Source organism: Odontesthes bonariensis, chromosome 3, assembly GCF_027942865.1.
Source record: "Odontesthes bonariensis isolate fOdoBon6 chromosome 3, fOdoBon6.hap1, whole genome shotgun sequence".
Lineage (NCBI taxonomy): Eukaryota > Metazoa > Chordata > Actinopteri > Atheriniformes > Atherinopsidae > Odontesthes > Odontesthes bonariensis.
In genome coordinates, this window is record NC_134508.1 from 28,039,841 (window position 1) to 28,172,867 (window position 133,027).

At 40.4% G+C, this 133,027-nt stretch overlaps 5 protein-coding genes across 5 annotated transcripts in view; 2 read left to right on the plus strand and 3 right to left on the minus strand.

Moving 5' to 3' along the window:
- Positions 1-21,176: 21,176 nt before the first annotated feature.
- On the minus strand, positions 21,177-31,725 carry dusp7 (dual specificity phosphatase 7). Its single transcript, XM_075461399.1, has 3 exons — positions 30,802-31,725; positions 28,879-29,307; positions 21,177-25,709 (listed from the first exon to the last, which is right to left on the minus strand). The coding sequence occupies exons 1-3, from the start codon at positions 31,208-31,210 to the stop codon at positions 25,393-25,395; spliced, it is 1,155 nt and encodes a 384-aa protein (XP_075317514.1). The 5' UTR covers positions 31,211-31,725; the 3' UTR covers positions 21,177-25,392.
- Positions 31,726-55,150: 23,425 nt separating this feature from the next.
- Positions 55,151-100,541, minus strand: poc1a (POC1 centriolar protein A). The gene is made up of 10 exons (XM_075461400.1): positions 100,192-100,541; positions 98,800-98,971; positions 98,495-98,674; positions 98,177-98,284; positions 97,646-97,761; positions 95,391-95,524; positions 90,463-90,531; positions 90,111-90,260; positions 70,236-70,514; positions 55,151-56,604 (listed from the first exon to the last, which is right to left on the minus strand). Exons 1-10 carry the CDS (start codon positions 100,202-100,204, stop codon positions 56,494-56,496), a joined length of 1,332 nt encoding a protein of 443 aa, XP_075317515.1. The 5' UTR covers positions 100,205-100,541; the 3' UTR covers positions 55,151-56,493.
- Positions 100,542-101,615: 1,074 nt separating this feature from the next.
- Positions 101,616-102,465, plus strand: b9d2 (B9 domain containing 2). The gene has a single exon (XM_075462203.1). The coding sequence runs from the start codon at positions 101,762-101,764 to the stop codon at positions 102,287-102,289; it is 528 nt and encodes a 175-aa protein (XP_075318318.1). The 5' UTR covers positions 101,616-101,761; the 3' UTR covers positions 102,290-102,465.
- A 13,900-nt stretch (positions 102,466-116,365) lies between these two features.
- On the minus strand, positions 116,366-121,623 carry alas1 (aminolevulinate, delta-, synthase 1). Its single transcript, XM_075461402.1, has 10 exons — positions 121,471-121,623; positions 120,019-120,412; positions 119,599-119,739; positions 119,118-119,337; positions 118,475-118,659; positions 118,202-118,381; positions 117,905-118,069; positions 117,117-117,385; positions 116,812-116,974; positions 116,366-116,685 (listed from the first exon to the last, which is right to left on the minus strand). Exons 2-10 carry the CDS (start codon positions 120,392-120,394, stop codon positions 116,525-116,527), a joined length of 1,860 nt encoding a protein of 619 aa, XP_075317517.1. The 5' UTR covers positions 120,395-120,412; positions 121,471-121,623; the 3' UTR covers positions 116,366-116,524.
- A 2,937-nt stretch (positions 121,624-124,560) lies between these two features.
- The window catches only part of LOC142377367 (uncharacterized), an 11,016-nt gene continuing 2,549 nt past the window's right edge, over positions 124,561-133,027 (plus strand). Inside the window, exons 1-4 of the mRNA XM_075461403.1 lie at positions 124,561-124,733; positions 128,750-128,903; positions 129,633-129,772; positions 132,363-132,581. Of these exons, the coding sequence (XP_075317518.1) occupies positions 124,667-124,733; positions 128,750-128,903; positions 129,633-129,772; positions 132,363-132,581 (580 nt within the window). The 5' untranslated portion in view covers positions 124,561-124,666. The remainder of the gene's footprint in view (positions 124,734-128,749; positions 128,904-129,632; positions 129,773-132,362; positions 132,582-133,027) is intronic.

The window sequence follows — 133,027 nt, forward strand, 5'->3', positions numbered from 1 at the left end:
AATATCAAGCTGTATATTCGTGTGCGTGTGTGTGTTTTGTCACACTTCACTCTGAGTGTTGATTTGTGAGGATTGCATGAGTGCTTTGGCACAGCACTGGCGTCTGCGTGTGTGTGTGTGACAAAATAAAGGAAACACTTGAGCTTGTCTGTCAGTGCTCCAACCAGAAATAGGCCTGATGAACACCTACTCACCAGATAAGAGCCTCTTTTCCATTGAGCCCCAGACTGAAAGTCGCTCTGACACACTGACTCAAAGATGGCTCATATCCTCGTCCTGAGTAAATCAGTGGAGAGCTGACTTTTGCAAACTGTAGCCATTTGTGTAACTTTTATAAAACAAAAGAAAGTTAACTTCAAAAGTTGAAAGTCAAGCATTTATTTGATGCAGTCAAAACACAAGATTCGAATAATTTAGACTTAGATTTCCCTTTAAAACTGATCAATGCAATGATATAAAAGTGACACTTGATTATATATGCATGGTTCTCTACTTGTTTTCAGAGTAAGATACATTACTATTGTGATAAATGTTATTGTATTTTTTTTACATCTTAAGTTGTTCTTTGCTATTTTTGTTGATACAACAAAGAACAAGGAAATTAAAAAATTGTTATGTGACGGTATTCATATCATAGGACACACAACAGTAAGTAGTTACATTCACAGCTGAGTTGAGCTACAGCCACAGCTCAACTATGTCATTTAATCAGACCATCGTCATGTCCCAGTTAATATGAACGAAAGCAGAATCAAGTTACTGATTGAAGTATGTCTGATGGCTGTGACGCTGGAATATGTGAAAAAAAATGTGTGGGAAATGTACGTATGCAGGCTATATGTACAAATAAGTATAGCAGCATTCACTGCACTGATGTTATCTTTAAGTTACCTTATTTTGTCGGATGATGCTGCAGTAAAGTGACCCTACTTGTGAAAATATTTCACTTTGGAGCATGTTCAGAGCACCTAGGCCCATTGGAGTCTTGATTTAGTATGATCTCGGTTTTTATGATTCAACACACCCGTGAATGAATAAAAAACAGGACTTGAATGCATTGTCTATTGTCATATTGCTTTTAATGAGAGCTTCTTTGCTGGCTACTGTGATATGCTGTCAAAAAGGCATGTATGTAAAAAAAACAACTAACAAGTTGGGTCTCAGGAAGGCTAGAATTATTTCACTATCTTTACCTTTTGAATAGCATATCTGGCTTCACATCCAGTCATTGTTAATTTTAGTATTTACAGTTGTTGTTATGTAATAAGGCAAAATATCTGCAGTGAAATATGCGTAGTGTTTACTGTTCGACTTTAAAGATGCAGAAAAAGATTAACTGAATAAACAAGCTTACTAAAACAAGCTTACTTTGGGCATTTTTTTTCAAATCTGAATTACTGTTGTGATGGTCAAAACACACACAATGCCATTCTGTTGTAAACACAACATTTTGGTATCATTGTTCAAATTCAGTTTAGGTTAAACCAATCATCTTTGCTCTCCATTACCTTTTGCCCCCATCATTGCTTCCACAGGAAGCTGTGGGGTTCGCGTGTTGGATATAATGGTCAAAGCTTCTATTTTCAGGTGGAGTGCTGCAACTTGAGACGGCTGGCAGCTGTGTGGACCTGGTCTGGGCTGCCAGCGCCTAGCTCAGAGGCAGGAAGACAGATTGGACACTGAGGTTTAAGTGTCAGTATGTGTGTTGGTGCATGCACCTCGCGCGCGTCCGAAAGGGCAGGAAGTGGATGCGGACGCTAGAGTCGTCTGATATGTAGAGAATCTGCCGTCTCTGATCACATGGTGGAATCTGTTGCGCTGGGCCAAGGACAGGCCAAGACTTTCCCACAGTCAGAATTAGTCAGAGTGAGACAGACAGACACAGTCAGCTCTGTCAGTTCTGTCAACACTTCCTCATACACAAAGACATGTATTCGGACACAAAAACTAAGTTGTTTACCAAAAATGAAACTTAAATACCAAGAATTCCAGTCACTGTTGGACCACAACAGATATGCAATATTAAAAGACTAGGGTTGCCAAAAACAGCATCAGAAAGCAAAGCATGTAATGGCCTGAAGGAAAATCAGCAGATAACGTGAAGAGAAACAGAACCGAGCTTCCTCTAATTCTGCCTGAACTTTTTCATGAGGTATTTTGTCGTACTGTATCACAAAGTGTTACTCAGAAAATTATGTTTGACCCGTTGTCATGGTATTTATTATGTTTAGATTACAGTTTCTCTGAAGGTGAATTTGAGAACTTAATGTTCATGTTGGCCTGAGATTAAAAACTGTAAGATTTAGCTGTTCCCATCTTCAGAACTAAGCCAACATGAAATCCTTTTTATTCTATGATTAAATTAAAATTAAGTTGTTTTTTTTTCTCTACACCTGATGACTGGATTCATTCCATCTGCAAAGGAAGACAGTAATGAAGTGGTTCCCAGCCATCTCTTATTTGAAGTAGTAGCGTTTCCTTTTTTTAGATTTATGAGTATTCTTATAGGGAAGAATGTGTGATCAGATTGTGTATGCCTCACACATTCTTCAGACAATGGCCCTCATTTATCAAGCCGTCGTAGAAAGCATCGTTGATATGAGCGGAGAACTCGTCGTACGCAGAGGCTCAAGTGAGATTTACAGAACATGCGTACCACACCAATCCCATCGTAAGACCGAGCGGCTGTTGATAAATCCGGCGGCTGAAATCCATCGTAATGATCCTAACCACGCCTTCTACAAAAGGGGGTTGAGAGGCCGCACCTCTAGAATTTGCGAAATGGATAGACGAAAGGCGGCAAAGAAACGCTGTCAACGCTGTAAATCGCAGACCGGACGAGTTATGTGTTTTCCCCTACTGTGATGGTCAATAAAATGTGATAAACTCCAGATTAAATAAAATCTAAAATTGAACGATGTTTTACTTTTTCTCCAATAAGATCAGGAAGAAGTGGTCCGATATGAAATTGGCCACAAAAAAGGTCGCAGAATAGCTGAATACGTTCCTCTCTCCTCCTGAGCGCTCTTGGCTGTGCAGGCTGGTGGGATCTCTGGGTGCGGGGTCCTCTGGATGTACATCTGGAAATGGTATTCCATTTTTTTGGGCAATGTATGGAGAACCCCGCATGCAATAATAATATTGCATACCTTTTCGGGCGTATATAGAAGGATTCCCCCCGCAGCCGAGAGACAGATCCACCTGCCCTTTAGGTGCCCTAACCTCTCCACAGTGCGCAGTGTTAAAGCGCCTCTCCTGTTCGGTGTGAGGGTGCGCGGTTGAATAATGAGCCATCACTCTTCCAATTACGGAGTTGTACTTGTTTAATTTATTTAATTTGCGTTTATGTTTATATTTATATTGAAGTCAAATAAAACATTGGCCTTCTTTGAAGTGATAAGTCTGTAATTTTAACCAAGGGATTTGTTGCGACTCATGAGGCACGCACTAGTGACGCTGCTGTTTATGTATGCTATTGCAGTCACCGCAAGTCAAAATGGAAAAGTGCGTACACGCCCTCAGACCTGTCGTGGCGATTTCATCTTTCCTGCGCTCACGATGGATTTGATAAATGCCAACCTTTGCGCAGAAAAGAACGTACACACGACCTACGCATGTTTTTCGTCTTACGCAAGTTTGATAAATGAGGGCCAATATGTACACATGGTTTTAGACCAATTTAATGCTTGTATCATATAAAATCGAGAAAGAAGCCATTTCATTTTCCATGAAGAATTATTTCACAGAGCGTGATAGTTATTTTTTTCTCCATAATTTAGTTTCTTACAATAATAAGACACAAATATTCATAATATAGTCTGTAATTGAAAAAACCCAGAAATAGTTTTTCTTTAAACGTGTAACATGGCTGAACAGCACGACAAACAACTACAACACTAAAAATACAGAGATGACAACTACAAGAAAGCTGTTTTTTCCTCTTGATTTAACAAAAGCACCCTCTCACCTCCTCTCTTCCCTAGAGCAGAAAACCTTCCATCAATGTAATATTTTCAGATGTGTGGGTCTGTGTATGTTGCTTGTCAGCCGAGAGTCAGAGGGTAGATTTGACTTGACCCTGTCACATGGTGCCACAAACACAGCAAGGCTGATCCAGTAACACAGCTGTCAACTAGCTTCGACAACAGAGACTATGATTTGTTTTGAGTTGAATCATTTTTCAGAAGTTGAGCCCATACATACATACGATGTAAATTGTATGTCTGCTCAAACAAAAAGTCTTTCAGGGTAACAGTTTGTTGGCTCGCCATAAATTGGACCGAAACAACTATCTGAAACATCTGAAAACAAGCTTAAGTGAGGTCAAGTTTCAGTGTTGCTTCTTATCCAAACCTTGCTAAGTTTTGTGCAGTGTAAACACAATAAACACATAATTCATAATGAGTTGGAATAAACAATATATCAGAATGAATCAGACTATCTTAACAACCTTAAAGAGAGAACTGGAAATAAAGGGAGAAAGTATTTGTGGGCATGAATCAGCTTTGGGTGATTCGTCTCACCCTTAACTTTCATTACGATGAAACCGATTCCCATTACCTCTGTCTGTTACTTCCAGGCTACATTTAGTACATGTAATTTATTCATCTCTTAAATATAGATCAGGAATCCCTCGCCTACTTCAGGGATTCAACTTACTGTCGTGATAGAAACTAATCTGAGTGTGCGCACATTCACACATACAGACATCTCAGCTGGTCTGTTGTAAATCTCAGATTCATGTTCACCAATAAGCATCGGTGACATGGAGCTTGGACCACAACTCGACCAGGGGATTTGTAGCTCATTAGTTGCACTGACACACACACACCTGCTCATACACACACACAGTCTCATGTGGCTGCTGCAGAAAATGAGTCGTCGACACACTGATTCTTCAACTCTCCCTATAGATAATGGACGCTAATTGGGTGAGACATACAGAGGAGACAGGAAGAGAATGGATCAGAAGGAAGGGGAAAAAAGCAAGACAGACGACCTCAAGAAATAAAAAAAACCATTAACTTGTGTGAATGAGAGACATGGGATGAATTAGCCACAGAACGTTTGGATGAAACGAGAACACCCTGTGAGCACATAATGAGATTACAATGTGGAAAGAACATTTATGATTATTTTGAATCCACCAGAGAGCTCTGATTTTCAAAACTCGTGGACTCCTCAATAATGAAGCACTTGATATGCATTCGACACGCCTTTGCTTAGTCCAAACAACAAAGGCAGTTTAAAAAGACAGAAATGGAATTTAAAATGATACTGTCTCACTATATCTCTGGCTCTCGAAGCTGATAGCTGGAATAAAACCTTTTAGCAATTAGGAATTGCACATGAATTTGGGGTGTTTAGATTACTGACAAGCACAGTGTATCCCACACGTACCTAACTCGAGTTGATTGTATTGCATTTGGTTTATGAAAATGAGAAGTCATCTTTGTATTGTATTAGCTGAGGGGTCAGAGGGGTTAGGTTCAGTTTAACAGTTTCTTTCAAATCCCATATCAGCTCAGACTGAACCCAGCCCCTAACTCAAACAATACAAAGGGCTGTGTATGTTTAAGTAATATGGGACCTGAAACACAATTCAGTCTGAGGAACAGATCCATATGAGGTCATGTAACTTCTTCGGCAACTTGAGCTGAAAGAGCGATGTTTAAGCAATACCACGCTTCTTTCATTTTGTCAGAGCTGCTATTTTAAAGCAGCACTTTCAACAAACAGCCTTCAGTGAGTCTTCCTGACGGACACAGCTCGGGGTCAGGCTTCCTGTCAGTGTGTTTGTTAGTTTTAACACCATCTGATGCTCAAGGCAACTTTATTACAAAGCACCAGGCCGAGCCACGTTGTTTTCACATTTCCTGAGATATTTTACATAAAGAAAAAGATTTAAATGTTTCCAGTGTATGGAGAGACATTATCCAAGCTTTGGGAATTAGCATTCATTCAACTTCAAGCATGTCTCAAAGACATAAAGACCTGGATGACTCTGGATATTCTGTTTCTAAAGACAAAGCTGAAGTTGTTGTCTTTGGACCTGTGCAGTTCAAGAAGAAACGGACTAGCAATATACTTACTTAAGATGGCATTTCCTTGGCTTCTAGTACTACAGTGAGGAATCTTGAAGTTGTATTTGACCAGAATCTGTCCTTTGACTCACTAATACAACAGGTTTCTAGGACTGCCCTCTTTCACCGAGAGCTGGAGCCTATCCCAGCTGTCATTGGGCGAGGTAAACCCTGGACATGTCACTAATCCATCACAGGGAAGGAAAATGAGTTATTAGCAGCATTTCTCATTCCCTTTTGTGTTCTGATTTGTAGAGAATCCCAAGGAATTGTGAGCTACACAGAGCCTTGAACTTAGTGTACTTCAATGTTTTAACAGGCAGAGTATGGTGTCTGCAATGTAGGTAAGAAGAGGACTCCTTCAGCATTTCACAGCTTATTTCCTTTCTACTGAAGACCTGATAAATCTGATCATTTTCAGGATATGACATTTATGAAACACAGAGAAATATAGTAAAGCATGTCTTTATGTACCGTCCTGTCTATTGAACATTACTTTTCAAAGCGCATGACTCACAGAATTATATACAAAAGCTGTAAAAACATTATTGTTGATGTGATCACATCACAGTATTTTTCATTATTGATAGTATATGACTCAAGCCAGCCACCAAAAAGCAACATCAGGCCCGCACCACGTTTTCTGGGGTTTTAATGGTGTATTTACAGCCTACTTAACATGATAGCAAATCTTTCTGTTTAATTACATGTGCAGGCTCACACATAATTTAGTTTTCATGACAGCAGTACAACATCCCGCAACTGTATGGGGATCCAAAAAGTTTCCAAATTCTCGAGTGTTACTTTAAGACGTACTTTTTGTTATGATTCTGACCTCTTTTAAGATCTTTTTGTTTTCACCATTTATTGAATGCACGACATCATGTTAGCTGCAGTATCTGTATTTGTAGTCAGCCCATCTAAAGTAAAGTTAGCATCACATTATGTTATCAGCCTTCATAACCTGCCTCTATTTCCGTTATGGCTGTGGTTTGGGCTTTTGGTTTTTAACGTCCTGTTTCATTTTCAACTATTTTACTCTTGTGGCTTTAATCCGTACCTTTGTCCTTCGTTTGGTTTCGGTATCTTGTTCACCCTCCAGGGGTCAGATTGTTGTTTTACTTTCCCAGTCATGGCTTCCAACATGTTTATTTGTGACTCCTTGTGTTCTTGACCTTTGCCTTTTCCAAGATCTTGTTGTGTTGTATTTTGACTTTGGATTTTTGGACTGTTGTGTGTCTTTGCTGCTCCGTGTCTGGGTCCTGCTCAGTTCAAATCATGATGATTTAAGTTAAAATCATCATGGTTCAAGCAACCTGCTCTTTCTTTCTTTCTTTCTTTCAGCAGTCAGGCAGTTATCTTTTCTTAAGCTTCAGTTGAGGCACATTCTTGAATTCCACTTATATTCTGGGAGGTAAAACCTTGAAAGTGGTTTGATATCTGTGAAACAGACCAGGCTTTAGAGAAAAAATCAGAGAAAAGATATTTAATATTGATCTCTTTCCACAGTGAAACATAGAACAGTTTCTGCTTCCATATCAAAACGTTGGGAACAAGTAGATGTTATTGTTGTTGCTGAAGCACTTTTCAAAAGGAACTGAATTACTCTGCTGGTTACTTTTATAATCAAGGCTCAGACAACTGTACTCTGTGTCAGTTCATTTGATCTGGGGTCAATACAGTGTTGCTCAGGTCAGTGGGAGTTTGCAGAGGGTGATTATGCAACCTGATAGATAATCTAATGGGGTCAGATAAGACTCTGGCTAGAGTCCAGAGCTCTTTGATAAGAGTTCACCACGTCTACCACAACATGCTACTAAAGCTGATAAGTTAGAGTCAGGAAATTTGACAGTTGTGTGGTTTTAATTTTAGTTTTCACTGCACACACACACACAATCACGCATATTTTGAAGAGGAAATTATGTGGTGTAATGCATTCCCTTGCCCCTTACCTTGACCAAAAAAGTTAAACAGTGAAGCCCAATTCCATCTCAAACCTAAAATTGATTCTAAACTGGACCTTGAAATCAACTCTCAGCTAGCATTTTCATAGAAATGCTGAAATTTCCTCACTGCGATGGACTAAGATTTTGTCTACATAAACATGGAAAGAAACACACCCTCGCTCTTTTGCAAGCTCTGATCACTTGTTTTGGTGCCTGTCAGTGGTGTACTTGGTCCTGCTGAGCTCTGCAACAATTCCACTTCCTTCCTGTTCGCCCGTTACCATGGTAACAGCCAAGGAGAACTCTGTTATCATTATATGGATCGGGCTGCAAAAATTATTTTTATCTCCACTTCCCCATCTCTCTGCCTCACACAGCCAGAGGACTGCCTGTCCTCGCAGGTTTCATGCTACAGCTGGAGCATGCAGTCATTTCCAAGAATGTGAGAGGAGATGAATCAAGATAAGAAGAGAAAGACAATCGGAACATCATTGCTTGCAGAAAGTCTAAATATTTGTGCAGCATTGATATGCACAAACAAGCACAAATGTAAACAGAGCAAAAGATGAAAATCACAGTAACAGCTTTAACACAGCTTGCAGATAGGAAGGAAGTGTTTGAAGCAACATGTTCAGCAGTAAATGTTTAAGTAGATAAATGGCAAAGCCTCATCAGTGAGCTCAACACTGACATCTATTATGATGGCTCTGTCACTGGTGTAGGTATTTTGACATGAAGCAAACATATTGGCCCTCATTTATCAAACTTGCGTATTGTAAGACGAAAAACATGCGTAGGTCGTGTGTACCTTCTTTTCTGCGCAAAGGTTGGCATTTATCAAATCCATCGTGAGCGCAGGAAAGATGAAATCGCCATGACAGGTCTGAAGCAGTGGACGCACTTTTCCATTTTGACTTGCGGTGACTGCAATAGCATACATAAACAGCAGCGTCACTAGTGCGTGCCTCATGAGTCGCAACAAATCCCTTGGTTAAAATTACAGACTTATCACTTCAAAGAAGGCCCATGTTTTATTTGATTTCAACATAAATATAAACATAAACGCAAATTAAATAAATAAAAAAATTAAACAAGTACAACTCCGTAATTGGAAGAGTGATGGCTCATTATTCAACCGCCTATTTAAGAGGTGATTCTAGCGGCTCGGTAATGGCGAAACGATGGCAGATTAGGCTTTGTTAGAGGACGTGAACGCGCGCATCAGGCGCGAGAGAGTGTTCCGGGACCGGCAGGGTTTCTTTCGGGAAAATGATGAGTGGCTTATGAGCCGTACAGGAGAGGCGCTTTAACACTGCGCATACGCAAAGACGTAGCTCCGATCAGGCCAGCCACCCTCTCCTCCAAGGCACTCAAATCCAAACCTGGATCGGAGCTTTCCCCCCCCTCCGTTTGTGACATGCTGCGTCGGAGAGCTGCAAATTTCATATCGGACCACTTCTTCCTGATCTTATTGGAGAAAAAGTAAAACATCGTTCAATTTTAGATTTCATTTAATCTGGAGTTTATCACATTTTATTGACCATCACAGTAGGGGAAAATACATAACTCGTCCGGTCTGCGATTTAGCTACATCACCAACGCTGTTGACAGCGTTTCTTTGCCGCCTTTCGTCTATCCATGTCGCAAATTCTAGAGGTGCGGCCTTTTGTAGAAGGCGTGGTTAGGATCATTACGATGGATTTCGGCCGCCGGATTTATCAACAGCCGCTCGGTTTTACGATGGGATTGGTGTGGTACGCATGTTCTGTAAATCTCACTTGAGCCTCTGCGTACGACGAGTTCTCCGCTCATATATACGATGTTTTCTACGACAGCTTGATAAATGAGGGCCATTGAGTCAGACCCACATTCAGAAAAAGTGATGCATGTGCACATCCTGTACAACAGTATTTAGGTCAGGTACAGGACAGAAGAGTTTGGACTAAAAAAAGGCAAGGTGTGTCTTGCAAGATGAAAATCCGCAAGAGGTTGAAACACTACCTCTGTCCAGTTCAGCTGTAATTTAGACTGCATAGTTTTTTTTTTCTTCAACTCCACAGGCACTTGTAACACTAATAAGCACAACAAATGTACAAATTCATCAATCTCTTTTGTTTGAAATATATTGACAAAAAAATGTGTCCAGAAAAGTTTGGAGCCTCTAAGTTTCCAAATAAGATGTTACTGAAGCAAGAATAAACATGCAACGTGCACGATTTGACCAATAAGTATCTGTGTCTTCCTGTTTACACATCAGCAATAGAACACAAAAAAAGTAATTCTTTAGTTGTTAAACAAACGTATGGACAAAAGAAAAGATCTTCCTGTGTCTTCCCAACAGGTCCATTTCATTTATGAAATATGAACAGTGTGAGGTCAGCAACACACTCAAAGAAAGTTAGAACATACCACTGCAGCCGACCCTCAAGAGCTTCTGTTCACAATGAAAGTCAGCACATTTATGTGTTAGTAAGACTACTGTATGATAGAACTTTTAAAATGCATGTAAACATGTTAGTGCTACAAAAATCGTACAAAATCGACGCCCTAGAAGCCGAGCTAATGCACCCAGATAAGGCGGTTGGGAATCGAATTACTCTTAGGCTCTCCTAAAATGCTCCAAAGTATAATCTCTTTTTGTATCTTTTTATAAAAATAGTAAACGTACATTTATATTGCCAAATTACCAATGAAGCTGCTCTCATTCACATTTCTCATTCTTTTTGTAAGATGGCAGCGTTATCTGACAAAAACACGATTCAAGCTATACTTAGTGTGATCTCTCACAGGGAAAGTTAGAAGTACGAGAATGTCTTGAATGTTTTCTCACACAGCCCAGTGTTGTGGCATTGGATACTTTGATCAACAGTTCGATTCCCCTCCCATGCATGTAAACCAAGTGAGGGACGGTGGCCCAGCTAAATGGTCGGATGGAACACTTAACTCTCGAATGCACAACTTGAGCCTTTCGATTATGTGTGTTGACCGCTTGTTGCGTGACTTAACTGGTTACTCTGGAAAAAATGTCTAAGAATAATACAAAGAATTTGTAACAATGAATGCTTCATTTCCTACTGTCTGGAAAAGGAAGGACTCCACCAGTAACCAATAAAAAAACTACTAAATAGGGAGTCACTTACAAAATGAAAATACACTCAATGCCAGTTGCTGAAAGATCCAGGAAACTGTAATAGAGCTAAGTTTGGATTCTGAGAGCTGAATCCAAACTTAGCTGTTTATTCAGAGGTTGAGCTCATCCTATTGCAGAATCTGGTCTGTGTTAGTATCTGGTGCCTGTCTCACGTCCAGCATTCATTTCTAATTCAGCTGAACACAGGAGCGCTGAGATGGTCCAAGGTCAATAAGGTGCTCCTGAGACGATCGGGCAATTCAAAGGAGTCTTCGTGCTAATGGTCTGCTAATCTGCCGCTGGGAAGCACATCAGTGTTTCAATCACCGTTCATGAATTCCGGAGAGGAGATGGTGTCTGATCGCTGATTGTTTTCAAGGAGCAGATTAGCTGCCTCTAAAAAAACATAATATGGGATATTTCTTGATATAATCAGACCCACAGTGGGATTTGCTGATCAAAATGTGGGTCACTTTGAATAATTAAGTGAAAATTTTAGGTGATCTCCACATTTTAATCAAGATTAGTGAATTATTTCTGTCTTGTACACTATTGTACACTATATTACTCTTAACTGTGGTTTTGTTGGACCTATGGCTTGTTTTTAGTCATCACTAGGAGAGGCCAAACGATAATCATTGTCAAGCTTTGCCCCAGATTCCAAAAGTCATAGGCTTCTTCTAGTGGGAGTGACATCAACAAGCAATCTGTCCAAAAAAGGGGTTTCAACTACAAACACAACACTGGACAATTGCCGTAATAGGTAAAAGCGTAGATAAAGATTACAAATAAAGAGATGCTATCAAGCACCCAACTAGCTTGGTGCCTACAGCAAAATTACAACAACTACATCTGATGGAGAGTAACTTCCAAACATTGCCCCCACCTTAACTGTCTTTCTGAGGGAGATTTTGTGGTAAACAAGATCTTAAGAAATTGTTGTTCTCACAGCACACCAAATGTATGATTACTGTATATTATCTCTTTCCTAAGATACCCTTGAGTTTGCCAGTCGAGACGATGGTCACGTATCGTGGTAATCACTCACTGCTGTTAATCATTGACAAAGCAGCGGATGTACAATGCACTTTATTAGCTTGGTGAGCACCTGAGCCTCAATCTGTGGAGTCAAGTTACGCCAGCCGAGAGAGAGGTGGTGGTGGACAAGGTGGAGGAGTAATGGGGTGATTTCAAAATGAAGTAAGAGCAACTCATTGAGATACAAAAATGAAAGAAAATCAAAGAGGTTTCAGGTATAAATTTAGTGAGATAGGAAATAAAAAAGATGGAATGAATGAAGTGAAAGAATGTGCTATAAGAAATTAAAGACACTTAATTCTTATCACCATATGCGGCAGACTTCCATCTGACTTACAATTCAACTTCAAAGCAGAAAAAAGATTTTTAAAAGAATCACAACAGTGAATGATTTTTCTCAACGTGTTCTTAATTTTAAATTGACGATAAAACATTTTTGTAGATAACTAAAATATCTCATTGTAATCATCAAATAATGCAGCTCTTAAGTTGTAGCACTGTCAAACTGGAAATATATTTAACATAAACACTCACTCCTAACAACTCCCTCTGTGGCCTTTAGAGTAATGCCACAGGGAGCAAACAGATAAAAACCAGCCCGATTTTGTTTGTTCTTCAAGAACAGGGTCAAAGTCAAACATTTACACATGGCTGCGGACATAAGATGCCCACACTAATGCTACCTAGTTGCTGCAATATGACTGAAATGAGCTGGATCTTGCTGCCACTTTGCATTTAACTTTGTGCTGCTCTGCATAATGATTCTCATCCCGTGGATGAGATTTTCTGGTGTTTTGAGGTTTGTGGCAGCAGTCGTTATGTCTGAGGTGCCAGTGATCTGTGTTGACTTTGCTCAGGTGTGTGCTTAATCAGCACCAGGAAGCTCAGTAGCTGACACAGGTGATGTGACATGAAGTCTTTTTTTGTGGCTCGCTCATAAAGTTGATGTTTAATTTTTGACTAACACAAATATAAGCATAGGGCTTTAATTATTTTACACCTAGAAAGTAGAAAATACATTGTATGATGCTATGCTCTAAAGTTTCTCTTTATCATTAAAGGTGGGGGGGGGTTCTTTTAAATGCATGAGAATGAGGATCACAGAACCTGACAGGGAGAGCCAATTAAAACAGATAATGATAACAAAAGAAACTTTTGTGCGTAAAGCCAGCTTTAAAATCAGCCTGTTTCAATCAGGCTGCCAACGTCATCACAGCACTGAAACAGCTCTGGTCAAAGTGTTAAATGACATCAGGTTGAATACTGATTCTGGTAATGTTTCAGTCCTGGTTCTGTTGGATCTCAGCGCTGCGTTTGATACTGTAGATCACAGAATCCTGTTGCACAGGCTGGAAAACTGGGTTGGACTTTCTGGAGCGGTCCTTAACTGGTTCAGGTCCTACTTAGAAGGCCGGAGTTATTTTGTTACAATTGGCAGCTATGAATCTGAGCGAGTGGCCATGACTTGTGGAGTCCCCCAGGGATCAATTCTTGGACCTCTTCTGTTTAACTTGTATATGCTCCCTTTGGGTCAGATATTGCAGAACTTTAACATCAATTATCACAGTTATGCAGACGATACACAACTTTATGTGTCTCTGTCACCGGACGACTGCAGCCCAGCAGATGTACTGTGTCAGTGTCAGGAGGAAGTAAACACCTGGATGAGAGAGAATCTTCTACAATTAAATGAAGACAAAACTGAGATCATTCTGTTTGGCAGCAAAGAGAAGAGGGTCAGCGTTGGTAAATATCTTGAGACTCGGGCCCTTACAATCATTGACCAAGTTCGTAACCTCGGAGTGTTGATAGACTCAGATCTGACTTTCAGCAGCCACATCAAAGCTGTCACCAAGGCAGCTTTTTACCATCTCAGAAACATCAATAGAATTAAAGGTTTCCTCTCCCAAAAAGACCAGGAGAAACTCATCCATGCATTCATCTCCAGTAGACTTGATTACTGTAATGCTCTTTTAACTGGACTTTCCAAAAAGAGCATTAAAGGATAAGACCGGTTTTTTGACATTGGGCCCTTGATTTCACATTATAACATGATGTTCTACTCACCCCTGCTTGTTGTTGAACATTTGGAGCTGTTCCGAAGATATTCGAGAGGCGTCTGGCTGCTCTCTTGAGATATTCGGCCATGAAACGGTTTCCTATGGGCAAGCTTATACAGGCACAAACTATGCTGTTTATAATTTATTAATTACTGTACACTAGCACTGATAACGTGGAGGTGCGTCGCTTACTTAAAAAAATCCGGGTTACTGTAATTTTGATTTTTTTGTCGTGAAGTGGGTGTTACTGACTTCCTCGTCGTGCTACTGCCACAGACAGCCCACAGACCTGCTGCCTATTTATTCATTCGGCTAAAATTCAAAATTAGTAACCCGGATTTTTTTAAGTAAGCGACGCACCTCCACGTTATCAGTGCTAGTGTACAGTAATTAATAAATTATAAACAGCATAGTTTGTGCCTGTATAAACTTGCCCATAGGAAACCGTTTCATGGCCGAATATCTCAAGAGAGCAGCCAGACGCCTCGCGAATATCTTCGGAACAGCTCCAAATGACCAACAACAAGCAGGGGTGAGTAGAACATCATGTTATAATGTGAAATCAAGGGCCCAATGTCAAAAAACCGGTCTTATCCATTAAACATCTGCAGCTCATCCAGAACGCTGTTGCTAGAGTTTTAACCCGGACTAAGAGATCTGAACACATCACACCAGTTTTGAAATCTTTACACTGGCTTCCAGTCAGTCACAGAATAGATTTTAAAAGCCTGCTGATGGTTTACAAATCCCAGAACGGTTTAGGCCCAAAATACATCTGTGATATGTTCAGAGAATATAAACCCAGCAGAGCTCTTAGATCCAAGGACTCAGGTCAGCCGGTCCAGTCCAGAGTCCAGACTAAACACGGAGAAGCAGCATTTAGCTGTTATGCTGCAAACAAGTGGAACAAACTGCCAGTGGAGATTAAACTTTCGCCACATGTAGACATTTTTAAATCCAGGTTAAAAATATTTATTTTCTCATATGTCTATGCATGAAATCTGCACGCTATCTTTTAACTTATCTAGACTGTTGCTTGTTTTTAAATTCATTTGAATTATTCTATTGGTTTCTCTTTATATTACTTTATGTATTTTTAATGCTTCTTACACTACCTGTTGCAATGCTTTTATTTTATGTAAAGCACTTTGAATTGTTTTGTACATGAACTGTGCTATACAAATAAATTTGACTTGACTAAAAGCTTTGAGCTCTATTTTTAGAATTTTGTGGCGCGTCTTATGCTTCAATACAACTCCAGCCAATCTTACTTCAAGATGGACATGTTTTTAGACATATTTATTTCAGTACTGATAAAGATGTAGTACATTTTTTTTATTCTTGTTCATTAAAGAGGAATTACTTGTTCATAGTCATGAGGCCGAAATTTGCTCGCGACCAAAGGTTTGTGTAATCTTTGTCAATTGTTGTGTCAGCTGTTTTTGAAAAGAGGCTACAGTGACGATGCTACTCTGACCAAGTCATATACAGATCATTTGTGTGGCAGGAAAGAAAGCCTATACTAGGTCCTCTACTTTTCCTATTCAAGTAGTTTTGGTGCCTAAACCTAACTAAAGAACAGATCAGAAAACAAAGAACCTCAGACCACATTTTTAGATGGTTCCGAACGTCTTTACTGTGCAACAGAAACTTAAATATTATATTGTTGATTTCTTTTAATCTTTATTAAACAAACAAAAGCACAAAGAAATTATTTTTGTTATTCTAGTTGACCAATGCCATTACATATTACATTTAGAACAAATCTAGAAAGAGTTGACACATTGTAGATTTATGTTTTTTACTAAACATGTTAACCCACAGAATATCCTTACAGCAAACATGTTTTATAATTGTGACTAATATAGCCCTCTTTTCAGGCCCAATGTTAAATTTCCCAAGACTAAGATGTGAGGGGAAAAATAAAAACAGCAAGGTGAAAAGAGACAAGACTGCATAATATCATAACTGAAAACTACACTCAAGTAACAATGAACCAAGTAAAATTACTAACATTATTCCCATAAAATAATAAATGACCAATCTCATTTAAAAAAGGAGCCACAACCATCATAAGCATCCCTCTTCTAGCAGAAAATGAGCAGTGTAATGCCTTTCTTCCTTCTGCATCTTAAAAAGAAAGACACCAAACTGGAATCACTGAGAAAACAACAACAAAAAGCACACATGGATCCTACACATTTTTTTTAATTTTCCCTATTGAATAAAGTATTTTTCTATTCTATTCTATTTCTACTCATTGTCAAAGAGCCTACAGACATTGGCTGCAGGTCCTTTGCCAGCTTTAATCTACTTTAATGAGCAGGGACACCTGTACCCAATTACCTTCTGCAGGTGGGGGTGAGAACAGCACCTGATGAGCACAGGAAAGAAAGGAAATACACACAACCACAAACAGAAAAGAGACATTTAGGTATGTAACACATACCTTTCTTTCTGGCACGACTGAAAAAGACAAACAATACACCCTTTAATACTACTACAACTAGACAAAAAGCACATGTTAAATATGAGTTATATTAGAGCTCAGGGGTGCTCAGAATCATCTTGATACTTTTTAGTTGTGCTTTAGCAGCAAAAAAGCTAACAACATACCAAAGTTAAATGCAATGTCAAACATCTATTTCGGGCTCTAAACTAGTTGCCAAAACATATAAAGCTTTTGGATCAGATTGAAGGAGTGCATAAAAAGTACTGTAGTTAAAAACATTAGTTATTTCTTTGTTGATTTATTCAATTTTACAGCTTTTCTCCCTTCTTCTCTCCACTCATCTGCCCACCCTCCACTTTCATCCTCTCCCAGATCCCCTCTCATTGTGATGTTGAAGTGGTGTGTTGCTGGAAAGAGCGCTGCACTGGTTCTTTATATAACAGTGAAAGACAGCTCAGAGTGTACAGTGCATCAGTGCAGTACCACTCACAGTGGGAGGACTGTGCTCGCCTCAGCACAGCAGCAACAGCAGCCACAGCAGCTATTTACTGTAATTATTTGAACCCATTAAAGGAGCCAGCAACAGAGCAGTTTTGTTAAAGTTTCAAGACCTGAGCACTTCGGTTTGTCACTGTCATGAATGTGGCAGAGGTAATTTATTTGTAAGTGTTTCAGCTCTGTCAGTTAGACCGAGGGCGAAGAGAGTTTAATTAAAAGAAGAAAGAAGGAGGGCCTCACTGTAATAAGTCTGGAGGGTGTAATGAAACCATCTGGCACAGATGAAGCTCAGTGCACCTCTATAACACTGTAGAGCTGTCAGTTTAACAGTCTTTTTATTGCATTTTCTCAAATGTTATTTATTATCTATTACTTTTTATATTACATCTCATGGTTGATACTGAGTCAACCAAAATCACTTCAGGTAAGTTGTCAAATTTTACACACTCATCTCCTGTGCCTCTTAAGCCTTTATGGCATTATATTCAAACCTGCATTGATCAGCCACAATATTAAGACTACAGCCCTTGTGCTTCCAAAACAGCTCTGACTTGTTGAGGCATGAGCTCCACACACCTCTGAAGGTGTCCTGTGGTATCAGTCACTGACATATAAGCAGTTGATCCTTTGAGTCCTGCAAGTTTCGTAATGAGTCCTCCTAAGCGTGGAGCCGGATTAGTTCGGAATCACTACTGAAACTAAGAATTCTTCCCTTTTGTGGAGGTGTAATTACATTAAAAAAATGACCACATGCAAACCTGGGCTACACCCCAAGCTCTTTGCTCGTTGCTGTTCTGCACCACATGACTTAGCTTGTGAAGAACAACGTGTGCCTTTCTAGATATGGATGAAGAATGTTCTTAGCAATCAGGCTTGTAAAGGCCATGGAAATGCTTCAGTAGAAAATATAAAACAGGAAATAGCACCAAGCTGTTGATTATTTCCTTAAGCTATCCCAGCCCATGATATAATCAGCTCTAATTATTTCAAATTAGAGCGGGAAATATTTCCTGCTACATGAATTACCATCATTATGATGGGCATGAGGGAAGCCCTGACATTATGTTTCCAGGAAACCCAATCAGTCACCTTTTAGTGGTGTCATAGTTGTTCAAACAGGGCGGGGTTTTAATTTCCTTTATTTCACCTCCGCTGTCACTGTTATATCCTGTCGGAATTACTATGTAGTGAATGGCTCGTTCGATAATTTGTGTCACAGCAGAGGAAATCATCGCCCAAGTGAAGGCGAGCCATTGTAGAGGGAAGAAAGGCGTAAAGACATTGCTGGTGGAGATGAGGAGAGAAGAGCAAGGATATTTATAGTCAGCTCAGTTCCCAGTGATGCCTTAAGAAGTTCTTTTCCTCTGCCATGTTATCACTTCCTCTCTGCCTTTTTCTCTATCCCCCCATGCCATTTTGCATGTTCACATGTGCCATTCTTATATACCAACTGAGAGAATAGAAAAGCGATGAAAGGGTTATACTGAAGCACCTGGGCCCACGGATGATGAAGTTCAGAGAAGGCTAGGTCTTTCTACTGGCAATGCACAGATCTATATACTTTATGCTGATAGTTAAGACTTCAAACCATGTCCTGAAATTCTCCGGAAATAAACCTTCTGGCCACCATAACGAAAGCTGGAACCAGCAGCCGATTAGAAATTAGCTTTAAAAACTTTAAAACAATTAGCCAAGCTTTGTGCCAGTTTGCAACATTTCCAACTAGATCTGTACACGTAATAAATGACTTATGTACAATAGATTGGATTATGATCTAAAGAGACTAAATTGGACTTTTTTTTTACATAAAACACACATACTGGTAGTGACTGAGAAGGAAAGACCCATAGCCTCTAGTTACATGAACAGAGAGGAGATAAATAAATAAAAATCCTTTGTGTTTGCATTTGTGGGAGAAGATGAAGGGAAGTCTTATGCAAAGCAAAACCACAACTATAGAAAACAGCAGCTGCAACAGTTTTGTTCGAAATCACAATCAAGTTCAGAAAGGCTTCAAGCAGGCATTGTTAACTAAACACAGCTGAAACCTATATTTTCAGTTAGTATTTGGAGTAACCGAAGAGTGATTCAGACAATGTTGATGAAGTGAAACCCACTTGATCATCTAATTTAGTGTGGTTGTCTTGGTGCAGTCTTAACAAACAGACAAAAAACAAATCTCACAAACCACAACCCTGGTTTTGCCTTAGTGAGTAAAACTTTGACTACAGCAGTATACGACTGCAATTCATGACCATGGTGCTGTATGTAGCAATAAGCCGGCAGAGTGGCTTGGTAGGTTTTAAGGGGAGATTAGTGGCAGATCTGAGATCCAGGGTTTGATTCTACATGGTATACTTATTTTCCCTTCTACCAGTACGTGTAAAATATGGGGTGAATGTGAGCATTATCAACAAATATTCAATAAGTTCTGAAGTCTTTTCACCAATTACCGCTGTTATTTATTGATAATCTAATCAAATGAAAAACTTTTTTTTATGTGGAAGAAGTTACAATAAATGCCAACAAACTGGCTCATGCTTACATTTCAGCTGATGCTGGGAGGATACGGGTACTTAGAATAAGACACTAGTACCAAATAGTAATGTTTTTCCTCAATGTATTTACAAAAATATGACTTTACAAGTCTAAAAGTCACAATTTCAACATTATCCGATATCAAATAGTTGTACTTACCACAGAAAATAAAATTCTTCCTTAAATCAGTTAAATACCCATTAAATTCCTCAAAGTCTTCAGTCAAACTTCCAGCCTGCCAGTCTGGCATCACATGGGAACGCTGGCATCAGTTGGAGGCAGTCAGGGGCTGTGAGCTGAATAATGCTCATAAAAACCAGCATCAATAAGAACAGTGAAAGAAGCCAGACAACTTACTTAACTAGTTAATATATCAAATGAAGGATTTATGCTAGGCTATGAAAGGCTATGAAATGGGGTTAATTCCTCAGCTTGTCGAGACTTTTCTGATCCGGTGTTGCCCTCAGGTCAGACGTTCAGTCCTGGACTGCTTTGCTTTGCAAATACTGCAGCAAGCTGAGAGTCAGTCAGGTTTTGAAGAGTGTACGTACACTTCTATTTTCTATTTCATTTAGCCTTTACTTAATAAGAAACTGAACTCTTTTGAGATTCAAAATTTCTTTTGCGAGTGTGTCCTGACGAAGACAGACGGTAGCACTATGAGCACTCATTACTCAACAGCACACACATAATTTACAACCAACGGTACTTTGTTCTATTTTGGGTTTGACTTGTCCTGATGAAAGTGGACATACCGTGGCAGTGACTTTGACCCGTGCTCTCATTGTCTTTCCCTCTCGAAAAAGATTTTTTTCAACCAGATGCACCCTCAGGTAACAAAGTACAGCAGCAGTCGATGCAGTATGAAGCCGTAAATCGTAGTATCAACCTAGTTTAGCCAAGAATTACAATTTAAACCTACAAACATTTAATCCAAATATTTATTTCTTTTTAATTGCTTCAAGCTACAAAATAGTCATAAACATTTCATACAGGCTTATATTTGAATCTTTATAATAGGAGGACTTGAAAGGATATGATTTCATTTTGTAGACAGATTATGGCAGATTATGGCATTTTTCAAGCAAAAGTTGAACCCTTTTGGGATCAAATTGAAGCTAATAACACAATGTTTCACAAAGCACAGTTAACTGTCTGTGGCCTCATTCTTTTAGACAGATATATCTAACTGTACATGCCTCGCAGCAGTGCTTTGCCAACCTCCTGGTCATTTGACCCCTTATCGTGATCCTGCAAAATTATCTAATGCCTCAAGAATAATGCAAGCAGAAAGAAAAAAAAATCTGATGGACTTCAGCGTGGCAACCAGTGACCTGCAGTGTAATGTGCAGAAGGGATCCATTTCATTCACCCAAATCCAAAAAAGACCAAATAATAATGTTGTTCTGCGGACAGAAATGAGAAGGAAACTTGTTAAAGAAAAAAATATTTCAATATTTATTTGCAGTATAAACATGTCTTGTGTTGTTTCCATACACTGTACAATACATAGGGTCAATCATATTTCTTTCAGTAGACAGAAAAGGTGAAACTGCCCCGGTTAACATGCCCCTTGTTTTTATACACTGACAGATTGCATCTTTTTTTAAAAACTGTTTACAGCACAATACAAAACAGCTATTCAACGCAACTTTGAAGCTGTAACACGATGCAAGATGCATTGTCCGAAAAATGAAAGGAAAAAAAAAAAAAAATCCCTGAAAAATCCCTCACTGAGGTAACATTTTAAATCATTCACTTTTTCTTTCACTTTGTTTTTCACTCCGCCACCCCTCTCCTCTCCTGTGCCCTCGCCCATGCGTGTCTTTCCCTCACGAGCACATTCTTACCCAGATGTACTGTCGCTACAAGTTTTAAGGACACAGAAACGTCGTTCCCGTGATCTGACAAATTTACAAACAGAGAAAAAGACTCGATTTCTCTCTATTAATGTTATAAAGACACACACAAAAAAAAAAACACAAGAAAAGCAGCTCGAAATCAATCGCATTCTTTTTCAATTAGAAAAGCTCCGTCCTGAAATATATTTCAATCCTAGGGTGCAAGTGATCAAGTCCTCTGTCTTTATTTTATTCATTTCTTTTTTATTGTAAGTGGGATATGAATCCAGACAAGTAAAGTCCATTCAAGCGTTGTAGTATTGTTTTCATCTCTGATGCTATAATAAACGAGGAACTTTGCATATAAATTCATAACGTATACATATACTGAGATATACAGTATATTTATATTGAAAGGCCACAGGAATAGCATAGAGCACATCATATCAAAACATGACAGGAAATTACCTTGTAATTACTTAAGCCTGGTGGTATAATTGTTTGTTGTGACAAAAACTGGCATGCTGAACCACAGCTCTGGCTGTCTGAAGATAGGTATGTGTGTGTGTGTGTGTGTGTGTGTGTGTGTTTGTGAGGGCCTTACTCTGATTAGAAACAATGATCCTATGTTTTGGACACCCCAGGTGAAATGTTACTTCAGTCCACAAGCCATAGTTAAGCTGGATCTTGTATAATTCTATCGAGCAGATATCGTACAAAAGAAGATGAATTTAAAAAGGCTGAGGTCGTAGATGTACAAAATACTGCAAAAAAAGGTGTTCTGATATATTGCAGAGTAACAAAGAGGACCTCGAGTGACCCGTTACGGCAAAAAGACAGCTCGGCGTCTATCAATACCGTCTTATTCAAATAACAGAGAAACGTCTTTTTTTTCCACACAATGTTTTTCTCAAGTGAGATAGAAAGAGTATTGAACAGTCAGCATTAGAAACAAGTTAGAAAGATTATATAAGGCTAACCAACCGACAGATTCAACTGCTGCGCACTCTGAAACGCCGCTCTCTGTTTCTGTTCAGACCCCGTCCACATCTGCGCTTTGAAAACCAGCTTCTGTTGTTTGCTGTGAACATCGGGCCTCATGTAAAAACCTCCATGAATGGGTTCTTCTTTTATACATGAAAAGCTTTGAACTGTATCTTTACTGTATGAGTATAATAGACGTCTTGGCCTTAAACTTACTGAAACTTCTGAAAAATGGTGTTTCTTCTAAACAGCTGCCTCAGCCTCTGAGCACTGTCAAATATCCTCTGTTACACCTGGCACCGACCTGCGCCAGTAGCATGAAGATAATCTCAACCTTTATCTCTCTGCCTCCCCTTAGAAGCTCAACACTGCCGTGCTTTCACGAGATTTTTTTTTTTTTTTTTTGGCATCTAGCTTTATTTCTGTCACGCTCACAGACTGAAAAACTGAGAAAAAAAAAAGTCCGCTTTATTAAAGTCTCATAAAGCAAATACTGTCGCTGCTAAATTTCTTTTACGTTTTCATCTGCTGATTACTAGCAGTGAGACCTCAAGCTCAGCAGTGTGACATCTAAGTGCATGAAACCTGGAGCGGAAAAGGTAGCTTTATTTGGCAATTTTTGGAGTTTCGTCCTAAGGATCAGACCTTCCAGTCGAAACCTTCAACTGAGCGACTTCCGTTAAATTTGTGAACAGGTATGACTGAATGCACCAAGAAGGAAAGTTTCTATTATGAGGCCCAAAGTTACCCGACATCCAGTTTGTGTTGTTTGTCCTACGTGTGAAAGATTCTTCCCTCAATACCCAATTTGACGTGTTCTATGAATGCTGCAAATGGGGACGTTGTCTCAGAAAACGCTTTGATGACACACTGCGTGCTGCTGTGATCAGCAGCAACAGCAGTTTAAAAAAACAGGCCTCGTTTGCTGGTCCTCCCACCTGCTAAAGCAACATCCAACCCGTGGTTATGTCTACTGTTAGAGAGCAAACAGCACCACAGCATGCTCAGGTATAGAAAATATCAATTAGCTTAGTATAGCTTTATAATATATAAATTAGATGTTTATTTTTGTTTATCAAGATATCTTTCATATAACATAGCCAAGGCTTAAGGCTGAATCAACCCAGACAAAACTTTCTTTGATGAAATGGGTGATTCCTGCAAGGAAAAAACTTTTTTTCCACCCCTGTCTTCTAATGCAGTTAAGGGACATGAAGCTATTGAAGTAAGTAAGTGCAGTCTGTCGTGGAGGCCAGTCCCAGTACACAGCACCAGAATCCCGACACAGACACCAAGTTACAATCCCAGTCTGTTGTCCTGGTGTTCTTTTTGGCAAATGTGGCGATATTAAAAAGGATGAGAGGCTCCAAATTTCCCCCGATAAGGTGTCTGACACTGCCTTCTTTTCAACCTGCCCACAACTCTAATCTCTCACTGAACAAGAAAACTAAAGTGAAAGCTGGCAGAAACCCGTTTTGGCCAAACACTTTTGTGAGACGACTGCTGTGATGAAATCACCAAGGAAGTTCAGAGCTAAGTTTCTAACTGAAATGAAACAAATGACTAAAATATTTAGAACAGCTGGTGGAAACAAATGGTACTTCGTCTTCTTACGCAGCTGAATGAACAGTCATATGGGGAGGAAGGAGGAATTGGGAACTGCACTCAAACATAGTCGGACAAATCCACAGTGGTGTTCTCACCCACCCCCAAACACGATTCGGCTGAGTCCCCCCTGACTGTTTTAACCGCGGCCTTACTCTGGAGCTCAGCTCAGGGCCCAGTTCCTGCTCCCTCCCCACCGCACTATGCAGCTGTCAGGACTTGTCGCAGCCTGGGACTGGCCTCTCCTCTGTCCACTCCTCCTCTCTGAATGTCTCTTTATCTGCCTGCTTCCAGCACTGGCTTCAAGTGCCAGCAAGTCAATGGCTACGCCACTGTGCAAACTGCATTAGGTCATTTAAAAAAAGAAGAAGACAAAAAAAAAAAAAAAAGAAAACCCTCTGCACCCATTCCCTTTCTTTAGTCTTACAATCTCTTAAGCCATCATTGGATTGAATTACTTCGTTTTTGGACAAAGATAAGATTTCTATACGTATATATTTTTATAAGGTATAGATCTGTGCGTAAATGTACATAAAAATATACAAAAATGCATATAGACATACTGAATTTGTTAAGGACTGCTCATACATTTTCTGTAATGTACGTTAACATACATACAGAACGTACAGTACAAACATATATAATTTGTTTATGTGTGTGTGTGTGTGTGTGCGCGCGAGTGTGTTAATTCCTTGGTTTTTAAAAACTCTACATTCAGTAGAGCGAAACTTCCTATGAATACATCCCAGATTCTCCACTTGGCACCGGTCAGCTCAGCTTGTGAGCCGAGACAAAAAGATAGAGAAAACGGCGTCATCTCTCCAACGTGGATTTTCCGTGTTCCTGTCTTTGTATGAAGCTGTCTGTCCTGCTGTGGCCGTTTAATTTCTCACTCAGTTAAGTAAGTCACCCTTGTTCTTTGTTACAAGACAAGTTGCTCAGGGTTTTGTTTTTTCTATCCCCGCTTTCAGTCAACGCTGAGGACGACTCCATTGTAAACCCATATTTTTTCCCCGTCTGGGTTAAAGAAACTTCCCTTACGTCCCTTTAACGTGGCATCCATGACCCCTCCTGTTGCTCCGGTGCCACTCAGTGGACAGGCTTTCAGACAACGAGCCTCAGGAGGCTAAAACATTCATTAAAACCGGCTGCTCTTCTCCAGTGCAGCAGCTTGTTACCATGGTAACCACACCACCATGACCACTGAAGTCTTCTTTTCATGTGGACTCCAATGTGTCCAGCTGAAACACATTGTGATTGGTCGGGGTGGTGAAGAAGAGCTGGTCGTGCGGCGGCGAGGTCGAATGGTTGTCGCAGGGGCTGTTGAGGCCCAGTGTTCGCTCAAAGTCAAGGAGCTGGCCCATGAAGTTGAAGTTCGGGGAAATGTTTGACTTTTTCCGCTTGACAAAGTCATAGGCGTCGTTGAGCGACAGGTTGAGTTTCTGCATCAGGTAGGCCACGGTGACGGTGACCGAGCGGCTGATCCCAGCTAGACAGTGGACTAAGATGCCGCACTTTTTGGAGCGAGCCTCATCTGAGGAGAAGACGAAGGAGGGCGAGAGGAATAAATTAGAAAACAAGAGAGGAAAACATGTGAGAGATGATTACATCACTGCTAAATCCCAAGCCCCACTCATAAACCTGGAAACTAATTATTCTGAAGGAAAAAAGACTTAGATCGAAGTGCATAAAGCAAATTATTGAGTCTGACTTAACACAAGGCTCAAAGTGAGATGATGATGGATTTCTCTCTCTGAAATTTTAGTGTGATGACTTTGAGATTTAAATTACTCACACATTGAAAGGCCATCTAAATACTTTCCAAATATCAACCTATCACCATAGGGGAAAAGCAAAGCTGACCCAAATGCCTTGACCATTGCCATGGCAACCAAAAGCTGAATCTGCATTTCACTGCTCTTCTTTTAAAAATCACACAAACCCCAAACTTCAGTGAAAAGTCAGTAAAAGCTTTAGTGGTGTAAACTAAGTGTGCGTGAAAAGAAAAACATTCAGAAATGTCAGCGCCGCTGATGCAGAATGGTGGGCGGGGCTTACTCAAGTGACCCGGGGTGAAAGGTAGCTCACTCCCACTGCAAAGAGTGGTTTGACAATGTTTTTTTTTTTTTTTGCTGGCGTTATGCTCGAGGAGCAGAGTTAGGAAACAGCACGGAGGCCGGCAACTGTTACCATCTTTACTTAAGTAGCAGACTGTAGCAATGGACATGACAAGCTTTCATGTCTCCGTTGTAGTGGTGCAAAATCAGCATTTTCACTTGACTGTCTATTAATCCATCACTGCAGATCTGAAGTGGAGCTGATTACACAGCCCTCAGGCCATTTACAAACGTGTTCACAGGATTCCATAACTTTGCTCCTCTAACTAAGTCCCTCCCACCAGACAGGTGAGTAGGAGTCGATGTCCTTTCCTCAGAGCGGTCAATCTAAACCAGTGTCAAAGTCGACCACTTTATTTAATTACTCCTGCCAGGTAGCATTTTATCTGTTTGTGACGAAGTACACATTAACTTTAAATTCAATTCAAACTTTCAGTTGAACACGCCATGCCCCGTTTAGATGTAGTGGGGGCCAAAAAAACCTTCCCCAAAGGATACAGTGGCATGTTCTTGCTTAAAGCTCCTCAGGGGGGCATTTTGAGAATCGATATGCTTCAAAATATTTGTTTGTGAATGATTTACGAGTCAGAGGCGGGAGGATTAAGGCGATAGGAAACGAGGAGACTGAAATAAGACAAAAGAGATGAGCCTCAAAGCTAGGTATCAGCGTGTCTTAGTGGTTCTGTATTTTGTGAAAGGGCTTTCTTATGACATCTTGTCCCAGAAATGGTATTTGGGACTGCTCTAGTAAAATGGCACAGAAAACTATTCATACTCCGTGAACTGTGATTCGCCGTAATTCATTACAATAACCACAATACTCTTGAAGTAACTAAACCAAAAAAACAGGTACATTTTCAGGAGATTGTACATAGGCAACATCTACTCTAATATTCAATTAAAACTGCTGCTCTTTTGGCGATTGGTTGGTTTGATTTGCTTTTAACATAGGCCAACATTTGCAAATGAGATGACCGTCACCTTTTTCCAATTCACGCCAATTTAGATTAAAAGATTTGTATCGACTTTTTTCTCTACTTTGAGACACTTGGTGGACCCTTCTCTGCTTTCTAGTTTATAGACTACATAACTAATCTGTTATTAGTTTTTTTAATGAATAGATCATAATTAAAATAAGCAGTAAAAAAATTTAATTATGTAAATAAGAAGTTCTATTAGACTACTTTTTTGATAACAATCACTAAATCAGCTCAAAATATGAGAACAGAGAATTAGATTCTTTCCAAAGACATGGTAATTAAATATTACTCAAATGCTAAATCTACATTATACTTTCATTACCGAGTGGTCTTTCTCAATGACAGCAAACAGCACTATTTCACTGGGTTTTCCAGCTCTCCGTCTGGAGCAGAACCTGAATAAAAAAGCATCTTACATTATTAAGCGGCTGCATCCTTCCACCTATCAGTTTCGAGCTCTTGCACTTGTATCTTTACAGGCCATTAGAGCGGAGTTAAGTGCTTCTTTCCTTCCTTTCGTCTCTCCCTGTCTTTCAGCCTCTCCTCGCTCTCTCTGCCCGCATCTCTTCTTGTGGGATTGAGGTCAGTTGGCTCACGAGCTGAAGCTACCAAGCTGATGCCAAATTAAATTTATATGTGATGTGTACACACGTTCCACAATAGAAAAGAAGCAACCAGTAGTTAATCTGCCTGAACTGATCTGTAGACTGAGCAGCATTACATCCCCATGCTTTCCCCCATGCTTTAAATACACACTAATGTTAGCATCCTCCATTTCTCAAACTACTCAAGTGCCAAAAAGTTAAATATCTTTATGTTCTTGCTTGAATATGTCCAACAAATCATTCAAAGTTATTCAAGGAATTTTCAACGTTCAGCAGCTTTGTGTTGTCACATCTGTGTCTCCTTTATTCATAATTACCCTTCTGAAACCAAAAAGATCTGATGTAATCCCCGCACACTACAGAGAGCTCAATTTAACGTCAACATGACCCAAATCTGCCAAGAACTCCGGCTCTGGCATATGTCACACTTCTTCCCACCTAAGCGGGACCATTACTCTAAAAAACAAGGTGGTCTGGACAATCTAAGACCGGGGCTCAGGCACTGACTCATCAGAGAGGGAATTCACTCATTCTCTGGGAATCATATCAAAAGGAATGATGGGAATGATGGGAAAGAAAAAATGAGAGCTAAATGCTTCAGCATCACCCCATTCCCAAAGAATCTATTTCTATGTTTTACTCAAAAAGCCACTGATGTTGTATTCTGACTGTCTGGGTGAGGCTTGGCAAAGCTTTCGTTTTTCTTTTTTTTTGGTGGGGGGGGAGAAGAATCTCACAAATTTTGTCTGAAACTACTTCCACGAAACAAGACTTGTTTTTCATGAATGGTCGCTGCAATCCTTTCATTTACTCCCTTTTAAAGCCTTTTAAAGATAAGATGTTGGGCTTGACCAATGATTCATTTGGAAACATATCAACCAAAACATTTGTTCATGTAAAGTATTAGTAAAACGTTTGGACACACCTACTCATTCAAAACGAGCAGACTTTGAACTGGCACTGTAGCCTGTATGTGACATAACAGCAGCACCTCCACTCACCAATAAATGAAATGGCCTCGGGGAAAAACTGCGAGAGGTTCTGGCTCCAGTGATCAGAGATGGGGATCTGTTTGTACTTGAAGTCTCCCTCATGCTCGAACATGTTTGGCAGGTTGGGTGTCACGTTGAGGATGTATTTGATGTTGTACTTGCTGAGCACATCCAGGTTTGTGGAGTCTTTGGCACAGCCCAGGTAAAGGTACGGCAGGATCTGGACAGGGAACGCTGGCTGGTTGGTGGGGAGTGGGCTGCCCTCAGACTCCGTGGCGCTGCCCGGCTCGCGGTCGGACTCCCCGTCCGAACAGTCTGAGCTGATGCGGAGTCCTCCCAGGCCGAGGACGGAGGCTGGTGGTGAGCTGCTGGGACACGAGCAGTCCAGATTGGTCTCGCAGTGTTCGGGGTACTCCGACTGGAACTTGTTGAAGCCCCCTGGAAGATAGTACGTTACATTCATTTAGCAAACGCTTTTATCCAGAGCTACTCACAAGTAAAGGGGCAAAATATGTAATTTAATATCCATAGCAGCTGAAATCTGAATCCTGCAAGACACAAGAGGAGGAATATGACCCTGGATGAGGAGAAATCAACCTTTATGATAGTTATGTAACGACAAGGCTTACATAACAAGGGGGGGGGGGAGGATGGATGTAGTAAAACTAATAAAGGTGTTGTAAAAAGAAAATCCGACTTCAATTCAACATCATAAAATTCAACAGCCTGAATGCTAACCAAAAGAGCTGATTTTTCATTCACACGAGCCTGAATGCGCATGAACGACAGCTCATAGCTGGTGCTTTTTCAGCTGAATGAGAAACAACTCAAATAATTGTCTTTTTTGTGAAAATGATGTCATTCTGTTCAAGCTCTCCTTTAATGCAGCCCCTCCTCACACACCCTGAGGTTGGTTAAATGGATAACAATGTTACGTTTACGTCAGTATGAACATGAGAGCAGGCTGGACAGATGAGCTCCATTGAGAAAAGCTGAGCCCTGCGGAGAATCAGGACACTCGGCTCCGCGAGCACTACACAGCTCAGTGGATTTTTTGTGAATGGCAGCTCGGCTTCGCGACGCCAGTCAAACATTTCTATTATCTACGTGTCAAACACACTCACGTCTCCTGTTATAGCCACATGTCATACACATCCCGTTTATTTTTCGAAGCACACGGGACTTTCACCTTCGTCTTGTCTGTGCATTCGAAGTGCGTCGTGTCCTCGTTTCTCTGTTCATTCATGAAAAAAACCGGCTGTCTTTTCCTGAAGGAGCACAACATGGCGGGCCATTTTAGCAGCTTTTAATTGAAAACACACCGTATATCACTCAGCTATATAAAGCCAGAGTAAACAAGGTTATATTTAGTGCTTAAACTGAAAATATATTCTGGTGGGCCCGTACGATCAAGGGACATTGAAGAAAAGGCTCGTGTCGGCAGCGCGAAACATCTGTCGAACATCAAAGTTGAAACACATCATCTCACGCTGACAGAGGGTCAGCTTTGTCACGCTGTAACTGATCATTCAACAGTGAACACTGAATAAAAAGGTAAATACGAGGCCTAAAGTTTAGTGCGTTGACAAAAGAGAACAACTGGACTTATTTCTCTTTAAGTGGTGCCACATCGCGTCCCCTGAATACCGCTACAAACACTTCATTAACATAACAGGACTATATTTTTTGGTCAAATAATTAATCAGAAACCTCGAACACGATCTCAAACATATGTGACAAACGAACAAATATATACATACATATTTTCCCCACAAGAAAACTGAAACTGAATTAGCTCAACTAAATGGGACAAAACTTCAATGAAATAAGTCCAATTAAACTCTGCGATAAACACTGCGATTTAAGAGGAACTGTGTTTTTTTTTTTTTTAATGAATAACGGACACCACTAAACATTGTGTGTGATCTTTACCCTCCAGGTAGAAGGCTTTGCACCCGTCGTCCCGCAGCTTCTGCAGGAGCAGCCCCATCACGGAGCTCCCCAGCCCGGACTCCTGCCGCTCCGACGCAGCATCGTCGTACAGAACCACCACGTCCGTCTTGCACCGCTTGACAAATTTTTCCTTGTCCTCGTTGTTGGGGATGATGGAGCGGATGGGGAGGTTGCCCTTCTTCAGCCTCCGGAGCATGAGGCCCGGGATGGCCAGGTTGATGGCCGACTCGATGTGCGAGGACTCGTACAGCTCGTGGGGTCTGCAGTCCAGCAGCAGCAGAGAGCTGGCCCCGGACTCCAGCTCGTCCTGCAGCCACTCCACGCTCTTACTCGACATCATCATCATAGTCACGATCAAAGAGCCTCTGCACAGATGGTTAATTTTCATCAGGAAAACGTTAATCCGCCAGTCCCCTGCTGTGTCATGAGAACAACATAAACAGAATAGATGGGGAGGGGGGGGAAGAAAAAAATCACGGCGCTAAACTTCGCTTCCCGCGGCCACCACCACCGCTGCTCCTGCTGCTGCTGCTGCTCCTGCGGGCGCAACGCACCCAACACACACCTCCGGCCGCACGCGCGCACATCCAACACACACACACCGATGTCTCTCTGGTTGGAGCAGGAAACTTGAACATGCAGAGGTTTCTCTCGCTCCCTCGCTCAGTCCGATAGAAGTGGAGGTTTCAGTCCAGTCCATCGACGTCCATTTAGCGCGCCCAGTCCAACTTTGAGGCGTCCGCAGATCCACCAAATGGCCCACAGATGCCTCGTTAGCGCCTTCGGATGTGAGTTTGGGATAAGCGTCTGATGCTAAAGCCCATGATTACTGTTATTTGACATGCTGGCTCGGGGAGCGCCACTATTTTGTCATTTCCACTGGATGCATTAAAGAAGCTCTGCGGGCTTGTCACTGTGGAGAGGGAGGAGCGGAGATTTAAAGGTGCAGAGCTGCCGAGGATTCTCACAGCTTCCATGACTGTACCCATTCATTGAGAAACTCAACAGTACAGTCTAACTTTAATATAATTGAATCCAATCCCTATATTGCTTCATCTTATCTTTATCATTTTATGGTATCCCTCATATCAATGTATGAGTGTAATTTTTAGTAGATCCTTCTCCGTCTCGATATCAAAGTTCATTCTGTTTCTTTTTTTCTGATAAAAAAAGTTATTTATATATTATCATTTAAGTGTAAAACGATCTAAAATATCATTAAAGTGACACAATGGGATTAAAGCTGTTACTGAAAGCTTTTTAACTTACATCTAACAGTTTTGAATTCTGAAAAGCTCTGAAACTGAACATTTTTATGATGCCCATAAAGCTCACTGCGCAAAGACACTGTCATAAAGATGGTTGAGCGATGTGTTGTGCCAGTCAACATTATTCCCTATTGTGTGTTTCCAAATTCACCCCTGTATAATAGTTAATGAATGGACAATAAACTAAAAAATACATAAAAAATAACTTTGTGAAGAACTTTGTAAAAAACTTAAATAAAAATACCGTGTCACTGAGCGGTTGTATTGGATTGCAAGGCAAGGCATCTTTATTTATATAGCACATTTCATACCACAGGCAATGTGCTTTACATAAAGACAAGGCATTTAAAAGAACAGCATAAAGCAGCATAAAAATAAGCAATTTAAAGAGAAAAAAATAGAATATAAATTAAAACACACAGTTAAAAGCAATCAAAGAAGAGGGGAAAAAGAAAGATATAAACTCAACCATAAGCACACCGAAAGAGAAATGTTTTTAACCTGGATTTAAAAGTGTTTACAGTTGGGGCTGATTTCAGTTCTGCTGGTAGTTTGTTCCAGTTGTGTGCAGCATAACAGCTAAAAGCTGCTTCACCGTGTCTAGTTTGAACTCTGGGCTCCACTATCTGACCTGAGTCAGCAGATCTCAGAGCTCTGATGGGTTTATACTCTGCTAGCATGTCATTCATGTATTCTGGGCATAAACCGTTCCATGATTTGTTGACGAGTAGCAGAACTTTAAAATCTATTCTGTATCTGACCTGGAGCCAATGTAAAGACTTGAGAACTGGGTTCTGGTTAAAACTCGGGCTGCGGCGTTCTGAATGAGCTGCAGCTGTTTGAGACTCTTTTGGGGGAGTCCAGTCAGAAGACCGTTACAGTAGTCAAGTCTGTTGGAGATGAAAGCATGAATCGGCTTCTCCTGATCTGTTTGGGACATGAAACCCTTAATTCTGGATATGTTCTTAAGTTGATAAAAGGCTGATTTGGTGACTGATTTGATATGATTGTTGAAGGTCAGGTCTGAGTCTATCAGCACGCCGAGGTTCCGGACTTGGTCTTTAGTTTCTTGAGACAGTGACTCAAGATGTTTACTGACAGCAAACCTCTTCTCTTTGTTGCCAAACACAATGACCTCAGTTTTTTCTTGATTTAACTGAAGGAAATTTTGGTTCATCCACTTTTTGACTTGCTCTAAGCAGTCGCACAATAACTCTACTACAGTCATCTGGAGACAGTGCGAGATATATCTGTGTGTCATCTGCATAGCTGTGGTAGTTGACTTTAGAGTTCTTCATAATTTTACCCAGAGGCAGCATGTATAGGGTGAACAGAAGGGGTCCAACAACTGACCCCTGAGGAACTCCACATGTCATAGCCACTCGATCAGATGGATTACTTCCAATAGTCACAAAATGACTCCGCTCCTCCAATTAGGACCTGAACCATTCTAGGACTGTCCCGCGGAGTCCTGCTTACGTTTGCAACCTGTTCAGCAGTATACTGTGATCCACAGTGTCAAATGCAGCACTGAGATCCAACAGGACCAGAACTGACACCTTGCCTGAGTCAGTGTTCAACCTTATGTCATTGCATCAGATTGCACAGGTGTTAAGATAAAGTGGCCACTGAGTGCATGGCTGCAGTTATCACCTGTGGAGATTAAATGCTTAATCTGTGCATCGCTTTCTGGTGACTTCTGCGAGAAAATGTGTAACGACACATTTTTGTGCTAATATTGCTAAAAAATGGTTGCATAGGATATCAATAAAACATATATATATATATAACAACTAACCAAATAAAACCAGTACAAAGACAACATACAAAATGGTAAAACTGATTAAATGTCATTGCATTTGTAGAGCATATGCTCAACATGTTTAAATAAATGTTAGGAAATGTTGGGGGGCTTGTTTATCACTGTGTTCCATCATCTCTGCAAGAATTTATAAGCTAAGGAGACTAAAAGCTGCAATTTTGAAAGTTTCATATATTTAAACATTATTGGCTTGATATACGGATATACGGACATGATGGATGGATGGATGGATGGCTTGATATAGGATTAGAGCAGCCCAACAGTCGAGGACCTCTTCTGCTGTATTTTTCGTCTGCAGGGTGCAAAATGCAGCTGGGCATTGTTTTGCTGAAATAAGCAAGGCCTTCCCTGAAAAAAAGAAAAAAAAACTTGTATGAATGGCAGAAAATGGCACAGTTCAGCCCCCAAAGACTCTATGAGATGCTCTTTTCGCACAAAGTCTTGTTACTGTCCTGTTGATACTTAACTTCATGAGATGTATGATGGTCCATCAGATATTTCTATCTTTTGCATTACATAATTTTTCCATCCTTTGTTGCCTCTGTCCAGCTGTTTTACATTAGTTGCTGACATCAAACTTAGCATGAGCATTTATATTTAAGAAAGCAGTAACATTTCTTAGTTTCAACATTAAATATATGCTTAATTTGCATACCTTTGCATTCCAAGTTCAACTTAGCTAGACTGAAGGTAGAAATGGAGTTTTCAGATTCAGGTGTGCTAATCCCGCTCCTGTTTGATGCACTGTGTGTTTTATTAAGATACACATAGAAAGAGAATTATGTGGCTCATGAAGTGTAATGACTCTGGCCCTATGATCAGCTTTTCTTTAGTCTTCTCAACACCCTCACTCAGTCCACCCACTCCATACACCTCCACACATTATACTCATAAAAAAAAAGAAAAAAAAACATTCCTGGAAACACTTCTCACTCAAAATTGGCTTTTGTGCACCGAACAGAACAAATCATGTAACAAAACTGTTGTTCATGTACAACACACATTTTGTAAATGTACATTCAGGGATTGTAGGACATAAAGCGTAATGACCCGTAAAATGTTTCTGTTTAACCTCTCATATGTATCAACAGTTTCTAATAAAATATATTTGAAGAAGTTCTGCATCTTTTAATGGGCCGTTTCTAAATAAGAGCTGGACAATATTAAGACGCTGACTATATTAGAATACACCTCAGAGGAAGACAAAGGACTAAAAATGGAAAGGTTTTCTTAAGAGGCCAACAACGAGGCGGAGAGACCTTGCTTGAAAAATGAAGGCATTTGTAGAAGCTTTTGAGGCTCACATTCTGTATCAATAAACCTATAAAATGTTTTGCTTGATGTATGAAAAGCAAAGATTATTCAGTTCTTGGTAGGCTATGCCATAAATCTCATCATTTTGTAAAAAATACTGAAGAGAAAACCATAAAATGCCCAGCAAAAAATGCCCAGAGCTTAAGATTATGTTGTTATTTATTTGAAATCCTCTCATTTTACAAGCTGTCAATACAGTGTTATGTTTGACTTCATAAATGATTTAGACCATCAGCCACTATGATCTTTGGTAAAAGAACAAACTGTTTAAGCACAAGTTATGTCAAGCGTCAATTGTTAACTCTGCCAAAAGTTTACATGGGGCCAATGTAATAATTGTGTACATGCGTAATTATGTACGTATTGTCTCTGATCAGGTCTGAGTGATCATTTCCATTAATCACTGCCACTCACCAATGTTCTTTAAGGGGTATCTTTTTCTAGCCCTCACATTGATGCAGGGCACCACGGCAGTGCTGCATAGGATATTTCTCCATCCGTAACAGCCCGATGATGAGTCTACTACACTAAACAAACCATCACTACGTTTCGCCACGAATGACCTAATAAGGCATCAGCAGGTTGTGACAGAGGCAGAGAGGAGGAAAAGAGGAGCGTTTGATTTCCTCACAGCTGCAGAGAGGAGGAGTGGGGGATGCACCAGCTGCAGACAATGGTTCTTTATGCCCCACCCCAGTGACTTACACACAAACACACACTCACTCACGGACAAAACACAAACACATGTACACACACACAAACACACACTTAAACTTTAGAGCTCTTGTGTTTCCACTACCCTCACGAACAACAACAGGCTCTCAGAGAGAGCATGCACGTGTTTTTGTCTACAACTGCCCTTCACTACTAAACAAAATTCTAATCATTAATTGAGTTAAAAAAAAAAGATAGTCTGAAATATTAGTCATGATGAAACTGTCAGAGTTTGTTGGAGGAAAATGAAAGACAGAAAGAACCCGTTTTAGTTAATTGTGAGTCACATTGTGTGAGAGTATGGTCCTTCTAAGCTCAACAAAATTTACTCTACCATTCAACCATTACAAGCATCCCATGTTTTGGCGGCTTCTAAAACCTGTAAATCAGGTCCGTCCGGTTTATTATGATGTTTGTTTCACTTTCTTTTACAGACTGCAGTCCTACTTGTTTCATCTGGAGCATTTAAACATTTTCCTGGATGCTTCTAAGTGCTGCTGTAACAAACGTTTCCTTTTTTCTGTGATTGCCTCCTTCTGCAGCGCTGGTAATCCAATCAGCACCAGTTGAGAGAAAACACATTTGTGTGCCAGAGAGAAAAAAAGTCACCAAAGAAACCAATATTTAAAACTGGTACACTACAAAATTCATAGATGTGAAAATGCTTGTTAAGTGCAGGCTTCATTGCACACAAAGACTACCTGCATAAACAATCCAAAACAAACCCACTCCTTCAGCTGTCGCATTCTGTCATTAATGCAAATCTGGCTGAGGGGTTAAGGTGTGGGGGTGTCATCATTAAGTAATACATTACCTGTGGTTTTGGAAATGATAAAACAGGACAATTGAAAGCAGTTCGGTAAGCCATACTAGGCCAGACAATGCTATTTAATTGAGTTTTAACATAAAAAACTCAAGAAGTAAATCACAAAAATTTCCAGCTAAGGCCTTCCCACTACAAACGACTCCCTTATCACAGTAAGAGCTGGATTGTGAGAATCTGTAGAGCTTTTTTAAAAAAAAAATTGAAACGTTAATGCAATGAACAGGATGAGCTGTACAATAAGTCACATCAGTTCACTCCAAGATCTGGTTGTTTTTCTGAATGACAAAAGACATAAACATGGGAAGCTTTAATCACAGTTGTGAAACTGCTCGCTCGTACATGCATCAACAGCTATTTCTGGAGACACGGGAGCTTTCTGATTGTCTATGTACTCACATATCCTGTTTCACAATCCCCTTAGTCTGCGTCAACAGCATTTCGGGTTTTCAGAAAAATCAACTTTGTCCACACAGCGCTGTCCTGAGGGTTTTAATCAGCTTTATCTTTCAAAAGTGTACTTTTTCTAATGGAAACTACCAAACCAAAAATATATCATAAATCCTTGCAGAACCTGAAACGTGAAACTTGTTTGAGAAAATGTATGTAAATTCAAATGAACAATCCTATCAAAGTAAAAACAAATGCGCGAATAACAATATACAATATCCAAAAGAAATGAGCGCCTTTTAATTCTAGAGTTTTATTTTGGTCCACTCTTTTATACGATGCTACAGTTCATCAAGGTTTGCAGGCATTATTTTATGCACAACTCGTTATTTTTTGTGAAATGACACAGCATTTCAGTAAGGTTGAGGTCTAAGACTTTGACTGGGTCATTACAACACCTTAATTACCTTAATACATATATTTTTATTATATTTATTTTATTTTTATTTTTTATTTTATTTTATTTTATTTATTTTATTTCTATTCTTATTTTTATTTTTACTGTCTGTACGCTGCTACTGCAAAATAATTTCCCAGCTGGGATGAATAAAGTAGTTCTATTCTATTCTGTTCTATTCTATTCTAATTCTTTTCATTCATTCTGTTATAGATTTGCCCACCCGAGCTAACTACCTTATCAAATAAGGTAGGTTTATGAGAGTGGAAGCCGGTTAGCTTAGCATCTGTGCTAATTTCCACCTGTAGAGTGAAATACAAACAGTTCAATACGCGTTTGATGCAGTAAACTGTAGGATGGAGGAGATAAATAAAAACACTGTGCATCAATATTTGTGGGCTGTGCAGGGGTTTGACTTGCTCAGTCACAGCTTTTCTGAAGAACACTAGCCTTTAAATGTGGGTCTACGGCTAGATGCCTGAAGCTTAAACATTGTTTCTTAAAATATGTCCACAAACTGTTTATTTCATTTTGAGAATGGGAAAATAAACACAGGAGATTCGTAGGGAGTCATTTATGCGGAAAATGTCGGTGAAAAATGTCAGTGCTCTTCTTCCACTGAATGGTAAGCTAATCGGATCAGTGTAGTTCTCCGGGACTTTCTTACCCATGCACTGTGTTAAACTGATGATGTCTAAAGCAGAAAATCTGCTCACATTTCTGGAAAATTACTCTCAATTCCAGCCAGTCTTATGAAAAGTCAGTGGAACAACTTCACAGATTTCAATTCTGTATCCTGAGTCAAGACTCAATTGAACCTGTTCATTGAGACAGCAGATATACTAGAAATTCATCATCGTTATGCAGGATTTTCAGTGGTTTGTCCTGAATAAAACTATATTATGAATAAAACTGTGACGATACGTGTACCCAAAAGGCAGGAGATCAGGTGGCAGTTCCAAACAGAGGTTTATTCACAAAAACCAAAACTCAAGAAGCCGCTGGGGAAGGGGTATAGGGGGGTCCGGTTAGATTTCCTCACAGGAGAATAAACACTCAAACGGGCTGGTGCAGGCGGCGATGGCTTGGGGCTGGCTGACAGTGAGGCTGTAGGCATGGCTTGGTGACTGAATCATCTGGCAGTGGTGTGGAGGTGAACCCCCCCACTAAGGGACCCCACCTGGCGTCCTACCAGGCTAGTCAGGGAATCTACGATAAAAGTCAGTCAACAGGCTGGGATCCGGAATCAGGGAGCGTGACATCCATGAGCATTCCTCTGGGCCGTATCCCTCCCAATCCAACAGAAACTGGTAACCACGGCCCCGTCGGCGAACATCCAGGATGTGGTTGACCGTGAAAGCTGGGTGGCCATCGATGAGATGGGGAGGAGGAGGTGGGTCAGACGGGGGATGCAGGGGACTGTCAAACATAGGCTTCAACAGGGACATATGAAAAACAGGATGTACCTTGAGTGCCAAAAGGAGTCCCAGCCGGACAGCGCTTGGGTTAATGATGCGCTCGATGATATAGGGGCCGATGTATCTGGGAGCCATCTTTCGGGACTCTGTCTGGAGAGGAAGGTCCCTGGAGCAAAGCCAGACCTGCTGACCCACCTTGTACTCTGGAGCAGGGATGTGGTGTTTATCAGCGATCCGCTGATTCCGGGCAGTTGTCCGGACTATAGTGGCTTGGGCCTCCCTCCATACACAACGAGCACAGCGGTAGTGGGCCTGGACTGAACGGCGACCTCTGTTTCCTGACTGGGGAATAGGGGGGGTTGAAAACCATTGGAGACCATGAAAGGAGACATACCCGTAGCAGAGCTGACCAGGGAGTTGTGGGAGTATTCCACCCATGGTAAGTACGTGAACCAGGAGGCTGGGAGACGTGCCACCACACACCGCAGCGACGATTCAAGGCTCTGATTTGCCTGCTCTGTTTGGCCATTTGATTGGGGATGATATCCGGATGTTAAGCTGGTAGTCACCTCCAGGGCTTTGCAGAAACCCCTCCACACATGAGAAGTGAACTGCGGGCCTCGGTCCGAGACAATGTCCTGGGGGATACCGTGTAGGTGAAAAACATGCTGGACCAGGAGATCAGAGGTTTCCAATGCTGAGGGGAGCTTGGGAAGTGGAACAAAGTGAACAGATTTTGAGAAACGGTCAATTATGGTTAGAATAGTAGTATTACCTTCAGAGGGGGGGAGACCAGTGACAATATCCACAGCTATGTGTGACTAGGGGCGATGTGGGATGGGTAAGGGTAGGAGAAGATCCGCTGGTGCACAGTGAGAGGACTTGTTTCTGGCGCAGATGGAACAGGCTGTGACAAACTCCCTCATGTCTGTGGTCTTCGTCGGCCACCAGAAACGCTGCTGGAGCAAGAAAAGGGTGTGGTGAATTCCGGGGTGACAGGCTACCTTGGATGCATGCCCCCACTGGAGCACAGGGCTTCTCATCTCGTCTTCCAGGTGGACACCCATCTGGTACCATTCCTCCATGTTGAGCCTCTTGGACCCTTCGTTTGATTTCCCACCTAGCTGCTCTGATCACACAGGATGATGGTAGGATAGTTTCCTCCAAAGCTTCCTCCTCCTCTGGTGTAAACTGCCTGGACAGGGCATCGGGCTTGGTGGTTCTTGAGCCTAGGCGGTAGGAGAGGGTGAAGTCAAACCTTCCTAAGAAGAGGGCCCATCTGGCTTGGCGTGAGTTCAGTCAGCGAGCAGAACAGAGATAGGCCAGATTCTTATGGTCTGTCCAGACGATGAACGGCGGGGCTGCCCCCTCCAACCAGTGCCGCCACTCCTGAAGGGCCAAGACCAACGCAAGCAACTCTCGGTTTCCCACTTCATAATTTTTCTCTGCTGGAGTCAGGTGTCTGGAGAAAAAAGCACATGGGTGAAGTTTGTGGTCTGCAGGCGAGCGCTGGGAGAGGACAGCCCCGACCCCAGAATCTGAGGCGTCAACCTCCACGATGAACTGGAGGCCTGGATCAGGATGAATTAACACAGGGGCTGCAGTAAACTTTGTTTTCAGCTTCTCAAAAGCTGCATGTGCATCTGGTGACCATTCAATTTTTACTGAGGTTAACTGGGTGAGCAGCAAGGCAACTGTAGTTGCGAATAAACCGTCTACAAAAATGGTCAAATCACAGAAACCTTTGTAATTGTTTACGAGTGGCTGGGGAAGGCCACTGTTCTACCGTTCTGATTTTCTCAGGGTCGGGTTTGAGCTGCCCTTTCTCGACTATGTGCCCCAAGAAGCTGATGGAGGAGGCATGAAAGTCGCACTTTTCTGCCTTCACATATAGCTTGTTCTCAAGTAATCTTTTCAACACTTGTCTTACATGGTCTACATGTTCTGCATAATTGTGAGAAAAAAATCAAAATGTCATCAAGGTATACAAAAACAAACCTGTTTAGCATGTCCCTGAGCACGTCGTTAACTAAAGCATGGAAAACAGCAGGAGCATTTGTTAAACCAAAAGGCATGACCAGATATTCAAAGTGTCCCAAGTGTGTGTTGAATGCTGTTTTCTATTCATCCCCCTCTTTAACTCTGACTAGAAGGTAGGCATTTCTCAAGTCCAACTTTGTAAAAATGACAGTCGTGAAGTGGTGTGAAGGCCGAATCTAGCAGTGGAAGAGGGTACTTGTTTTTGACAGTGATAGCATTGAGACCAGTGTAATCGATGCAGGGCCGCAGAGTTTTTTCTGAAGAGGAGGGACGAATGAGACCTGCCGCTAACAAGTTATTGATGTATGTTTCCATGGTTTCCTTTTCAGGTTTGGAGAGGTTGTATAGTCGTTGTGTGGGAAGAGATGAGCCAGGGAGCAAATCAATAGCGCAGTCGTATGGTCGGCGTGTTAGAAGGGTCTTTACTGAATGCCTGCTTCAGCTCATGATATTCTACAGGGAACATTAGCCAAGTCTATGTCTTCGGGATGTGCAGGAAAATCTGCAGAGGGTTTGGGGATGGCCGAAAAAAGACAGTGTTGGTGACAGTGATCACTCCAATTGCGAATCGAGGCTGTCACCTAGTCTATGTGTGGGTTGTGGGTTTGTAGCCAGGGCAATCCAAGAACGATGGGGATTAAAGGGGATGATACACACAAAAGAGTGGCGTACGCACCTTTTCACGTCAATGATCAGATGTATCAAGAGCGAAATGATCGTGGAAATGTGCGGTGCCTCACGCCAACTTCAGGGCTGGAGTACGCACTTTTTTTCTGCAGGTGATGTTGGGAAACTGTTTTAATAAATAAATGTGAACACAATTAGTCCATCTGAGAAACATGAACAATTAACACTGATGAACAATGAACACACTCATGTGTCTGCAATTACATGAGTGGATATAAAAGCATGCGCAAAGTGGTGCAATGCATACCATAAAAAACAATGGCTGCTTTAGCACTACTCGAAGACATTACCAATGGTGCAATAAGAAGAGAGCGTGTGTTTAAAGACAGAGAGGACCTGCTGGCAAATGAGGACAACTGGCTCATCAGGCGTTTCAGGTTCCCGAGGGCAATCATCCTTGAACTGTGCGCAGAGCTCCGGCCGGGGTTGGAGCGCAACACAAAGAGGGGCCATGCGCTGCTTGTGCCCATACAGGTGATGACCACGTTGGGGTTTCTGGCAACTGGGGCATTCCAGAGGGAGCTGGCCGACCAATCAGGACTGTGCCAGTCGATCCTGAGCCGAGCCATGCAAGCCGTGTGGGACGGAATTATCCGCATTTCAGCCAGGTATATTCAATTCCCATACAATGCAGGCCAACATTAAAGTGCAATTTGCAGCGAGACACGGTTTTCCAAATGTAATCGGAGCTATCGACTGTAAAAGCGCCATCACATGATGAATTTGTATATGTCAACAAGGAGCAATTTCATTCCATAAATGTACAGATTATATGTGATGTGCAAATGCAATTAACCAACATTGTGGCGAGGTGCCGTGGTTCAACGCACGACTCATACATTCTGAGTAACAGCATTGTTGGGGACAGACTACAAGCTGGCACTGTGGGCGATGGGTGGCTTCTTGGTAAGTAACTTTATTTGTGTAAATTTTGTCCGAATATTATTCCCTGTGACGTGCATTGAGCATGTGCGCCCTCAATTTCTATCCCGTCTTCAAAGCATTGGTATTAGTCGTTGGTTAAGGTTAGTTTGTTTTTTGCTGGTTAAACTACAGCGCAAGATCTTGACCCCTGATTATCTGTGTGCAAAGTACTCATGTTAATAACCCTGTGCGTAAAATCAGCCTCACCTTTACCCCGCGTACTTATGCGCAAAAATAGTATGTGATCAATATGCAAGTATGTATGGAATAACGAATGGAATCTGTAAATCCAGTTAACTTTGTCTGCTTTCAGTTGGCCCCAGGTGACCGTGGGTATCCACTTAAAAGCTGGCTGATGACCCCTCTCACCAACCCTCAGACTGACCAAGAGCGGAGGTACAATGACCTCCATTCCCGCAGTCGGTCAGTAGTTGAGAGGGCTATTGGTCTGCTGAAGGGACGTTGGCGTTGCTTGGACAGGACTGGGGGTATGCTGCTGTACAGTACTGAAAAGGTGTGCCGCATTGTGATGGCGTGCGGCGTCCTCCACAATGTGGCAAACCGGCACGCCATACCACTGCCAGAGCAGCATATTCCCCCACCAGACGATCCAAAAGCTGGGCCCATTAATGTGTGTCCTACCCAGGAGGCCATTCGGGCCCGGCAAAATTTGATTTCAACTATGTAAAAGAGGCAAGGACGCAAAATTCCCTTTTTCACCAATGCATTTATTGATTCCCCTATATTTGTGAGGACGCCTATAAGCTGATCTAGGCGATCATTTATGCCGCCTATTGCTCTCACAATCTCTTCTTGTAACTTCAGCACAGCACGGGTGAGGACACGACCAGTCGGGAGGACTGCAGCAGCTTGAGGTTGCGCCGTACTGGCGACGGAGACACTGGGCATGCCAGAGGAATCACTGGAGCCTGTGGCACATGGCTGCAACTCTGTGTCCTCACCTGTTACAAAAAATAAATGGAGTAATCAAACATGAGTTCAAGTCTTTAATGTGCGGTCATGTTTAAATTGAACAGATTTTAAACCACATATAGCATTTACACATGAACCTGTGGACAGGCTATTGTATAAATACATTTGTTAAAAGTTACTGAAATACACGGGTATTTACCTTGGGGGTTATCGGGGTCACCCACATGTACTCCCACCACCCCTGAGAGAGCAGTGTCACCCATAATTGCGGCGACTCGCTGTTCAAACAAGGTGGGCTCCTCCACTCCTGCCCCCCTCATTTATATATGATTTACATATTTAAGTAGGGGCGTGGACAGGGAGGAGTCGGGTGCTCCGGCATGTGCGCTCAATTCCACGTTGATTGGGATGTACAAACGAAATGTGCTCGGATTGATGCGTGCGCACAGATTTATACATCTGGATATTTTTGTACGTTGGAGGGCATTTGGGTTTGAGCATACGCCATGTTTCAGTAGGAAATCCATGCAAGTGTTTGTACATGAGGCCCCTGGTGTCTGATGGGCTGCGAGAAGGTGAGGAGATGGTGGAAGGAAAAAAGGCCATTTGCCTAGGTGGAGCAAAGGTAAGGGGCAGAGACCTCTGTTCCTGAGAGCTTTCCCTCCGTCTCTCTCTTATCCTGTTGTCCAATCTCATGGTTAAGTCTATCAAAGCCTCCAAACTTTCAGGCTCATCACTGGTGGCCAAGTGCAGTGCGTTGTCATTCCATCCGCTTTCATCAGCTAAAATGCGAATCTCAAGTGCATACTGAGAAGCTGACTGGGTGTCCTGTCTCAACCTAAGCATTTGACCAACTGCCTCCTTCCCTTTAACAGGATGGTGAACAGGATGAAAAACCCTTTTCATTTCTTGGGTGAATTCATCATACTGCTGGGTGAGTTCTGGGGAGTGAGTAGAGATGGCTAGAGCCCAAGCTGAGGCTTGGTCGGACAGGAGGCTCATGATGAAAGTTATTTTTGCCTGATCTGTGGCATAAGTACCTGGTTGTTGGTGAAAAACTAGTGAACACTGGTGCAGAAACTGAGAATAAGTCCCTAAGTGACCGGAATACCTGGCAGGTGTGGGGATGTAAGGTTCCCAGGGCACAAACATTGGTGACATGGTGGTTTCTGGGGCTGGAGCAGGTGGAGGAGGAGAGGAGGGGGAGCGAGGGAGAGCAGCGAGCTGACTCGCGATGACATCAATTCTCCCTCCGAGATCTGTAATGCCCGTAGCTAATTGCAGCAGGTTGTCCACAACTTTCCGGAGAGGGGATTCATGCTCACCAGAGGGTCCTGAGAAGCGAGCGCTCGCCTGAGGTGGTCCGTCTCCGCCGGGTTCATCTTGGCCAGATGATTCTGTGACGATACGTGTACAGGGTGGACCCAAAAGTCACAATAGATCAGGTGGCAGTTCCAAACAGAGGTTTATTCACAAAAACCAAACTCAACTGTTGTGCTCCTTGCTCCTCTGGGAAGTAGGTCGCCCCGCCCCTAAGCCATCACCTGCCCTGCAGGACAGACAGGAAAAAAGGAAAACAACCGAAACATATACACAGCCAAAAATTTTTTTGGAAACAAAAACAAAACAGAAACCCCAGTCCATAACAAAAACAACTTTTTCTATCTTGCTGTTGGCTGCGACCACATCTTTTTTCCTCAAGAAACCCAGAGATAAAACCACCTCTGCACTTCAGACGGTGCTTTTGGTTTCCGTCTGAGGCAGCAGACTTAGGTTTAAACCCACTCACCTCAGTGATGGAGCAAGGAGGCCACCCCTCTCCCACGCTAACGCTGGCATTTCCTCTGCCCCCAAACAAGTAAGTCGTCAAAACTTAAACAGGCCTGGAAAATGGATCAAGGATCATATCTGTCTCTGATCTTCGATTTCAATCTACTTAACAATCAGACATGGACATGTACTGAAATCCGTGCAGTTCATGAGCACTAGACTAAACCTGGACAGCTTTATTCGTGTGTCATTTTTATTGTGTTTTATTACATATTTTGGGTGTTAGGTGCTTTTTTTTCAACAATCAATCTTTGAGTAAAAACAGTCATAAAATCAAGAAGGACACAGTAGTAGGAGAAGTACAAACTGAAAAGAAAAGAAATTCAAAAAGACCAATCTGTAAAACCACAGGTTTCATTTAATGCATCCTCTGCACCACTCAAGCCAGGTTTGCATTAAACTTTTTTGATTTAAGTTGTTGTTCGGTTAAAATCAATAACAACTTGAACATTTTAAGGTGCTGTTTATCTGTCTATACTTATCATTTTCAGTCATGGACTCCTACATTGATGAAAAGATTGTGTTTTGAATTGAAAGGGTAATTTGTGAAATCAGTCCCATACTGTAGAGATCTTCAAGTAAGATAGGCAGTAAATAAGATCTTGCTAAGTAATGCAGCTTAAGACATAAAAATACCAGTGTTTAAACTGAGGGTTTGCAAAGCTGAAGCTCGTATTGGTTCTGTTGAAAGACGCTTAAATAGAAGAAGCTGTTGTAATCAAACCAGAATATAATAACATATAACATCTGATATTTTCTGTTTGAAGCTTCTCAAATATGGTCATTTTCTGACCTCCAAATATTTTTTAATTGTATGTTGAACATCTTTTAATCTTAAACTGTGGATGGACAATGCTAGCCTGACACCAACTCTGCTCTCTAAATTTACCACTTAAAAACCACTCTAAACATGAATTTATGAACTTGTAATAGTTGACAAGAAACTTTATATAACATTAAAATGTAAAAGTCTATAGACTGAGCTTGTTGCATATGTACATCCAGTAGCTTCTTATCCCAGATCCCAGGCACCAGTCAGGATGCTGGACCTCAAAATGGTTTTAGAAAAATAGGATAAGTGAATGTTCTACTCAAGGTAGCATTTGAAGCATTTGAAGCATTTAAATCATCTGGAGTGAGTACTTGTGAAGACTTCAGTGCTCTCACAATCTAAGGAAAGCTGGTCTTAGTGCGGATGTCCTTGGCAGAAGTGGGTGAGTGATGGCTGATATGACGCTTTAAGAAAGAAGAGTCAAGGTTTGGCTTAGTGTGTCTTTAGTTGTGTATTCTGTGTACGTTTGTGTGAAACTGTCAAAGAGCTGAACATGTGCTTATGCTGTGAACTCTGAACCACAGAGAAGTTGCAGGATATAGTTCATTATTAATGAAGACAGAGACAGAAAGAAATGAATAAAAAGTGGACGTGAGAGAGATGGTGAAGAGTGAGCTCACGGAGCTGATGGATCATCAGTATCTACACGTGTCAAATCTGCATTAATATGTACAGAGACAACAAAAGTTTTTTTTTTTTAAAAGCTTTAGAGAGTGGTTATTTTCCTTCCAAGTCACCAACTGCATGTAACTCAGCTTTAGTTGTTTGAATTGGTCAGCGTTAGGTTAAAAAAAAAAACGTTATGTGCTCAAAAATAAGGTCATCCGACAGCCTGGATATACTAAATTAGCAGGTTTTTTCCATTTCTTGCCTCATGGCATATTTGAAGTTGACAATGCCAGGACTCATTCGGCTAAAAATGGTAAAAAAAATGGTTCAGGGAGCATAAAACATCATATTCACTCATGGATTGGCCAGCACAGAGTCCAGACCTTAACCCCATTGAGAGTCTTTGGGATGTGCTGGAAAAGACTTTATGCAGAGGTCCGACTCCGTGAATACAACTGATAAATTAGCGCAGCTCTGGACAGTTTCTGACACTTGATTAAAAAACAATACCACAATGAAAGCGTACAGTATTCAAAGAAAAACTGTCTGACAAAATGTTAGCGTTTCACTAGTTTTTGGTCTTTTTCTTGTCAGTCAATGCAGAATCAGTTTCGGAAGTTTAATTCAAATGGAAAGGAATGCGTCAGTAGTTAAATAAAACGTATCTTGATGTGGAGAGTGGACTTTACTGTGATTAATTGTCCAACTGGGAAGGATGTTGCAGTTTGTGTGTTTTATCAGCCATCAAATAAATCCATGTTAGCAGGTTGAGAGATGGTGAAGAAAACGGAGAGTATGGATTAGACTCCATTGTGAGACTGTTGTTTTTTCATTAGCGTTGCCGTGGACACGGTTCAGGCCTTTTGTGTCCTGTGTTGTTTTTCTTGTTTCGTTGCTGTTATATTTGGTTAAGGAAACAAAACTAAAGTTTTAAGGACCAAATGCATAAATGATGGCTCGTCTTAAATTACAAGCAGACAAACCAGTCAATTTGTGAGACGTTCTGAGTTAGACTGGGCTCTCGTTTAAAAAAAAAGTTGAGATGAAGGCCAGCATTTATTATTTACAAATATTCTGGTGACGAGACTGGTCCGGTGATACCAACAGATAACACTGGCCTTCGGCTTTACTATGTTAGCAAACTGATGAGTGTTGCTAATATCAGATAAACAATGTTCCTAAACGGCAGCTTTGACAAGTCCCACAGCATGAATTAAGGAGACTGGCCACGTAGGATTGTTGGGTTAAATGTTACTGTCTGAATCTTTGGATCTTAGCCTTTCATTGGGACGATGCAATGCTGAGCGAGGATGCTGACTGCATTTTCCGCTCATAATACTCTGCTTGGCCAAAAAAATATATATTTTGACAGACCTTTAGCTTTGAAGGCAGCAAGCATCCACCATATTTTCAACAAGCTTATGCAATGTTACAACATTTATTTCTGCCGAGTGTTTAATCAATTTTTCGCCCAGATCTTGCATTGGGCATCGGAGAATCTGGATTACATGTTCTTCAGTACATCCCAGATTTTCAATAGTTACATCTTTCGATATGTCTTGTTAAGGAATGAGAAGCTGCTCTCTGCATCAGTTAGAGGTAAATGACTTGTTTCCAGCTGGCTGGAACACGGCTGTACTTTTGCAGTGGGACCTATTTGTTCAGCTGAGTCCAGGTGGTGACTCTTTCTCACACAGGCATTGCATGTCCTCTCGTATATATAAAAAGCACCACAATGTTAACAAACTGACATATCGAATTAGAACAGGCAATATTTCATGGAATTCATTTTAATGCATCCTCGCTTAGTTTAGAGTTGGCTGGAGTAGGTTAGAGTTCAGAGCTTTTAACTACACCAGTTTATTAAAAATGTCTTGCTTAAGAACACTTCAGCAGGAATGAAATAGTGCTTCAACATCCTGTCATCCATCTTGTCTGTCAAACAGGAGACATCCACCCTCATACCGAGTCACCTAACCGGTCCTGAAGCTCATTGTTTGGATCGTTTTCAGAGAAGAAATTTGACTGATCACCTGTTGTGCGAGCATTCATTGGACCAACATGACAAATGGAAAACAATATAATTATTTGGACATTTCGATCTTTTTTAAAGCTTCTGTAACCCTGTTCACTGTAGCCAGTTGACGTGCGGAATAAACATACTTTAACTACGCAGGCAAGATTGTAAAAGCAGTAAAAAGTGGTGAGTCATTGTATGTTAACTCAGTCCTCACCTCCTTATCTCTTTCTCTTACACACACACACACACACACACACACACACACACCTCCAGCCTCACCCCATTATATCACTGCGACAGCTCAGAGGCAGGGCCGTAAAGACGGATGGTAAAAGGTGACTAAAAACCATTCCTAACGATGTTCTCTACATGCTGAAGTGTTTCACTCTCCTTCTCTCTGTTTCAGCTCAGCTTGTTCCAGACAGAGAAGTTCTCTCTAACTGATCAGCAACACAATAAATAGCTATTTTTAGAATATGTAAAAGACTTCCAACAAAAAGAATCACATGAATAACTAAGGTCGCTTGTAGGTCAATTTTGGATTAGAGTTGGCATATTGTGTGGTGACGACACATGGACATGAATATGTGAGAGGTTTTTAAGTTTTCAGCAGTGAAAAGAGCCCAGGAAGAAGCCCTGAAGAAATCCTGGATCTAAACGACTGAAAGAAAAAGGTTCATCTTAAGCACAACACACATTTCTGTATGAAAGTTCATGATTTGTGCCGCTAACTGCCAGATGATTGAAGAAATCCGTCACTGTCTATGCAGTGCTGTCACTGCTCTATGTCAAGACAATCTCACATTAGTAGTAAAGCAGTAACCATTTATGAATACATGACTGATACAAACACATAAAAAAAAACCTGAACAGACCCCAAAAGCATCTCTTTTTTCCAGTAACAGTACACCAGAATAACAATCAACGCCAATCTGACCAACTCAAATAGCTTTCTCATCATTTGCTGGACTACTTCCAGCTTTTAAAGACAACCCATATTGTATGCCCCAATGAGATATTTTGACTTTTTTTTTTTTTTTTGGTAAGATCACAGTTCTAAAACATCAACATCGTCTGCTTGATATCACAACAGCTTATGGAATACTGTTTAGTTTCTCCATGTTGGGTTTTTGGAGGCAGAAGCGGCGCGCAACAGAAGAATCTGATGAACATCACCAACACGGCGCTCACCTGTCACTCAAAGAGGGCACATCCTTAATAATGCAAAACTATAAGGAACATTTTTGGTTGTTCTTATAAGTATCGGAGGTAGTTTCCCTTCTTTTTTGTGTACTTGCAGGAACTGTGACCGATGGCCTGGTTTAGTTCCTGTTTCAGAGTAGGAGCTTTCCCAGCATGAGAGGCAGCAGTACAATGATTGGTCTGACAGAGTTGGCTTACGTTGACTGACCGCAATACAACACCTGAAACCCAAATTTAAAAAAAAAAAAAAACCTTGTAAACATCAGTAAAAAGTTGGTCATATAAGTCACAGTTTAGCAACATTACCCTCTAAAAAGCTAAATAAAACCCAGGGGAACGGACCAACAGTGAAGCCCAGGATTTATTGAGCAGATATGTGACAGAGAAATCTGTCTACCAAAAAGGTTCGGTATGTTGTCGTTCAGGGAGCTCCTCAGTCCCCTTCAGAGCGCCCAGAGACATATCTTTCTATAAAAATCCAAATACTTTGTGAAAGAAAATTCGGGATTTACAATATCCAGTCTAGCTTACAATTAAAGCATGTTTCATGTGATATCATTTCTATAACAGTGTGATTATGGTAGACTAACAGGATTTGAGAATGAAACAAAATGAAAACTTTTTTTAAAGGAGAGTGAAAGTCAAAGCTTATCAAGGCCCCCTATGTTTTGCTGTCAGACTCTACCTGTGGGCTAAAGTCCAGTTGCCATGACAAACATTTGTAGTTCAGTGTCACTTTTGCGTTCAAATGACCTTAATTACCAAGTAACACAGCTAGTTACATGAGTCATCAGTTGGGTTACAATTAATTAAAAGAAAGTGACTTTCCTCCAATTTTTTAGTTCCGTTTAAAGAAAATCTTCTAAAACTATGTTTTTCTTTAGGTCCTCATTAAAGCTTCTTGCCGATTATATGAAGAACTGAAAAGGTGTACACAAACAAACGGTCAAAACATGTGGGTTTGTTTGTTTCTTTGGTCAATCCACAAACATCTGTGATGAATGGAGTGGTATAGAGTGGATCTAAATTGATCAGCTTAGCAGCAACAGTCATATTGTTTGATTCATGCCAATGTTTGACTGTGACATTTTACGCAGATCGTACGAAACGTGTACTTAGGAAATTAACATTAACTTTGCAGACGGGTTTCGCTGATGGGCTGCTTTAAATGATAGGTGTATGTTGGACATTTAGTGTCAGGTGAGTTTAGGGTGAGGCGAGGCTTTGGGAAGCGGGCGGGTGTTCTCAGACTTATCAGCGGGTTTGTTTTATGGGCTGGCCCGCTGTAAAGTAGGTCATTGCTTTAAACTCTTAGCACACATTTACACACCTTCAAGCAATGCAAGCTGTTTTTGCATTTTGTGTCATTTGTGCAGTAGCAGCACAGTTTGTGCTAACCTCAGAGTATTTAGGTCACACTACATACACCAAAATAGTGCTGGAAGGATGCTTTTCTCCAAACTGAAGCAGCATGTATTGTATATTTATCTAATTCAAATTACAGATTGGTATGGAGCAAAACACTTTGCTGAGCAGCAGATGTGAATGAATCTTTTGTTTGCTGAAATGTACCCAGTGAGATGGACTGTAGCTCATTTCTCAGATTGCTCTAACATGTTAGTTAGTCGACAAATTAGAAACTTCTTTGGCTGTAAAACAGAAGGAAATATGAGTCTATTCACTCTATTTGGAACTGAATGGAAAACAAGGTTCTGGAAGCCGAGGCGTGGGCTAAAGAAGCTCAGCGCCAAACCTCGGCCACTGCATTCAAGCAAGACTCGTTTCAAAGAGGGAGACATAGGGGGAGGAGGGGTGAAGCAGGAAATGAGGCACAGAGGAGTTTAGCCAAAATCCAGCAGTGGTCAGAGAAGACATGGCAGGACTGAAGCTCACTTTTTCCTGTGAACACTACACCTGTTACAGCTGTTCTCAGCCCATTATTTCACTTTATACATTGTAATACTAGATACAACTGAAAAAATAACAAAATAATGTCACAGCGAGCTAGTTAAGATACATTTGCTGGGTTACTTTCATTTTGTGAGAATATTAGATTGTCTGCTTCAGGAAGACGTCAGGAACACTTGGTGTTTGTTTTTAACAGCTTTTTGCTAATAAGCATGTCTGCTGCCATTCCATGTTATCAAGGCTTCACTAAGGAAACTGTTCAGAAAATGTGGGACGCCCCCCCCACCATCTGGCACAACTTATCTCATGATCAAATACATTACAAGATGATGGTCAAGGGGTTGGGAGACCAGTTTAAGAACTAGTAACCAGTCCAGAGCTGATATTTGTGTTTCTGATGCAGTGCATCCAGCAATGGTTTCCGGTCTTGGACTTTAAGTATTGAGATTTCCCCAAGACCCTTTCTTTTTATAATATACTCTGTAGATGTTGAAATACCAAAGTTCTTTGTAATATCGTAATGTGAAATTTTATTTTCTATGACTGACGATTCTCCGAATGAGTTTGCCAAAAAGTGGGGAGTCACGTCCCATCCTTCCTTTGAAAGACTAAGCATTTGGTGGATGTTCTTTTCATTTCCCGTCCTGACACCAATCAATCTGCTGATAATAGAATTTTCCCGAACGCTTCTACTTTTACGTCCTAGAAACTTTTCTGTCTATAATTGCCTCTCTACCAACTTTTTGTGAGTGTGTAGTTGGTAACAAATTCTAGATTTGAGAACATTTTCTAAAAACAATTAAGCTGGTCAGTGGGGACAGAGAATATAATTTCCTTTGAACTCATGTAAATAAAGCTTCAAATGATTTACAGACTTAAGTTTAGGTTGATGTTAAGAAAACTTCACAACTTTACTGGAAATGAGGATTGTACCTCAGGATTTTGGCATTATTTTGTCAATCCTCTTCATGTTACTGTGTCTGTGTATGTAATTTCCCTTGGGTTCCTCAGAAGTGATATATCTCTATATTTGGTATTTTATCAGAATCCCTCTCATTATTTCCTATAACTACAAAACCACAATTTGTAATTCCAAGAATACCAGCAATAAAGATTTTGGGTAAACCACCGAGCAGCCCCCCCCATCTGCTTCAACAGGAAAGCATGCTTGGGGATCAATTCTATTGCATAAAACTGTCAGAATATGAGGAAATGTTTGAGGAAATACAATACGAAGAAGAGTAAGAGAAAGCAAAGACCTGACATACTGAACTAGAAAAGCACTAAAATCCACACTGACGCACGCACAGGCAAACAGCAGCTCCAACGACAGCACACCAGGAAAAACATATCCAGATGTTCTCCTCATAGGATTACCAACCCCCTCCTACACACACATGCACACACTTGTGGCCACACATGGGCTACGTATTACCTCCTTCTCAACTTTTCTTTTCTCTCCTTTCTTTCACAAACGCACACACAAACACAATTAAACAGCCATATCTGTACCTGCGAGGAACTTCCATTGACTAAAGTGTGTCCCAGTAGGCACTTACAACAGAAGCAACTACATTCCAAGTTTTCTACAATGCTCTGAAAGGGTGTGTTGCTTCAGGTACGATGAAACATAGACCAAAAAGCCAGAGTAAAAGATCCACTAGTCTGAAGACTACAGGCGCTCAGTTTATGTTCTATTTATCTTCATGATCACAAAGTAAACATGATAAATCCCGCCTCTATGCTATAATCTATGAGGAATCACACATATTTGATTGACTGCTACAACACCCTAGAAGCTGTATTTACACAGCATTGTGGCAAGCGTATGCCTGCTGTGTCAACAGACTGGCCTCAGTCACATGAGTAACAGATCTTACAGTTATCCAACTCAAAAATAAACAGGAGTAACCGAAAAAATGATCTCCATCATCATTTAATCTTCCAATTATTCCCCGCATTAGGATTTGACTTAAAGAGTCCAGGGTGACTTCTTTAATGGTTTGTTTTTCAGACCAGAATACAAAGATGCTCAGTACATGATGATGGAAACTGAGAAAAACAAAGTAAATCCTTAGGTGAGAAGCTGAAACAAAGTCTTTGGGATTTTCCTTAAAGTTTTACTTTAAAAACTGACTGATCATCAAAATCTTTTTCTTGTTTCTTGTCAATAAAGTATCAACTTTGATGCTTAAATTAAAATCTAAGCCAGTTTACACTTCTGTGAGGGTTTGGTTAAAAGAGTGGACGAGAGAAATTGCTCCTCACTTTACTATAAAGCCCTTACCCGCATGTTCCAAAACTAAACTTGGACCTCAGAAAGACAGGCAGACACACACACGCAGACACACACGCAGACACACACGCAGACACACACACACACACACACACACACACACACACACACACACACACACACACACACACACACACACACACACACACACACACACACAAGTTACTGAGGCCAGTCTTTTAGCCCCACCTTTTCTCCACTATAGCTCCTGGCGGGCCGTCTGGTTGAGGCCCATAGTAAAGGGAGCTGTTTTTTCTGGCTGGAGTGTTTGTGTGTGAGTATATGTGTGTCTGTGTGTCCACAGGCCCCAGACAGGAAGGAAGAGAGTGGGCCCGGCAGCACAGCTCCAGAATTCCGGTTTTGTTTTTCTTCTTTTTCCATCAGTGCAGAGGCAGAGCCGGGTCTTAAAGAAACAGTCATTAATATTTTCCTCACTTAATGGCACTGCACAGTTCCCTCTGAGCAACCCAGGACTCAGCATGACTCATCACTGTAGTATCTAAACATATTACCAGTCATAAAAAAAAAAGAATTAAGATGAAGACTTGTGGCTTAGCTGAATGTGTGTGAATGTCTAAGCGTAGGCTCAAGCTCATTTTCATTTTCATTGAAGCTTCTAAAAATTAAAGTACCAATCCAGCGTCAGTGGTCAGGTTACGCAAATTACTCGGGGGAAGAAACATAAGGAATTTGGACATAAGCTGGGCAGGAGTTTTTTTTGTCTCCACCCCCAAATCCTCACACAAAATCTGGCAAAGAAAGGGTTGAAAATTACTCGCCTTGAGCAATGGATGACACATCTCACAGCTCATGATCTTAACATCTCTGCTGAGGACAATAAAGACAGGAAAGTCATTATTTCTCCGGTAACTGCTTTAGCTCAGCAGACCACAGCCCAAAAGTAACCTGTGACATCATCCATTTGGCAACGGTAATGAAAACAAACTCTCATTCACATGATTTGCAAAACAGTGCTCATTGTTATGAAACAGATGCCAGAAACTTTTTATCAACTAATTTTACATCAAGGCTGAGAGTATTACACATTTATTAAAACTACACACACACTTACTTCAGTGTATAAAGGTTTTAGAAAACAGGTTACAACCGGACAGATTACATTAGAAGTAAAAAAGTTAAATTGGATAACAATCCAACCTAAAACCAAGGCAAAAAGCATCATCGTTATGACATCTGAAATCTTAGGATGGTGTTTGTCTGACGGTTTCTTATTGCCAACAGTTGCAGCTTTGTGTGGACCACTCAGCTCTAAGCCCACAGTATATAAGTAAGAAAGTTACTAAGTAAACGAGAGATTCAAGGAGCTTCACAGAAAATACAAACGTCCTTCTAAAGCAGCCGCAAAGAGTAGGTGGGATTAAGAATTTCTCTACGATGTGTTTTTAATAGTTTCTGGACAACACTGTAGGTCTATGACAGTGAACACCCATCCATAACACCACAACATGGGCTATTTTAATCTTTTCACAGGGTCTGAAAGCAAAAATAAAGATTCCGTCATCACACAGAAAATTAAAGGCACTGCGTTGGCTTTGCAATGGGTGCTTCGTTTGATGATTTAAATCAGTTGGTACAAGAGCTGGAAGGCAAAGATGGTTTAACTTTGTGAATAAAATAAAAATCATTCTTTCTTCACCATAAAAAATGACAACTACAACAGTGAATGTGCCTACTTGGCTGTGTTCATGCTAACGGTGTGGGGACCTTGTGATGAAAAAGAGCATTTGATGCCGTGCTACCATGACAAATGCAATTGAAAATGTGGCCGCACGCGGTGCGCGGCGAGCACTAACGCCCCTCATATGCGTTCACACTTGTAAAGGCAGCCACCGTGCACGTGTCGCACGCACATATACATCTCCACCATATCCACACATAAACAGTGATTAGTCCTTTGTCAGCAGAAACGAGACTGCACACTCAGCTCTGCTGTAGAGGAACTCAGCTCTGATATCTCTGACTAAAATGAGCAGAAAACAGGGCATCGGCAGTAAGGCTCAGTTTGCATTCAATGTTCGCTCCTTGTTGTGCTTGTGAATGTTCAACTGTACATTCAAGCCCTCACATTTTCAGTGAGATTTAAAAGCTCACGAGCCCCCATGTGCAGCGCTGATGAGATCGCCTTCTTCCCTCACACCATCGCTCCGTCTTCTCTCCAGTCTTTAGGACTCCTCTTGTCTCTGAAAATGTAGTCCGATCTCCAATTGGTTTTCCAAACACTCCTTGAGCTTGTCCTCTGTCAGCGTCAGCCGCTGCTCCAAGATTGAAACAGTCTGGAGGAGAGATGAGGAGAAGAGGGGAAGGGAGAGGGCGCAGCAGGAACAAAACAAAGAGAAAGGACAGGAAGGAAGCAGATAAATAGGAGAGACATGGCATGTTCGAGAGGGCTGTACAGAATCTGACCTGACAGTAATGACTTTATGATGGATATGCATCCATGCATTTGAGACAGATGTTGTGCGTGCAACACAGTCCAGCTGATTATCACTGAGAACTGCTGCTTGAGCTGAGAACACAACTCTCTGTATCTGGCACGCAATCTCTCAGTTTTTATCCTTCGCACGGTTGCTTAAACACACTTGCTCACACAGAAAATACAAGAAAGTGACTTTCCAAAACAGGACTGGCATGTGTGGGTAGTGAGATCACAGTGTGACATGCTTTTCCTCTGAGCATCCTCCAACAGTGACAGTATTTGTTGTGCAAATGTGCTGGTGCATTTGAGCGGTGCGTCATCTGAGCGGGTTTATAAAAAGTGAATCCAGGTGTAATTTCCAGGGATGTCACCATCGGACTGAACTAGCCACCAACTTTTCTCTTTCATTCCAACAGAGCCTAAGTGGCCATATAAGGACAAAAAGTCTTTTTATCATTCAAGTAAACTGCAAAAACAGGAGGGTTGAAAAAAAGTCAAATCAATCCATAACTCGATATAAAAGAAAGAAAAGAAAATTCCCATAGATTCTAGGATTCAGTTAAAGTACTGTTCCTTTTTACCTTTCACATAATGAAGAATATCATATGTACCGGGCTCATTGATACCTGAATGCAACTTTCACAGATTTGACTGAATAGCTAACAGTTATCAGTGTAATGGAAATGATTCACGTTTTCACCCATGGTGGTAACTTTTGGAGCTAAAAGGGCAGCTAATCAGAACAGTATTTTCAGATTGTGTATGAGGCACTGGGCAAAATCAGGCCTCGTTTTTTTTTTTTTTTAATCAGAGCTTCAGAGTTGATTGAAGAGCAGTGGTCAACAGTCGAGTGGAGCGTACAGTGCATGCAATTTGTCCTAATGTCATTATCCCTGAGCATTGTACTTATCTCTCCATGGAATAAATGCCAACGCTAATTGCCTGATCTGAAAATCATAGTAAATGTCATTTTATGAATAACTAATATTTTTAGTATCTTAACTTTAACCCTGACTTGGATAATTCCATTCATCCGTTTATTTAATTTACTGTACTTATACTGCCTTTACTAAAAAAGCTTTAACTGCACTGAACATGCATTTGTCTTTCTTTTCCACAGTATAATTTATCGATTATTTCAGCTGTTTTCTCCGTGTCTGAGAGGTGTAACACTGCCAAGCTTAAAGTTCTTACTATGTAGCCACAGCAAGATGCACATAGACATGACTTTCACTGTGATTCGCTAAGATGTCCTTTGCTTTTTGTCTTTCACCTGGAGAAAGCACAAGTAAAACAGGAGTTGAAGCATCTTTTCTATACTGAATCTGCAATTAATAGAACTAAGTAGGTGGATTGTTTAGTTATTGTTGCCTGGTGAAAAACACAATCCTAGCCACTAAGCTCATTTGAATTAAAGTGCTTAGACAGAAAAAAAAGGTGATTAAATGCAGGAATAATGAATCAGTGAACGTACATTCCCTGAGATGAAGCTCTCCGGGGTTTGGGCCAATGAAAGAACACAAGTATGTCAGCACGTCTTGACCTGTTATTGTACGATATGTTCGTCCCTGTGCCAGCGAGTGTAATTTTCACTTTGCTAGAAAACAGCGCAGAGATGAGTAAGTCTTCAAGCATTCATCAAACACTGAATGAAGACAAGAAAAAGAGAAAGGTTTTGTTTCATAACCAGTATTTAGACACTGAATGAGTCAAAACACAGCATTATGATTATGGGCTGTGAATATTCTTAAAGGTTTTGAATCACTCTGCTCAGTCTCGGGTATTTACTGTATTTTTGTTTCAGGAACCTCCATTTTGCTTCTGTAATGGTGTGATGACTGAAAGCTTTCGTGATGGCTGCACACATCTCTTTGTGTACGTTTCATACAGATTATATCATGACTTCTTCTCAAGACCTGCCTCAAGACAATAAACTACAAGACAAATGTGTCCACTGGGATGCTACCCACTGGTTCATGACTGATTGTTCGGCTTGGGTTTTTAAGAAATCCCTCTCAAAAACACGAACCCTGTGGGGTGAGGATCTGAATAGGAACTATGGGAAACTGAGGGGCCCTCACACCTTAACCCCACTATAAAGTATACCCTGTTTTATCATCACTTTCACAATCTGTGAAGTGGAACATAGTTTCTAAAACGAACATCGTGATCTGTTACTGAAGTTGTACGACTAGCAAATGTGACCAAAAACTCATTAGAAAAGTGCTTACCCAGGGCAATAAAATCAAGTGAGAAATGGGGTTACCGACTGACCCATTTCTGCAACCAAATAAGTCCCTCCCTGCTGGTCGGTGGATAGAATGAAGGGGCTGAGGCACCACAATAGCTCAATTTTTCTGACCCACAGACTATGTCAATTTTTTTCCCCATCAGGCATTTCTTTCTTCCATCTTTCTAAAAATCGAAAGTTTGTTCATTGGACTTACTATCAATATTTTAAGACAAACTGCCATCTGCTGCTTCTCAACCGTTTACTCCCTTGAATAATATTTTTTTTAAATTTGCAAATTTTGACTCTCACAAACATTACCCAACAAAACCCATTTTAATGCAAAAAAATTACGTCACTGCAAATTAGGCAATTTCATGTATAAACCCTTACACAATCTGAAATAAGTGTCCCTTGGGGGTCCCAGCTCCCAGCTTGAGAATCAGTGTGCTGCAGCACTTGTAGTTCAACAGTGCTGTTCTTTGATGTAAGTTTTCCAGTATTTAGAATTGCTCATGGATGTCTCAAGCTGTGAGGTTTAGCTTGGAAATGTCTAATGCTTCGTAGGAGCTCCTGGCACTACTTCACCCACTTCCAGGGTGCTTGAAGAGGAAAAGTCTAGAGAAGGCAAAACTCCTGCAATGCTTGTAGTATATATAGAGAAAAGATTGAATGCTTTGAACAACACAGTTCTTCTCTGTATGCACTTATGTTCTGACTTCTCTAAATGTCTAAGGATCATCAGAAAGGTAATGTTTTTAGACATAATTGGTGATAAGAAATGCCACAAATAGGATTCTGAATCAAGTTTTCATTCTCTATTCTGCAATGGAGACCAGAGTTTGAGTCACTTTACCTCTCGTCTGTCATAGACAAAATCACACGAGTTCAGGCTGTCAGAGTAAAAAAGCTGCAAACCATTTAAAAATAACAAATTGTATCTATTTATTCTGGATTGATCCAGCAGTGCAACACTCAAAGAAACACATTTGGGCATCACTTAACTTACATGTAATGATGAAGGAACCTACAATGTTTATCAAACCCATTCTATGAGTTTAACACATCGATGGGTTGAACATTGTGTGGGCGAGTAGAATTTTTTTTCTCTTTTGGTTGTCAAACAAGATAACATCTGCCATTTCTCAGATAGTGTAAGCACTATTATTTCCTCTCTTTCTCCCTCCACCTGTCTCCATTTTCCAGATCAATATTACCCTGCTTATCTCACCAACCTGATTCAGCGACCCATTCCTCAGCACAGCCAGCCATTGGTGAGTGTGTGTGTGTGTGTGTGTGTGTGTGTGTGTGATTCTGCAAGAGTCCCCCAGGCAGCAGAAACATAATACAGCCCTATGGTTTTCATCTGGAGTGGAAACCAAATCTCTGTGCTCCTAAAATAAAGTGAGATGTTTTTCTTTTTCTCCCCAGAACATATTATACTCTCCATTGCCCTCAGCAATGCTGCCCTCGCTTACAAAGTCACACAACTTAGGTATGACCCATGCTGCAATAGTCTCGGAGTTAAAGGACGACAAACTGATGCTGGTTTTTCACTTGGAAAGTACAAAGCTTTCTTCTGAATGTAGCTAGCTGAGATGCTAAACATGCCACTACAAAACAAAAAATATGAATACATATGAAAGGACTAGAACATAAGACTGGTGCTGATTTGAAATTACTCTTGAGGAAGTGACTAATTAAATACAAAATTAAAAAATTCAGAGAAGGCTGAATGACAGCGAGAGAAGGCAGTTAAACCATATTAGCATTCAGCAGGTTGAGTGCCATTGGTTGAAAGCATCACTTCAGTGTCTGCGTGGTAGCTGCCCCAAAAATCCTCCAGAGTGCTTCTTAGTCTCTTCATTTTGGTCTTCTACAGAAAAGGAATCTGTTAAACAGGACCTGTGAAATCTGTGGATATAAATAATTCCAATGAAAACTAAACGGTTCTTCATGCAGTTTTTCTTTTTTTTAGCATTTCTGCCAAAAGATCGTATCAAAGGGATAGTTTGCCTCTTTTGAGATGAAGCTGTATGACATCCCATATTAGCAATATCATTTATGAACATTGACTTATCCGCCGCTGCGTCCTGTGAGCCGAGTTCCAGCCGAGTTTTGGCATTGACGAAGGTAGTCCGGCTAGTTGGCTGGGGCCACAAAAATAAAGTGTTTTGCTTCTCAAAACAAAATGCGTTCAAGAGTAAGGGCCATTTCAGACCAGGGCGGCAAAGCGTGGCGGAACGGAAGCGATTTTCACCGGCGGAGGCGAAAATACATGGAAACAGATCTGTCCTTGCACACCGACGCGGCGGTATTCGGGTGGTAGCGGCGCGGGAGACGCCTCCGTCCCGCGCTGCTTTTGGAAAATAGAACTCGAGCGGAATTTGGACGGCAGCGGCCGGCGGCGGCCGGCGGTGTCCCATTGAACTGAATGGTAAATGCAGACAGGGCTGGAGCGGAACTACCGTGGCCGCGGACTGTCCGGTGTGAAAAGCCAAGTAGAATACACCGCCTGATAACCGGCGTTAAGACTGCCGTCGTCCCGCTGCCGCCACGCCACGCTCTAGTCTGAAATCGGCCTAATACATTTGCATCACAAAATCGTTCATCCATAAAAAGTCAGACCTCACAATCGCTATCACTACGGGCTGTGTAGACCGTGCAGACCGAGCAGTAAACACCGTAACAGGTGCGGCTGTCGGCAAGTGGCTGCACGTATTGATATGAAGGTAGAGAGAAAATAGCGCCAAGCGATTGTGAGGTCTGACTTTTTCTGTTTAACGATTTTGTGATGCAAATGTATTACTCTTTTGAACACATTTTATTTTGAGAAGCAAAACCCTTTATTTTTGTGGCCCCAGCCAACTAGCCGGACTACCTTCATCAACGCCAAACCGAGGCTGGAACTCGACTCACAGGATGCAGCAGGGGGTCAGTCAAATTTAATAAATGATATTGCTAATATGGGATGTCATACAGCTTCATGTCAAAAGAGGCGAACTATCCCTTTAAATGCTACTCAATGGTGTTATTAATAATAAAACATACTTTAAGGGGATACATTTATCTCATCCTAGTATTTGCACAAACTTCCCGACCTTCGATCACCGCAGAATCTACCATCAACTGTTCAAGCTGAGAGATCTTCACCAGGCTCACAGAGTAAGAAACGAGCAAGAAAAGCAACCAGGTTGGCTTTCATCTCATCATCTTAAATCAAACTTTTGCATCTCAGTACAGACAGCAACTTGAATCTGCACGTGACTGATCCTATCCAGATTGATAAATTCTTTGGATTTGGAGCCAGCAGCTCTCAACACCTTTCATAGAGGGGCTGAACAATCCATTGCAGCTGGAGAATAATGTGTTCATTCCACGAAGCTCACGCAGAACAGGAAGGCTACTGATCCAATTGGTTTTCTCGGGCAATTCTTTAAATCAAATCTCAGTGGTTAGATCTAATCTCTTTGGGGAGTTTGATGAAGCATCTATTGTCCAAGAAGAACGACTTGAAGCGGACTGTATCACTTTCAAATGTTGATGCTAAGCACTTACCTCATGCTTACACAGCAGATTTAACAGACCGATCTGACAACAAGTTTCATCATCATCCCAACTTCCACACTTGCAAACCTCCATGTTATTAGCTCTAATGCATCCACCAAGTTACCTGTGCTGGCTCTATCTAGGAATAGTAGCTTAGGCATTTGATGGGCTACAGTCATTTAAATCCCCCTTTTTTTGTTGCCTCATTTCCATAGGTTTCCCTTCCAACATGGGTATTTGTCAGACCACCTGCAATTGAAGTTCCACATGCACACATGTGAGCTTGACATACCAAAGTGTTGTGGTGCAATTAGTGAGCAGTGATGCAGCTGTAGCGGAATGCTTGAAGGCCCCTTCACCTGAAAACTGACTGGTGTCATATGGGACCTCAATCCTGTACTTGTGGCAGTATTTTACAACCAATCCAGTTCTTCAATTAATACTGAAGGTTCGTTCCCAGATAGGTTTAGAGATATCTCTGCCTTAGGTAGAGCTGCTCGAGTAAGGCTAAAATCACAGTAAACAATGGAATACCTCATCCTTATACAACAAAAATATTTTGCCTTTGTAAAACTAATCTATTAAAACCAAACTTGGTGGGTGGAGTTGGGATCCAATTTTGCAGCACTCAGCTTTTTGGCTTTTAAAACTGATTTCAGAGTGCTCCTTACACCTTCTTTATTGAAGGTTTGCTTATGGATTTAATGGCTTTAATGGCAGGGTGAATGCCTTGATGGAGGTCTGCACTTTTTCAGTGCCCCTCTAGTTTTTGTTTGCCTTTTCTTTTATTCCACAAAAATATTCAAAAAGGGAGAAGAATAATATGGTATTTCTATTTGAATGGGATCAGATTTTTTCCGGCATAAAGTCAGAAATGAAATGAAAAGAAAGAAGAGGAGAACGGGGGTACGATGGCTTGAAACATTAAACCAACACAGTTAGTTTAATGTTGAATAATTCATTACCCTCCCTCTCAGACCCCTCTCTAAACTATTACATGTACCGAGAGATATAAAATATATGTAAAACAATGCTGGGGAAAAGGATTATCGAGAGTTGGAATATAATGAAGAAATAAACGTCACTGAGTCAGTTGTATCTTCAGGGAATGAGTAGAAAAAATGTAAGCAAAAAAACAGGGAAGAGTGAGACTTTAATGCTATTGTTTAATTAGACTGCTAAGTCTGCTAAGAAATTCAGACATTTTTAAAAGGATGTTTTGCACTACAACATAATATTCCCCTTTTAATGAAACACAGGCATTATTCAAGCATCCTTATTAATATTTATAGTATGTCTTTACCAATTACTTTTTTCTTTACTGAAACATTTAGACTCTCAGCAGTAGTAAATAGAATTGTGGGCAATGCTCATATTATTGCAAGGTAACGTTTTGATGGGAAAACCTGCATCTTGGCACTCACGTGTATATTACTTTTGACACTTGCCACCTTCCTAAATGTTTTTGCTGACCCATCACTCCCCTCCCACATGATGTCAGCACTTCTCTACAGCAGCAGCTTCCACCTGCAGGGCAGCAGTGGGCCCAAAAACTGCTCAGGAAGGGCTCAAAGAACACAGCAGTCTAACGTGTGCAGCCGGCCTCTAAACACCCAGATACCAATCTGATGGGATCCGATGGCATCTTTGAAAAACAGGAGATCCACAGAGACCCCACCCCACGTCTTCAAAGGAGCCCAATGAATCTATTGCCAACGTCCCTGTACCAGACACTCTAGAACACCCTCGGATCTTCTTTGTCTACAGCCTGGCCAGATGGAGCTCTTCTAGAGGCATGAGGAGGACCTAAATAATATCAGCCAGGTGGTCATGACATAATGGCTGGTTGGTGTAAACATGGGAGAGAAAATGAACTCTGTCAGACACTTAAATCAAAATTTTAAACCAATTGTTCCCAAAAAGTCTGTAAATTATTTGTGACTTTTGATAAAAATAATTCATCAAATGGGTCCTCGAACTTTAGTGCTAAATACAAAAATAGAACATTATTAATGCTCTTCTACAAATAAAACATTGAGTTTCTAACTGACAAATGAAGGAATTCCTACTTGGGTGCAGCATAAAAAGCTACTCGAGCAGCTCCACCACAAATTAAGAAACCAGTGTTTTTTAATCTGGTAACAAGTCTATTCAACAAAGCTCAGGCTTAATAGTCAAGAACAATGTGCAGCTTTTACAAGGTGAAACTGAATACTGTAACAAGACACTCCTGAGTCAGAAGATATTAATTGTAATTGGTTGTGGAATTCTAATATTTAATGTGATTTTTACCAGGAACGCACTGAGCCTAAAATCCATCCAGCATACACAGCTGCACATTTATCAGAATAAAATCCAGAAAAGTGAAGCGGTAAAAACTTTGACTAAGCTGTAGAAAGTCAGGGCACCCAAAATGATGGCTGGTACATTACTGCATTACTGGCTAATTAGTACTGTAACAGCTTAAGATAACATTTTTGCTAAAATTAATTGTGTAAATCCTTAAAAACCCAGTTAAAGTTGTGAGTTTATCTTCTTAACTCTCTGTGCTGCTGCCTGGTTCAACAGATTAGCATCAGCTCCTCCCACAGAGTGACATCACAGCCGAGAAAATACAACAAATTTCAGATTATATTTCATTCCGGTTTACTATGGGAATGGTTGTTAACATATCAAAGACCTCAAATAATTTATTCAACACTTGAACATAGATGCTGGGATGCTGGAACACGAAACAGAGTACGTTCATTTGTTTTTTTTTCTCATCTTTGACGGTTCTCAGTTTGTTCGGGTTGTTTGTCAGTTCAACAAAACTCGAGACAGTCAGTGAATGGATCCAGCATTTTTGATCATTTTCACACCTAAAACCCAACCATGCACGGCAGTGTAGGACATTGATTGGTCCAGACTTTTATGTTTCCAAATGGATAACCTAGAGGCTGGAAATATGGATTTTTTTCTTTTCCAGATTGCAATCTGGCGAACCTCCCAAGAAACCAGCTGACTTATAAAGAACCAATACCAACACAGAGTTAGTCATTTTAAACAACTGAGCTCAGTAGCTGTACTATCCATTTGGCCATGTGTCACTAAAGTACACGAAAATTTTTTTGTATTTGCTGATAATAAGAAAAAACGGTAAGGTCTAACAATAGTCTACAAAAAAATTGAAAATTAAAAAAAGTGAATAAAAAAATTAATAAGTATACAGAAATCATTATCGCAAACATGTTTACAATGAATTAATCTATTTTTTTAGTCTAGATGTATTGATGGCTTTTAAAGGTGATAGAGAAAGGTTGAATGGGGCATTAATCCTTGTTCTGTGATGTGATATGTAGCCCAAAAAAAAATAGGTTGGGTCTGTAATGGCTCAGAACCTCCCTAAAAGGCTCTCTGAAACAGCTATGTTACTATGCTGGGTTTAGAATGCGTCGTTTGCCCTTATTGGCGTCGTTTCAGAGCTTATCTGGCAACCTCATTATGAAATGCAGGTAGGTGTTGGCGCTATTCGATTGCCGTTGATTGGCTGCCCTTGCTCTCACTGAAAACAGAGCTATAGAGTAATACACTGACTGAAAAGAAAGCGCATTCCCTTTAGAGGAACAAGCCAGAGCTAACTTGCAATTCTTACAACAGGAATATGGCACAACACACATTTAAAACAAAATGAAATGTGATACTTACAGGCTGTACTGATTGCTGGGGTTGATTTTGTTCAGAGTCAGAATCAGGCTGCAGCCGATCACCTTCTCAGCGGAGCGCACACCTCGCTGCAGTCTGTAGCCCCTTTCACACTGCCGAATAACCCGCGTTTAATCCGCGAATTTAGCGTGTCCGCTGTTGCGTTCACACTGCCGACCCGGGCTGCCGCGTCAACTCAACTCGCCTTTCGACCCGCGTTGGACCCTAGTCTTTTTGCCGAGCCGAGTTTAGTGTGAACGCAATCGACGCGGGTCGGACGTGGGCGTGGCGTGACGTGAGGAGTTTAAAAGACAGAATGGACAGCTGATTCAGAACAACAGCGACAGGTGAGGACAAGTTTTACTCTGTTTTAGCCTACATCAAGTTCGAGACATTTTTTAATATGGCCAACTGGGGAGACAAGGAGGTCCGCGAGCTCCTCAGCCTCCGAGCAGAGGACGTTATTTACCGCCACATTTCGGGGACTATAGTGCTCTTGTATTCTCCGCATATGTTCTTCGGCGGCATCCCACGTTGTAACCATCCACACCCCGTAAAATAACATCTCCATGAACTGCATATACGATTGCAAAAACGAGTCCTCAAGGTGTATTTAACCCTACCTCCGACGCATGGCTTGTGCCTACGTCATTGTACACGCCCAGCATTTTCTGTGTTTCGTGTGACGCTCTGCCACTAGGCAACGCCCCCTGAACTCGGCTTCAGGCGACACGGGTCACCAACACGCCAAGCGTTCACATTGCTCGACGCGGGTCGAAGGTGCAATTTGGACCCGCTAAGGTAGCGGGTCGCAGTGTGAAAGGGGCTACTGAGACCCGCTACCTTAGCGGGTCCAAATTGCACCTTCGACCCGCGTCGAGCAATGTGAACGCTTGGCGTGTTAGGTGACCCGTGCCGCCTGAAGCCGAGTTCAGGGGGCGTTGCGTATGGCGTGATCTTTGTGCCACCAGGTTGAGCGCGCAGTGACACTGATTTGAGGGCACAGATCTATCTGAAGGAACAATAATTTTAAGCGTGTGCGTATGAATCTCACACACGCTCGCTCATAGGTGCTCGGACACGCGCTCAACTCTGACAAACTGCTCGCTCGAACGTCTCACTCTGCTCGCGCTCGGCTCTATCTCTCTGCTCGCTCGCGGCTGCGTGTATCCCTTTTCCAACCCTGTTTAGACATAGTCAAAAATGTCTTGAACTTGATGTAGGCTAAAACAGAGTGAAACTTGTCCTCACCTGTCGCTGTTGTTCTGAATCAGCTGTCCATTCTGTCTTTTAAACTCCTCACGTCACGCCACGCCTACGTCCGACCCGCGTCAATTGCTTTCACACCAAACTCGGCTCGGCAAAAAGACTAGGGTCCGACGTGGGTCGAAAGGCGAGTCGAGTTGACACGGCAGCCCGGGTTGGCAGTGTGAACGCAACAGCGGACACGCTAAATTCGCGGATTAAACGCGGGTTATTCCTCAGTGTGAAAGGGGCTTGTGTCTGTCCCTGTCGGAACTGACCCTCACTGAGCATTAAATTCCGACTGAAGCCTGCTCGGAATCGTGCAAGGTTTGTGAAACTGTACTCCGTGAAATGCGCAGCGCAAAGGAAAAGTCGGCGGTTGTATGTACTGGGGATGCTGTTAAAAATAAATAAAAGCCATTGATCGCGAACATTGCTTTCCGGAATCGTAGTCCGCTTTCACAGCCTTGGAAGGCACATCAGTTCCTGTTTCTTCGCCGAAGGGGCGTGTCTGAAACGGGGTGGCTGTGGATTTGGGTGTGAGGGGGGCGATTGCTGAAAAAGTGACATCACTTTTTCACAAAAACGGATTGCCAATTTTTCTGGGGGATATTCAAAAAAGGGGAGTACTTGAAACAGAGGTTCTGACACTTGCTGGCACTTCGTGTGTACTCCCCACAGCGGGGAGACTCAGAACTAACACCAAAAACGTGAAAAAGACGATTTTGATTCTCTATCCCCTTTAAATTAGTTTATTATTAAAAAAAATCATCTTTAGGTGCCGTTTACACATACCCGGGTATTTTGAAAAACGAAGACCTTTCCCTTCGTTTGTGCCTTTCGTTTATACACAAACGGAGTTTTTTCCTCCGAAAACGAAGCTAAAAAAAAAACTCCGGCAAAAGTGGAGATTTTTTAAAAACTCCGTTTAGCGTTTGTGTGTAAACTGGTTGAAAGAGACGAAAACGGAGTTTTCAGAATGGAATGCGGAGTTGTCGTCATAGTACAGAGCCCCGCCCCTATCCGTCATGTTGGCAGAATGCTAGCGTGAAAACGCCATTCTCTCCGTCCATTGTTTATCTAGCAAGCATGGAGGTACTAGCAGCATTTCTGTTGTTGAGAGCTATACTCGCTTGTGTGATTTTGAAAATTACAGTCATACAATGTATTGAACAACAAAGACATTTTTCACGGCTTTAGCAGTTTTATAGTCCAGCGCAACGTGTAAAAGTAGCTCAGTCTCGCTATCAGTCCACACACATGAGCCTGGCGCCATATTTTCTTCTTGAAAAGGATCCGGAAGTTCTTCCTGTCAGCGGTTCTCTATTAGGCTTCTGATTGGCTTGTGTGGAATTCTCATTGTTCTAACACTGCCAATGTCAGGCTTGGCGTAATTTAACAGCTCCTGATAGCGTATTTATCTGGATCAATGTAGACGTGGTTTTTTAAAAAAAACGGGGCTGTGTGGACCTAGTTTTTTTTGCAAACAAAGGTTAGAAAATATGCGTTTTTCAAAATACCCGGGTATGTGTAAACGGCGCCTTAATCTTTAAACAATTTAGCATTTATGAGATTAAATATCACTGATATGCAGTAAAAAAACACAGTCATCGGTTATAATCGACTGTGATGTATTGTTGCCCTTTGTCAACAACATTATGCAGAACGACCTGATGCGTGGGTGAAGGAAGAAGGCACTACATCTTATTGAGGTTTGGTATAACTTAAAATGACTAAAACTGTGAAATGCTGCATTGGCCTTGGGGAAGGATGTGCATTCTGAGAATTCTTGTTTGAACAAAATGATCAGCATCAAACCACAAAGAATTAAAAAAAAAAAAAGCCAGCTGGAGGAAGCATTTATTTCCATGAAGCGGGGCTGGTTAAATGTAAACGTGCTGCTCTCCGTACAAGTTAAATGGATGCTGTCATTTGATTCTATATATAAAAAAAGTCAATCTGAAAATCCAAGGTCATACTTGTTATCCAACGTTCTTTAGCACTTACTCCACTGGACCTCAAGTGTCCATCAATAACAACGCTAATGGATTGAACAAAAACCCACAAGGTAAAAAAGAAAAAGGACATAAATTGATAAGAAGCAGAGCTTTTAGGGCTTAAAGTGGTTGTTGTCCTTTTCTGTTTTTGTTCAAGGATCTATTTTTAGTACAAGCTCTGGTGTGGACTGACTTCAAACTGTGTTTGGCCTTCACCAGACAGTCACACGAGCACGGGGCGTCCATGTAGAAAAAATAAAAAGATTTCTATGTAAAGGAAAATCAGTCGACAATGACCAAACGACTGTATATTGGCAGATTATACACCCCCCCCCCTCCTCAAATTAGTCCTTGTAATAGATGGATGTACAAATTGCAAAGACTACTTGTGCAAATATAATCATTCATTTTTCAGCTGAAACTTTTCTGAAAGATCAGCAAAGTAGATAGGATTATATTTGTTGTGCATTCAGCAATAAAATGACATTTTAAAACGTATCTTAGGCTATTAGTCTGTTACCCGGTGTGATAAGAATCTTATAAAGTGTGAGTTAGAAAACCTGCCACACACACCTGTGAATTATCATTGCACCGGGGGAGTCCCAAACAATATGAAACATGTTTTGTTTCAATAATTCTGTTCGACTGTTGCTGAAACCCTCTCAGACCAGCAGGTTGGAGGTCTGTGAAGGAAACGTTTGATCTGAGCACTGTGGGTGGGAAGTACAGCCAGAGTACTGTACATGCTGTTTGTCATGACAGATTAGCACATGTTCTGCTTACCTGAGTGAGAATATCCAGTTGACCTATGATGTGTTCCAGGGTGTTTGCTAAACCAGAGGGAACCCGTCCATCTGAAGCATGGGAGTGTGCTTGTTCCTGGTGCGAAGGATGCTGTAAACTCTGGGTCTGAGTCTGCTGGGTGGAGGAAGAACTGCTGCTGGAGTCTCTGTGGGCGTGGGAATGAGTTGTTCTACTCTGGCTGCCGTTACGACTGTAGCTCTGAGCGTGGGCAGTAGTTTGAGATTGCTGTCTGTTAAGATGCTTGGTCGGTTCAGAGGTCTGCAAACAGAGAGTACGGGGTGAGGAGTCGTTAGAAACTTGAATGTCCCTGATGTGCTTTGGTCGTGACAGAAGAACCTCTCAACTGTAGACAGGTTTTTCATAAATATATGCAGGAAACATTACACAGACACTAAGATACTCTACTACTGTATGTGTTTCTTGCTTTGTGAGTGTGCCACCCAAAGAAAATGGTCTAAACAATTAAACTGTGGACATGGGAATGTTTAATCCCTGTAACAGGTGAAGATCTTGTTAAATTGCTTTACACTGAAGAGTTTCAATAGAGCTAAGACCTCGTCAACCTGCACAAATATCACTAACAATTTGCTTTTGTCATTGGTATGAGGACCACATTGTATGGTCGACACCACAGAAGGTCATGACTACAGTGGTGCTCATTTCGACGTTACGCCTCACACTACACTACATTAAGTGTGCCCCCTTCTTTGTCATGAAATCTTTTCTTAGTTTGACTTTACTGTACTCTGTGAGCAGAAAAGTCGAATGTCTCCCCAGATTAAGCTTGATGCTTCTTGTAAAATATAGCATTAGTTCTGGATATTTAGTCTTCAAAAAGGTTTTGAACTGACCAAGACAAATTTGACCGAAACAAATGTTAAAATACAAAAGATCACTTAGGCCACAAATAAATATGACAAAGATATTACGGGACAGAAAGTAAGAGCTTCGTATGAACCTGCAAAGGAACACCATACATACAAAGTCAAAAGGAGGAGAGAACTGACTCGCATTGCTGTACAAGCATGTTCACAGAAACCAAGCCAGTCTGCCTGTATTGTGAATAATTCAATGAGACATAAACACATGCAGGTCAGTGACCACATCTCTCCATGTCTCTGTGGCTAAAAGTGTGTACACATCTATAGGTTCCTTCATATTTCGGTCTGCCTTTGTGAGCTTATGTATGCTCTCTAAGATTCTCGTTTATATATGTACCATCCGTCCACCATTTCAGCAGGAGACACGACAACTGTTTTACTCATCACCACGCAACAGGAAATCTATTCACATTCGGCTTGAGACGGCGTCAAACTTCATTGCTCCTAAATGAAGCCAGACGAGCAGAGCCGTCACCCATCTTCTGCCTATTCATCTTTGCCACAGAATGAAGTAATACTTACCGGCACACTGAGATGGGGATTAGTATCAAAAGGTGTTGGGACATGTTGCTTGAAATGACATCTTATTTGTACCTTTGTCACTCTTTTGAAAAATAGAAAAATTGTGCAAACGCAGAAAAAATGTGTCATAGAAACGTTTGGGCAACGACCATAAAAAGTGCACTGCGGTGACTAACGCAGTATCTGAAAGACACCGTGACGTGTAAAAATGATATCACAGAGCCAGAATTGGTCACAGCCTGAGAAAGGAAACTGCAAAGCAGGGACTTCCAGTGTGGCTCATGTGTTAATTGGCTGAAATGTGCGAAATGGATGAAATGGCTTCAATAAACTGTTGGTAACCTGCAGCCGAGTCTCTCCGTTACCATCGTATAAAGCATTAATTAAGTTAAATCCATTGTTTCGACGCTGTCTAAAATCCCATTGCATGCTTCTATTCATAAAGGGAGTTCAACAGAAATTAAAGTAAAGGAGTGGAATTGTTCATCACTAATCTCACAGCAGATATACAATTCCCATGTGGCTTTGTTCATCAATCATTCAGTCAACCAATCAGGGGTCAGATGGAAGGGTGAATGAGTAGCAAATGAGCCTAATAAACCAATCAATCATCTTAATCACTGAAGGATTTTAAAAGTGAATTCATGCTCTCCCTTTTCAACTGCGCAGATCGAATGAGAGTCTGAGGACACGCATGCAGTCCAATACAGACTACCTATCAGGGCAGCTGTGTGTTCGTCTTTGTTTAGTGTGTTCTCGTTCCGAATGAAGACTGATTCAGGCGTAGGTATAGCTGGCGTGCTTAACCTGCGCGCTTAAATATTTGGCCTGCTCGTGGTCAGCTGCAGAGGGACCTGGTGGACACCCCTGAAGTGTGGTCAGGATGACAGGAGTATGCCAGAAAGGCCTCGTGGCCGTGCAGACACATGAAGCATGAATTCCCTTTAAGAGTTTACTACAGCGGGTTCACTTCTAAAGTCCAACAACTTTCATCAACACTTTTAAAGATGAAATGCAGATTTAGGCAATTAGAGGATGGCGGTTTATATCCTCATTTGTAAGTCGCTTTGGATAAAAGCGTCCGCTAAATGCATAAACATAAACACGGTGAGATCAGACATAGAAATAAAGATCCACATGAAAACATTTAAATAAAAGAGAAAAAAAAAGAGTTTGTACACCAATGAATGTACAAAAGAGCTAAAACCTGGATTAAAAGATAGATGCTTCTGTTGTTGGAGTTCAATTTTGACACTAACATAGATCTAAAAATGTGTCATTCACTCTTGGTTTTAAAAATACTAGATGCCAAGTATATCTGAGTGGATTTTTTCTTCTTGTTATCAACATTGTGAGTGGGAATTACCCAAATTATCCAATTATCCAAAATCTAAAAAATATGTTCCCACAGTAAATTCCAGTTACATGCAAGACAAGATACGTGTGTGACCACAGTGTTGTCGAGACTACAGAAAAGTTCCTCTGAGCCTTCACCAACACTGGAATAGTTACTGATCAGTATACGACTTATAGCTTTGTGTTAAACAGCAGCTTAAATATACGGAGACATCGAGCTCTGCTCAACACAGAAGAACACACACACACACACAGAAAACTATGGATAAATGTGCACATCAATATGTCACACACACATACATACCAGTATTGACTTCCCAGTATTTCATGAACAAACAAGATTCAGTGGAAACATCAGAAGTGAAAAGGTGCCACTGGGTCTTCTTATTTCCACCTTTTAGTCTTTATTAGAAAAAATCCCTTGCAAGGGAATTTCTTTCACCGATGTTCACCACAATAATGCTGCTGAAATAGTGTAAATGATATAATCATGTCTAAGACTGTAATATATATTTTAGCTGGTCATAGTAAAACTTTCTTGCAGTGAAATGGTTTATGCTGTATGGTAAGCTGTTGTGGGCGGTGTGACATGTACAAAGCAATGTAAAGCTTAAACAATGCATTGCTCTTTAAGCTTGCTATGTACTTGACCAACAAAGTCTAGTGTGGAGCTGGGGAAAACCCTGCTACACAGAAGTGTACACACATGCGTAGACAAACAAAGTAACCACCCCTCTAATGAATCACCTGGAGTGGAAAAACCAACAGTGGAAAATTTCCAGACGCAGGCCCAAATTACACTGACTGAAATGACACAGTCGGCCATCGATACACCCAACAGGCTGCGTGCAAAGCCATTCATTTATTGCAGACAGTCCCACTCAGAGAGGATTCTCTTATTGTGATGAAGAACTGAAGTTCAAAACAAGAACTCTCTTTCGTTCAGCGATAGCAGCTGATTTCTAGATCAGTTTTAGTCTTAACTGAACAATATTCAGTTCAAAACCAGAGTAGAAAGATTGAGCAGGATCAAAGAATTGAAAGAAATGAAAATCTGTCAAACTGTCTTTTGACAGTTTGAAACCTGATGGCACAGGAAGACATCTCAACTCCAGACAGAAAGACATGCTCAGTAAGTGGCTGATAAAGAGACAAATGTATAATTTTGTGGATGCAGATGACTCAAAGTGTTCCCGGTCAACCAGCAGTAGAAACTTAAAGCAAACCGTTGATTATTTGTGGACAACACACACACTTAACTATGAGGGGGCAGGCCTAATTATTTTTCATCTCATGTCATATTCTATCGGACGTGATGAAGGTTTTTAGTGACGACAACCCTTTCTTCCTTGGATTAATGGTATTCCGGCTAAATACACTCTTTAAAACTTCAGTCAATTAAAACTTGAGTGCATCTCCTATCAGGATTAAGACCTTTGGACACCTTTAGCGGCTCGATGAGACTTGCTTTGTAGTTTTAACATCTCATTTTAACACATTTTTTTTGTTTTATTGTTAGTTTTTTTTAGTGCTTCTTTTTTTTTGAAGATTTCTTTGGGACACCTGCTCCGTAAATGTGTTATGGAAACAAATCTATTTGGTGGCAGAGAGCGTCTGAATGTCCTTGACACCACACTGATCATTTTCCAGCTCAAAAAATTCTGTTATTTATCTGTACCCTGTTCCTTTTCCTGTTTTGTTTGAACAACAGCAATGAAGTAGGGACTTCTCGTAGAGAACAAGAGCAAGTCATCCCAGTTAAGCTATATCAGTGTACTCAGCTGTGGATAATAGACTACAGACCTTTCTAACAGCAAACACAGGTGTAACTTATAACGTTAATGACAGCCGCATCCCATGTAGTCTCTGCAGCGCTCAATCCCACTGCTGTTCTACATGCTGGCTTACTGGCATCTAAATGGAAATGAGGCATAATTAATTAATGTTATGAGAAACAAAAAATTTCAGATTTCTTTTATAAGAAAAGCCTAAAAACCATTGTGTGTTATGAACAAAAAGTAATATCAAGGACATTTGATGTTATATCGCTCTCATGTAACTGGCACCAAAACTGACACAATGGCATGTGATCAAATGGAAAGCATGATGTCAACAGCCTAGGATTCAAAATAACTTCAAATTCTACAGACAACCCTAAAATAGGTGTCTAATTTCACCATCTACTCTTTGGCAAATTACCTAAATACTGTATATGAACAGTTTAGCCATCTCACAAGCACAACCTGCATGCCAAGTGTAACACTAAAAGCACGTTAAAAAACCTGCTAAATCATCTTACCAACACTTTGAAGCCCCGAAAGATATAATTAATAGTGTTCTCTATGAAATGAAGCCAACATTGAGGCGTCTTAAAGTGCAACACCACCGGTGGCCATTACAAGTTGGCTTCAAAAAATCCCACTCAAAAAGCTTCTCTCATGAGATACAAAGTCAAGAAAATTTCCTATTGAAAATCATTCTTTTTCAAGATACATATTTGATCCCTAACGTTGGAAGGATCACCCTCAAGCTCCATCCACTTATCCAAAAATGGATTCTCCGATCTCATGGTGAAATGCTGAGCTTGAGCAGAAAACAATGACTACTCTGGCCTGGTTTGTGGGAGGCTTTTAAGACACAGCATCTGGTTTATTTGCTGGAGAAAAATCTTTATCTGCTCTCTAAGATGCACACGATTGGACTGACGGCCGCAGTATGGAACACGACATCTCAGTTTACAACACAGAGAGGGAACAAATAGCAGCTACCTGTTACATTTATGTTGAAATATATTGCTTGTTTAACATTTAAAGTGATGCTCATCAAGGAAGTTTTCCTTTGCGTTACTTTAAGCCCAGTTATCACAGCGGGTCGTGTTGCTCTACTGCGCTACTTTTTTTAAACAATTGTGTGTATTGTGTAAAATATCAGTGTCTGTTTTTAACTTCTTCCTACTAAACAATATTTCCCTTTCTTATAAAATAGGAGAGGCTGTCAGGTGTCTGTATGTATGTGTGTGTGTGTTTGTGTGTGAGAGGGAGAGAGCGAGAGAGAGAGAGAGAGAGAGAGAGAGGGAGAGAGTGCACACAATTCATAATACAATGACAAGATGTAGACAAACATTTTTGCCAGCTGCTCACAGCTCAGTTAATTGTAGTTGGGCAAACATTCTAGGACAAACTGCTAGTGATGCTCTTTGTTGAATGAAGCCTGTGAAGTGACTCAGCTCTGACTTATGCATCTGGACTCCACTGTAGGTTAAAAACTCAACATTTCATCATCATCATCATTTTCCACTCTTCCTGCTACTTTAAAAAAAAAGATTTTATTATGTTCTGTCTGCTACCATTTTCTTCCCTCCTTCTGTCTACTGATCAACATATTGGTGAAGCCTCTTTGTCATATAACAAGCATAATAAATTTATTTTAAGTTTATGCATTTGGCTGACGCTTTAATCCAAAGCGACTTACAAATGAAGATATAACATTACAGCTAACATCAAAGCTAACAATACATAGAAGGAAACCACGAGTCAGACTCTGTCAGGGGGGACAGTTTAGGTATAGAGTGCAGACATAGAGGGAGGTACAGAAAGATAAAGTGCAGTTCAAGGTAAACACAAGAAACTTGTGCTAAAGAAAAATAAATAAATAAATAAAAAAGGACCAGACTCAGTGAATAATTCCCTATACTCCCTATATAGATCAGTGAGCAGTGCTGACCAACATATCATTGGGGTCATCAGGTGGGAACCTCCTTTCATCAGTGTTTCGTCTAGTTGGGCCCACAACACCTCCAGCAGGCTAGACAATGACCACTGGCGTCCCAGAGTCACCCCCCTAATGCCAGTAGAGGGAGTAGGGAAGTACAGGGTAAGTGCTAGGGTAGGAGATGCTCTCTGAAGAGCTGGTTCTTCAAGAGTTTCTTGAAGATAGACAGGGACGCCCCTGTTTTCCCACTTTCCCTACACATCGGTGCTCATTCGCTACACTAGATCATTAGGTTTCTCTTTGACTCCACTGCTATCTTGTCCTGGACACTCCCTTGTCACACCCCCTGGCTTTCTCTTTACCCCTGCTGTTGAAATGCATCCAACTCCTGCTGTCAGAACAATACTACCTGCCATTCCCGCACCCGAAGATGCACACACAGCCACCAACTCGATACCAGAATGATTTGTGGAAACGTACTGATTACACTGTTGTTGAGTTTACAAGTAAAGACAAAATGAGATAATAACGGTGAAGAAGATGAAAATTCGTACAGCTACTGCAGTCTCTGAAACCCCCTCTTCACTCTCTCTGTTTCACATCCTAAAGCTGAGGCGAGCAGTGCAGTGGTTTGTTTGTGTGCGTGTGTTGAGCTGTGAAGGGAAGCCTGCTGCGAGACTGCTGCTCGTCTGTCTGCACACGTGAGCGGGAGAAAGACCCAGATGTGAAGCTGGAGACAGAGAGGGTGGATTAGAGCGGATGCGATGAGAGAGAGCTGATCTGCCTATCAGCAATGGCTGCTACTCATGCACATACACTCACATGGGTGCATATAAGCTCACACAACAACAGCAGCAAAGTAAGATTTGCTCAGCTGTGGTGAGCAGAGAGATGACCTGACTAGGCCAAACCCCCTCATTTTAAACCTGTTTTATTGTGTTCAGCAAATAGGCCTAAATATTCCTTGTATAGAGCCCACTTCCAAATTGTAATGTAGCTTGATATCCAAGCACAATAAAGGATGAGCAAATCCAATGATCAACTAATAAAAATGTCCATGGATTTGATTCTGACAAAACAGTGGACACAAGTGGCCTTTAAGGCTAAGAATACACTTGTTTTTAACCACACGCTCATGGAGACAACAGTTCACACATTTGTAGTTCGCTTATAACTGGAGGACTCCACAAGGGGGCACAGTAGCAAACAGAGACCTTCAATACTTCAGGATTTGCAGGACGCTAACAAGAAATATGGAGACAATAAAGGATTTGGTTCATGCTAACGTGACAGGAAAAAATGAGAGCTGCAGCATTGTAGATTGTAGACTTAATCAAGGAAGGTAGATTTATGCTCACGTTTGCTCCAACGCTGTTTTTACACTGTCATTACACTGTAATTAAAGCACAGTTATTCCCAGCTAAACTCTTTATGAATACAAAGCATTATTGTCTAATTTGTCAATTTCCTCAAAGCAGTATTGTGTTATACTGCAAGTTTGGCAGGTTTACTGACAGTCCACATATGCTCAAGACCCTGAATACCATCAAGAAAATGGATGGATAGGTAGATGAATGGATGGATGGATGGATGGATGGGTGGATATTTGTCAGAAAAAAGTGGGGTTTTATCACTTTGAAGAGTTAAAGAGACAACAGGCCTTTTCACATAAGCCTTTCAAACCAGGACTGAGGTGTCTGCGTTGCCCGTCAGTGTCATATGGGAAAGTTAAAAGCAGCATGGAAGGTCATCATTGATCTGCTGCTACCACCCCGCTGGGCCAGCAAGAAATTTCAAAGAGTTTAATGGGCTTTGTGTGTAAGAACAAGCCAGCATCGCAGAACATGCCTCTTTAAATGACGACATGGTCGTCACTCAGCTGCCATGTGTGAATTACCAAAGACAGACAGCGGCGGGCAAACAAGAATGCCTTTTTTAGTGGGCAATAAGACCTCACTAATATGCGAGACGAGCTTCCACCTACCACATTAATATGATTGATTGGTTACTTTGGTAAAGCTATTCAGAGCTTCTCTGAGTATATTTTAAGCTAGACATGTATCAATTTACGTTCTGACTGGAGCAGAAACGAGCAACAAGTAATTTTAACATAGAACTGTGAAGGATTTGTTAGCGGTTTAAAAAAATGCACGACAGTGCTTAAATCCTTCTGAGATGCTTCGGAGGGGCTGTATGTGAAAGCACAAGTATTCCCACGGGGGCAAAATACATACTGTATCAATAATATCCAATATTATCATGTCCAGCAGAAATTCGCTCTCTTTTTATTCGAACTGTCTGCATATTCCCTCCCAAGCTCGTGTGAATACGGGAGACAACACTAACAAAGAAGCAAGTGGCCATCAAAAGTTATTTCTTTCTTTCAAGTTGGTTTGATTTTTCAAAAGTTTATGCGCATTGATTCATAAGCATGTTTCAAAATATTGGGCATTGACCAAAATACTGTACAACTCAAATATCATGAGAAAAACAAATTGTTCCTTCTCTTTCTTCTTGCATGCTGTCAGGGAGATGGATTTGGGTTCTTCTTTTCTTTGAGGTATCGTTTCTCTTTAGTGATCACATGCCGTCTAACCTTGGCGTTGCAGCCATGTGTGAAGGGTTTCACAGTCGTGACGGCCAGTGACTGTCAATACAAGGCAATTTATTATTACAAGTCCTTTTGTGCAGGTGGAAATAGTTCTTCATTACATGATTAATCTGAGGTAGTCTGCACTGACATTAACAGCAGAATATGGGTAGGTTGATTTGAAATCATTCATCTTTTTAAGCTTTACTTGATATTAAAAATGATCTAAATATCATATGGCTTTCTGGCTTTTATGTTAAGCTGCAGTAGTAGACAATGGTAAAAAGAAAAAGGATTGAACTTTAGTGGTTTAAAGCTTTTCAAGACCTGCAGATAACTTGATTTAGCATTTGCTGCAAAGTGAATTATAGTAACGGTCTATGTCTGTGCCTTCTACATAACATAAATAACACATCTATATTACTGCTGCAACAACTTCATCATGACAAATGAAAAAGAACACCTAACTGGTGCACCTTTATCGCCCAGCATACTTCTGTAAAAGGTATGAAGATGGAGTGGGGGACACTGACAGCTGTGGGTTACATCATCAAATTGACGGTAATAATTCACATGAAGTTTAGCAGATGACCTGGAAATTACACTTTAATTAGGCTGCAGCTGAATATTTGGATGTATGACAGGCAGTCATTTTTCTACAAATCCAGGCACGGAAGTTTTCAACCAGAGAACATCCAGTTTACTATACTCTGCTGCTCTGAAATCAAATCTATTTATAACAGCACATCAGAGCCACTTTTCCTGTATTAGAGTAACTCTCCGTTTCCCCTCTCCCTTTGAACTCAAAAAAACTCTTTCCAAGAGATAGGCAACATTTAGGCAAGCGAGTGATATTTTCCTCTTCTCTTCTCTGCTCTCTCTCAGGTGACACATGAGTGAGACTTGCTGCAGTATATGCCATAAAAGAGCTGGTATTATTAATAAGTTATGAATAGCTAAATTATACATGAAAGGGAAAACCTCAGGAGCTTGTACTTCTAGGTACAGCTCCCACCATTACTTTAACAGAAACAACTGGCAAATGCCAATCCAAAAACAAGGATTAAAGAAATGTCAATGATGGGCTGTAACTTAGATCAATGAGGCTAGCTGTTTAAAGTCAGGTAAAAAGGCCAATCTTTGTATTTAGTTTTTGATTACTTGGTGTTTCACGTCTCTTGCCTAAGTGAAAGGTTCAACTCCACCACTTTGGTTTCTGACTTTTATATGCATTAAAATCTTTTGATTCTGAAACAATGTTGTGCATATTTACAGTTTTAAAAGCAACACTTTATGGCCATGACGTGCGATGATTCTTCCACAAAGAAAGTTAGAGGAGCCACAATGTCATGAACGTTTTGTCACACAGTTCACAGCGTTGCAGTCAACATACACTCAATGACTTGATTACGCTGCCGCGCAATGTATAGGCTGCAGCTGCTGAAACTACGGAAACTGTTGTTGATAGGGTTAAAAAACACATCCGATTCAACTACCATCATTTACACGTGTCTATTTAAAAAAAACAACAACACAGAGAACCAAGACAAACACAGACTGTAATCACCTTATAATCAAGCAGATGTGAAGTATTGGCTTTCCATTAGTGTTGTAGCTTCAGATAGATGTGTTTTAACAATCACATTTCCAGTGAAAGGGTTCAGTGGGGTTATACAAGAACTGAAATTCTTAGAAGAGGAATATATGTTTCATAAATTGTAGTAATGATCTTTCTCCACATGGTCCAGTTGCCTGTTTTCTAATCACCCTTGCAGACTCATCTGTAATCATGGCTGTCAAGCAGAGGTGCTATTAAAATCCATTTACAGTCTAGTTCTCACAGCAAACAGATAACAAGAGAAGAACAGAAAGGGTATCACGAATTCCACGAATGGCATTACAAAAGCTAGTGTTTAATGGACACTGAAAGCTCTGTACTTATACTCTTTAAGTCCCTTTAAGGTCAGTGTGAGAAGGAATAATCACCTTGACACAGCTGATGCGTTTCAAAACTCCTGCTTCAAAATACATTTCATCATAACTGGCCAAAACCAACTGAAGGAACGATGTGATAAAAATAATTGCTTAAAGATAGCCTTTGTGTTTGAAGAAAAGAACATTGACTTTCCTATAAAGTTAAATTGCCACATTACTATTCCTTTTTCACTTGTGTAAAGCTGATTTTTTTTTAACTGCTTGATACAAGGTGTCTGCTGCATCAGCATCTTTATTGTTTGTGTATTGACAACTTTAGGTTCTCCAATTTCCAACGAGTTGTGAGCTCACAAATCCTGCTTTTAAGTCCAACCTCTGAACCTTAGGTGAACAGAGACACTTTTACATTTCCAACATGTGACTTTAAAAAAGTAGCATTAAGCGCATTCTGTACAAGACACAATAATGTGCAAGAGAAGTAACACAAAACTGACTAAAATGTGGTCTTGGCTCCTGATGTGTCACTGGATAGAAGGTGCGGCAGCACAACCGGGGTAAAGAAGAATGCAAACAAACAATTTCAGAACTGCCAGTGTGTAAGCCAGTGTTACACACTGATAGAGCTATATTCAGGTTGATAGAAGAAGCCGCCTCGTTGTTGGTGAATTTACCCTCCACTAGAGAAATCGATAAGAGTAAGAAGAGACATTGTGTGTGTGTGTGTGTGTGTGTGTGTGTGTGTGTGTGTGTGTGTGTGTGATAAGAGAGAGAGAGAGAGAAAAGACCTTGGCTTCAACTCTGTTGATGTAATTAACACTGGAGGAGTCAAAAGGGTTGAAATCTAAACCATTTCCTGAAGTTGCATTGCCATTCTGTGACACCCCGTCCTTTGTTTTTGTGAGAGCGTGTGCATGTGCATCTTTAATATTTAAACACCAGTAATGGAAGCGCCACTCTCTATGTTTGTCTTTTCACCTAAATCTTCCTTTTGGTTTGACCTATTCAGGAACCCCCATGTTTTTGACTCAGGTTGTTGTCAAGACTCATTTAAGTGAAGAAAAAGCTGCATTTACATAATAATAATTTCTGCAGGTAGGATGATTTTATCATTACTTGGTCAATGATTTCAAAATGCAATTTAACATATGTAGTTAATTGTGGACCCACTTCGTGACACCCCTTAAGGTTTGTACTGTGAAATAATATCAGTGGCATAGAAAATAAAGCTTGAGTTTTCAATGTTGTGACGGAAGCTCTGGTAAAACCTGACTATAACACCATGGTAACCAATGGCAAACTGCTTCACCAAGGTTATATTTAGTGTGTACATGGAAAATATGTCCACTAACACAGAGTAGAGCAGAAGTTACACCAGATTTCAACTTATCACTGTTTTTTTACTCCACTACAGCATGCTGTCTTGGTGGTGTCTACAAACCTTCTGCTTAAAGGTTGCAGCCCAAAAACGTCCCAGACAAACAACTTTTTATTGGATGAATGATCCAGAGAGATTACTTTTGTATGAGTCTGTGTGTTGCACGGGGCTGTTCATCTATTAAGGGTCTACCAGAGGCAAACAACATAAATGTTAGCATCGGAGTGTGAGCACGACTCTATGCAGAAAACCCGATGTGGAACATAGTCCTCCATAGGTACATGCACCTTTCCACGGTGGGCAAAAGTTGAGTATGATCATCATCTTAGTCTGCTTTTACAAGTAGATAATAAGTGTAAGCTCCAATAAGGGATATCAGAAATAAACAGCAGGATTCATGTCTCTGTATCCTTCTTTTGGCTTATTTACAACAACAGTATTAAAAATATATAAATCTTATAAATCTCTCTAAATATCATTACTCTCCATAAACTAATCCTCCTTACAACTGCAGCATTTGGTCCATTTTGTGTAGAAAAAAATTGTATTGTGTTGGTTTTAACTTTACAATAATGACATTAAAGTATATAAAATGAATTTAAAAGGAAAGGCATCAAGGGAAACAAAGCTCCTCCTCTCACACTGTAGGCACAACATAAAAGAAATAAGCATATCAAGTTTAGTAACTACCTCAAACCTTTTTCTTACAGTTGAAATCCCAAAATTGTGAGAAGTACTGGCCATGAAAATAGATTCTGCGTGTTTTGCGAAGGTTCTTCATGTTTTAAGACAGAAGTGTATGTGCACTGCAATGCCTCTCTAAATTCCTATTATCCTGCAGGAGCCTCTGGCTGTTGCAAGGGCCTCATTTCCTTAATTGGCCACACGTGTGAGGCTGTGGATGGAAGGCAAGCCTGGTGAGGCCTCCAGGGGTCCCCCTTCCTCTTTCTCATCATGCTCGTCTTGGCTTACGTTTTTATCAAAAAGCAAGCATGGTGTGCTCCAGCAGCAAGATCTGTGAACCCCCTGCAAGACTCACCGGGTATGTCGTTTATCCACACCTACGCAGATGTGGCCAATTAAGACATGAAGGCTATGCACTGCACAAAGACCCCTTCACTGCCACTCTAATGACAGTGGGGAAACACAGAGTGGTGTGACAACAACATTAAAAGGCAATCAAAATACACATCAACACTGAAGATCAGTTTCAGAGCAGACAATAAAGAAACTCATCACTAATTTATCTTCCTTCACTTCTTCTGCTCATTGATAAGACATGAAACTTAACAGCTTGCTACTGTAGCAAGTGGCTGTACTCACATCCTTTAACATTGAATATGAAGATTCATGAAGTGTTCATGTGCGAGCAAATGCAGTTTAGAGCGGAATGATGACTCTGAACCTATAGTTTAACTTTGGGCCTCAGAATGTGACTGTTTACCTGTCTATCAACCTCTACTTGGAGTCCGACAGGGTGTGGTGGAATCAGATTAATCAGCCTGTTATGGAAAAACAGAGGTTGATGCTATATCAAATAATGCCCATGAAGCTGGGACAGAGTGGATTTAAGAGTCAGTAAGCCTTGATTTCCATCTGTATTACTGACTTTAGCCATGACTGATTCTCACAATATTAACCAAAACATCTTAGCTGTCAAATTCAACGAAAACAATATAAACCAGGTAATGCAGTGCTTTGTGTACTATAATAATAGTACAAATAATATAAAGCCACATATAGTTTATTTTGATGTCTTTCTTCTTTTTCATTTTGTCAGTACCTTTTCAAGAGAAAGAATCGCATAAAGTTGTAGCAAAGATGTTAATATCTATTCAAAGCATCCTTCTTCATCACTTCTTGTTTGTTTGCACATTCCCATCATTATCTCACCTGTAGTAAAGCAACACTTTCTCAAAATTCTTTGCTCTATTTCTTGGGAGTCAGAAAGACTGAGGAGAAGAAAAAAAAGTTTGCTCGACATCAAAGTGTAGATGTGTAAATATGCATGCATTTCTTGCCCTGCATGTAATATCTAAATGTAGCTTTGGGCCACACTGCAGACTTCAAAGAAAGAACATGCACGGGGAAAATAAGCCCAAGGGCATCTGTGCATGTGTAAGTGTCTCTTTATGTTTGTGTTTTTATCTTTTTTGGTGCCCAACTGTGTACATGCATGTCAATGGGTTTGAATGTTTGTACTAATTTGAGCACTTTTTTCTTTTGGTTTCCTAACAGGACAAGGAGCCCCATGAGCAATCGGACCAACAATTCCTTCCAGGACAAAAAATGAGCCAAAAATAATGCCAAATCGAAATAAAACCAAATGAGCCGTGCATTACAGACACTTTGCCTAGCTGTTCGGAAACCATAGAAAAAAAGAAGAAAAATTATGTAATCAATTTCATTATGCACATTCATTTCATCTGATCAGTGTCTCTACTGTGTGTTGGTGTAATTTACAGTTGCTTTAGTTTTTAATCCAACTCGTTACATTACTGGTTGTATTAAAAAAACAAACACTCCATTTTCTATACTCGATTTATCCAATAATGGATGTGGAACGTGTGGTAGCCTTTAGCTGTAATTGGGCGACAGGCTGTCACACCCACGTGACTTTCCTCATGTTTTTAGTTTTATGTTTTATCATGTTTTAGGTCTTGGTTTTTGAGTTCATGTTTAGTTAGGTTTTGCCATTGTTTTTCACTCACTCAGTTTGTTAGCTTCACTCTCTTCAACTGTGTTTTCTCCATCAGCTGCACTCATTCACTAATCACTCCCAGGTCCCTATTTAGTTTCCAGTCTCCCCTGTCATTTTGTGATTTCCTTACCATACCTACCTACCACGACTCCTGATTTTGACACCCTCATGCCATGCCACGACCCCATGTATCGAGCTAAGTATTTATTCCATGCCATGTCAAGTTATTTGTTTTGTCACAGTTTAGTTTTTGAATCCGGCTCAGCCACGCTTTGTTTTGTCCTTTGTTTTTTGAATTAATAGATCCAAGTTTGCTTTTTGAAAAGTCCGCATCCGTGTCCTACCTCACCACCCGCCCTGACACAGGCAAGGTACACCTTGGACAGGTCACAGCCTATCAAAGGGACTTGGCAAAGACAAACAACCACACACGCTCACACTCACTCCTAGGGTCAATGTAGAATGATACAAGGCCCCAACCTCTTTTGCTCATTACTCCATTTGGTTCTCACTTGTTACATGGCAAGGCATCTTTATTTATATAGCGCAATTCATACCACAGGCAACTCAATGTGCTTTACATAAAGACAAGGCATTTAAAAGAACAGCATCAAGCAGCATAAAAAAAAAGCAATTTAAAGAGAATTAAAAAAAAAAATAGAATAAAAAATAAAACCCACAGTTAAAAGCAATCAAAGAGGGGGGAAAAAAGAAAAATATAAAACAATTTATAGCATTATGCTTTAAAATTATTTAAAGGAACTCAACCATAAGCACACCGAAAGATAAATGTTTTTAACCTGGATTTAAAAGTGCTTACAGTTGGGGCTGATTTCAGTTCTGCTGGTAGTTTGTTCCAGTTGTGTGCAGCATAACAGCTAAAAGCTGCTTCACCGTGTCTAGTTTGAACTCTGGGCTCCACTATCTGACCTGAGTCAGCAGATCTCAGAGCTCTGATGGGTTTATACTCTGCTAGCATGTCATTCATGTATTCTGGGCATAAACCGTTCCGTGATTTGTAGACGAGTAGCAGAACTTTAAAATCTATTCTGTATCTGACCTGGAGCCAATGTAAAGACTTGAGAACTGGGGTGATGTGATCTGATCTCTTTGTTCTGGTTAAAACTCGGGCTGCGGCGTTCTGAATGAGCTGCAGCTGTTTGAGACTCTTTTGGGGGAGTCCAGTCAGAAGACCGTTACAGTAGTCAAGTCTGCTGGAGATGAAAGCATGAATCAGCGTCTCCTGATTTGTTTGGGACATGAAACCCTTAATTCTGGATATGTTCTTAAGTTGATAAAAGGCTGATTTGGTGACTGATTTGATATGATTGTTGAAGGTCAGGTCTGAGTCTATCAGCACGCCGAGGTTCCGGACTTGGTCTTTAGTTTCTAGAGACAGTGACTCAAGATGTTTACTGACAGCAAACCTCTTCTCTTTGTTGCCAAACACAATGACCTCAGTTTTTTCTTGATTTACTGTAACTGAAGGAAATTTTGGTTCATCCACTTTTTGACTTGCTCTAAGCAGTCGCACAATGACTCTATAGGATTGCAGTCATCTGGAGACAGTGCGAGATATATCTGTGTGTCATCTGCATAGCTGTGGTAGTTTAGGGCTGTCGCGGTGAGGGAATTCCCACCGCGGTGACTCATAGCCGCTAAACAGCGCGGTATGCGGTGATATCGCATTTTTGTTCATTAGGCTACTTTCCACGACATGCAATGTTAGATGAAAATCGAGCGCATAATCCGGCTTTTTTCCCAGCGATTCTGACATTTCACTTTGCTTTGCCTGTCATTTACTCGCTCACAGACCAACATAGCGGAGATCAAGCAGCGCATACTCCAGTTCTGCAACATTGTTGCCAGTGCCACATGGCAAGTATCAACATTGTTGCAGACCTGGGCACGTTTCGTTTAGTAATGACGGAGAAAAACGAAGCAGATCAGGGCAGCAGTTGAGCTCACGTGTCCGGGATACAGTTTTCTTTAAACAGACTGCCGCCGACCAACCAACCCCGGCACATTTTTTTAAACTTTTTTTTTATTTATTTTATTTTTTTAATAGTTTCACCTACACAGTTTTGTTGAAATGATCAGGTATTTCCCAACAGCAAATGTGCACACCAAGCTGTGGTTCTGCGGAAGCTAGTTTATTGTTGATATTAGACGGTCGCATTTACAACGTTAAACATGGATAATGAGGGAAGATTCAAAGCCATAAAGTGTCCGGACTAGGCAGAGGAGTAAAGCCGAGATAAAGGTAGGCCACTGCATTTTATTTTAACTTCTATTGCTACGACAGGCATATTCTTGTAATATCAGCTGCCGAGGGAGAATGAGACCACAACGAGTAGCATGCAGACGTGTGTGCATGTGCGGTGCCTATATGCAAAGATGACGACAGAAACGCGGCACCTAGCTGTGTTAATGTGTTTCTCCTGCCTTGAGGGGAATATACAATGTATCATTATTACTGTGCTGGCTTTAAAAAGTATCAGTTCTTTCAGTCGCTTTGTATCTACCGTGCAGTCTTAAAAACTCGTTCAGTTTCTCGAGTTGTTCTGCGCGTGCAAGCTTGCGTGCGGTGGGCGGTGGTGGCGGTGGCCTGGACACGCACCGCGGAGGTCCTCTCAGCACCGCGGTGATTGCATTTTGCGGTTATCGCGACAGCCCTATGGTAGTTGACTTTAGAGTTCTTCAGAATTTGACCCAGAGGCAGCATGTATAGGGTGAACAGAAGGGGTCCAAGAACTGACCCCTGAGGAACTCCACATGTCATAGCCACTCGATCAGATGGATTACTTTCAATAGTCACAAAATAACTCCGCTCCTCCAAGTAGGACCTGAACCATTCTAGGACTGTCCCGCTGAGTCCTGCCCAGGTTTCCAACCTGTTCAGCAGTATACTGTGATCCATACATGGTTGATTTTAAGACTTTGATGGTTTTTAAGGCTGCAAATGGTCTGGCTACACCTGATCTAGTGGGACTTTTATATCATTATACTCTAGCTCAAATACTGAGGTCAACTAAGCACATGCTTTTTATCGTTCTAAGTAACAGTACAAATAGAGGTTATTGTTTTCTTTGCAGTGGCTACTTATAATCTATGTAATAACTTACCAATTCACGTAAGAACAACTCAGACCTTTGTAACTTTCATATTGCTATTGGAGACACACCTCTTCTCACTGGCATTTAATTTGGATACAGCTGGATTTCATCTTTTCTTTTTTTTTCATTGTGCTGCAATGGGAAATATAATTTTTTATCCGCTTTATCATCTTCTTTTATTTTACTTACTTTGTCTTAAGCCCTATTCGGACGGGACTAGTTTAATGGGGGGACCTGGGGTAAAGTAATAATAACCGGGAAATCTAGTCCCGTCCGAACGCGCCATGTCAGTAAAGATAGCGGAGTATGTCGGTAAACTTTGCCGAGAATTCTACCTCCTGTGAAACGGTCCGGAGTATCTACCATAGGTAATACTAATCCCGTGCGAATGCGACCTTCGGTAATAAGTACGGAATATGTCGTCACATCCTTTTAAAGAGAGAAACAATTAGGTGTGTCTGTTTGCAAACATGGAGGTTCTGGATGAAGCGCTCTCGTCCAATATCGGACTTTGGCTTGCTTCGACCTGGTCGGCGCCATGTCTGTTTACAGATGGGGTTTACGGAAGTGAAATGAAGACGTGCATAGCATCCAGGATGTGACGGTTGTGCGTAACCAACAACTCCTCCCATGTTAGATGAATATTACAGGGATTTCTTGTCCCGTCCGAATTGGTCATTTCTTCTCCCTGGCGTCGTCTGGTTAACCAACATTACCATACGTCCCCCCATTGAACTAGTCCCGTCCGAATAGGGCTTTATTGTGTTTTTATTGCTTTATTGCACTGGGTTTGTTGAAATGTTACTGTAGCGCTTTTTTCTTTGTTTCTCCATCATGACAACATTTTCACACACCAATCGTAAATCTGTAAAAACATAACTTACGCGTATGCTTGAAATTTTTTTTTAGTTTAGCTGTTAATAGACATCGAGTCACTGACGCTCACATTTACCACGACTTCTAATTTAGTAATTCCTCCCGGTGATTCTCAAGTATTTTCTTACCTTATCCCCCGCCCTTTGACATGGGGTCTGTATGGACCAGCTTTACATTGGGTAAAAAAGAAATGTTTCATTTTCATAAACCTCACCTGTTTACACTGTATTAGTTTAAAGAATTATGCTGAATTAAAGGCAGGACTGCTGAGTGGGGGGTGAGTGCCATGGCCAGCACTCCATGGACCTGCATTGTGTCCTTGGGTTCTCAATCCAATCTGTCTTTTTCATATCACTTATGACTACAGATACCCAAGATGGCGATGACCTAATGACAAATACTTGGCATCTCAAAGGCAGTTCATAAACCAATGGGTGATGGAACGGTGGCTCTGCCCATTCTGCATATATATCATATGGTGGTTCTCATATCTAGAAAACCACTGAATTACACTTGTATGTTTTAACCACTGCACCACTGTGGGATACACAACATTTTAGATTTACAGAAATTAAAATAGAATTACTGGCAGATGGCCCAACATGATAGCCATGTGGTTAAAAATCACCTCAATATTTTAAGCCCCGGTTTGATTCTTGACAGGATGGACCTTTATCTGGAAGTTGCTCCTTTGCTCTCTTTCCTACATGTCTTGTATATTTCTATGGGGCAAGCTGAATAATGGCAAGAACTAGTGACAAGTGTGTTTGACCCTTGCTGTCTGGACTTACCTGGCTACGAAGGACAGATGGATGAGAGTTACGTTGAAGGTGAGTTGCGGAGCTGGTTGGTGGTGCCTGCAAGCTGGATGCCCTTTTATTTTGCAGTCTGACACCATTACTGGATTCAATGCAGTCAAAGTTGCTCTTCCACACCATTACCTGCAAAGAGACTATCAATTAAATCTGAAACGATACAGGTTAAAAAAATAAATAAATAAATAAATAAATAAAAAAAAAAGATACATCAACAGTACTACCCGGGGGGAAAAAAAGGTGGAACTTTGCAAAATAAGAAGCCAGACCATTCAACAGGCTACATTTAATTTCATGTTTATGTTTAGAGAAAAGAGTCATCCATCACCTGTTCGTCAGAGCCTCCAGAGGAAAAGTACTCCCCTGTCCTAGAGAAGGCCACACAGGTGGCTGGACCCTGGAGTGAAGGAAAATGAAACAGAGAGAAGGAGAATGGAGCAATAATGCAATAAACTCATGTCCTATTTTTTTTCTAACTTCTGGAACAAAAACAACAAAGAAAATGACAACAAAAACAATCATCCTTAAACTATTAGCTATGGAAGCTTTGCTAAAGTCGCAGGGGTGGGGATGAAGAAATACATTATCCAAGTTTCCATTCACCAGTAAATCAATTCTGAAGTGACCTGAATGAGACATTTCAATTGACTGATTTAAAGGAAATTAACCAGGCTGCGTAGTGTCACTAGAGGGTGGCTGTATAGGCCGAAAAAATACTTGTTCCAACTGAAAAAAAACAACTGCAGTGGACATCCACAAGAGCAAAATGGAGAGAGAACTCTTCCTCGGAAAGTACTTTAATGCCTGGGAATATATAGGGAATTATATAATATCTAGGAAGATGCCCATGAGTTACGTGAGTTTGTTTGCTGATTCAGATTGCAAAAAAACTCTTGAGTCACATCATTAATTCTTGCCAGATAAGATACAATTCCATTTCCTCTAATGTGCATCAAGTCTTCTTTATAACTGGCTAAACCCAACTCAACTTTTTAGTGCATTAGCATTAGGGTTAGTGTTTCCATTTACCTTTTCTTATTCATATATTCTAAATGTGAACCAAAACTCCAAATATACTGCAAGTAAAAATGAAAAAATAAATAAATGAATCACTCAAATGATAGACTTGTCAGTTGAAAAATCAGTTAATCTGCTAATATGGTAACTGCTTGATTGTGAAAGTTTTAAATTTTTTTGCTTTTTATTACAAACATTAGCTAGGCTAAGCTAATGAATTGCAAAAACTTGCTGCTTGTGTTTATTTTATGATAAATTAATGTATTCAGCTGTTATGTCAGAGAAAACCAGGAATTTCAAAATGTAACCTTTAGAAAAATTTTCAGTCAATTCAGCTGTACAGACTGAATGTCCTTGAGATTATTTCTCATCAGTTTAATCATTAACATAAATAATAATAAAAAGGAATCCCTGAACAAATGGTGTTGTTGGTGCTGCTTTCAGCCCATTCATTAATTTCCCAGCCTAACATACAAGAACTTAAAATAGCATAAATAATTATATATCTGCTTTGCCAAGAAATGTCGTTAAGATGTACATGATAATGTAAAACAAGGGGGAATACACAGCATGATTTACACATCACAGATTACTAGAACGGATTATACAAACACAGTAGCTGGTTCAATTTGTGTGTTTGTGGAAGATAGGTGGGTGTGTGGAGCTGCAGAAGAGCAATCGATAACCAAAAGAAGAAACTCAGGTGGGGTGAGATCACACAGGGGCAGAGCCAAAAATTCAGAAGAAAAAAAAAAGAAAAACGGGGCATGTCAGGACTTTGGCATACTGAACGCTGTGTTTGAGTGAACGTGCATGAACCTGGGAAGCAATCCTAAAACCCAGAAATCCTGCTCTCTCTTGTTTTTCCACTTCACAACCCTCTCACTGTGTTCAAAGAGAAGAAGAAGGGAAGAACAAACAAAAGACTGGAAAAGAAATGAACAGAGTTGCTGCTGAGAGGGGAAAAAGAGGGAGCTGTGTCCTGTGGCTGGCACGCAGACAGGCTGGTTTGGGTGAGGAATGGTTTCCCAGAAGCACCTGAGAGAAGCAGACAGTGTCACTATGGCAACGCGGCGGCCTGACAGACAGCATGTTCTGTCTCTGCTCTGACTAATGCCTGCTGCCAGGCTGGCACTTGCCACACACACACACACACACACACACTTTGACACAGCAATGAACCTAACTGGCACATTTTGTCTTCGAATAAATGAACAGGGACTGCAAAAAAAAAAAACAGACAGACAACATATGTGTTACGTGAAAAAGAACAAACTAAAATGATTACATACATTCACTGTGTACATGGTTATGGTGTTATTTCTCTAAAATCTCCCATCATTTGCAGTTATAAAATGTAATTTGTTTATCCCTAATCCACATTAAATATTGCATCTTAATCCATGTGCTCTTTCATGAAACAGTCTTAGAAAGCACGTGCAGCAATTAAAAGGGGACATAACATAAAAAAAATAAAGAAATTAATAAATAAAAAATAGAAAAACACTTTGTTTGGGGCCCCAGGTCAGATAATATGTAATTCAATTAGCCATTCAGATGTTCAGGGGATTTTTACATCACACTCCGAGCTAAGAGGTGCAACATTCAGCCTCCTCATCTTCTCATCAAATCATGCTGCTTTCAAAACTCTTTGGCTTTGCTATAAATAGCTAATTCTCATAAGCACTTATATAGTACACTTAACTTAAAGGCGAAGTTTGATTTCTTTAAACCTGGACCTTATTTATGGCATAAAATATGTTCATCTACTCAAATAAGCAGTGCAGCAGCGGCACGCGTCGATGAAGTCATCCCAGTAGACGCGTGTGTAAAAAAGCTTCCTATAAGCCCCCCGATAGCCCCAGATAACAACAACATGGCAGCTATGAGCTAACAGTGCAATAGTACGTGTTCATTCATTCATTGGTCTTAAAGTATTGGTGAAATAAAGACAGATAATGCCTTATTTAGAGGCTGTATTGTCTATGCCCTGTTCTCTCCCGTTATATGGATATACGCCGATCTCAAGTGATCTAAATATCTTCCGAAGCGCGCCAACCTTCACCAAACTGTTATCGGTGAGTAGATGAACATATGTTATGTCAGAAATAAAGTCCAGGTTTAAAAAAGAAAAAAAACTAACTTCTCCTTTAAGAAAGATTTTTGGTAAAAAAAACTTAAGAAAGAAAGAACTGATAATTCCTCTACCAGTACTTTGTACAATGTTTTTTTTTTTAAAATCAATAATAGCAACATAAAAATTTTACATTAACTTCGCACCTCGTATTACTTCTTGTTGCTGTTTTCCTTGATTTTTCCCAGTTGGAAGTTGATCATTCTGAGCCCCCATTTGTTATCGAACACAATAATCATGAGCACAACACTGGAACCTACTATTACAAAAAGATATTTGGAAACTAAAATGTCGCTCACATTAGCAACAGTTCCTCTAAAAACTGAAACTAAACATAGATTAAAAAAACAACGGTGATGCCCAGGGCTTAATAAGAGTACATGCAGCAGAGGACTTACAGCATCATTCCTAAGTGCAGTTTGGTGTTTTTCTTTTAACGCAATGACATAAATACCTGATAAGCATAATGTTAGGTAATTCACAGCACTGTCAATAACCACTTCTTGACCATCTGCAATATGCTCCTCTGCCCAGAATGGGCCTACTGTGCATTACTAATTAGCTATTGTTTAGGTTCATGTGGACTCAGTGCATCCAGCTATCCTTGTGCTAACAGCACTTTGAGAAGCTATGGTCTGGAGGTCTATAGTGTGTCTACAACCACCACAGGGCATAGGGTGTCGCTTAATGCCGACTGATTTTTTATGACCCTGTCCATCATTCTGACGGACAAAGATAAAGCTGTAAAATAAATTCACATGCAGCAGAGTGACAGCTTTTTAGTCTCGGTGTCTTAAATCGTTTTCACCTCTCATTATCACCCATTACTTACTTACGTGTCAGTGAAGAGTGGACTGAAACTATCGAGAATGTATTGTATCTCATCTGGTCCATGGGGTTTCAAAAGGCTGTTTGGACTTACTGCTTGAGTTGTTGGAAAGAAATTTTTCAGAAAACATTGGGAAAGTCAGATGTCTGACAGTGGCGCAAAAACTAACCTGAATCACCACAATTCACCCCAGCCAGGTAATATCCTCCCGAGGCTAGGTAAACAACATGCTTGTCCAATCCAAGAGCACAAGACTTATCTGTTTTCATATGAAGTGCAGGCACGTGGGACCTCACGTATACACAGTACAACACACGCTAGCAGACACATAAACACATTAACCTACACACCCACACTGAACAGATGTGGGTCTCTCCCATCTCTAGATATGCGACAGGAGTGACAATTAGCACTCTGAGTGGTCCAAGCACCAACAGATTGGTGGTGATACCACAGAGCCAAAAAGAAAAACAACAGAAACTGAGACAAAGTATAAGAGATGAAAAATCTGGAGGCAGGAAGAGAGAAAGAAAAATGCTTTTTTCAGCTGGACAAAGAGATTAATCTTGGCCAACAGCTAGAGAGAAACACAGGTGACACATACATAAACGACAAAATGAGAGACAGGCAACGTGTGCAGGGGGATAGATAAACAGATGGACCACATGTGGTACTGGCAAGCCACCGATTTCCACAACTAGCCAGCAAGCCAGTCCATCAGCTGTTCAAACAAACAGACACAGGCAGTGCGCCGTCAGGCCAGCCAGTCCAGCCAGCCAGTCCAGCCAGCCAAAATGTGAAATGTAGGACATAGAGGGGAGTAAGGATCAAGAACAGAAGTGAAAGAGGAAAATGAGGATGATTGTGGAGGAGGCTCGGAGGAGGGTTTGCTGAGTTCTGAGAAAAAATGACAAGACAAAACCAGAAAGAAGTAAGAGAAGAAAGAGAGAGGATCCAGAACGGGAACGGAGGCAGAAACACAGTTCTGTTTCCTTCCAGCATCCCTGAGATGACTCATTGTGAGTGGGCTGAGTACTCGCCAGGCAAGTACTAAAATACACCACATACATAAAAGGCATCATAGGCAGATACTTACACACACTTTAGACAATCAAACATGCACAACGGAGATGTCAAACACTAACACGTAACTGTCCACTCCAAACTCTCTCTGCGCTCTCTCACACTCACAGAAAAAGGAGGACAGAGGTGACCTGGTCATGACCAGGCAAATGATATCATAACAATACTTATGTGTGGGTGTGTGTGTTTCTACCTGGTGTCCATGCAGTGTATACAGTAGCTTGCCCTCCACAAGGTCCAGTATTTTCATTGTGGAGTCGCTGGATGCAGTGATTAGGAAATTACCAGCAGGATGGAAAGACAAACTGTTCACCACCCCACTGTGGACTGGAACACACAATCACAGAGTTTATGGCAGGACTTGAACAGATATTTTGATGCTGTAATTCAAACTAAAATCCTTCTTTAATTTAGAACCAAGAGTCATAAAAAAATCTGTTTATCAAGGAAGGCTGCTGACAGGACGCTTCCTATCACACAGTTTCTGCACTAACAGTCACTGTTCCACATGCAGTATCACATGTTCGCCTCTGTGAAAAAGAGCGAAACTTTATTATGACAAAAGATACTGAAAATCACAATCAACCACTTATTTCTCAATGTTAAGTGTGTGGTCCACAAAACATATTGAAACTCTCAATGTGCTCCAGACATGTTGTAAAGCACATAAAAATGGAATTTTTGCTTGACTCGAGTTTTTCATAGTTGTCATTCCAACGACACATTCTTAGTGTGCAGCGGACACTTAAAACGTGATGAGGCACTGAGTGGCCTTACTGAGAATCCCAAACAAAATGAATGCATTGAATCATAGAGATGTATATATAAAATAAAGTATTTTTCTATTCTATTTCTATTCTATTCTATTCTATGGTAAAAGTGAATAAAAGCTGTGCTTTGTTAAAGTATGTATCATGTATCATCTTTCCCAACCGTATAGCCTCCAGAAGCAAGTCAATAAATGGCCAGCCCTTGTCAGATTACATCTTTAGGGCTGAGCCTGAACACAGCGTGGACCTAAAGTGGTTGAGCAAAAGATGAAATCTAATGTCTTTTTCCCAACCAACATTTGGAAACTATTACATTTACTGTCATTTTATCTGAAACATTGCAGCAAAAAATAAAAAAATAAAAAAAATAAAAATCACACAGCTAAGATCCTGGAACCATAAAATGATTGGTAATTTGGTTTAAAAACATAACTGATCAACCCGTTTATGAGATTAGTTTATGATGAATTCTGCTTCAGTCAACTAAAACAGTGTCAGAATATCACATTAAAAAATTTTGGCCTGCATGGCTGGTCAGCCTATTGATTTTAGGGCATTTTTTCCCCTCTTTTTATTGGAAGAAGGAACGGGTGTAACCACTGCAGTACATCTCGCTGCTCCGGCCATTGATTATCGAAAAGGGCTTAACGACTTGATCATTTTAACACAGGCTATTACATCGAGTAAGGTCGCCTTTAGCAAGTGATCAGAACGTCCCCTGTCTTCAAATTACTCTGCCATATGGTGAACGCTATCTATACAAAATGAGGACAGAGCACATTTAGCGAGCCATGGGTCCCTCTGCTGGCTTACTGGTGCAAAGGCATACTAATACCTCTCACTAAAAGGAGGCGCTGAATAGCTGCAATGAGCAGAGAGAAAGCAGGGAGGTTGTATTGTCTAGCATAGGACAGGTTCATGCAAGGATTAAGAACATGCTTAACACCTTGTGCTTAACAAACCCAAAGGAATTAACCACAATATTTCTATGCAGCAACTTTAACCATACATGATGTACATTTACCTGCCAGTGCTCATAATTATGAACAATTCCCATGGGTAACCATTTACCACACAACATTTTTAACCACAATTTGTCACTTAAAGGAAGCTACACTGGAAAAAACGCAGATGTAAAATGAAGCTGAGTGAAAGAGAAAAGGAGGAGGAGCGTTTATCCTCATGCTGAATCTACTCAGGCAGATGTGATTATCCATTATTAGATCTCACAACCGAAATCCGTTTAGGAGAGATGATTAGAACAATCAGTCTGAGTGGCACGCTGACAAAATGACATCAACATTTGGTTTATGGAATATGCAAGAAACCGTTGGTCTTGATTAGCACTCTGATCATGAGATTTAAATCTTTATTTCATTGAAGCATTATTTCCATTTGTTTTACATTTAATCTGCATTTAAAGGAGAGTTGTTACTTAAGAATTAATGTATACTTAAATATGAACTGATACAACAACAAGACACAAGGAGTTGATAAACTGTCTGTCTAAACTGAGAGTCTAAAAGAATTGTGTTATTCTATAAATGTCTTCATGAGTGATGTCTCTGTGCTTAACTTATGGAAATATTAGTTTGGTTTTAAAGCTAAAAAAAATCCTGCTGCGCCTGAAGATAAATTGTGGGTTTGCTCCTTCAGAAGGTTTATAAAGTGTCTTTACCTTGGTAGTGCTGAAGCATCTTATGGGATCTGATGTCCCACACCTTTACAGAGTTGTCAGTACTAGCTGCAGCAATGCAGGTTCCACTGGGATGAAAGTCCACGTGGTTTGCATAACTTGAAAGGAATAAAAAACAAACACACAATAAGCCCATTCTACCTCATAAACTCAAGAGTCAAGGTGAACGTCATCTCCATTTTCCCTTTGACACTTGTTGTAAACAACAGCAAAATACTCAAGAGTCGTGCAGCTCGGTTGGCTGAACATGCTGCATAAAGTTCAATAAAATCACACATTTTGGTTTACAGGCTTTAACAGTAATGATAACTAAATAAATCAATTAGAAGCTGAAACATTATCAGAGGCTCTCAAATTAAATCTTCGGGGGAAACATATGATGACAGACTTACGGGAATTCATCACCAAAAGTTTTAACAGAGCAACACATGTTAAACAGGTCAAAGCTGTCTCATTTTGTTTAGGGGTTGACTGAAATGTTTCCAAATCATCATTCTGGACTTAAGTGCTCACCCAGCATGTTCAAGGAAAGAATGAATGCACTCTCTACTGTTCTTGTCCCACAGCTTTATGGTCTTATCATCACTGGATGAGACAATCAAACGATCATCTGGAGAAAACCTGCAACAAATGCAGTGGAAATCTTAAATCAAGAGCTGGCTGGATGCTAAATAGATGACAAAGATGAGAAAAATGTTTTATAAAAATGGTTACACACACACACACATCACAAACACCAGGATATCTGCATAGCAAATTACATTCAACTTTAAAAAAATTATATGTATTAACATTTTTGGTAATAAATGCATGCATATGAGTGTCTCATACTTAGCACAGCGGACCCAGTTAATGTGCTGATTGAGAGAAAAGAGGAACTTCTGCCTGTGGACAGTCCACACTTTGATGGTCTTGTCATCAGAGGCTGTGACCAGAGTTTGTCCATCACCAGAAAAGTTAACACTGCGCACAGTGGCAGTGTGAGCCCTGAATACCGTTGATTCTGCCTTCCTGTATTCACACAAGACATCAGTAAATGTAAAAGGTAGGCAGTTGGTCTTGTTTTTGTCATTTTCCTTTATGGTCATTTTTGGGCAAAGTACACTCGATAAAAATGATGCTACTTGAAAACCTACATGCTGGGGACCCAAAGACGTACAGTCTTGTCTCTGGACGCCGATGCCACCAGGTGGCCAGATGGAGAAAACTGAACAGAAGTGACAGCTTCTTTGTGCCCATCAAAGCGATAAGCTCGCATCTGAGGCTTCATGTTCCAGATCATCACACATGAGTCCATAGAGCCTGTCGCTGGGAGGGGAGGAAGTAAACACACGAGTGGATTCATAACAAAAAAGAAAACAGGTCGAGCCTCAGACACACAAATACAACTCCAAGTCCAGAAATGTTGGGGTGCTGTATAAATTCTAAGTAAAAATAGAATACAATGATTCCCTGATCTCATAAACCACTATTTTATCAACAATATATGAAATAGAAAACATATCAAATTGTGGAAGTGAGAGACTACATGAAAACTATTAACTTGTCTTAAATTTAATGACACCAACACATTTCAAAAAGGTTGGTACAGGTAAACGAAAGGCTGCAAAATTGGTGCTAAAAAAACAGCTGGACGAATGAGGTGGCAACTCAGAAGGTTCACTGGCAACAGGTCAGTAACATGATCGGGTATAAGTAGAACTATAATTTCAGCAATTCTGCCAAAAACTGCATCTACAAATTTTTGCAGCAATTTCAGAATAATGGCAAAACTGCAAAGACTTTTCCATCATCTACAGTACACAATGTGGAGACATCTCTGTGTGAAAGGAACAAAATAAATATAAAATAAATATCTGATGCCTGTGATCTGTGGCCCTCAGATGCTAATCCGATAAAAACAGACAGCATTCAGCCATGAAAATCTCAGCATGGGCTCAGGAACACTTCCAGAAACCACTGTCTATGAATACAGTTAATATGCCGTGTGTTAAGTTAATTGGTGGTTCTAAATTAAGCCAAGTAAGTGTGAGTGTGCACGCCGGTTTGCATTGTTTGTCTCTTTGTTAAAAACCTGTCCAGGGTGTTCCCCAGATTCTTGCCTCATGGCAGCTGTGATAGGATAAAACAGGTGTAGAAAATGTAGAAAATGAATGAATGACTGTCGAGCTTTCCTGTCTGTTGTGGAATCCTGTAACAGGCAAGAATCAGACATCGTTCCTCTCCCAAAGGTGCAGATGTCAGCTCCCAGATGTTTACAAATCCTCCTCAAAAAAAGAAGGGACGCTACTAAGTGGTGAACATGGTCTGTTCCAACCTTTGTGAGACATGTTGCTGCCATTACATTCAAGGTTAACTAACACTTTTCCTGAAATAGCATCAGATTTGTTTTCTATGCTCCACTGGAAATAAAACATTGGTTTGAGAGATTTCCAAATCACTGCATTCTCTTCTTATTCACATTTCACACAGCATCCCAACGTTCAAGGAATTGGCGTTGTAGAAAGAAAACAAGAGGAAGCAATTACCAATCTGTTTCATGTTGCAGCTGAAGTCTACACTTGTCACAGTGTCCCTGTGACCCTTGAAATGCCTCTCGAGGGTCGGATCAGCCTACGTCAACAGAGAAACACAGTTACACGTGCAGTTAAGTCAAGCCAAAATTAGGGTTCAACTCTGCCATTTATTTGGGCCACTGCCATCTTTGTCCCAGTATAAATACAAGGAAGTGAAATCATTCAAGTCTAACTTTCTCAATGTGACATCAATAATTCAATAGACATCAACTCAATAACCTGACATTTCTATGACTGAATAAAGTAAGGCAAACTTTCTTATTCCCAAGGTGAAAATTTTTTGTGTAGTTAGCAGTCAACAAATTGTTACTTGAGAAAATCTGTAAAAAAAAAGGAAAAGGCAATACCTAAAATTAAAATGATTAAATGAAAAAAAACAATAGGATAATTCAAAGGAAGAATCCTTAAGAGAAGCACGATGCTTTTGAAGAAAGTACTCGAAACTTACATCAATAGAATTTTATCTCCGAACAAAAGTTTTGTGACATTCAGCCAAATAGTTTTTCATACATTTTGTGGCAGCTATACAAACATACCTCCACTAAGCCAAAAATAAGCAGGAATCATGAATTTGAGGCATTTATCACAAATATTTAACAATTAAATTCTGTTGATAGTTATTTCTGCACTTTTTGTATTAAAATAAAATAAAAAACAATATGCTATGATAAGGAATTGACTAAGTGGTGCTGTTTCATAGTATTCTTGTTAAAAGAAAAACAAAAAAAAGAGAGTAAAAAAAACGCAACTAAACAAATCATGTCGAGGCTCGATAATGCCCGATTATAATAAAAGGATGACTTATCTTCCAGGTAGCCCACACATTTTATTCTAAAATAAAGATGAAAAATTCCGAAAACACTTGCCCTATGTTTAGCCTGTAAGGCAAAAACTATTCATTTATATTAAAGCAGCGATTATTTAGGTATAATGTAAGCAGTTAACTAACACTACTTTTAAACAAATGAGTTTTGAGTGTCTAATCCTGCTTTAGAATGTGAATCAGACCTCAACGTCCTGAGGCCAAATGCCAAATGTCACTTTATCCAATGCCACTTTATATAGTACCCAATGCCACTTTATACAACACCCAATGCCACTTTATACAATGTCACTTTCTCCAAATCACTTGTTTGTATGTTTGTATATATTGTTTTTTATAAAGGCTGCTAAATTGCACACTGCACAGATTGTATTCAGTTACGTTATTTTACGTTAGCTTTATTTTATTTTATTTTATTTTATTACTTTCCCTTTTGTAACATAACTGTTGCACAGCAATTTCCCTCGGGATAAATAAAGCTTCTTGAATCTTGAATCTTGAAAACAGGAAGTACTGCCTGACAGACCATACACAGGGCGTACTACCATAGGGTTCAGCAACAGGGCAGGCTGGGTTACCAAGGAGACGTGAGCTGAGCTAGTGCTAGCCACTGCTAACCGTTAGAATATCCGCTGAACTAAGAGGCAGAAAACTGGACTTTAAGTGACGTATGTTGTGGTTAAAGAGGACAGTTGTGACATGGCGGAGCTGCATATTATAGGACAGATCGTCGGGGCCAGTGGTTTTCCGCAAAGCAGTCTATTTTGCAAATGGGGAGTTCACACCGGAGGAGCATGGCGTCTTCTATCGGGGTTGAAGGAGGGTCAGACCCAGGTAGACATCCCCCAAACCGGAGACATGGCGTACTGGAGTCACCCAATTGATTTACACTACGCGACCAAAGGACTCCAAGGGTGGCCGAAGTTTCACCTCCAAGTTTGGCACCAGGACTCTTACGGACGCTGCCAGCTGTACGGTTATGGGTACTGCCACGTCCCTTCCGCCCCCGGACATCACCGGATAAGCTGTGTGACATGGAGGCCTCTCGGCTCCTGGCAAGAGCAACTTGCGCAAATTTTTGTCGGTGGAGGTCCCCAACTCCGCAGCCCAGACCTGATATACAGTGGGGCGGACAGATACAGACTACAGACGGAAGCCATGGGGACTGTGGAGCTGGAGTTGGGAGTTATTATGAGGCACTTTGACAAATATGGCGTCGAGAGCTGAGCCGTTGAAAGGAAAAAAAAACTTTGGAAAATGATTAAGCATTTAATGTTGGACAGTTGTGGACCGGATATTGAGCTTATAACTCACATTTAGTAATTTTTTGTACATTTTTCTAATTCTGTTTGCGTTTTTACATTCTAAATGCACCTATGTGTAAATAAACTATTGTAAACGAAGTTGGTCCCTGGTTGATATATCATCCACAAACACGCCTCCTGATGCCGTCTACTTTAGTGCTGCTGCAAACTCATATTTACTAACCTTTTTAAAATATCTTAGAATTCTTTTGAATATTTAATACAGTACATATTTTATGAGTAACTGAGAAACCTAAGCTGAATAACATTATAAAGCTGGAGATGCGCCTAGAAACACTGATGCAACTCAAGAGGCTAAAAATCCAAGGATACAATTTTCAGAATTTTTATTTGCTGAGATTGTAATAAGCAATTGTTGAGTTGGAGTGCAGATTTGATACTGTTCCAAATAAAGCCGAAGACATTGTCTTCGGAACGTTATCCAGCACGTCACTAGAAGAATGACACCTCTATAATAATGGCAACACAAATCGAGCTTTATGTACTATTGCAACAGGCTGTACAAGTGCACTTAAAAAAAAGCTCTTCAGCTTTTACAACCTGAAATAAGATGCCCAAAATTACTTGAGTTGCCCCTGCATTTAACACATAACTTCCAGCTGACTGCTCAGATTAGCATCTCCAAATGACAATACATTATATGATTATACAAGCTATTCATTGCAGCAATATATCATATATATTGTAATAAACAAAGGGCTGAGGTTATATTGTATACAAAGTATAAAGAGATTTTTGCTCAAATCAAAGTGGGTTCTGCAGTACACATTTCTTACACATTTGTTAAAGACTTTTGAAGATTACGGTCTGACTTTTATGACTTTTTGTTAACATTAGTGCCCGTCTTGCGCATCTTTTCGTTTTCATAGCATCACCTGCTGACATCTCACAATGACATTAAGTGTAACAGTAGCCCTTTCCTTGTTAAATAGGGGTAGGGTGAATTGTACTTGGGTGTGGACTTGGAATGCTCCAATTTCACATAAAAACAATCCACAACAGTCATGAAACAAATTAAAAATAAGCTTATTTTTTTTCAAAACGGCGTGACACTAGAAATAAGAAGCGCACTTCATTTAAGTTGCTCGGGTAACGAGTACCATGATGCTAAACTCACCAGCGAAGAAGTCATTTTCCCTAATATCTGTGGCAGTCACCCGGTGAGAGCAACTCAGTGCTGATGTGACGGTTATGCCCGAACTATAACCGCACTCAGCTCCGTTATTAGGACGTGTGGGATGCACACTATCCCCTATGCCCGGTTAGCTCACCGGTTTGCTAACGTTAGCTTAAAGCTAACTGCCAGTTGCTGACAACAACAAAGTTCAGTTTACGCGCCGCTATTGGGCGCTGAACAGTTGGCCAGAATTCTTAAAGGGGAAATTCTAACCCCAGTAACGTTTTGGTCGACAGAAACGTTGATAAATATGTAAGTATAATATAAAATTAAGTGTACAAACATATGTAAGGACAAAAGTGAACTCTTTTTCCTGACATGAATAAATCCAGATGGTTAGAAGTGAAGCTTTTCATTTCGAGCCGCGTGAAAGTGTAGTGACCTTCAGTTGCCACCAGATGTCAGAAGCGGTGCACTGAGGTTTTGTAATAAATTGAAAGAATGCTTACAACGTTGTTTGCTCTAACTATGATCTATGAATATTGCCTTAACTCTAAACAGGCGTGATTTTTTTGTCCTGGAAAATATGGTATGGATTTTGGTAGACAAATGCATTTTTACTGTAGGACTACTTAACATAAAGTAGTTGCATTTTGCTTGAATATTTCCATTTTGTGCAACTACACTTTATTACACACATTTTCACAAGGTAACGTGCGAGTTATTTTAAAAATCCAGTAATATATCTGCATTTTTCTTTCACCTTTTGTGAAATGAGTGCTAGTAACACTTGCTGCAGTAACACTTCTTATTAAATACTATCTTAAGTGCTAACAAATGCCTTTATACGCTTTGTTCACTTTGGTTAGAATAGATACCAGAAGATGCTGAAGCAGAATTAAGCCCCAAAAAGCCTTCACCACAGCAGACATTTTGGCTTGTTAAGATAAAAAAGAAAACCACAGCGGTTAAATTGGTGCCTGTGAAGAGTCCTTGTAAAATGATATGTTATTGCTTACACGTGTGCTTTTTTATTTGGGTGTGTAACATTTAAGTATGTAAACCAAATGAATAAGGTCCTAACAACACATTCTGACCTTTGGATGAAGTGTTAAAGCTTGACAACACCCTCAAAGCCTTTCATCCTATCACTTGATACTTACCGGTGCATCCTCACTCATTTCAGTACGCACAAAAGAATGCAAACCCTTCAAGCCCATAGAGTTTGCAGGGTCTGCTTTGCGGCGTTGCCTGCTCTGAGTGTCACACATGCAGTGAGTTGTTGCCATAGTAAAGACAGAGGTTACATGACTGAATATAGGTCACCTGAAGTCACCTGAATATAGATCTCCAGAGGATTAAGACGTTTTGTAACATATTGTTCACCTTCATTCACGGATAGAAATGAAATCATTCAAATCAACAGATGGCTACAAAGATTTTACCTAAGGGGAAATTCAAGCGTCTAAGTTTGACATTTCAAAGATAAGTCATTCACGTAATATCAATCTTTGTTGACCTTTTCCGCACAAAGCCTTACTTTACCTAAATCCCCTTGTGGGATGATTCAGGTAGGAATGACTAGAATTACTGTTAGAATTCACCTCTCCATACTCCATATTTGTATGGGATTACAAGCTGTAATTAGGTGTTTTTAAAAATATTTACATTATATGGCATCATGTGTCTGTTTTTAGAATGTAATCACAAAAACAAGCAGCACACTCATGTTCCATGTCACTTAATGTTAAAATAAAGGGAGTAAGTTTATCATTTGCTTGGATTGTTCATGTCATGTCATGTAAAAGATTGAATGTATTTTCAAAACTTGCTTAACTTGTTCAGATGTGACTCATTTTTTAAGCTTGATCATCACCATTTCTTACAACTTACCATGTTCACTTCTTTTTTCTTAACCCCTCACAAACTGTATTATATATGAGTAAAGGATCATTTTATGTATTTTCCACACATATATTTCCTAATATACTGTTAAGAGGATTGGAAGAGGTTTTATGTCATCTTCTTGTTTATCTCAAGGAAATGAAACCTATATATGCCACTGCCAGACTCATACACTGCATTTCTAATTACAGTAAAGTGGACATACTCAAGCTAATCTGCTTGAGGCAGTGTTTCTCAACAAAGGTGAAACCCACTGAGAGGGAAGTTGGCAGAGAATGACCTGGAATCCTTCCTTATTTAGTAGTTGTAAAAGGACGTCAGTCTTGAGTCCTTCACACATGCACACGCAATAACACTTGCAGAGCTAAATCTTTCCCATGGGACAAACAGCTTATGAGCAGCGCTCCAAGGTCACGTGGCAGGAAAGTAAATATTGCATATCTATCAAGGAAAGAGGACAGAGTTCACTGAAAATAATCTGGGCTTTGTCCATGGACACATTTTCCTTTTCAGTAAAGGATGTTTTTGCAGTTTTTATCTGCTGGAGTTCTTGACTCATTTATAACTACTACTTAAAGTTGGCATTTTACGGGATCTTATGCAGCTAACAATTGTTTCCGTCACGCTCCTTTTGTCAACCAAGCTGTAAAAAAACAAAACAACAACAACTGGTGTTTGGTTAATATTCATTCATTGATTTTGGTAAATTAATCAACATTTTTTAACATTATTAACATATTAGTGTGGGTCCCAATTTACTCGATTTCTATATTTTCTGATGCAGTGGCTCAGGTTTGCCCATCTTTGACCAAGCTGGTTTGGCCCCATCTGTGCTTCCCATCCTGAAACCATATGCTGATTACCTGTTGGTGTCCAATCTCAGACCCATAACATTAACTCATATGAGATTGATTGTGTTTACCCATGTTTGAACCAATTATTAATCCAAATTGTGTTGCCCATTTTGACCCCATGGGAAAAATTTGGGAAAAATTTCAAATTGATACTGATGGGGCAACTAGTACACCAGTATTTATCTATCATCTACCTCTCTGTAAAGCAAGTACCATATTCCCAAATCAGGCTGTAGTTTTTATCAAAGGCTATATGCATCCAAGTCTGTTATCTAAATATTTAAAGGCCCTGTTACCATTTTTAAATAATAAAATGGTGCACCAGTGAAAGTTTTTTGTTTTTTCTTAATTCGGGTGGCTTAAATGTAATAAAATATATTCAAATATGTCAATATGCATCAACAATAATGAAAATAAGACTGAGGAATTGTAGATTTGTTTGTAAAAGTGGATGAAATGATTAGTTTTGTGCTTGGTGTTGTCAGGATCAGGGTTTTTGGTTATATGTTTGTACTTAGTTATTGGTATTTTTTTTCTGTGCTCTTGGTGTTTTCTTTATTTAGAATCAGTCTTTGTTTCATTTTGGTTCTGATCTCCTGGTATTTAGTTGTTTAATTTAACCTTGTGTATTCTTTGTTTAATTTTCAAGTTAGTGTGCTCTCCCTCGCCCCCTGTGTTCTGCCATCTCTCTCTCTCTCCTCAGTCTGTCTCCTGCCCTCTGCTCTCATTCACTCTCACCTGCAACCTGTTACTAATTAGCCACCAGTTCCTGCTCCAGTCGTCACCTCCCCAGTATATATGTCTGTCTTGTTCCACCACTCCTCGCTGGATCCTTGTCTATACCTTGGTCTTGTCTCGTTCCCAGATCTGAAATCCTAGTCTGCATTCCTCGCCTTTATGTTCTGAGAACATAAAGGCGAGAACATTGTTCTCTCTCCTATCCCTGGTCCCTGGTTTTTCCTCGTCAGTCCTTCCGCGATTATATAAGTCTGTTTTGTTATTTTCTTAGTTTCATGTTCAGTTTAGTTTTTCTTTACTCCAGCTTTGCTGCACCTTTTGTTTATCTTTTTAAAGGAATCCCTTAACGTCACTTTTTGCCTCCCGTCCGTGTCTGCACCTAGGTCCTCCCATAACACACCATGAAATGTGTGGCATGTAGATATCTACTGGTGACCCCATGTTCGTGGAAGTGAAGTGGTCTTAACCATCTCTAAATAGGGGAGGTCTGTGGCGTAGTGGGTACAGCAGACACCCCATATACACAGGCTCTAGTCCTCGCTGCAGCTGGCCCTGGTTCAAATCCCGCATTGGACGGCCCTTTGCTGCGTGTTATTCCCCCTCTCTCTGCCCCCTGCTTCCTGTCTCTCTCCACTGTCCTATACAATAAAGGCATAAAAAGCCCCAAAATATATTTAAAAAAAAAAAAAGCTTCACAAAATGTTTTCTTTTCACCTGCTTCAAAAAGTAGAAACTTTTCTAAGCAGATGATCCATCATATTTGACAGGTCTATTTTACAGTAGCTCACAATAGATTTTCAGACAATGCCTTGGTTGCGTGAGAGAAACAATCCAAAGCATCTCTCTGTCTTGGCTTTCTAAAGGCACACCTTATTCATCAACTCCATTAAGAGCCTTAAGGCGGAAGTTTTCGTCATTGTTCCACAGTTTTAAGGCTTAACGACCACAGTCACTACAATGCTAGACAAGAGTGATGGTTTATTTTTAGAGATACCATCGAAAAAAGATATGCCTCTCAAAAAGGAGGAAATGTGTAGACTAGTAAATCCACTGATCTGGTCATAACTGCGTGCACAATCTTCAGCTTGCCATTGTTTTCCATCACAACAGAACATGTTTAGGCTGTGCACCACAACAGAGAAATGAACTTTATTGGACAGACTATCTTTAAAAGTAGTCAGGGACACAGTCTTTTTTTATCTAAATCGTAACTTCAAATTGTTTTTTGTTTGAATGGTGGTTGTACAGTAAACAATGCATTAATATTAGATGTAAACTGTAAGATACATAAACTTAAAATGAAAAAAACTCAATATGGTTTGGCCTGAAAACATCAAGGATGACATGAAATGACACTAAGCTGCGATGTAAAATATTCCTGATAATGTCACTATGCTATAACGACCGCCATTTGTTCAGGGTTTATTTTCAGCAGGCTGGAGCAGTCTCATTATTGACATTTGCACTTGCTGTGTCCTTTGCATTCCTGAGTGCACTCACTTGCACTGTTATGTAACATCAGATTTCGTGCAAGACTGAAGTGAAATCTGGTCAGGTTTACTTCAACAGCTCTCTATATTTAGAGTCAATGCAAACCAAATTCAATGTCTGATCCCCTCCTGTATATACCATACGTCACAGATAGCCTTGGAGTTCACAGTTAAAAGTCTATTTCACATGACACACTGTGAATCTGCGGGGAGAACCCATGATGAGAGAGTCATGTCCACATTTCACAACTGAGAAAAACTCTTTTTACAGAGACACAACCACACCCAACAACCATACAAACTAATCCTTTTTCCTTTGAAATTTTCATGATAAATATAGAGTTTCAAAGTTAACTAATTATTGACACATATTTTGGCCTGACATATCAGTTTCTAACAACTGGAGGTCGGCTGCACAGTGGTGTGGTGGTTAGCACAGTTACATTGAAGCAAGAGGGTTTCTGATTCATAACTCAGCTGGGGCCTTTCTGTGTGGGTTTACGTGGGTTCTCTCCAGGTACTCTGGTTCCTCACACCATCCAAAAACATGAATGTCAGGTTACTAAGTGACTTTAATTTGTCCGTAGGTAGGACCTTGAATTAAATTAAGTGGGCATAAACAATGGATGGATGGACAACTGGATGTGGTTCCTCGAGTGAAGACAGAGCCTTCAGTTATTAGGTTGCTGTCCAGTGGAAGCAGCTTCCAGTTTGGGTTCATGAAGCAGACACCCTCTCAACTTTTTAGTTTAGGCTTCAATCTTTGCTTTTTGAGAACATTTAGTTAGCGCTGGCTTAGGTGACCATGAACCATCCATTAGTTATACTATGGACCTGCTATAGTACATCCCAACACGCACTTCTCTACTTTATTTTTTTTTTGTAGTTTTTGTATATTTATGCCACTATTGTGTCATGACAATCCTTTTGTTAGTTTGTGCTTTTTAAGTCACTGTTGCTTTCTACTGGTAAATCTGGTTCTATGTGTCTGGTATGTGGACAAGGGCCCAACAAACATGCCCAGTTTTTATTGTTTGTTGTTTCTTCCTTAACTTCGTTCTTCTTTCTTTTGCTGTCCCCTCTCTCTAGTCGAGGCAGATGGCTGCTCTTTCTGACTCTGACAGAATCCCACTTTCTTTTTTCCTCCTGTACACTCTCACCAAGTGTTTGCCAAAGAGAAATAATTGAATTTAGTTTTATTTATGATGTTCTCAAAAGACTTTTGCTATGGATAGGTGCTGCATACATACAACTGTATTGAACTGCTGTTGCTCTTTTAATTACAGTTACAGGAAGAACATATTCACGTCTTTGTGAAGACTTCTGTGAAGGAATTGAGGAAGTGGACTTGCTGAATGCCTGGCATGCTTTCTTTTTTGTGTGTGAATATCTTTGCACGAGGTGAGCAGTTACTACTGCTAACACAGATAAGGCATTCAGTAAATTATTCACAATGGCTTTAATCAGTAAAGTAATATAAAGACAGCCATAAATTGATATTTTCCGGTTGTTTTGTCCTGTGCACGAGAGTTAAGGTTCAGTTCCTTTTTATTATTTCCCTGACAGCCTTTTACCTGCATGATAAAGAAACTTCTAGAAAGTTCACACAGCGATAGAAATGAAGTCAAGCCATGATGCCTTCTCACCCACTCTGTTATCAGAGGAGTCATGGAGTACAGTTTATCTGACCTTCCACACACTGTGTACTGTGACAGCTCCTGAAAACACTTCATTCAATGTAAAATTAAATAATGCATGCGTGATCATACTTTCCTGTTTTAATGGTTATAGTAGTGTGCAAGATGTGTTTGATGGAAGACCTCTTTATCAGCAGGTCTACAATCATGAGGGAAGGGTTTTGTGATGGTTGGCCCACAGGGAGGAAAAGGCAATGACTGAGGTCATCCAAAAGTGGCTGTAATCAGTTCATCAGCCTTCGGTGTCACGCACGCACATACAGAATGTGCTGTGAAAAAGACAGTGCTGTCCTTTGAAGAACACAAAAACACACAGCAAAATATGCTTGTACTTTAAAATCTATATGTAAAAGATTAAAGCAGGCGTTCAACTTCAGATTTGGATCCAGTTTACTTACTAAAACAGATTGACGTGGAAATTAAGAGGGGAAGTCTGATAAGGAAAATTCTACACTAAATGCTGGCAAATTACCGACAACCTCTGTAGAGGAAGGAGTGACCTTTATTGATGATATGTTGTTACGCATCCTTGTTCCTTGTCTGGTTTCAGGGAGATGACGATAAGCTCTGAGTCAAGTTTTAGGCAGTGAAGGTAATTTTTAACAGACTTTAACATTATGTATGTTCTAATTACCAGTAAAAGCTTATATGATTTTTCTTAAGATTATTTAGGAGGGGTTCATTCACCAAGGGTCAGTTTCGAGTGACCAATTGACCTTACCTGCATGTATTTGGGTGGGTAAGAATTTGGCTTCAAAGTATCACAGCCACCAACTAACAACTTCCACTGGTCATCAAAATGAGCTTATTCCCCAGAATGGAGAACTAAGGATTTTAGGGAGATGACGATAAACTCTGAGTCAAGTTTTAGGCAGTGAAGGTTGAACCAAGCAACCCATGTGGAAAAAAATAATGAAGGCATGATCACACCTTCCTGTGATAACATTTTCCAAGTAAACCTCTCCCATGCCTCCAAAATAACAACAAAGGCCAAACACAGTAATTTTCAGCAGACTTTAACAGTACATTCTAATTACCAGATATGGTTTTCTTAAGATTATTTTAGGAGGGATTCATTCTCTTAGTTTAGAGTCACCAATTGACAGAACAAACTTTTGACGTCTGAATAAATTGGAAAACCACTGTCTGATATGAGCAAAAATGATTTCTGAGTCATAGCTTTAAAACATTGGAATTTGGCTTTGAAGCATCACAGCCAACAACTAACAAACCTCACTGGTCATCAAAATTAGCTTTTTCCCCACAATGAAGAAGTAAGGTTTTTAGAATATGAATTAAATTTGCCTTTGATGGACTGGTGACCTGTCCAGGGTGTAACCCGCCTCTCGCCCAATGACCGCTGGGATAGGCTCCAGCCCCCCCATGACTCGACAGTTTGATTAAATTTGCATTAGTGGGTTTTTTTGTGTGTTTCAATTGCCATTTATACATTTTAATGTATTTCACAAATTGTCAAATATAACCAAATACATATGTAGACGCATGGCCTCCGCACATCAAAGAGTGTCTGAAACAGATAAACAGTCACATGGCAGCTTTTCTGGAAGCTCCAAGGACCTACAGTTATCTGAACCCTAAAGGCAGATTGTGAGGTCAAGGACAACGAAGACATGAGACTGGACTAAACAGCCATTTCTAATCAACCAGTTATTCACACCACATCTCACAGCAGTTTGGTATTATGACAGCAGCATCAGATTGTTTAACAAGATTTTACTTGGTTGCACATTTTACTTGAGCTAGACATTTCTTCTCCCTGCCTCTCCGTGCAGCACACAATCCGACATGCTTCCAGCAGAACAACACCCCCGTTTCTTTTTATTCTTTGAAGCCTTGAGAACACAGGGGATGAAATGATCTCATGTTACATTTCAAAGAAAGCTACCAATAAGGGACGTATTGTTTGCAAAACGCAGGTGCAGAAATGATCGTTCCCCAAAAGCTCAGCGGAATGTTTAAAACTATGAAACCAGCCTCATATTGTGCCAGCCACAGAGACACACGATGACATGGATATTGACAGAAATTTAATACAAGAACAGCAGCTAAGAGCTTTCCCCCTCAGCTTTACCGGCTGTGTTCAGGTAATACCCTGAAGGTAGGCCTATATGCCATGATTAAAGCTTAGATTATTTCAAAGTGCAAGACCGCTCAAATCCAACTGTCTAACCAATGCCATAGCAAAAATGGTAACAGCAGTAAAAGTTTTTCACTTGATGACTTAATGCACAGCATTCCTTTTCTAGTCATACATAGCGTCCGTGTGTCCCTATAAAATTGCTACATGCTGAACACTATAATCATCATTTAGTCCACCAAAGAAAGTACTTCAAGCTCATAGTCTTTTTGAGAAGTCAAAGGGAGGGAATGCCACACAAAACAAATCACAGCACAAGCTGGCATCCATCTGCAAAAACAGCCTCACTACAGGCACAGATGACAACCGTTGGGGGAAATACACATGTCACTGCTTTCCGGGAGTCACAAAAGTTCATTTTTTTCAAGTTTCAAACAAGAAACACAAAACATTAACTACGGAGGTTAAAAAGATTTCTGCTGTAACCTGTTTTTGTTTTCCCCGGTTCTCCAGTGTTTTCAGCACCTTTTTGTGCACATAAAAAAATCTATTCATTTTGCACATATTCTCTCCCTCAGAAGTCCTGGTTTGCCTGAGCCTTTTCTTCCACTTCACGGTTTACAGTACTGCTTGGAGATGCCCTCGAACTGTGTGCCTCATTTCGGAGACATCTGTCAGTGAACTTACAGATACACCTGCAATATGTACTTATTTGAACATTGTGTCCGATTAGATGGAGTAAATATGTCTCCAGTTTAACAGGTCAAGATTTTCACTTATTGAAGAGCTATTCACTACATTTGACCACTTCTGTCTCACTTGCTATATGAGAAATGTTATGGGGTTACTGGACGTGTATTCACGTAAACCTCCTTTTAAGGCCCCCTAAAAACGAAATTATGAACCTTGAAGTGAAAATAATTGGCTCGTTAATGTAGTGATGATGATATTTCAGCAGAGACAAACACATGTGCATTGGGTTTGAGTACCTGGTGCAGAATTACTAGTTTCCTTCGGAATGAATTTCAGAAAATGAGAACAGACTTGATTTAGCCTGGTAACAGGTCCAACTGTTTATGTTACCGTGACACAAATGTCCTTCCAAGCACATATGTTTGTTACCAAATGGTTTCTAAAGCGTAATTCAGCATGTTGCCAAGCTGATAAGCCCGGCCATTCAATGCGAGAACTATTTGAATCTTCTAACAAGCATCCAGTGTGGCCTCGCTGTTTCATCGTTCCTTGCTTTTGTCTGAACCATGAGAGTTTGGCAGCCATGCAGGAATGAGTAGCCGTGGAAATGCAGCCTGTGAGGTCAGATCCCACACGAGGCAACCAAATGCCTCTCTCTCCAATGACTCACAGATGACTTTCCCACAAAAGAACAAAGCACTGGCGACATCATTTCTTATAAGAGCTAGAAATGTTTCTCACTTCCTTATTTCTTCCATTTCAATGAGGCGCTGAGCCACAAGGAACGGAACAGTGATGCAAATGAGTTAAAGCTTAGTTAAACACATAAACTGATGAAAAGACTGCAACCTGGATTGAGGAACTGAGCAAAATGCAGCCTGCTGAAACACCAAAACTGAAAATATTAATGTGCTCTGGTAAAGATTTTTTAAGTTGAAAAATTATTCAGCTAACCTATATATATACAGTGTATCGCTGGCCTCTCTAATACATTTTTCACTATACCATGCAACGTTTACCTTAAGAGCATATGACAACTTACACCACTGACTTTTCCACTTGACACTGATACACATGGGTTTATTTTTATGTGTATGTGTTTGTAAGGGAGGGGGATAAGTCACAAGCTCTGTTTCTAAAAATAGAAATGGAGTCAATTAGTTGAAAGATACTATGTTAAATTTGGCGTAGCTCTATCCTCAGCCCATCACTTCAGTAGAATCTACTTTACTGCATGACTGAGGGTAAACGAGTGACCCAAATCCACTTTGTTGTGATCGTAGTTTTTTTTTTTTTTTTTGGTCTACAGTAAATGGAAAGTTTCGCCATTTTAAGCACTACTTGGTATGGAACAAAGCTGTCTATACATGACAACCTGTTGATCTGCTGCCTAATTTTTTCTTTACAGGATAGCTTTAATTTACAACCAAATAAACAGGTCAGTTGTGAGTCTAAAATATGTAAAACTATGTCATATGCTGAGATGATTTTAATGCAATCTGCAATATTAGACATTCCCTACTTCATTGAAATGTGTGCGCCATGTGAGATTTATTTGAATTTGCAAGTTATTTAGATCATCCCTATAGATACGACTGTCCACTTAGTAAATCCTAATGTTCTCCAACTTCACTGTATCAGACATATCAGACAAAATTGCCCAAGTTATCGCTCAGACACAAAACTGCAGAACGTTTTGTTTATTCATTATTTTTTTAATGCCATTTTGCTTTTCTTCCTATAACGTCCTCCTTCTTGTCTCGCCTCACCAAACTCTCCTTTTATTTTAGTAGCTTATTTCAACCTTATATGTCTTCACTTGTATTTTGATGAGAAAGATTTTGAATCTTAAGCGCCACACGCTCCCAAAGTTAAGCTGCGCAACATATTTTTCAGTATTTTTTTCGAGATGCATATTCTTAACTCTGCTGCTGAAGGATCTTTTAATTATCTGTCATTAAGATATTGAAAAAAAAAAATACGAGTTTCGAAATAATTCTTAGATATTTTCACTTCACTTTTTATTTTCTCACGACCACATACGTGGTATGGAGCACAAACACATATCAAACAACATTAACAAGCAAACGCAGCAAGCAGCGGGGCTGTAGGCTACATACTCATGTCATACGTTTATGTAAATGATGAGCTGTTGAAAAATGATCATTTTTGTGCATATATTTTTTTATGTTTCTGTGAGTCTGTCACAGCAGCTCTTGCTTGCAGTCTGCTGAAGAAGTGGAAGTATTTACACAAAGCAGTGGCAACATCATTTCTTAATAAGAGCTAGAAATGTTTCTCACTTCCAGTTTCAGAACAGTTCCGTGTTATATGAGGCAACGGTGGCATTTACAACACCTGACACGTTGGGAAACTGTCAGTGATCTCTCTGTGCAAGGCTACATGACAAAAAACTGTAAAACTGTTATTTTTAGGCTTGATCATTTTAAGTACATGATAAATTATGACAAAGCAATCAACCGATGTATATTTTAGTCCTATCTTCATGCTTGACGGTACGACTGGTTTCATGTCAGTCACCCAAAATTGCCTGTGGCAGGTGTTATAGTTGGAGGCTTGTGGGGATCTCCAGGAATGGTTATGTGTATCCTCACCATCGTGACCTTTAGTTTATGAATCTGCGTCTGATAGGTGGAACTTGTGTCATCTCCACCTGAATTTAAAGAGAATAGGTCAGTAGGTCCACTTATAGTGTAAGATTTCACTGGGTCTTTGGGAAAAAGACGTATGGCCTAGTTTTGGGCCATCTCATTCAAACAACTGATCTGATGCATGATACACACACCTCATGAGTTAACTTCACAGCCCATTGTATTGCCACCTTAAGAGAGTGTACAGAGAGGCGCAATTCTTGTTAATTCATTCTATATGACTTTGTTTGCTCTGGTGTCAAAACTAAAAAGGAAAATAATTGTTTGACCATATCCCGCTTTCATCACAAGCACACTAGTCAGAGACAAAGATTCAACCATTTCATGTGCTGAGCCAGACTAATTTTCATGATCCATTTTGCGCCCTTATGAAAGGATTCAGTTCTACTCAATGCATGTGACTGAAAATCACCTTTTCAACCTTCAGTGAAATAGTAAAATATTGTGTTGTTAGAACTAGTTCTCCAAGTGACTACACTTGGCTCAGTTTAATCAGCGACCCTCTTTGGAAATTGTGCCAGTACAATCTCAAGATGCTTGCATTATCTTTCTTTAAACCTTTTCTTATGAGCTTTTGCTGTAACAGCGTTACACACACAAAAAAAATAAATCGTAAGTCAATAGTTTTGTAGGAATGCAAGCACACGTTCCTTGTTGCAGCTCTTTGATCACGTCCAGTATCTTTCAAGTGTATAAAGCAGAGACACGGATTGCTTTCTTTCTCATATTTTATTTGAAGCTTATAGAACATCTGAACATAGAATATTTTAAATAATACAAATACTATTACTTATCGAAGACTATTAATACATTCTACGACAGTGACAGAGGAATGAGTATATGTTCGCCTTGAGCCAGCAGTGGTGAGTAGTGTTATGCGCAGGCCGAGATAGGGTGGCTGAGGCCGCTAAAGTAAGACTTCTCCCGGTCGCTCATAACCTCGAAGTGCAGCGGCTGCTGGCAGAACGTGCACTCCGCTGATGAGTGGGGCTTCAGCTCCAGACCCACCTCCTTCCATGTGTGCACCAGCCTCTCTAAAGATGGAGGGGAAATAGTAGAAGTCAGTTCAATTTAAGAGAGAAAGCTACTGTCAGTTACAGTTTACAGGAGTTAAGGAGCTTTAACTGCAACATGAGATTATGGTTACTTAATTATCTTACCAACAAAGTATTTCATCATCTCAGGGGTGTGGTGAGGGGTTGGAGCAATGCGCAGAAGCTCCTCCCCTCTAGCAACAGTGGGATAGTTGATCGCCTGCACGTAGATGCTGTGGCGATTCATCATGATGTCAGAAACCTCTGTGTTTTTCTCAGCGTCCGACACCTAAAACAATCGAGACACGTATGATTATTAGGGTGGACCCGTAAAAGGTTGTCTTTTGTACGGCTGAGTTATAATCCGGATGTGTGGCCTATCAGTGTTTCAAATTTGATGAGATCAGGCCATGAATTAAATCAAAGATTACCCGGACAGGGATGATGTGGCTGGGGCAGTGCACGACAGGCAGCCCCGAGTCCATCAGCATCTGCCTGAGCAGCTTGACGTTGCGCTGGTGTTTACGTCTCAGTGTGCGGCCTTCTTCCCCTTTAAGAATCTGGATAGACTGCGTGGCTCCAGACAACAGCATTGGTGGCAGAGAGGTGGTGAAGATGAAACCGGCAGCGTAGGAGCGCACTGTATCCACCAAAGCAGAGGTACTGGCGATGTAGCCGCCCACACAGCCAAAAGCCTTCCCTGGAAAAGAAAACGACATGAGTGGCCATTTAGAGACTCTTATTCAGACAGGGACAATCTTTAAGAAATAAAAAAAACTACACAAAACTCTCACACCACACTCAACTAAAAGTGTTTCTGAATAGGCTGCTGGACAAGAACTGTAGAGCTGTTGGGCAGGAAATAATCATTCCCTCAGCTTGACAGTGACAAGGTAATTCAATAAGAGCGCAGTGAGAGCCCACAGTTTCCTAGCAACAACAGAGCTGCTCCAGCTTCTTTCAACCCCCTGGGATATTGGGTGACACAGCTGAAGCTTAATCCTCAGTGTAAGACAAACACAAAGAGCTTGTGGATTCACACTAACTAGGAATAATTCTTTTGATGCCTTAAGTTAATGAATAAATAACAAAATAAATGAATAAAACTATACCATAAAAGTATACTGACACTTTAGTGTTATAGTATAATGGTCAGCACTATGTGATCATCATTATCACCGGCTTCATAAATGTGCTTTAGTAGAGACTGCATGCTGACCTAGAGTCCCTGAAACGATATCCATTTTGTGCATGACGCCATCCCTGTCTCCGATGCCCCCTCCTCTAGAGCCATACAGGCCCACAGCATGAACCTCGTCCACAAAGGTGATGGCACCAAACTCGTGGGCCAAGTCGCACATCTCCTCCAATGGACACACAGCACCTGTGTTAAGAAAGAGATACGCAGGTCATATTAAAGGCAGCTCTTAAACTAAGTTTTTCTGGTCAGATGGTAACAGGCGCTGGAATACATGCAGCAAGATGGAAGTAAGTAAAAAGTACTACTACAACTGACCATCCATGGAGTGCACGGTCTCAAAGGCCACGATCTTGGGTTTGGTGGGGTCTGCCTTCTGCAGCAGCTCTCGGAGATGAGCTACGTCATTGTGGCGGAAAATAAACTTCTTCGCACCGCTGTTCTTTATGCCCATGATCATCGAGGCATGGTTGCCGGCATCAGAGTAGATCTCGCAGCCTGATATTTTTAAGCAGAGATGACAGGTAAGAATGAGCCAAGTTTGAGACAAAGTTAAACTGCTTGTAAACGTATGGAACTTGGTTTGCTTACCGGGTAGCATCTTGGCGAGGGTGAAAAGGGTGGAGTCGTTGGCGACGAAGCAGGAGGTGAAGAGCAACGCTGCATCCTTCTTGTGGAGGTCAGCAAGCTCTTGTTCCAGTTCAACATGAAATTTACTGGTCCCAGAGATATTCCTGGTTCCCCCTGCTCCCGAACCATGCTTTTGTAAAGTATTCCTACGATCAGAAAACACACAATAAAAAGTTACTCTAAGTTTGTCTGGTTTTCCTTGAGAAACCTTAAGAAAGCCTAAAAATAACAGGAAATTAGAAGAAGAAAAAAACTAACATGACAGTTGCATAATAGGGTGTGAAAACTTTGTTTAAGGAATTTCAGCTGAAAAGCAAACCGATCCGGGCAGGCTCAAACAAGTATATTTTCACTGGAATACGCCAGCTTAACTATTGTTACTGACGCAACGAACTACCCACGCCTGGGTGTCAGGTTGTATCTAACGTTACAAAGTGGCTCTCAACATTACAAGTTTTTTTTTGTGTCTGAACTTAGCTCCCACAGAGCAAACAGAGGAAGCAGAAAGGAAAGAAAAATATTTGCCACATTACATAACATACTTTGACCCGAAAGACTGGATTGAGTTTTGGTTAAGCATTCAAACTACTTTCCCATTACTCACATAATGGACTGGACGACCCGTGGATGTCGACTCATGCCCAGGTAGTCGTTGCTGCACCAAACAGACACCTCCCTCTTCTCCTCTAGAGAGCCTGAAAAGTCGTCAGCCATTGGAAACTCTGTGGCCCGACGGTTCACCGTTTTAAACACACGGTAGGTATGGTCGCTCTTCTTCTCTTCTATCTTCTTCTCAAAAAACTCATCGTATTGGAAGCGGGACACTGTGACAGAAGAGGAGACTTTCTTAACACGTGTCATTATTGCCCCAACATCGCGTTGGATGGAGCAACATTAACGCAATACAAAACCCATTTCATGTTAAGCAAAACAAGAGCTGAACACACCGAAACAAAAAAAGGTAGTGGTAGCCACTAAATTACAAAACAAGTAGGGGACTATTGCACTATTGCTTAACAATTTAGCCTAACAGCTAAATGAATTTGAAATTTAAAAATCCTCAAAAGCCCAGAAATAAAACTTACTTCTGCCAGGCAGGTTGTCCTGCAACAAGTGGGTGACCCTCTTAGGACGCTGCTTAAGGAGAGTCTTTATTAAATTGGTTTGATCCCCCCCTTTAGTGTTACTGGCCAAGGATGGCTGCTTCAGCTGGGCAGATGAAACCTCTGAAAAAGACAAATACAAAATATTATCTCGTCACATAAAAAGAAAATTAGCTAAAACTTGTCTGATTTGTAACTAATAATTTGTAACTAATTTATTAAGACTGTTGCTTGTTTTTAAATTCATTTAAATTATTTTATTTGTTTCTCTTTATATTCTTTTATGTATTTTTAATGCTTCTTCCACTCCCTGCTGCAATGCTTTTATTTTATGTAAAGCACTTTGAATTGTTTTGTACATGAAATGTGCTATACAAATAAATTTGATTTGGATAATATTACCTTTCTGGACAGTGCGTACTTCTTGTACATCCTCCTGGAACTCTGTGGTAACCTGACGGACCACGCCGCTGTTCTTCTGGTTCATCTCAGCAGCCAAAAACGGGCATTTGGAGGCCACCGCCTGGCCTGGAGGTGGCATGGGATGACCAGCCGGCTGCTGGGACTGTTTTCCCTCAGTTGCAGTTGTGTTGTCTGTCCTCTGATGGGAGGATGAAGAGCAGAGAGCCCGAGCCATTGGAGGGGCCATGGGCTTTGCAGCCAGCTCCATCATGATGGGGCATCGCTGAGCGTACGTGACGAGAGACTTTTTGGACTGCTGAAAGAAGGCCTGGGGCACACAAGCCAAGAAGGGGCAACGACGCACTATCACATCCATAGTCAGTGGTAATGATAACTGTAAAAGAAGAGAGGAAATGTAACTGAAACACGTTGCATAAGTCACACTGTTGAAAAAAGGCTGAATAAAAAAAGCACAATTCAGTTAAATGGACCATTCATAATCAATTTTAAACATTTTAAACAAAACGGCCAAGTTTAAATTTCAACAAAGGCTATAAAAACTTTCTGAAAAGGTTACCGAAATGTAAGGACTTTTTGTAAGAGGCTGAAATAGATCTTTGACCTAACAATCCTGCTTTAGAGTTTTTTTGATACCATTATCTTAGTCTCTCATCCCTTTTCAAAAGGAAAATGTTACTTCAGACATAAGTGAAAAGATTGACTGCTGAGCTCATTGAATCAGAAGCCCAGTGATGACGCTGTAATAAACAAAAGGAGCCTCATTGCGTAAAGCTGAGTTTTCCATAGTTTCTTCCTGTGACTGTCTCGGACCACTTGGCGGAAAGAAACCAAGCATACACATTCCAAGAGAGAGCACTGATTACAAAGAGTTTTCCCTTTAAATTTCAAAGGAAATTCTAGAATTAGAAGTTTACTGAAATAAAGTTCATCAATATACCTCCTAAACTCTTTTTAGGTGTCAAATTAGGGTTTTTCCTTGAAAAAAGAGACAAAACAGAATCTCCACTGTAATTCCAATCCCGTCTGAGACTTGATTGAATGCAGGTATAACATCGTTATAAAAATTCCTATACATTATTTTCCCAGAAACACCCGTATCAAACCCTACCCAAGAGCCTCTCACTAATGTTATACAACGCTCATTGCAGTATTTTGTAATGGTAGTGTTAGGTATAAGTTATTTCACACAGAACTTGAAAGCAATTCTATATTAAGAGAGTAATGATTAATTGGTCCCTGATGTTCAAAAAGGCAGATATTAACAAAACAGTTTAACTAAACTATTCTGTAATACAGGGCAAGTCTAAACGACAGCCGGCCTCTCTTGATCCTTGCCGGTTAACCTAGCCGAACGCTAGCCGGAATGCTAATATTAGCTAAAGTGCAACCAGAAAGGATGGTCACGATAAGGGCATTAAATAAAACACCTACCTTTAAAACTTCCCAACAGGTAGCGTAATTCTTCGTAGAGGCAGTGTAGAGGGCAGGGTAACAGAAATAAGTCCGGATAAGATCAGTCGTTTTCAGAGAGTGGAGAGATGCGAGACTACTACGTTATCCTGCACTGAGGACGAACGAAAAGGACGCGGATGTGCCTGTGCTTATAAAAGGGCAGGAAGGTAGACGCCTTCTCGAAGTCTCGCGAGATTTTCACAATGTACGTCAATGCTTTTTCATTATCAAACTGACATTTTGACAACTGTGACAACTCAGAATACTACAATAAGCAGTATCATAAATGAGCTCAGGAAAATCCGCTGGATTAATCAAGGCAAGATATATGTGTGATTCCATATCTAGAGTGCACAACTGATACAGTTTAGTTTATTTTTTTTTTAAATCAACAGGGATAGATTTTTATTGAAACATACAAGGTGACATGATTTTTACAGTATTATGTTTGAACGAATTTAAATTAATTCGGTTTTCTTAACAAAAGAGTATGTACAAAAGCCAAAGGGTATTATCACAGAAAAGTGATACAATTTAATCAATATAAAGGCCGAAACATCATGACAAAAGAGTGACAAGACCAGAATAAACACATCACATTAATCTTTGTGAAACTTTGACCAACTGAGCAGTTCACTCCACATCAACTTCTTTTTTTATACCTCTGTGTAAATAATTATTCCTGTCCTTAATGCAAAAATCATATATAAAGAAGTTATAGCGACTTATTGTAAGTCGCTTTGGCTAAAAGCGTCTGGAAAATGACCATAATGTAATGTAATGTAATGTAATGTAATGTATAGTGTAGGTATCCGATTTTCCTTTTACCAAAATTGTTCTGGTAGAGATCAATTCATGAGACTATTTTCTTAATCTGAGTGTATACTTCTTTTTTTTTGTAAAGAGGAGGAAAAGATCAACATCAGTAACATCCACGTTCAGTGGCTTTTAAATCTGTCCAAATACTGCCTAGTTTTTAACAAGGATTTCAACGCCAGAACGGCTTTATATCAAAGGTCATTTCAGTCAGCCGTTACTGACATACAGAATGTGAGGTGGAGCATCAGACCAAGGCTTAAAAGAGTAGTTAATCCGCCGCAGAGATTATCTCTGACCTTACACTTGACACCGAACCTGAATTAGTTCTCAAACTGTCCTTAAAAATGTAATCTTAATCTCATTACACTTAAACAGCATATACTCAGTTGCTAAAGTATGAGGTGCATGCATTAGAAAGCGATGCGTTTCAGGACACCAGTGCTGGCTGCATTAAATCCATCAGGAGAGGTTGTCTGGCTGAGGTTTTATTGATACAGTTTTAGAAATATTTCAGTATTTATGGACTCACATTACAGAATGTGTTCAATGCATCTGCACAGTGGACTTTATATGTATAACAAATCACATTTCCATTGTTTATAGTACCCCTATTTATAGTACCCCCAGCAAAAGTGTATTCTCTGTGATAGTCACATTACACCAAATTTAATCGCTCACATGCTTTGCAACTCTGACACTTTTAAATTTATAGTAGAAGAAAAAATGACAAAACCAAAACACAGGACAAAAAGAAATGAGCAAATCTGAACATTTCAAAAAGAGTTTTTCCAATCATAAAAAAAGAGAAATTAAGCAAAAAAAATCATTAGCAAAAAACCCTCCAATTAAATTTCTTTGCCATCTCCAAATCGCCAAAGTCTAATGTCTGCAGCCCCACTCACGTCTTCAGAATTTACAGCCATGGTGTTCTGCTGCCCTCTGCTGATCGAGGTAGGTTTTAACATTAGTCCCATGACATAAGAGGAGAGTTTATCAACAAAAGGCCAGAAGGAACTTGAAGTGAATATTCAACATTAAACCAGATGTAGGTCAATTTCTATCATTTTGATTCACTACTACATAGTATACATTTTCACACACGTGTTTATCATGTTTGGGATAAAAGTAGGCTACATCTCCAACTCATTTCTCTTTGAAGAACATATTCAGTTTATGAATCAAGGCTAAATCAAGATGAACTGGATTTAGTGCTAGATGACCGTGCATCTTCATCTCTTGTCCCAGAAGCTTCTTAAGCTCTGAATGAATGGTGGGGAGTCCCAGGCTCCAGTCATTATTGACCTCTAGTGACTATAATATGTTCTGAGACTTACAACCAATAGCTCTTACTAACCAAATTGTTTCATTAGCGTTGATCATGACCCCACAGGAGCTACTGTGTTGGTTTGCTTACTTGCTGGTTCATTCTAAAACGTTTAAAACTACCATCTCTTATTTGATCAAATAAGAAAAAGTAGATATATAGATGAATAACCACTTTAGCAGAATACAATTTAAAAAATGTGTATTAGCTCACATAAAGGGTAAATATTTTAAGACTAAGACAGTCTTTGGGTACAGGCTCTGGGTACAGATAAAAAGGTCCTCCTTGTTTTCTATTTCTCTATTTATTTATTTTTAAATCGTTTGATCATTCTCTGTCTTATTTTTCCAATTTCCAATTTTTTTTTGTACTCACACTTTTGGATGTTTTGCATCTCTATAATTTAATTTAATTTAATTTACAGTTATTTAGTATCTCGTGGTAGTAATTTTCCATCTCCTTAATATTCTCCTATCATCTTATTTAAATTGCTTCAGATTTTCCTTCGTGTTCGTCGTATTGCACATGCTGGTCATTTAGCATATCTTTGCGGCTGTTCGCAGTTCAGTCATTTGATGTGATCATTTTCTTTCTTTTTCTCTGAGGTAATTACGGTTCTCCTCTGCGTCTGATCCAGGTTATTTTGTGTCCATTTCCGCCTCATGTTGCTGTTATTATCTATATTTTGAGGATAAGAGCACCTCCCCAGGCTCTTTGGAGACCTGGTCAGTTACCCGCCTATAAAGATGTATAACGGGAACCAATCAATGAGAGCTCATCGACTATGTTCTGATACCTGAGGTTTTAGCGCCACCCAGTGCCTGCTTCTCTATATACGGCTCTGCTTTATACACCACTCTGGCACCACCTAGTGGCAATAATGAGAGTGGGCGGAGCTCCGACTGAACGTGGACTCTTCCTGTATTGAGTAGTTTTCAGCAGCCGTTGGATCCGGGAAGGCAAAGTTGCCCCCAGCGTCCGTCGGGGTGGACTCCCAGTTTCCTCACTGTCTCCGGGAGTGTTTAGCTAACCATGGCGCTAGGCCTACCTTGCCTGCTTGTGTTGGTACTCTGTGTGACTCTGTCGCCTCGTGTCTCGGGTAAGTGTGACTTTAATGAGCCTATAAATGGTCGTTCTTGTGTACTCGTTGGAGACGTTTCCTCGCTAAAACCAGATCAAATCGACGTATTGTCAGAGAGGTTAGCTTCCAACCAGAGCTCACACACTGCTCACATTTAGGGCGATGTCGGTCACTTTAGCTTTGCTGTCGTCTTGTTTGTGGAATCCTGTTACTTGTTAAATTATTGCTGCGACATTGTCAACAAAGTCATGGGATCTTAGCCCCATTAAAAAAAACAAAAAAACGATTTACTAAAGCTAAACATTAGTTGACGAAAACTAGAACATACCGACAAAACTCATCACTGTACTGAAGGTTAACCTGTTAGTCACCATCAGAGCCTGTGTATGTTCTATTATCCGTCATATGGTTAGGTGGCAAAGGGGTGTCTTTATTTACAATGCGGATACGTTCATTTTATAATCTCAAAAAGAAAAGAACTGATAAGAATTTAAGGTAACGTTGGAAAAAAAACAAATCATACTGCTGTTTACGCACGTATGTCAATGTAACGCACAACAAAACCAAAATCATTAACATTTCTTTTAAAGGATTTTTTAAAATATCTATCTATCTATCTATCTATCTATCTATCTATCTATCTATCTATATTACTGCAAAACATAACAGTTTAGGACATGAAAACAAAGGCTACAGGACACGAGAACAAAAACGAAACAAACATGGAAGATAAAGTTGTGCGTGTAGCTGTACTAAGTCATGTGGTGTGGTGAGTGCTGTTGTTGCTCATCCAACCATCTTCCTGAAAGATTAACAATAATGTAATATGTATAAAATGAATGAGATTATCAAAAAATAATAATGAGAATACTAATAACCACTACTGCTCACAATACATCACTATATTTAATAATGTAATTGTAAAATAATGCTCATCAGCAGCAGCATTCATCACCGTCACCAATACTGATAATAACAGTAATATTCATAATAAAGATCCCTTACGAGTACAAATCAGAACCAGGGTTCTGTAAGGTGAGGTTTTTGATCAGAGGTCCGTTTCACGTAGCAGGTTTAGTGAAAACTCTGAGTAGGTTAACCCTGAAATGAGGGAAACCCTGAGTTTTCCGTTTCACAAAGGGAGGTAACTCAACCCCGAGAAAGAGGGGTAACTCTAGCCTGTTTCACAAAGAGAGGTAACTTAACTTCACGGTCAGTTACCGTAGTAACAGACTCTCTGAACCTAACCTGGTCGGGACCAGGTTTTATTCAAGAAACCTCGAGTTTCTTTCTGTCTCCGCCCTCTTTCAGCCACACACGCCATTTGATTTCCTCATTCATTCAGTCAGCAGAGCGAGTTCTTCTACTTCTAGAAGTCCATTAGGTACAGTAGGAGGCGACTTTTTTCACCAACATGTCCTTTTGACAACGATCCCGTGGATGAAGGTGCAGCATTATTGCGCAGAGAATTAAATATTCATTGTGAGATGGTTATCAGACCTTATGTGTTTTAGCATTTACAGACAATTATCTTTTTGAGCGGCACCATCAGAATGTGTTGGGACAAAAGAAAAAAAAGACATAAAAGACAAATAAATATTTGTATGAATATGCTTAAAAAAGACATATATAGGCCTATTATATTTTATAAAGGCACTCGTGTCTTGGGGGTGGACTCCCTCCGGGGATTCCCTCAGCCACTGCCCTCCCGTTAGAGGTGGTGGCCACCGCCCGTTTTACGGGCATCTGCCTTCTTTCTGTTGGCTCAGTAGAAGTCTGTGTTAGTTTAAATAGGCTTAATTATTTAAAAGAACATGATATAGATGAGAAGACATAGTTTATGTGTGTGAAAACAGCATTATGGTGGGAATAAAATAACTGCACAGTCAAATAGCCACTTAATATTTATTTTACAGTGTAAAACATGATCAAAATGAGGTACCTCCATGCCGAGGTCTCACCTGTTTGAACAATGTTTTTATATTTCATCTTAAACTGCTGCCAAGAGCGCTTCTCCCCTGCGGGATTGCACCTAAATTAAATAAATGAATGGGCTACCATTCAAGCAGTTTCCCCTGTAATATTATTGTGATTGCAAAGGAATACATTTAAACTTACACTTTTGCTGCTGCAACGGTGTTGCACTTATTTCTAAAAACGTGTTGAAACTCGCCTTATGAGCGCATTAAGATTTCCAATTCGAGGTTGGTGGAAAACGTAGCCCCTCCTCTTCCCCGTTGCCAAGGTGACTCGTCGAATCGGGGCTCCATTGATGCTGGCTTTTTAAAGTTGTGGAGCACGCGCTAAACTCAAGGTGAACTTACTCAGAGTTGATTAACCTCACTCAAATCAGCGTTTGTGGAACCGAAAACTCAGGGTTTTCTATCTCAGAGTAGATCAACTCAGAGATCAGGAACAGACTCAGAGTTGGTTGAACCTGCTACGTGAAACGGACCCCTGGTCTCCCTCCACACATGCAAAAAAAATAGATAAATACAAATTTAAAGCCATGAGTATTGATCATAACAATGGATATAATTATAATCATAATCAATAATGATAACACCAATAATGATAATGGATACAATAATAATAATGACAACACAATTATGATAGGAATAAATGAGAGTTACACATACAAATCAAATAATGGCATCAAAATAGATAACTGTACATAAAGCCATGAGTCTGGTCATGATTTGAATATTATGGTGATGATGATGGATACTATAACACTAAAAATATAATAATGATAAGTATATTAAAAAATAATGGTAACCATATTATAGATAAATAAATGAATACAATTAATATTTTCAATATTACTATCACTAATAGTTATCATAATAACAATAGTAGTAATTATATAGTATATATGGTAATAAATGAAAATTCCACATATTAATGAAAATTGAAAATTTCACATATTAAAAAAGGCATCAGAATTGTTAACTCGACATGTAAACCCAAAGTCTTGTGGGATTGCTTAGAGGTTTCTTTTAGATGTCAGTATTATAAAGTGGATACATTGTTTTTATTATCTCAGAAGGGAATTAAAAACATTTTTTTATAAGAATTTAAATCAGTAAAATGTTTCTATAAAAACCGAAAAACAACAGAATCTGAAGAACAGCACTTGACTTTATCTGAAAATTAAGAGACCAGATGTTTTCATTTGGGTTTGGGTAGAACCCCTGACAACAGGTTGCTTTCAGTTCCTGTTTCTTATCCGACTTCAGAAAAATCTCATATGGAAATATTTTAAAAAAAGGACATTAATTTGAATATATATTTTGTGTTAATTTATTTAGAAAGATACAGGATATGTCACCTTTCCTGTGGACTTTAGTCAGATAAAGGAGTAGTTATGTGAAATGTGCATGTGTTTTTCACATTAGGGCCACCATACTTAGAGGAAAATGCTTCAGGTGCAACATAACTTGACAGCACTGCAAACTTCAAACCTCAAGTTTGACTGATTCTTCGCTTTGTCCAATAAGTCTGTAGTACTGTTATAATAAGGGAAATAAGTTGCACAACCTCTGACTGTCAACTACCGATTTGGATTTTTTTCTTATTACTGAAAGTCAAAGTTGTGTCATTGTGTCTCGGGTATTAAGCTCATGTGGTTGCTTGTAACATCCAAACCAAGACACATGATATCACATACGGGCGCTGCAAAAGCTATTCTGCAACTTCTGTTCCTCAACTTTGATTTGCACACATGCTGCTGCACATTGTGGTCTTACTCAGAAATGTATTGGACTGTAAATAATTCACACTCAGTCGAACTGGTTTGGAAAACATTTCGATATTATAAACTTGATAGATTTTTGTTGTTGGAGTATTATAGACTCAAGCAACATTTCTGATATTAGGCTGGACAATATGTTCCCAGAATGAGCTGCTGTGCCTCTTTCGATATGTCTATAATGTGTGTCTGTTAAATTAACCTCCTCGTGTTTTCCCAGTTAAATCAACAATCTAACCTTGTCCTCAGTGGCATTAACATGCTCTGTTCTGCTCTGTTACAGGGAGTGACCGGGATTGTAAGCCCTTCAGAGATTCGTCTAACGTATACCATTTTTCTGAGACTTGTTTTTACTCATTTTGCTGCGGTGACTGCAGGAACAGATACTGCTGTTCGGATAGTTTCAAACGGTTTACTGAGGATGACCAAGATGAATGGTACTCTATTCTGTTTTATTTTAATGAAATGTCTTTAAGTGTCTTGTGTGGGTTATTGCTATATAAGTATAGTATATTTGTCATAAACTATTAGTACTATATTAATAATAATATAACTAATGGGTTCTTTGTTTGGATTATCTGTTGCATTATTGAACTGTTTTCTTACATACCTGATATATAGAGCATCTGCTGGTCTTAAAAAGGCTTAAAAAGATGAAATCTCAGTTTTCCAAAAGTTTTTTTTTTTTTTTAGTTTTATATCCGTTTGTGGGTTGCTGGAAGATGACATCCATATAAAATCAAAACTGGGATAGCTGTGTTAGTGGATGTGAGTGTGTGTGTATGTCAGTCAGCGCTCTCATTGCTCCCGGCTATTCGAGGCTCATTAAATCATTTATAATGCTTTCTGCTGCTTTTGCAGTTTATGATGATTAGCATTATCATTAGGAAATGCTTGAATATATTGCTAGGCAGTACTGGAAAAATATGATACGTAAATGACAGCCACCTTGTCTGTTTCCATCCCACTTTCACACCGTGGCCGATAAGACTTCAGTAACTTGTTGAAAGTACACTGTATGGGGAATTATAAAGGACATAAAAAAAAAAAAGTCTTACCTTAGTGAACTTCTCATTAATGAAATGAGCTTTTTTCTCTACTGTTTTGTACCTGTGAGATCACATGTGGATGGACACTGTTTTACATACTTTGTATTTACTTTTCAGTGAGGACAATGTGTTCACTCATAACTCACCAATGCCTATGATCATTGGCATTGTGGGCTTCATCATCACTTTCCTGGTCTTCATCTTCTGCTGTTGCTGTCCCTGCTGCTGCCTTTATAAGATGTGCCGCAAGCCACAGCGTAAGTTGTCCTTCCTGAGCACTTGATGCTTCTGCTTATTGAGATAATGGCGCAGGGCACAGGCCCGTTGACTTGTTTTTTTGCCTTGATATTTCCAAGCTTTAAGGAGCTCAGAATCAGCGTTAGTTAGACGTAATGATGTGGCAGACTTCTGCTTTTGTTATGGAACTTTTTGACTTTTTTTCTGTTTTAATAAACCTCTTCCTCTATTTGGCCTCCTGTACTTGTTACAAAGACAGAATCATCAAGCAGCGGGAATTTAGACTAAAAAAGGCCTAAACAAAGAAGGTTTACCACCCACCACATTGTGTTTTTGTTGTCGTCTTGCCAAGTGAAACATGAAACAACTATGTCTAATTTTATTTTATAAAGCGCTCTGACATTTTTCTGTTAGCTGAACATGCCTCAAAACTTCTCCTTTGCCTTTCCTGTCCACTAGCCAACCCTACCTGAGTGCTTCATCCACCTTCGGCAACGACAGTCTGATTAAGTTCTCAAGCATTATAGAAAGGTGTTTTTTTTTATATATATATATATATATATTAACTGACTTTTCTCTTTAAATTCTCAAAAAATAAAACGTTCTCAACCCGCTGTGTTAACCACCAGTTTGTTACTCATGCCACCTCCTGTAAACCAGGAGCCTACAGTATTAATTGCACTGCTGGGTAAACCCTTCTCGCTTAATTTTGCCTTCACACCCAGGGGAGCCAAGGCATGCTGTGACTCACACCATAAATCAAAACTCAACTAGATATATTTTTCTTTACCTTTGTCCCAAATCTAACATCATCCCTGAGCCAGCACACATAATCTTTTTCACTGTTTTTGCTCCTAAATTCTGCTCGGTTTGCTACATTTCATCGAACTAATCTGTACAAATGGAGTAACCACAAACTCAAAGCAGCAGCTAAGCATTATTATTAACTAAACTGGCAAATATGTGCCATAACATAACCTCTGACTCCGTTCATACTGTCTGTTATACAATGTTTTGACAACTTGGAAGCATATGCTGCTCTGTCTGCAGCTGCAGACGTGTAGGTTTCCTGAACACAACCAACAAGTGGGACGTGTTTGAGCTACTTTGAACTCTCAGTCTATGCGACCACGTAGTGTCTACTTTTACCTTGTTTAAATGAGGAATTCACTCTCGGTTTCTATTTAATCTGATGTGTCGTTCTGAAATGGAGCATCAGGGGACTTATTTGAGTACCGTTGGCCCACCCACCACATGACTTTCATTACTGCAGTGTTTTGGTCTTGCTAATAGCAGAGGCACTGAGACATATCTGAGACGGATCTAATATTTCAGAATCAGTAGTTCACAGAGTTCCTTATTTGACTTGTGTTTGTTTGGCATGCTTTTAAGTGATAGGATTATATCTCACAGGTGGATGACACACACACAGTCATCAGCGATAATTGCTGTTTGGAGTTTCTCCCAAACTTTGGTGCCGCTCCCTTTCACTGCTATGAATCCAGGCATGCTAGAAAGCCAACTTGTAGCTCTGAAACTCTTGCTGAAATGTTTGTTAAAATGGAGCAAACAATGATGTTTTAATGAGTTTTTGGCTGCTTTTGATAACGAAAGGATATATTTTCTATGGTTTTGCAAGGAATAATAGCTTCAATAGAAAGCTGAATGGCATTTCTTTGCCTTGCTGAATTAATTCCTCAAATGTTCCTTCTTCCATGAGGAAAGTGCCTTCACAGTGCAACATCTGTGTCTTCATTGTGCTGTTCACTACAGAGGCCTGCACTTTTCCAAGCGTTGCCTTTAGTTGACAATGTTCTGGCAGAGAGCTCAAAGTAACACAATGTGGCTTCCTCGGTTCAGGCTGTTGTATGATGGAATCCGATCCAGGAATGTCAGGGTGTGAATCACTGTTTCCACAGCAACCGAAGAAGGGAAATCCCAAGGCCATCTCACGTCATTTACAGGAAGTGGTCGTGTAGACTCCCACTGTTGACCAAAAAAAGACATGCACACCCACCCCGCTTCTCTTTTGCAAAGCTCTGTTTTTAGCAGCGCTCTTTCAGTTTGACTGAACTTGTAAAGTGATGGCTTTAAACTCGAAACGATGGGTGTAAAACTGTTATTTGTACACTCCTGATATCAATCCAGCAAATCACAAGTGACAGAGTTTGTCTTCGCAAACACTTTGATGCATAGTAAGTTTGGATGGGGGCCTAATAGTTTGTGATTATGTATTTTCACTCAAAAAAGCGGAAATTTTTACTGCCAAGTCAAAAGATTGTGGCTGGCTTCAGACTCTCTCTATAAGGACACAAGCAAGTAAAAATAAAGGTTTAGTGCTTTTTGTAAACAAGTGAAACTTTGGTTAACGGCTTTCTTAAGTGTCACATTCGTGGTCTGAGCTAACTCATGCAGCAACTCATGATGGAAAAAAAGATGCAACTTCTCCTTTGATTCAGTTTTGTAATTCTTTATAGTTATTGCAGTGGAAGCTGTGCTGTTCCTCTCTATCTGAACCTTAGATCCAAATAATATATAAATGAAGATGTATATTATATGTGTGTGTATGTATATGCATCTTTCATCTGTGCCTGTTTTGTTTGCTTTCAGCTGTGATAGCTACCACCACCCACACCACTATGATAACCACCACTCCTCAGCAGTACCCTCAGCAGCCAACTGCAGTGCCTGGACCCCCTCAGGGAGCCCAGTATTCGCCCTACCAGCCAGTACCAATACAGCCTGGCTATGGAACTCAGCCCATGCCTAAATCGCCTTACCACGGACAGCCGTTCACACCAGGACCACCACCAACCTATCAGGAAGCCAGTGAGTGCAGATCAGGATTCTAGTTGTTTATGTTTCAGCAAAAGAAAGTCTAACAGAATCTATCTGCTGGCAGACTTTTTTTTAGCGATACATCCTGTTTCATTTGGCAGAATCTTTTCTCCAATCCATAACAAGATCTACATTATTGGCTTTTGAGTGGCTGAGAAATAACAAATATAAACAATCTGTCCCACCGAAAATAAGTGATAAGTTGGTGAAAGACATGCAGACATGCTCATTTATTAGAGGAAATGTATATGTTTATGCTCTGTTACAAACAATGACAGGACATCCGTCACCTTCGTTTTAATTAGCAGGATTGAGTGTGTGATTGATGATCAGTGTTTTCAATTTTTTCCTGTGTGTGTCTGCTATATAAATATTACTGCATTGATGTTACCCGGTGTTTTAACAACTTGGCCTAATTTGAACCCAGATAATAAGCA

Coding starts and splice junctions, on each gene's coding strand:
- dusp7 (XM_075461399.1), bottom strand. CDS start 31,210: ATGAAAATTAACCATCTGTGCAGAGGCTCTTTGATCGTGACTATGATG. Junction 29,308..30,801: donor CAAAGCCTTCTACCTGGAGG/GTAAAGATCACA, acceptor ACTATCTTCCAG/GGGGCTTCAACAAGTTCCAG. Junction 25,710..28,878: donor CGAGGCCATTTCATTTATTG/GTGAGTGGAGGT, acceptor TCTTCTCCTCAG/ATGAGGCTCGCTCCAAAAAG.
- poc1a (XM_075461400.1), bottom strand. Junction 98,285..98,494: donor AACTGGGTCCGCTGTGCTAA/GTATGAGACACT, acceptor CATTTGTTGCAG/GTTTTCTCCAGATGATCGTT. Junction 95,525..97,645: donor GATGCTTCAGCACTACCAAG/GTAAAGACACTT, acceptor TGTGTGTTCCAG/TCCACAGTGGGGTGGTGAAC.
- b9d2 (XM_075462203.1), top strand. CDS start 101,762: ATGGCGGAGCTGCATATTATAGGACAGATCGTCGGGGCCAGTGGTTTT.
- alas1 (XM_075461402.1), bottom strand. CDS start 120,394: ATGGATGTGATAGTGCGTCGTTGCCCCTTCTTGGCTTGTGTGCCCCAG. Junction 117,386..117,904: donor TATCGTTTCAGGGACTCTAG/GTCAGCATGCAG, acceptor TTTCTTTTCCAG/GGAAGGCTTTTGGCTGTGTG. Junction 116,686..116,811: donor GATGATGAAATACTTTGTTG/GTAAGATAATTA, acceptor CTCCATCTTTAG/AGAGGCTGGTGCACACATGG.